Raw genomic sequence first — 121,097 nt, forward strand, 5'->3', positions numbered from 1 at the left:
CTTTCCAGTTCAACATCAATCCATCTGTTTAAGAGAAAGACAAGTCAGAATTTTCCTGGATTCGGCCCCATGACCTCTCCAGAAATTTCAACATAACTGAACACGATATGAATATCTATATGCATTTGACACTGAAACAGGTTGTAGTTTTCATTGGTTGCTTCTACAGCGTTGTTGCCTCCTGTCTTCTCTATTTCTAACAGGATACTGTGATTTAGGGTGAGTTTGACCCCGTATTCAGCTCGAATGACTTAAGCCAGTTGGCTTACGCCATTCTCTTGGACCCTAGGATTGGTTCATGGAAGGGCAGTCAGGGCCCATGGAACTGAATTCTAGGGTATTTATTTGAACTCCTGAGAAAGAGGATTCTTTACATTCTGCTCTCTTTGAATCTAGGTGTCCCAGGAGTTTCAGCAAGACATTTTGCAACCACGTGAGGCCGGTCTGTTGAAATCAGTGTTACTTTGAGGAAGCATTGCTAAGAAACCAAGAGAGAGAAACCAGGTCCTGGGCATGTCATTTGAGCTGCTGGATCACTCAACTGTCGCTAGTTCTAGATCTGATTATTTTAGTATATGATTAAGTAAATATTTTTATTATTTAGCATTTAGTATTCTATTATTTACTGCCACACGTATCTCAATACCTCTTATGATGCTGATTGTGAGTTTCATAACATCTTGACTTTGCCATTGGATCAAAGTCCATTTTAAAGTTGGTTCCAAAAGGCTTTCTTTAATCACTCATTCTAACAAGAAACTCTACCCAAAGCACATAGTACTTACTGTGTATGTGCCTTATTTGACACAAAATCCTACATAGCGATGCCCAGGCTAATGAAAGGAATGAATTTCACTAACATATTTTATCGTCAAAAACTTTATTATTAGAGAGAGAAATAATACAAGTGTATTAGAATAGATTCCTTCCAATCCGCCCTATAGTAGAGTAAATTTCATGTAGCCATTTTTTGGTATTATCATGTCATTTTTATTTAATTTTTACATTCAGTGGAGATATGCAAAATATTTAACAATCAGTTTGGCATAAGCACTTGACCAATCAGATTGGATGTCTGACCAATCGGAATTAAAAGCCAACCAATCAGAACAGACACCTGACCCTTCAGAATAGATGAAGCGTGTGTCTGCCAGGTATCTGCCTCCCATTTATCATTGAACTTTTCTCTTGTGGGATCTCCCCTCAATTACCTGGGAAGCAAACTGAGGGCAGGGGCCACATGACAGATACCTTTGCATCCTCCAGGTAGGCCTTGCTGAGCTGGTTTCACAGTGTGAGCTTGTTTGAGTAGACATTATTCAGCCAATGATTGCTCAGGAAACATCAGTGGGTGCAAAGAGTACAGTGTGTCCCTCTCTGATGAAGATAATTGTAGAATTATCCCATTGGATTATCACTAAACAAATAGCATGGTTTGGGATGACAGACAGTTGATAAGAGAAATCGGTATTTTTGAGGAGTTATCATTCAATATGGTCTTGACAAGCTAGAGAAATCATATATAATCACACTGATTTTTTAAACACAACAATAAATAGTATACTTACAAAATGAATAACATAGAAGGTAAAGTACAACCAGAAAGGTATTGGTGAGGCTAAAAATACCTAGGTCTTATAGCAAATAATAAACTGAAGGTGTCCCAGATGTTTTATAAATACCTAGACTGGGGACTTCCCTGGTGGTCCAGTGGTTAAGACTCTGTGCTTCCATTGCAGGGGGCACAGGTTCTTTCCCTGGTCAGGGAACTAAGATCCCGCATGCCATGCGGTGTGGGAAAAAAACAACAACCACCTAGACTTCTGGCACGATAGTCAGATGTTCATTCATTCGTTCAACAACTGAGTACCTACTATGTGTAAGGCATCATTCTAGGCATACTGGCGACACAGAAATCAGCAATGTCCCTTTCCTCAAAAGGCTCAAGTTTTAAGGGAGAAGACAAAGAAGTACACAAACTTTAGATAACAGAGAGAGAACTTATTCGATGACTGAGTCATCAGTCATTGAAAATAATCACCATGAAGGACATCTCTGTAGCCTACCAGGACAGCTGTGCTCAACAGATGGCAGAGGACCAGAACCCAAGGGTGGTTGGACAGAAGCATCAGCACTGATGGGTACAGACTGACAACCAGAGGTTGCTTTGTCCCTAATTTTTCAGGACCATGTAAGCACCTGGATTCTTGTAGGATACAGTTAAGGGGAGGACAAGTCCCAATAATGTTTGGTACCAGTTTTGCCAGCCCTTGAGGAGTAGGGGTCTCAGCCAAGTTTAATTTCACTTAAGCAATTAAGAAAGGTGACATTTCTCACATTCAAGTGTCATGGAACAATTTAAACCAGTTAAGGAATGCTTGAATTAATTTGAAAATTTGCCTAGAGAACACACAGACCCTCAAGAATGTGTTTGTAGATTCTTGGGGGTTAAAGACCCCCAGGATGAATAAAGTACTGTAAGAAGTGAATAATGGCTCTTGGAATTGTGCAACATGGCAGTCCTGCTTGCTACCATGAGGAAAGCCAGACTGAGGACAAAGTAACGATATAGAGGAGGGCAGCAACAAGATAATACAGGAAAATGAACTACATTCTGATCAACCAGCCTGAAGCTCACGAAGACCTCACATCAGCGAGACCTCCTTTCATCATCATCACCCCACCTTCTTAGAAAACTCACGGGTAAGAACTCAGTTTGACCTAGCCTGGCCATATGCCCACCTCTGTGGCTGAAGGAATAAAGTACCATGATTCACAGCCACCAGAGGGGGAGGAGTGGCTGCCCCAAAGCAGGAGGAAAAGAGTACTGGCCTGACAAAAACCACAGAGGGTAAACTCCTTGGACAGCTAGATTCCTGTTAAGTCAAGCTGCCATGTACATGTTAAACTTATCAAAGGCTTCAATAAACATTTACAGAATTAAATTGAAAGTGCTGGTCTGCTTAGTATCGGCAGTGACATAGCATTTTAAGGGTGGGTTTGGGCAACTGGCAAAAAAGTATTGATGCGGTTTTCTCAGAACATAGTAACGTGCCACTGGTAGAAAGAAAAGAAAGTGGCAGCCAGCAACCTGTGATCTGTGGGACCCTTAGGTCTACAAATACACTTATTGTCCCTTCTTTTGAGCAAAGTGCCTTGATTCAATAATAGTTACTACCACCCAAGTCTGATCTCTAAGTAACATGTTGTTATACAAAATATGAAAATTCATAATTCACAAAAGGAAAAAAATTGGATTCTTCTTGAAGTAGTGTCAATATATCAAAATGCTTGAATGGTTCAACAGTGGTATACAGACTGATCAGCTAGAAAGTCCCAAATGTTATACACACTTGCTAATAGAGAAAAGCCAGGGAAGTGAAAACAAGACAAAAATATTTTTAATTCCCATCAGTTAACAAAATTCCCCTAAGGAAACTTAGGGACTTTAAGATTCCTAACCCTAGCTTCTCTTATGAACTTAAGTTCTTTGCCACATCAGCGTGTTCTTATTCATACAGAGAGAGAATGCCAGTAGTTGCATGCAGGTAGTGGAACTAAAAGTTATTTTAATCATTACACGTTGTACAGAAGAAAGAGGATTCCAGTGGTCTTTGAAGATTTTTTTCACTTCTTTTCCAAATGAAGAGGAAGGTGCTGTCTACGTTTGTTCAGCCCTGGCTGAGGCCAAGTTCACAGACTTGCCCAAGAACTGTCTGGGACAAGGAGGCTCAGCCTGTGCCAGAGGACAGAATCCCTCCTCATTAGGGGATAGAAACTGTGACTCTGACCTTCTTAGAGATCTGTTCCCATCAAGTGGACTCTAGAAATTAGACATTAGATTAGCAGCAACCCTCTGGGTACTGTATGATTAAGAAGTGTGAGTTAATGACACATTTTATCTTTTTTTTTTTTCACATAGAAGGTGAAAGCAGCTCCTAGGCCCAACTGAATTTTCTCATCTTTCTTGTCTCGCAACAAGACGAAGAATGGAATATCACTGGCGTTGAACATAAAGTCACAAGGCACACAAGATATGTTTTAGAAAAACCTGCTGTCTTGTTCAACTAACTGTCCAAGTTTTCTCCTTAGTCTACTAATGGTTGAGTCCACTGGTTCCCTTAATAACCTTCTCTAACCTTCCAAAAGGTGTTTCCTTAGACCTAAGAACCATAGACTGTGGTTCTCATATGCTTTGGCCTCAGGAACCCTTAATCCTCTTAAAAATTATTGAGGACTCTAAAAAGCTTTTGTTGGTATTTGACATGTTAGAAATTACAAGAGAGAAGAGATGAGAGACAGAGAGCCCTGAATGGATAGAGCTTCTGGTCCCAGACCTCCTTAGCTATTTGCTTGCCCTTCTGCTTTACCTGAGCCATTAAATCCCCCTTTCATGAGAGCGTGATATGGTTGGGTTTCTGCCCCTAGCGACTGAAAGAGGCCTGAATCATACATCCACAAAACAAAGAATAATCTAAGGCAAGAAATAAAGGATTAAATTGAGTATAACAGAGTGCTGCTTTCCCCCCATTTGTTATCCATAAAAGTGAGAGCCTACAGAGGGTTGAAGAAGGTAACCATCACCACTAACATTTTTCTACATTGCCTTAAGGATTTCAAAGTGCTTTCACATTCAGTATTTCACTTAATTTTTCCTACAACTTTATGAAACAGCTTGTTTTATACCCATTTTACAGATCAGAAAACTGAGGTTCAGAAAGCCTATGTGCTATTAAGCAGCTGAGCCAAGACAAAATCCAAATCTTATCCTCCAGATTCCCACGGTCATAGTTCCTGCCTCGCATGAATGCTTGCAGTTTTATAGGGCACAGGCCTGCAGCACAAGCCTTGAAAATTTCAATTCCCAGACTTTTTGTCCATCTTCCTGCGGGAGGAGATGAGCGGTCTGCATAACAGATCCTCTAAAATACCCACTGTATTTCGCTCTGCTCTGGAGGCGTGAAGAAGAGAACAGGAGTGGGGTTCAAGTGAGAACTGCAATCATTCTTTTCGAGCTCGGTAACTGACGGGCTGCGGGAGGGGGCTCAGACGTGGTGCTGGGCAGCAGCTGGAGGAGAAGCCAGGTAAGGCACTCTGCAGATAATCCACAGCCTGCGCCAGGGCAGCGAGAAGGAAAGAAAGCATCTCAGCTGCGGGTCGCGGTGGAAGAGATGCGGGATCGGCTGGACTCAGATTCCGAGGTCCTGGATTTGAAAGGCACCAGCACACAAAGAAACGACGAAGTTAAGTTCCGGTGGTAGGACACGCAGAGTTGGAAACCGGCCCTCCCTGCCTACCTCGAGTGGAAACGCCTAATCCCCAATCACCCAGCCCAGAGCGGCTCTTCTTTTATCCTTTGGGGCCGCGGGGACAGCCTGCCCCGGGCACGCCCGAAACTCCTCAAAGGAACTACAAGCCCCACCAAACACTGGGGCGCGGGCGGTGATGACGAAGCCCCCGCGGATTGGCCGTGCGGGGCGGGGCGCGCAGGCCTTCTCCGAGGAAGGGGGCGGGGAGCGGGGCGGGGCGAGCGGCGGCGGCTCAGCGGGCACGCCCCCTCGCCCGCGGCCCCCTCCCCGCCTCTCTCCGCCGCTCCTCTGGCTCCGCGGTCAGAGGGCCGGAGCGAGAAGATGGCGAAGACGTATGATTATCTGTTCAAGCTGCTGCTGATCGGCGACTCGGGGGTGGGCAAGACCTGCCTCCTATTCCGCTTTTCCGAGGACGCCTTCAACACCACCTTCATCTCCACCATCGGTGAGGGAGGGGCCGCGGCCGGGGACGGGGAGTGAGAAATGGGGAGCGGGTGCGAGGGGGCCGGGAGAGAGCGGTGGGAGGGCTTGGGAGCCCCAGGGAAGGGACCCCGGGGACAGCAGGGCTGCGAGGGCAGTGGGAGAGGGTGAAGGCATGAGGGAGGGGGGGCCGGTGGGGACGTGAGGCTGGGGGGGCGGGCGGTTGAAAGGAGGAACTTGGGGGCAAAGGAAGGGGAGGAGGAACCAGGAGAACAAGGACTAGGGGTGTTGAGAGAAATGAGAGGGTTGGGGGTGTGACAGGGAGGGGTCTTAGAGGGACAGAGTCGGGGGGACACAGGAAATCTCATGGAGAGAGAGAAGGGAATAGTGGGTGTGAAATGGATTAAAAGACAGGAAAGAGGAAGGAAATGTGAAGGGGGAAATGAAGGGTTGGGGGAATGGGAATGGGAGGTCCGTGAAGTAAAGGACAGAGGACACAAGGGACAAGAGAGGTGAGAACCCGGGAATCCGGAAGGAGTTCGGAGGAATGAGTGATCAGGAGGTAAGGGATGAGGGGCACTGGCTACAAGAAGTCTGGTCATAGATATCATGGGAGGGGGCAGAAGAAAATTGCAGGTAGAAGATGAGTTCAGGGAGCCAGAGGATGGAATGAGGATACTTGGCCGAGAAAGTAAAGGAGAGCTGGCTGTGAAATAGAAAGGAAAAAGGGAAGCAGAATATACAGTAGGGAGGTTGAGCAGAGAAGAGAGAAGATGGGAAAGGGAGAGGAAATGGAAAGTAGGACTTTCTCCAGTAACTGGGAGCACTGGTTACCATTTTCTCTCTCTTTACTCCCTTTGGATCAAGTGCAGGAGAAAGAGCAAAAAAGTGACTAATAATGAGATACTGTGTATGGAGCATTAAATTGTTCTGTGAGTGTTAAGGGGTGTTGAGAGGATGGGTGACTTTGGGAATGGTGTGGTCAGGAAAATGTGGTTCATCCCTTTACTATCTCCTGTGCCACAGCACTTCTCAATTTTTAAAGTTCTTAGCCTTGAAGGTCTAATAATCCTCAGCTGGGGAATTGATCTTACATTCTGCCTGCCTCCCTGTATATTTTCCTTTGGATTTAATTATCACTTGCTAAACGAATCACAACATGCAATATACCCCTCAGTTACTTTCAGTTGATTCTGATTTTTCTGGTCTTGGCTGGGAGCTGTCCTTCCTACTTTTGGAAGACTCTGGTCAGGTAACAAGATCTCTAAACGTAAACCTGAAGAAGAGCAAATCAGAGCTGGTTTTAAGCTGCCTGTACAAGTGATCTTAACATCATTTCCCTTGTTAAATAACTGCTGTTAATTAAGGCCCTTAAGAATCTTAGCTCTTGGTTGTCTGGATAATGTCATGGCTTCTTATAGCGGCTCACTTAAGCATCTTTCAAATGGTTCTTACAGCATATTTCGCCATGAATTGCTGGGATTATTAGGGGGCTAGTGCTATGGTAATGAGTTATGTTTTAAGGATAATTTATCATTTATAAAAGAAGAATATTGGGGTGTAGAGCACTCTTCAGCCAAGCACTAGGAAAGGCTATGGTTTGTTTGTTCTGGCGTCTTTCATATGGATTGAGTGGTCTGAAACCTCCTGGCTGTTATGAAGTCTGGACTTAGGGAAGTTTGAGTTGCAAGTTCTTGGCAGTCATTCTTGAGTGGGACTTTTTCTCTTCGGAGGAAGCAGATTTTAAATGTCATGTCTCAAGTATATTCCTAAGAGATTTGATGGGAGCTGTTGCGGCAACCAAAAGGCGTTAATTTTTGATGCTGGTACTCATTTCAAAACCCCATAACCCTTTTTCATTGTTGAATGCACACTGCAGTCCAGATGGTAAAGGACGGGTTCTAACAAGTCGAGTGGGTTGCCTTTTGTCCGTTCTATGAGTGACCCTCCCAGAAGTATTCCCCTGCATCGAAAGTGACTGAATCTCACTGATGCTGTTTCCATTAAGCTCCTTAAATGACTTTTGCTTGTTTGTAATAGTTTTATTAGTTTCCTCTTTTCTGGTCTTAATTTTTGCCCCACCTTTTCTGTGAGGGTGCCTGCTTCCTTTTACAATAGTAGCTTTGAAAAGTTACCTTTCATTCTGAAGGAGTACAATCTTTCTTCCGTGGTAAAAAAATTTTTTTTTAATGATTGAAATTTCGTTTTGTGGAGAGTTGCAGCTATTAAGGCAGGAAAACAAGTGTCCTGAAAGAGCTTAGAACTGGGGGTAGACGTTAAATGGGGTGAATCTCACGTGTCATGTTGTCCTTTGTATTTTCCGTGGGGTGGATGTGGTAAAGAGAGGCTCTGAGCTTTGTCTTCAGTTGACATGGAGGAGGGGAAATCCCATTTAGCCCCCGAGCTCTGACAGGAAGTGGTGGCCCACTGCCTTCAAACAGTACAAAAACTGTACATACGTACAACCTAATGCTTTGGAGTTGAAGTTAAGCTAGGAAAATAAGGTGAATGTTAACATCATTCTAGTGAAAAGTTCCACACACACCGATCACAAACATAGGCTTGGAGCGTCCACATCTCTGGCAGCAATATCTACCCCCCTCCAGCCATCACCCCTGTTTCCAGGTGATCTGAGGTTGCTGAGGGGAGAGTTGGTGGTCCATCTCCTCCCAGTCATAATTATTTCTTGAGGCACCTCAATGTGGAAGTTTCCAGGGCTTTTCTGACTGCCACATCATTGCTGACAAAACTTGATAAGGTTTACGTCCCAGGAATTGTCCATTCCTTAATGGGCGTTTCTTAATACATGGGGTTTGTGTGTGTGTGTGTGTGTGTGTGAGTGTGTGTGTGTGTGTGTGTGTGTGTGTTGGGAGATATGTATGGATGCCTGTTTCTTCCCATGGAGATACATTTACAGTCTTAATTTTGCTTTGTTAAAATTTAAGTAGTTTTAAAAAAGGACATCTGCCACCTCTAGATACTGTTTTGATAGGGGTTCTGCATTCATGAAAGGAGGAGACAATTAGTCATTTTGATTACAGAAACAGTTGTCACACAGATGCTTTCTTCGTTCATGTATCTAAGGTTCTGGTATCTTCTCTGATGTCCCAGTTCCCCTCATTTCCTTTCTGCTCTTGGGGGTGGTAGAGGGTACAGTTTTTTCAACTGACTTGTTGGGACTCTTTTCGTATATCAGTCAGATAATATTTAACTTTTGAGTAGGGATGTTTTACCCATTTGAAGTTGTAGGCCCAATGTCTAGGACCAACAACCAACTACCATTTCAGTTCAAACGAAAAACTCAAGAAATGAAAAAAAAAAAAATTGATTGACTCCCCAAGCCCCTTACATGATCATTAATATCGATTAATTAAATGTATGTAAAATGTAGCATTAAGACAACTAGGAAACGGTAATACAGTAGCTCTGAATTATATTTCCTATGGGATGTGGGTACATTTTAATATTGATGCGAGGATCATATCGATGTCTTGGAATGGCCTGTACCGAACAAGGTGCTGGGAGAACAGAAAGAGAAAACCCAGCCCTGTCCTCTAACAGGACAGTCTAAGCTTCCTCCCTTAACTGTCTCTCCCCTGCCCTGCCCCCTGCTTCCTGTTAGGGTATTTCCTGAGTGGTTTTATTATTTAGTATAGTCATAGTTTGACAGCAGAGTCTTAGAAATTATCTACCTTATGCCCATGGCCCAGTTTTATAAGTAAGAAAACTGAGCTTAGGTTGATACTGTCAAGATCACACAGCTGATTGTAGAAGAGCCTCTAGTGAAACCCCAGATTCAAGTCTGGATCACTTTTCACGACTGAGCTGCTGCTATTTCTGATCAGTATGATCACCACCATAAATTCAAGTCACCATCTTTTCCAGGGAGGAATTCGATTTTGCACGTTTGCTTTTATGTGAGGAAAGTTAAGGTGTTCCCATTTGGAGTAGCTGTATCACTTTAGGGAAACAGTAAATGCTAATACAACTCAGAGTCCTATAGGAGTTTATATGGGCTAACTCGGCATGTTATAACTGTCCTTTGCCCTTTCTATGTCTGTAGTTTCACGTTAAGAGATCAAAGTATCCTGCCATTAAAATTCCTTCCATGTGCAAAATAACTAATGACGTCATATTAATGTGTGCTGATAATTGTTGCAGCCTAGTGCCTAACATTTTATTCCCTAACATTTTTATTCCTTAACATTTTTTTCTTGGATTCACTTACTTTCGTTTAGAGGTTGGCAAACTATGGCCCACAGGCCAAATGTGGCCTGCGGCCTGCAGCCTGTTTTTGTGCAGTCCACAAGGGAAGAATGTTTTTTACATTTTTAAAGGGTTATTAAAGAGTAACACAGGGGCTTCCCTGGTGGCGCAGTGGTTGAGAGTCCACCTGCCGATGCAGGGGACACGGGTTCGTGCCCCGGTCCGGGAAGATCCCACATGCCGCGGAGTGGCTGGGCCCGTGAGCCATGGCCGCTGAGCCTGCGCGTCCGGAGCCTGTGCTCCGCAACGGGAGAGGCCACAACAGTGAGAGGCCTGCGTATCGCAAAAAAAGAAAAAAAAAAAAAAGAAAAAAAAAAAAAAAGAAAAGTAACACAAAACAAAGAATTTGCAACAGACACCATATATGTCCCACAAAGCTTAAAAATATTTACTAGCTGTTCCTTTACAGAAAGAGTTTACTGACCCCAGCTTAAAATTAAAAACTGTTTTTGGTTGGTAGCAATTCAAAGTTTTTATCAAGACTGATTGACTGAAAAACAAACTTTGTCGTATTTACATTTTTATCCAAGATGATATCAACATTTGGCTGAGTATAATCCAGATATGTAGTGCAAGTAGATTTTAATTTTCATAGTTGTTTTCCATGGTTTCAACCTCTCAAACAAAAATATGTAAGGGACAGGCAACTTCAAATTGAACATTTTGTATATAAAGCCTTATTTGAATGTCACTGTCTTCTTTTTTTTTTCCTCTTGTGAGTGTCAGTATTTTATTTTGGCGTGAACACGGGAAGCTGGAAGATACACTATTTAAAATTTTCTTGGTTCCCCCTCACATTGTGGAAACCCCTCCCCCCAGAGCTAATCTGTTCAAACTCAAATACTTAAAAATTACAGCAGCAAAACAAAAGCACAGAAAAAAGGAAACCAGATGGAGAAGGTAGCCAGGCCAGTAGTGTCACTTGGTCCGGACGACTGAGGTGCTGGACAGGAGCTTCTGTTTCTGTTTTTTCTTTTCTTCCTCCTTTCTCTTCAGAGAGGGGATCTGAAGTAGCTGGCATGTCCAGTTTCGTGAATGCTGCTTCAATAGCTTGGCTGAAGGAATTCTGGAAACTGGGCACAGGAACACTGTCTGCGTTATCACTCTCCCCATCGCTGTCCACAGTGGCAGGAGGACCTAAGCTGTTTTCATCTTTCTTTGGAGCAGTTTTGGGCCACACATCTGCTTTTGCTTTTCCAATTCTCAGCATCTTGGCAAAGGAAGGGAAGGGAGAGTCTTCTTCCAGACTCCCAATGCAGAATGAAGAACTGCCCTGATCGGCGGTGGGTGACAGAGGGGTCCGCAGAAAGTCTGCTTGGGAACCTGGACTTCTGCTAAGAGGAGAAAGGGAGAGAGCCCCATGGCCCTTTCTTTCAAAGCTGTCGATAGACTTCCCATCTAGGTGATAGCTTTGAAAAGAACACTGTTTCAGGATTTTAATACTTGATCATAAAGGGTTAAACTCATCTCCTCAGTTAGTGGTCTAGCGAATGCAAAAAGCCATTCAACAAATCAAGGATGGGAGTGGGAAACTGAGTCTTGGAGACAGACCTAGATGTGTCTTAAGAATAAGCGTACTTTAACAAAGAGCTTCACCAGCTGTTCTGCATGGCAGCAAACCAGGGAGGAGGTTCTCTTGGCAACAGCACCAAGATTGTTTGGATCCTCTAAGAAAAGCTGGAGAGAGATAGGTTTGGATATTGTCTTAGAGGAAAATGTCTGGTCTTTGAAGACAAGGAAAAATTTAGCAGTTGATATTTTAGTGGAATCTGATAACTGAACCTGGAAGGAACCATGGAACCAGAAGTGGGAGACCAGGGAGCTGCCGACATGGCCTGAGGACATGGCTGGCTCTAGGTCAGATCTGCCTGCCAGCACACAGGACCATTCTGGAGACCAGCACTCTGGTGTGTGTTAGAATGACTACGTGGGAAAATTCGGCAGGAAAGAGTTTTCATAGCAGGATGAGAAGAGGGTGGGAGTGGGGAATGGGGAAGTAACTGTTAGCTGGTGAGTAATATCGTGGAACATAACATAATATGGATCTTCTGAAATTTAAGTAGCCCATATAGCGGTTTGGTTCATGTTTGGTGTTAGGGAGATTGCATGGTCAATTAAGAGCAATAGGCCTGTGGTCAGATCAGGGTTTATGTCCTGACATCTGCCGTTCCTGCATCTCTGGCCTTTAGTGAGTCAGTTGTCCTTCTAGGGCCTTAGTTCCTTTATCTGTACTAGAGTATACTAATACTATACCAACTTTTCAGCATTGATGTGAGTTCCCTAGGGCAGAAATCAAATCTTATTCACCTTTTAAGTCTCCAAGGCCTCTATTAAATGACTAATCAATTGGATGAATGAATTATGAAAGCACTATATGAGCTATAAAGCATTGCTTAAATTTTAGTTGTTATCTTTCATAATATTCTAGATAACTAGACGATGTCTGAGGCAAGATTAAAAGTGCTTAATTTGAATTCTTAATACAAGAATGGTATTTCCCCCACTGTAAAATGCTGTCTTTCTATAATCAGTTTTAAAGGGATATTTTAGAGTCTGAAAGATATTTCACTTGTCTTTCGGTCTCCATAATAAGCTGTTTAACACCCTGCTTCCAACCCCCCACTAACATAAATACCAAATAGAAAATGAGTGAAATCACTGGGTTTGCTTTAGAAGAGCCATTTCAGCTTTGTCTTTGCCCATTAGCTTCAAACAATGCAACAGATGCCTATTAACAGTTTCATGCCCGGTTTTAATTAGCAGATGGAGCTATGTTTGTGTCTGTGTTCTGCCCAGCACTGTTTGAGTGACAGGGTAAGTGAGTGGTTTGGAATTGGGCTGGGCGTTTGGGTTGAATAAAGCCAAATTCTATTTTTAAAAAGATGAATATAAACATTTATTATATAGAACCGCTTGTGTATCTCAGTGAAACAGCATAGTGTCTAGAGTAAAACTAATGTTTGCAGTTATGTTTTCTGCTCTTATTATCCTTTAGAAATTACATAATATGGAAAAATACGTTTTTATGGCTTAAATGAAGGTTTTTGGGTAGTCTTGAAGCTATCATGTAGTGGCTTTCTCTGAAGATCTGTTTCAGTATTTTGGTATAGTGGGTTCAGGACTATGCAAAGCTGGGACGAAATGGGCTTCAGCATGAATGCCGATGCTGATGGGTTGGTAGTTGCCTCCCAGCATGCTGTGTTGTATAGAGTTCTGAGGTCCTGTCTGAGCTCAGCAAGACCGAGAGCTGTGAAAGATTCCTGATGTGGGCCATGGGCAATGGACGGAGAGAGTGGATGGCAACATCCTACATATATGCTATCTATTTTCTTTTTCTTTTCTTTCTTTTCTTTATTTTTTTTGGCTGTGTCAGTCTTAGTCGCGGCACACGGGATCTTTGTTGAGGCATGCGGGATCTTTCACGAGGCATGCAGGATCTTTTGTTGCAGCGCTCTGGCTTCTCTTTAGTTGTGGTTCACGGGCTTAGTTGCCCTGCAACATGTGGAATCTTAGTTCCCTGACCAGGGATCGAACCCATGTCCCCTGCGTTGGAAGGCAGATTCTTTACCACTGGACCACCAGGGAAGTCCCTGCTGCCTGTTTTCTAAAGTGAATATGTAGTATCTGCTGTCCAGTGTGTCATGGTTAAATTTCAGTATTAAAACATTATCTGTCAATGACTATTACATATATATATATGTTTTTTTAAAATAAATTTATTTATTTTTGGCTGCATTGGGTCTTTGTTGTGGTGCATGGGCTTCTTATTGTGGTGGCTTCTCTTGTTGCGGATCACCAGCTCTAGGCATGCGGGCTTCAGTAGTTGTGGCACACGGGCTCAGTAGTTGTGGCTCGTGGGCTCTAGAGTGTGGGCTGTAGAGCACAGGCTCAGTAGTTGTGGCGCACGGGCTTAGTTGCTCTGCAGCATGTGGGATCTTCCCGGACCAGTGTCCCCTGTACTGGCAGGTGTATTCTTAACCACTGAGCCACCAGGGAAGTCCCTATTGGATACATTGTGTCTGGAGATGTGTCCTTTTCCTGTGTTCAGTTTTGACTTTTGGGATTTTCCTTATTTTGCGTTGAATTATTAAGAACCTTAAAGGAAGTAGGTGCCTGATTGTCCTTAGAGGAAGAAATGTCTGCACTGCTTTTTTTAAAAAAGTTACTTAGTTACTTAGGACTTCCTTAGGGAAGCCACATAAAGTGATGGAAACAACTTGGAACCAGTTCTTGCAGCACTGTGACAAAGTATTTTCTTGCTGTCTTGCCTGTAGCATTCAGCATCAGTTTAATTAGGCACTTTGGTATTTACCTGTTGCTGAAACTTTGGACATTTTCCAACGAGCTCTCATCTTCCTCAGCCCAGAATTTTAATTCTTGGCTCCCAGGAGAAAGTGCGAAAGCTCTGCGTGTCCTCATGTTCATCAGATTAGGTTTGCTGTCACTAAGACAGGCTGGATGACAGTGCTGCTTGCAGTCCCATGAGGCATTGCAGATTTCAGAGCACTTAGCAGAAGCTCGGTTAGGTATGGAATCCCACCTCATCATGATAAAAACCAACCACAAAGTCGTCAAGCAGTATGTCGTGTTTCACGGCTTCCTGCTGGCAAAGTTGGGACTGGTGTGACTTCCCCACATCATGTCGTAATTTTGCATATTTGAGGGAAGAACTTGGCAGTAATTCGTTTAATAATTCATAGATATTTTCCTGATGTATAAAGTAGAAGGGCAGTCTCTAAAATGTATGATCAACTTTTGACCTGAAATATAGGGTGGTCTACTTAAAAGTTGAATTATAAGAGTTCATTTCTTATGACCGTATGCAATATTTGTTTAGCTGGAATAGGTATCACAAAATAGTTTAATCTCATGCAAATCTCGTACATGAAATCCATTACGAAAAAAATAGTTTGCATTGTGAGATGTCAGTGACTAACCCTACTGTAATTTGTTGCTTATGAATTTGGATGGGATAACTGTTTATGTTTTTCAACAGGGAATTTTTTTTTCTTTTCTTAAGGTCTCTGAATAAAATCTTGAGATGGCATGGAAAACAATTCTTTATTGAGAGCTAACTGTTTCATTTTTGGAATGATTCAGACCACTTTCTCATTTCACTCTCCATTAACACCTCACGCCTATCAGGGTTTGGGGAGAGGGGATTGGATTGGGAAGAGAAGAATGAAAACAGCATTCCACCCTCCTCCTGTATCAGTTTCTTTGACTACTTGTTCAGTCTCTTTTGCTTTTGTTAACAGTTGGAGTAAACTGTTGGGTGGGGAGTTAGAAACTTCTGCCTAAGATATGGTGACTTTTGACTGCATTGCTTTCTTACATTGTTTAAAACTAAATAATAAAAAATCGTCATAACCATGTCTCAGTCATAACCAGCAATGAACAGATTAGGTTGTTGTCCATGAACAAAATAATTTGAGTGAGTGCATTTCCTATTTTGTCTACTTACTATTGTTTTGAAAATTTCCAGTCTTGTAGAAGCATGAAAAATTAACAAAACAAGCAAAATACTTTCTTTCACATCCACAAAATTCCATAAGAGTTAAATTTTAAAACATGTATATATAAATATCATCAGAGGTGTGTCTCTGTCTTGGCCCTTCAGCCTTCAACTTCGATAAACACCATTGTATTTTATTTTCTGTTGGAATCTCATTATATGATTTACCACATTTTTTTGGTCAGGTCGTCTCCTTGTTATTGCAAAATAAAGTATGTAGTACTCTGAAAAACAATTGTTTCACGTTTCCAATCAGTGATGGCACAAGTCCTTCCTAAGGGCATTAGACCAGGCCTGTTTTCTCATCGTGAAAGGCAAGTTCCGGCTTCGATGGTCTTCAGTCTCTTCTGGCTGCAGCATTCTGTGAGTCTATGAAATCAAGTAGTGTCTGTAAAGAAAAAAAAGGGTTTGTCCTTTTTCAGTTAATGATTGTGGGGAGGTTTCTTTTTGCAGGTAGACACTAGGGTTTTGATGACATGAAAACAGAAGGAAGAAGAAGTAGCATTAGTTAATTCAAGCTGAGCCTATGTTGATCTTGTAATTTGATTAAACTTTTTATAGTACCAAAGAGACTGCTTAATGTTTTTGAGTCCTGTCCTTAGAAATGTCTTGGTTTAAACAATAAAGCTAAATGTCACCAGAAAAATAACTGTAGTCAGCCCTTTGTATCTGTGGGTTCCACATCCACAGATTCTACATCTGAGGATTGAACCAAACTTGGATTGAAAATACTCAGGAAAAAAAACTCCAGGAAGTTCTTAAAAGCAAAACTTGCATTTGCCACACGCCAGCATCTATTTACATAGCATATACATTGTATTAGGTATTGTAAGTAATACAGAGATGATTTAAAGTATATGGGAGGATATGCATAGGTTATATGCCAAATACTGTGCCATTTTACATAAGGGACTTGAGCATCTGCAGATTTTGGTATGCATACTCTTTGGGGCGGGGGTGTCCTAGCACCAGTCCCCCACAGGTACCAAGGGATAACTGTACTTGAAAGCTGTAAAAATATTTCTTTGAGATGTATAAAGTATTTTCAGATTACCTCATTTTTGTCACATGAAACATGGCGAAGTAGGTGAAAAATAAACTAAAATAATAGGAAGCCTTTTGCTTCTTAGGTATGCTGATGTTAAATTTCTGTTTGACAGTTGGGGGGCCTGAGACCCAGAGGCATGGAGGTTGTTCAAGGTCACACAGAGCCTGGCCTTGAGCAGTAGTTTTCTGATTTCAAGTCTCTTTTCTCTTACAACTCCTCTACCTTCAATTCTCTTGTTATGGAAAGACATTGGTGGTATAGCATAAAACCTGGACATAGTAAGTATTTTGTGGGAGAAAAGTCAGAGATTGAACTAGGAGACTAGGGTGATTAGCCATTTGCTTTCGGGCAAGTCTTTTAGCTTCTCGTGGCCTTTGTTTTCTTTCCTCTTTTTTTTTTTTTTTTGGCCTTTCTTTTCTTATCAGTAAAAAGGAGAGGCTGGGGTTGGGAACTGTAGTGATTTGTTAGTAGGCTACTAGTGTCAGCCACTAAGTCATTTTCACTAAATTCACTCATTCAGTGAACAGTGTTTTTTAGTCCACGAAATAGAGGAGAAAAGAGTAGCGAGTATCCAGGCAGTTTGAACACAATGATGAAAAGGGCTTCAAAGGGATTAATGGAAGATGTTAGGAAAGCATAGAGGAGAGGTAGAGGAGGGCGTCTAGGAGGGAATGACGTGGAAGTTAAAATCAGGCCCCCAGGATGGGTTAGTTGGGTAGAATGTGGAGTGTCAGGAGCGGGGGCTGTCCCCTGCAGGTGTGGGAGTCACAGCCCCTGTAGGAACTCCTCAAGTGACGGCCATGTGGCAAGAGGTTAAGTTGAAGGGTCATTAGAGGGCAGATTGAGAAGGGACTTTACACCTGTTCAGGAGTCTGGACTTATATCCTGAGAGCAGTGGGGAGTCCCTGGGGATTTTGCACACAGAAACCAGTTAGGAGATAAGCAGACTTCCTCGGCCGCCCCTTCGCTTCTCTTGGACCTTTACTTTTTACAGAGTACTTTCACTTACGTCTCTGTTTAAACTCCTCAGTAATCACGTCCATGGACAGAGATTGTTTTCCTGTTCTAGGCAAGGAAGCTAAGGTTCTGAGAGGGGCATAGACTCTTGGTCAATCAAGCAGGTAGGTGCAGGAGCCAAGACTTGAGTCTTGAACTTCAGTTCTGGACTGTAGTCTGTCCACAGCAACCTGCTCCTCTCAGAATGGGCCCTGAAGTTTTCCGTGGGACTCAGTGCCCTGGCACTTAGCCTGCCTTAGCGGTCACTTCCAGTGGTCTGTAAGAACGTTGTAAACTGACCAGCAAACCCTTGAGAAGTGTGTTGAGTGGAAGGGTGAAATCAGCCTCTCCCTGGACAAGGCCCAGTAACAGCTAATACAAACATGCATCGTGTTGCCTGTTGGCCTGGGACGTCAGTGAACTGTGGTTTCAAGTTGTCTCCTGGTCTCTAACCCAGTCCCTTAGGAAGCAATCAAATATATACACAGCAGAATGGGGGCAGGAAGAGACAGTTTAATTGTGAATCCAGCTCTTTTGTGGAAAGGGAACTAATTATGTCAGAAATCTCAGCATTGCTTCTCCACATGGGGCCGATGGTTTGTTATGCTTGTACGTATGCTGTTGGCCTCAGATAGACTGTAGTGTGCTAGGAACAGCTGCTTTAATTGTTAGCTTCCTTCCTTTGACAAATAAAACTTCTCGTTAGCCTGTCCTTTCCTTTCTTCCAGGGTGAAATTGTCTCTACTCTGGGTTTTGTTTGTAAAGCCTCGTTCAGCAGTTTTCCTCCGATTCACAGTGACATTGTAGACCAGACTGACACCTGATTTGTTTGCTAACCCTGAGTCTCCAGAACGCTGCTGTGAGCCAGAAAGCGGAAAGGTCCAAGCAGCGAAACTGGATATAACAAAGTCCATTTGCTAATGAAGTTGCCTCACTGGGGAGCCCCTGGGTCCAAACTTAGCCTTTGCACTCTTGATTTATACAGTGGTCGTTGGAGCAGGGCTGGGGGCCTCCTAGAGACAGGCCACCGGCATCCAAGAGGAAAAAGCGGCAGCGTGGCACCGTGGCGGTGGCATTCATTAGGTGACTTCGGGCAAGCCAGTAGCGAGCCTCCCAGGCTTCCATTTTTCTTCATAAGCAAACAGGGAATGTTGTGCTAGATACACTCAAAAGTCCCTTCCAAAACTCCGATCCTATTGATAGCAGTGGACTCACCAACACAATGGGAAAAGTAGACGTAAGAACTGAAGATAACATTGTGTAGATAAAAGAACTTGGGCTTTTGAGACAGAAACTCTCAAATTCCAATCCTCATTCTGCTGCTTCCTACTTGAGAGCCTTGGGTGAATTATTTAACCATTTTCCTTATTGACAAAGGAAGGGTACTGACTCTCTTGCAGGAATTTTGTTATGTTTTATTTTGAGCATAATGAAATGCATTGTTGTGTGCATAATGTCTTTGGCACATGGGAGATACACAAAAAGGTGTGTCTGTGTGTGACTGTGTGTGGGTGAACTTAGTCTTGGTTCCCTGAGGGTGGGTTCGCTAAGAGAACCTTTGTGATCTGTGGGGCTTCATTGTTCTAACACTTGCTTTTAATGATAAGAGCTTTTACATTTACCTAGTGTTTACTATATATCAGGTACAGTTCTAGGCATTTTACATGAATTAACATTTTTCATGGATTGACCCATTTAATTCTCACAACAACCTCTCAGGTACATTCTGTTATTATTTCCACTTTTTCCAAATGAGGTAATTGATGCACAGAGTGGTTGAATAACATCTTAGTGTCACACAGCTGGTAAGTGGTGGAACCAGACCCAATTGGAATCCAGGCAGTCTGGTTCCAGAGTCTATGTTTTTAACCACTATGCCTTTCTGCCCCAACAGTGACTCAGAAATATTAAAAAAGAAACGAAAAAATGATTAGCTATCTTTAAGGAGGTGATGTGGTGCAAGGTGCACTGTGGCGCTACTCCTTACCAGCTGGGTGACATCATCACATCCTTTAAACCTCCTTGGTCCCTGTCCCCTCTTCTGCAGAGAATTGGCGTGAGGCAGTTTAATGAAGTACTGTAGGGAAGCATTTAGCATAGGGCCTCACACACAGTCAGGGTCAGTAGAGGGTGAGGGTTTGGTTTTTCTCCAGGTAATAAGAAACACCTGCTAGAACAAGTTCCATAACAAATATGAACGGGGACATTTTGGTTGCTTAATGGGGTGCGCTTTAGTTTTCTGGAAAATTAGTCCTTAAAGTTTAGGACTACATGCGTTTTACTAAGCTAGAGTGAGAAGTATTTCTTTAAACCCATTTCCAAGGTGAAGGTGATTGTCCTTGGCCTCAGCTGGTGTAAGGAGGTGTCCAACACAGCCCTTGACCTTGGGTGCAGGATGTCAGTATGATATAAGCAGCAAGTTCTTCAGAACCTTTTAGCTGCTGCAAACTCTCAGGCATCTTGAATTCCTCCTTCTGGTGAAAACAAAAACAAAAACAAAATCAGTGTTGAATGCCCTGTCTAGAAAGGACAAATGTTTCAATTTAAATATTCCAGCTCAATGTCCTCTGTTAGGGCCCTGAATTTTAAGTGCAGTGAGTTTCTGAGTGAGGTCACCTGAATTTTAATGAGTTTGTTTGCATACATGAATTTGAACAATACATTAAATCTTGAAACATCGTAGCTGATTTTAATGGAGTAAATTACCCTACTTGAAAGTTAGTTAATAGGCTTTTCTTTACCTAATAATCAGGATGATGATACTTTCATCTCAAAAAAGTCATTAATCATATTTTTGCAATATTGATACATGCTATTATTTTTTTTAATTATTAAACTGTCTCATCAAGAGAATAAGGGAAATAAATGTGTCAGTGTGAGTGTAAAGCATGATCTTCCCCCCTTTTAACCCTTTTCCCCCCTGTGATATTTAGTACATACTGAATGCTTAAATGTACATGGTAGGAATAAAGCCAGAACTGGGTTTGGTTTTGTACGGTGCTTGCTTGGACCAGGAAGGTGAAGTGAGATGCTCTTTACTAGCTTAAAAATGTTTTTAAACATTATAAAAAAAATTACACACACACATGCACGCACACACACACACACGGATGGTACAGGAGGTGACAGGGAACAAGTCGTGAAGGGGAAGGGGTAAGGAGGATAGCTTTTATTGTGACTGTAGTTGAAAGTACATATGTAGCGTTATGTGCAGGGAAGTGACACGTTTAATTTATAATTTTAAAAGCTGCGGTGAAGAGAGTTCGTCTTGGGGTTTAATGGCACTGAAAAACCATGCCATGGAACCTTCTGGTCCAGTCCATTCCCTAAAATCATGTTGCATCCAGGAAAGTATTTGTTAAAAATGTTCAGGTAGCCAGTCTTACTTAGCTCCTAATGAAGCATAAAGATTGTGAGGGTTGGTTCAGTTAACGTTCTGAGCACTCAAATGTGCGAAAATGTTGGAATGAGCGGAAGCTGTCAGGACATCCCATCTGATGGTGACCTTCTGGAGGACGGGAGCCATGGCTTGCCTCTTCAGAGCTCCTTTGTCTGATGTTCACGCACGCAGTATCTGTGGAATAAATGAACTAACACCGTATATTTCCTTCTGAGGAATGGATTTGGGCTCCTGTAGTAGTGAGACCTCATCCATTAGCACATACCGAAGCTTCAAAGGATGTGTAATTATCACCTGTTACTGCTTATGGTCTTTTTCTAGATGTGAGGGTGATAAAGTCAACCTGTTTCTCTTTTACCCAGAGTATTTGCCTATAGTAAGAAATGCCTGCTGACTTCACTTGTGCCCATGTGTAAATGCACAGTTTTTGGTGCCTGGAAGGCCCTCCGTAAATGTTTGCAGTGTGAATGAACAGTTGGTGGCCACTGGCACTTCCCAGCTGTTCATGTCTCACTCAAATCACAGCAAATGTCTCCCCCTTTCCTCTATTTTCCAGCAAAGACCCCATGACCCCATAACAAGAGCTTCCTCAACATCCTTTCTTGCCATTATAATTTCTGCGTATTTTCATCTTCCCCTTGTTTCCTTTCCCCTTCTCTCCAAGGAGCCGGTGCTGACCTGCTGGTTGATGTTCTTGATGTAATACCCTCCTACTCCTGGGGCCGGGCCCTGGCAGTCGTTCTCCTCCTCTCTTACATCTTCTCTCTCCTCTTTCTCTTTCTCTGCTGGCCCTTTCTGCTCTGCCTTCAATCCTGTTGAAATCACCCCCATTTTGATAAGGAGATTGCTTAAACTCACCCCTTCCTCAGGTCACCTTTCTCCCCATCGCCTTTCCTTTTGTCGTTTAACTTCTTGAAAGAGAAGTCTTGTCACTTGCACTTTTCTACCATCTCCTCACTCATTAACGCCTTGAAATCCTGCCCCGCCTGCTTCCACACTGCGCTCAGGTTGTCCTGTCCTCAGTGAACAGGCCAGTGGCCTTTGCTCATTCCTCATCCCCCTTGGCCTCTCAGCAGCACTTGGCACCGTTTGTCACTTGTTCCCTGAAACTCTTCCTCCACCAGCTTCCAGGAATTGTCTGCTCAATTTGTTTCCTACTAACTGCCTTCTGGTTCCAGTGGCAGTCTCATTTTGCTTTTTAATTGAAGTCATTTTCCAAGTATCTGTTCTCTATTTTTTTTTTCCTTTTTCCTCTTTTGGAAATTAGACATTCTAATGCAAGTTGTAATCACAACTGCCTGTGTGATTACTGCATGAACGTTTGTCTTTCCTGCCAGATTGGAGGTCCATGAGTGCAGGTCCCAGGTCTGCTGGTCTACAGCATATCTGTAGCACCTAGTACAGTGCCTGGCATGTAGTGAGGGTTCAGACATGCCCAAGTGATGAAGGAGGTAAGCTTGCCCCCTTCCAAGCCTTCCATGTCTGACTCTCCAGCATCTTGTCTCATGTCCCCACCGTTTCCCAAACTCCTGCCCCGTATGTCCCACCCCAGCATGAATTCATTTCCTCCTCTTATCTAGTCCCCTAGATCTAGTACCCTTTCATGAATTTTCATGTATCTGTTGACACTACTGTCATTTTTTTTTCATGTATCTAGGTTCAAAATCTGGAAATCTCTTTGACTCTGTCCTTTTCCTCAAATCCTATTCAATATATGTAATCTGTTGCTAAGTCCTTTCCATTCTTCCAGCACCCTGCTTTAGGCCCTCAACGCCTCTCACCTGGACTTTGCAATATTCTCCTAGGTGGCCTGAGCACTTCCAGTCTCACTTGGGCAGCAGCACCTCCCTACCCCCTCCGTTCCATCCCACACATTTTGATCAAATTAATTGTGGAGCATAGCCCTGATTATACATTATGTTAATCCCTAACCCCTCCCCAAAAAAGTCTTATTCTTCACTTTGCTGAATTGAATATATCTTCCTCAGTTTGCCATTCCAAATCCCTACCATGTGGCTTCACCTGTATCTCCTTCAGCTCCATACAGGAGTCCTAGACTCTAACCCACAGACGCCTACTAAACAGAGATACCCGGTGGGCAGTGACCAAGTTTTCACCTGACCAGTGTAAGGTTACTAGCTGCCCTTGCATGAGAAGGAATGCCATTTTTAAGTTTCTGAGATGATGTGCTTCCTACATTTTTGGAATGAAAATACTCCTTTACTTATAAAATGACGAGGCTAATATATAGCCATTATTTATTTTATTATCATTTGCAAAATAAAAAATGCAATAGAATTCTTGCTGTTTTGTTTCTCTGAGGGAGAAAAGTCTTTCCAGTCCAGTTTTTTCCCCAAGCAAATTTTATGGAATACACAGTTCCTAGCTTAGTATGTTCCGTCTTTTAACTTCTTTCATTCTCCCTACAACTACCCTTTTTTTTTTTCCCTGAAGATTTTACTAATTCACAAAATTAAAGAGTCTAAGAATCACTGCTCTACCAGAATGGATGGTTCCACGAGCACACCTCGTTCTGCCTGTGACATCCTACCTTTCCTTCCTGATGCTCCTCAGGTGTTAACTTTCTTTATGCTGCCATGTCAGAGCCTTCTCTCTGCCCCCTCCCTGCACTAGAAGATGCTTTCTCTTTCCTCAGTGGTACTTTATGCCCTGTAGTACTTTGGACTTTTGCGTGGCACTTCCCGTGTTCTTCCTGTGTTAGAAGTAGAGCCGGCTTCCTTCTCCACTTTCCCAACTCCCCACTCCCATGATAACTTTGTTTGGGGCAGAAGCTTGTTTTATCTTGGTGTTCTCTGCATTGCCAGACATTGTACGTGGCACATATTTGGTGCTTGGAAAAATTGTCATCAAATTGAAATTTCAGGATGATACTGATGAAGTGATTAAGTAAAGCTCTCATCTTTGGGGATAGGGGTCCCCTAAAGGTACTAGTTCAGAATTTTTTTCTTGATGATTCCAAATTACAGTCACTTACTAAAACAGGTTAAGAATGATTGTCCATTTATCTTTTAAAGATAAAATAATCTTAGGCTGCAACTCTAGATATCTCAGTGTGGAGTGAAGGTCTGCTGTGGTTGAGTTGAGAAATTACACATTTCATTTGGCCTTTTTCTGTGGAACTTTTGGAACGTTGATTTTGATTTCATTTTGACAGAGGAGGCCCTGAAAATCTTCTTTCTCCCGGGTGATAGGCTACAATTTCTTTACCTCTGGCTTTCTCTATAGCTGTCAGCAATTGGCCTGATCTAGACAATGAGGCTTTTTCTCTGTGTCTGTGCGAAAGCCATCTTTGAACTCTATACAGGCCTGTCACTTTTATTCTTCTATAAAAAATTTTTTTTTGTAATGAACTTGGTTTTTCTTCCCACTTTGTCTACGTCTACACTCTCCCACCAAATCTTTTGTTACTGAATTTGGATTGTGGAAAGTAAGCCTGGCTGGGAGATAGATAGGTAGCACCACAGCTGGGCCTCCTAATATACACACCCGAGACAACCTTCTGTGCAAAGTACCTTCTACCTTGACCTCCTGTGCTGGAGCCATTTTTCAACTTTTTCCACAGAAGCACTGAGATTATTTTGGAGTTGGGGAAAATGGCAGGGTTTCTAACATGGAAGACCCTGAAAGGAGAAGGAAGAGGAAACCACTGCCTCTTCTGTCTTGTCTTTTCTACTGAAAAAGGGCCGGAGAGCGTGGTGAATAGTGATGGTAATGGTGGTGGCTGCAGCTATGGGTAGTTCTTGGCCTTCTTTTTCTAAACTGGAGGCTGGATTTGTGTTCTGAGTGACTGGTGTGTAAATAGAAGATGAGAAATTGAATTGTCTCTTGAAGAGGATGAAAGCGTAACATCATCCGACAGGCCTGTTCTAGCAGCGTGCTAAACAGTGCTATGTGGTGTGGTTCTAATTAGCTTTGAAGAGCTAGGACTTAACTCCTCCCAAGGAATTTTTTTTTTTTTTTTTGCTGAAAGTTACTACTGCATGGTAACCCATCTGAGTTCTTGCAACATCAAAAGATAAAAGCAGGAGTAGGGTTTGGGGAGCATTCTGTGCTTTGTTTCAGATGTGTGTCTTATCTGCAAAAGCCCAGATAAAAGTGAATGATCAACTCTGCTCTCATTGACTTAAGTGTTTTACATTTAAATCTCTTTTGGCTTTTTTGGCCTAACTTTTCTGACAGGGGAACAAATGAATAGAATATTACTGGTAGATCACAAGTATAGAAATTACTGGGATTAGGGGGAAATGTTTTACAGATGTTCCTGAAACTACAGCCAAATTGAGTGAATTCTTGCCCCTTTACGTGTTGGGAGCTTGGGAGAGTACTGTCTCACTCACTGGGCTATTATAACTGTGCTCTGCTCCAGGCTGCATTCACTCACTGTATCTCTCATTGACAGGCTTACGTAACCCCGTCATACCTTAACAGTGATGACCTTTTGAGCAGGAAAGAATGTGTAAGACTTTAGAGGGAGTCATAGTTTGAAAATTTCCTTATAAAGCTTCTTGTTATTGTATTTAGAAAATACTTCCTTTAAATATATCTTGTTAAAAGTTAAAGTGAGTCTGGTAGAGTTCAAAATTAACTTCCACTTAAATCCAATTATGGCTTTGGTGGATTTTTTGCCAGGCACCTACATTTTCCATAGTCTCACCACATATCGACTGACCAGTGCATCTCATACGTACCAGATCTGAAGGTGAAATGCCCCTAGTTGATTGTTCCACATCATTCGGAGCCCTGTCTTCCTAGGACAGTGCATTGTGGTCCTGCCTTCTAAGTTGTCACGGAAGCATCCTTGGTGCAGGACAAGCAGAGCATGCTGAACTAGTTCACAGCAAAAAGCAAACAGCAACAAAAAGTTGAGATCCAGGTTGTTGCATAGGTCACCATGTTTATCATTTTTAAGGATAGGTTTTTTTTTGTTTGTTTTTGTTTTTTTGCTGTACGCGGGCCTCTCACTGTTGTGGCCTCTCCCGTTGCGGAGCACAGGCTCCGGACGCGCAGGCTCAGCGGCCATGGCTCATGGGCCCAGCTGCTCTGCGGCATGTGGGATCTTCCCAGACCCGGGCACGAACCCGTGTCCCCTGCATCGGCAGGCGGACTCTCAACCACTGCGCCACCAGGGAAGCTCTTAAGGGTAGTTTCTAAGGGAGGGATTTCACCAGCACATTTGCTGTTTCAGTTCATGTTCAGCTGTGACTCATATTTATTCTAGTCTAACCCAATTTTTGCTTGGAAATTTTTTTGTAGTAGAAAATGTCACTGTCAACCAGAGGAGGGGAAATGCTGATTGGGGATCAGAAGAGCCAAGATACTGTAGTGATAATTTGCCATCACTTTTGACTCAAGGAAAATATAGAGAACCCTTACAAAGGAGAGTGTTGAAAAGTACACAGTGATTCTTATAAACAGATAGGGGAAAGGAAAGTCACCTCTGAGCTTTACTGTGGGAAGGAGCGGGGGTGCGGGTCAGGGAAATTACTATAGAATTTTTATATGTGGCGGGGAAAGAGGCTTTGGACTTCCCCGCGTGTTGCCCCATTCACTAAGCCAGATCTAGTGAATTGCCTCACGATCGGTTATGAATAGAGAGAAAGACACTGGAACTCTCACACTTGATCTTTTTTTTTTTCGTAAACATCTTTATTCGAGTATAATTGCTTTACAATCGTGTGTTAGTTTCTGCTTTATAACAAAATGAGTCCATTATACATATACATATGTCCCCATATCTCTTCCCTCTTGTGTCTCCCTCCCTCCCACCCTCCCTGTCCCACCCCTCTAGGTGGTCACAAAGCACTGAGCTGATCTCCCTGTGCTATGCGGCTGCTTCCCACTACCTATGTATTTTATGTTTGGTAGTGTATATATGTCCATGCCACTCTCTCACGTTGTCCCAGTTTACCGTTTCCCCTCCCTGTATCCTCAAGTCCATTCTTTAGTAGGTCTGTGTCTTTATTCACGTCCTTCCCCTAGGTTCTTCATGACCATTTTTTTTTGTTAAGATTCCATATATATGTGTTAGCATACAGTATTTGTTTTTCTCTTTCTGACTTATCTCACTCTGTATGACAGACTCTAGGTCCATCCACCTCACTATAAATAACTCAATTTCATTTCTTTTTATGGCTGAGTAATATTCCATTGTATATATGTGCCACATCTTCTTTATCCATTCATCTGTGGATGGACACTTAGGTTACTTCCATGTCCTGGCTATTGTAAATAGAGCTGCAATGAACATTGTGGTACATGACTCTTTTTGAATTATGGTTTTCTCAGGGTATATGCCCAGTAGTGGGATTGCTGGGTCGTATGGTAGTTCTATTTGTAGTTTTTTAAGGAACCTCCATACTGTTCTCCATAGTGGCTGTATCAATTTACGTTCCCACCAACAGTGTAAGAGGGTTCCCTTTTCTCCACACCCTCTCCAGCAATTATTGTTTGTAGATTTTTTGATGATGGCCACTCTGACCGGTGTGGTGTGAGATGATATCTCATTGTAGTTTTGATTTGCATTTCTCTAATGATTAATGATGTTGAGCATTCTTTTATGTGTTTGTTGGCAATCTGTATATCTTCTTTGGAGAAATGTCTGTTTAGGTCTTCTGCCCATTTTTGGATTGGGTTGTTTGTTTTTTTGTTATTGAGCTGCATGAGCTGCTTATAAATTTTGGAGATTAATCCTTTGTCAGTTGCTTCATTTGCAAATATTTTCTCCCATTCTGAGGGTTGTCATTTGGTCTTGTTTATGGTTTCCTTTGCTGTGCAAAAGCTTTGAAGTTTCATTAGGTCCCATTTGTTTATTTTTCTTTTTATTTCCATTGCCCTATTAGGTGGCTTAAACAGGATCTTGCTGTGATTTATGTCATAGAGTGTTCTGCCTATGTTTTCCTCTAAGAGATTGTTAGTGTCTGGCCTTACAGTTAGGTCTTTAATCCATTTTGAGTTTATTTTTGTGTATAGTGTTAGGGAGTGTTCTAATTTCATTCTTTTACATGTAGCTGTCCAGTTTTCCCAGCACCACTTATCAAAGAGGCTGTCTTTTCTCCATTGTATGTTCTTGCCTCCTTTGTCATAAATTAGGTGCCCATATGTGTATGGGTTTATCTCTGGGCATTCTATCCTGTACCATTGATCTATATTTCTGTTTTTATGCCAGTACCATACTGTCTTGATTACTGTAGCTTTGTGGTGTACTTTGAAGTCGGGGAGCCTGATTCCTCCAACTCATTTTTTTTTTTTTTTGCGGTACACGGGCCTCTCACTGCTGTGGCCTCTCCCGTCGCGGAGCACAGGCTCCGGATTCGCAGGCTCAGTGGCCATGGCCCACGGGCCCAGCTGCTCTGCGTCATGTGGGATCCTCCCAGACCAGAGCACAAACCTACGTCCCCTGCATTGGCAGGCGGACCCTCAACCACTGCGCCACCAGGGAAGCCCCCTCCAACTCATTTTTTTTCTCAAGATTGCTTTGGCTATTCAGGGTCTTTTGTGTTTCCATACAAACTGTAAAATTTTTTGTTGTAATTCTGTGAAGAATGCCATTGGTAGTTTGATAAGGATTGCATTGAATCTGTAGATTGCTTTGGGTAGTAGAGTCATTTTCACAATGTTGATTCTTCCAATCCAAGAACATGGTATATCTCTCCATCTCTTTGTATCATCTTTAATTTCTTTCATCAGTGTCTTATAGTTTTCTGCATACAGGTCTTTTGTCTCCTTAGGTAGGTTTATTCCTAGATATTTTATTCTTTTCGTTGCAATAGTAAATGGGAGTGTTTTCTTAATTTCACTTTCAGATTTTTCATCATTAGTGTATAGGAATGCACTGTGCATTAATTTTTCTCACACTTGAACTTGAAAGGCCCATCTTCATATATAATCATCCACAGATGTCTGTGTATGATTATATATTCCCGTAGTGAGGGAATGATAAATGTAAATGAGAACCATGATAAAATTTTGCCTCGCTTTCTTACACATTTTCAGAATATGATTGAAAGCACATGCCCCTGTCAGTAGTTAACTATGAGGTTTGCGTTAAGTGTTTTTTGTGTTTTTTTGCTGTGTTAAGTTTTTGTAAGACTTTGTCAGAAACCTAAAGCATGTTTTAGTGTCAGAGTCTTCCCTCTCCCCTCTTTCCTTCCCTCCCTTCCTCCCTCCCTTCCTGCCTTCTTCCCTTCCTCCCCTTTGGAATCAAAAGGAAACTCTCGTAGGTTCTAACTGATCTCTTTTCAAAACTAGGGACAATTCCAGCCTGTACACAGATTAAATTCATTCTCATTTCTCTGTTTCCTAACTAGTACCTGAAATTGTAATTGAGTTATACTAGATAATTGCTCTCTGACGTCTTTCTTCAAATAAAATCTGAAGGATAAATGTTTGCTAGACACTATTTCGCTGCCCCAGACAGGTGGATACGTAGGGAGGTGGGCTTGGGAAGGGAGGCACAGGTTAGGTTAGGGAAGCAATCATAATATGACTTAGGTCAGTGGATCAGTGTTTGGTAAATCTTTTTCCTCCAAATAGTGCCAGATGCCCAGAAAAGCCACTGTACTGCCTGAAGAATGTCTTGTTCACTTAGTAACTCGTACTTATGCTTAAAATTAATGTGTGTCTCTTTTAACTTCAGTAGGCTGTGAATTTATGACTACAGATGAAGCAACTTTCATTTAAAAAATGATGATAACAGCTTATGTTGTAATAAGGACACTTAGAAAAAAACCAAGGAAACAAAACAATCTTCCTCTGATTAAGGGGAATTCTTAGACGAGGTCTCTTTCCAACCGCTTTTGTTTATGAGTACTGAAACTTAAAATGAGTAAATTGTCTTCCGAATAACATTCTACATTTTCCATTTATCCCTATCTCTCATATCTACTCTCAAGAACAAAAGAAACGTGGCTTCCTTCTCTTCACCAGTTTTCTATAATGTAGAAATTTCCAGTGCTTAAAAATTCAAAGTGGTCATTCCTTTCAAAGCATTACAGTGTGGAGGTAAAGGGTCTGTTTAATGTAGTCATCTGAGAGCTTAATTCCAGTTTGGAAAAGAATTCTGCGATGATGTTGAATTCCTTGGAAATGGGTGTGCTCAGCTGCTAGCACTTTCCAAAACTTGTGCATTTGACAATGGATGTGACCAGGGCGGGCATTTCCCGCCTCCAATTTCAGCAGCATGTCATTTCTCTTTTCTTACATAACCATCGAGATTTGAGTTTCTGCTTTTGAGAGTTTACATTTCCTTTTTTTCCCTCCTAACTTAAAAACTGCATTTTTTTTATTTCTAAAGAAAAACATATTTTATGTGGAATATATATAGTATTTATTTTTCTTGTTTACTAAGGTCTTTAAAATTGAAGAGCTCTTATGTCCTCATACCTTCCACCTCATTAGTGTAGAGTCAGATGTCTGCAGTCTCTATAGGATTCTGAGCTGCTTCCCCGTTCCAGATGGACCACATACCTACTGTTCCTGTTTGTGACCAAATACCATGTTGGTCCCAAACCACCAACTGGGGCTCAGGGAGTCTGGAAGTTGAAGACTGATGTCTGCATAATTCAGTTCCAGGGCCCTTCCCCTCTCATATGCATCCCTCTTCTACTCTCTGATTTAGACTCCTGCCTTCCTCCATCTGGACCTCAGTTTCCTCTTGTGTAAAATGGGAATAACAGCCCGCATGCAGGCTTGTTTTGAGACTAGTGATAAGGTATATTAAGTACTTGGCACAGTTCTAAAGTTGTCATATATTTTCCTCCTCTCTCTCTCATTAAAAAGTGAAGCTGGAGTGGCTTTTCCTTATCAGCAAAGGATTTTTTAAAAGGAAAGAAATGGCATGTAACCTTTGGTTGACTTCCAGAATCTTTTTTAGGCCAGCGTTTTTCAGTGTGGATTGCAACCCATTATTGGGTCATGGAGTCAGTTTAGTGCGTCCAGACTTATTTTTTTTTTTGATGGAAGGGAAGAGAATAGATCATAACATAAGAATAGAAAAGAAAGTACATAGAAAAGAAAGTACGAAAGAATAGAAAAGAAAGTTTCCAAAATATACAAACAGCTCATACAACTCAACAACAAAAAACCGAACAACCCAATCGAAAAATGGGCAGAAGACCTAAGTAGACATTTCTCCAAAGAAGACATACAGATGGCCAATAGGCACATGAAAAGATGCTCAACATCACTTATTATTAGAGAACTACAGATCAAAGCTACAATGAGGTATCACCTCACACCAATCAGAATGGCCATCATTAAAAAGTCTACAAATAACAAATGCTGGAGAGCGTGTAGAGAAAAGGGAACCCTCTTACACTGTTGGTGGGAATGTAAATTGGTGCAGCCACTATGGAAAACAGTATGGAGGTTCCTCAAAAAATTAAAAATAGGGCTTCCCTGGTGGCGCAGTGGTTGAGAGCCCGCCTGCCGATGCAGGGGACATGGGTTCGTGCCCCGGTCCGGGAAGATCCCACATGCCGCGGAGCGGCTGCGCCCGTGAGCCATGGCCACTGAGCCTGCGCGTCCGGAGCCTGTTGCTCCGCAACGGGAGAGGCCACAACAGTGAGAGGCCCACGTACCACAAAAAAAAAAAAAAATTAAAAATAGAGTTACCATATGATCCAGCAATCCACTCCTGGGCCTATACCCAGACAAAACTATAATTCAAAAAGATACATGCACCCCTATGTTCACAGCAGCACTATTTACAATAGCCAAGATATGGAAAGAACCTAAATGTCCATTGACAGATGAATGGATAAAGATGATGTGGTATATATATATATATATATATATATATATATATATATATATATATAATGGAATATTATTCAGCCATCAAAAAGAATGAAATAATGCCATTGAGCAACATGGATAGACCTAGATATTATCATACTAAGTGAAGTAAGTCAGAAAGAGAAAGACAAATACCATAGGATATCACTTATATGTGGAATCTAAATATGATACACATCAACATATCTATGGAACAGAAACAGACTCACAGATACAGAGAACAGACTTGTGGTTGCCAGCAGGGGTTGGGTGGTAGAGGAGGGAAGGAATGGGAGTTTGGGACTAGCAGAGGCAAACTATAATATATAGGATGGATAAACAACAAGGTCCAACTGTATAGCACAGGGAACTCTATTCAGTATCATGTGACAAACGATAATGGAAAATAATATGAAAAAGAATATATATATACACACACACACACACACACACACACACATATATACAAAACTTAGTAACTTTACTGTTCTGAAGAAATTAACACAATATGGTAAATCAACTATACTTCAATAAAATTTAAAAGAAAGGAAAGAAAGAAAGAAAGGAAGGAAGGAAGGAAAAGAAAGTACAGAGTCCACTGCATATATAAGAGTAAGCAGGGGTAAGGGTCAAATGTGATTTTATGAAACCTTTTCTTTTAAGTATTTTTAAAAAATATTTATTTATTTTTATTTGGTTGAGCTGGGTCTTAGTTGCGGCAGGTGGGCTCCTTAGTTGCAGCATGCAAACTCTTAGTTGCAGCGTGCATGTGGGATCTAGTTCCCTGACCTGGGATCGAACCCAGGCTCCCTGCATTGGGAGCGCAGAGTCTTAACCACTGCGCCACCAGGGAAGTCCCAATTTTTTTTTTTTTTTTGGCGGTACGCGGGGAAGTCCCAATTTTATGAAACTTTTGTTTCAGTTATGTAAGTATGTATAGATGTGTAATGTACTGTGATATAAAAAGTATTTCTAAACTGTGGGTCAGAAAAACTAGAAAGCCACTGGTGTGGCTGCTTTTGCCACTGAAGACTTTTAAAAAAAAATTTAAGCCAACTCTATGGAGGCTGTATTTAATTGGATAAATCCTTTTTTTTTTCCGTGAAAGAAAATTGGGCCTTTTAACTGTCAAGGTTTTATTGACGGAGGGCTTCCACTGATGGTTTGACCTGCTGTGTCTCTGTTAGGGTCTTTTGGGTAATCAACCTATTGTCTCTCTCCTTTTCTTGGCTTTCTGCTTTTTCTCTCTCTAAGTGGACTTAGTGGAAGCCATTCTAATTGTTGGAGCAGCGGCAGAAGTTCCCACACAGCAGAGACATCTGTAACATATGGTTTTGTGGTTGTTGCCAAAGTTTTAAGAAAATTATGGTTTCTGAAGAAAGTAAAACTCTCTAACCAACATGAAATATCCAGTTCTTCCCCCTTCCCCCCACACCCCCACTGGGTGGTATATTGGTCCTTCTAATATAACTACAGAATTGGTATTTATTTCACTGTGTATGTATTTTTAAAAATCACCTAGATTCCTAAGCCTATCTAAAGTGACATGTGATTTTAAGGGTTAGAATTGAGACCATGGTAAGAGAACCTTTTTTTTATAATAAATTTATTTATTTATTCATTTATTTATCTTTGGCTACATTGGGTCTTCGTTGCTGCGTATGGGCTTTCTCTAGTTGCGGCGAACGGGGGCAGCTCTTCGTTGCGGTCTGCGGGCTTCTCATTGCAGTGGCTTCTCTTGTTGTGGAGCATGGGCTCTAGGCACGTGAGCTTCAGTAGTTGTGGCACATGGGCTCAGTAGTTGTGGCTCACGGGCTCTAGAGCGCAGGCTCAGTAGTTGTGGCGCACGGGCTTAGTTGCTCTGCGGCATGTGAGATCTTTCTGGACCAGGGCTCGAACCCCTGTCCCCTGCATTGGCAGGTGGGCTCTTAACCATTGTGCATGGTAACAGAACCTTTAATTCAGTTCTACTTCTCTAGAAGAGACTGCATTGCTGTCTCTTCTTCATTCTAAAAAGAAAAGACATCTGTTTTATGTGTGCTTAGTACTGTGTTTTTGATTTGTTCTTTTCTCAATAATTGTGTTTGTGTCTCTCTCCTTTCTTCTTCCCTCCCTCCCTACCCCTCTCTCTTTCTTTCTTTCCCTCTCTCTCTCTCCCCCTCTCCCTCCCTCCCTCCTTCTCTCTCTCTCTCTCTCTCTTTCTTTATCACCTAAAGTTTTCCAAATACGTAACTTAATTGTTACCCATTAAGATGCATTCCAGTAGGATCAGTTTGGAGATATGTGACCCTAATTGTTTTCAGAAGTGATTAATCAATGTCAAGAAGTATTTATTGAGTGCCTGTGATGTGCTTGGCATGGGAGGGAAGTTTACAAAGAGAATAGCTTGTAAAAGGTGAAGCTTAACTTTCTTTCGTCTCTTTAAACGTGTATTGAGCACCTACTTAATCAGCTGCGTACTGTGCTAGATGCTGTGCCTAAATCTAATCGGGAAGTCGGGAAGGCAAAACATCATATGAAACAAAAATAATTAAATGCCACTGCTAGTGATATTCTAAATTCAGTAGGAATTTAAGGCAGAGAGTAAGCAGGGCTGGCTGGGCTATCTGGAGGACAGAGGAAGTGGAGTTACTGAGTCTTAAGTGACTGTCAGGATTCCAGTGGGAAGGATGGAGAATATTCCAGACAGTGGGGGAATCCTGGAAAATGCTTCGAGGCGGGGAATATCAGAGTGGAACATGAGGGAGACATTTCTGAGGATGTGTATGGAGGCACTGTGAAAACTAGGGTTGGATATTTTGGGTGAGGCTGTGTACTTTAATGTGGGTAATTGTAGAGATTCATAAGCTCAAAAGGCACTCCACATACTGTGGGTGTGTACAGTGTACTTTGGGAGAAGGGATTATAAATAACTACCAGGATGTCCTGTGAATACTGTGATGGAGGCTGGCACCATGACGGAAGCAGTATAAGGAAAAAACTTGGAGCCACCATGTCGGTGGCTACCCTTGAGCTATATTGGTACTGCTCTGGCTTAGGGCTTAGCAGCATTGCTGACTCAGTGACAAACTTCCCTTTTGGAAGCCTGGCTCCTGACTTGCCAGCATATGACACTCTTAAGTTCACCAGGTCTTCCTGTCCCGAGCTGCCCAGTTGATTGTGAAGCTGCAAGATAGTAATAGCCAGGGCTGCTTTCTACTTCCAGCTGGAGATCCCGAATGTGCTTTTCTTTCAGGACCAGGGCGTGGCTGGGGATCTATACAGGTGCTTGCCCTCTGCCTCAGGCTCACATATTAATGGTGGAGATGTTTTCCTTAAAGCAATTATTGAAAACAATTATTCATATGATTTCACGTTTGAGTCTCCATTTATCTGACGTTTCTGTCTGCTTATTTATTTACCTACTTGGTGTTGTTTGTGGAGGTATACATCAATCAACTTTTGCTGTTACACAGCCCCCAAATCTCAGTGGCTTAGAACAGTAACACACATTTAATTCTTGTAGCTAAAGGCTGATCATATCCTTGGTCAGTTTTCCATCAAATCCATTTCCTCCCTTTTCCGCTGCCCAGGCTCATGAGTCAGCTGGCTTTAGACTGAGTTCAGCCAACTAGAGACACGGGAGGGAGGTTGGAGGGGAAGAGAATAGGAGCAATCAGGGTATTTCTCCTCCCTTTCTGCCTCAGGTGGCTTCTTCAGCAGAGACTGTTTCTCCAGCTGGGGCTCCAGCTCCCACTGGACAGGGCCACCATGGTTCCACCCTCTTGTTATTATAGGCCTTCAGCTCCAGTAACACTATCTCCTTCTTTTGTCTGTCTGGCTTGGGGGTGGTAGTGGCTCCCTGCTGTTACTAAACCTTTTACCATCCCTTCTTTGGTGCTCCACAACTTCATGGCTTGTGTAACCAATTCCCTATATTAAATTCCTCCTGTGTAGATACTTGAAGTGGTTTCTTTTTTCTGATTAAATCCTGACTGGTACATTTTTCCAAAAAAGGAGTATTTCTTTTGTCCTTTATGTTTTTCTTTCTATAGTGCAGCCTCAGAAATAGGTATCAAACAACCCATTTTATTATCCCATAAAACACCTCCTAATAAAGCAGTGTAATGTGAAAAGAGCACTGGGTTTGGAGCCTAACTGATGTCACAGAACAGTCTATCAGCTGGTCATATTTTAATTTTTTGTGATCATTTGTAGTTATTTCCATCACAGTTTCTTTCTCATTATGAATTCAGAATTGCAAGATGCACCTACAATTATAAAGTTATATAAAGCATTCATGTCATATTGGAAGAAATGTATGTGCATTTAAAGGGTATTCTCTAAATGGCCAGGAAATACATTTGACCAATGATGATACCCTAGGTATTCCAAATTTTTTGGTTCTTCCTAGCTTTCCTGTGGAACCAGAAGCATGTTTCCTGGGGCAGCATGAGTGTCACAATCCCTGTCTTGCAGGCGACTTGAGATGGATTTCCATCTCAGGAGCAAAAGTTGCCTCTTGCCCCTTCTCCTGAACATCCACTATTTGGGGCGTTGCTGGAGGGGAGAGGTTTGCTTTGATTCAAAACAGACTTGCTGTGATGGAGTCTTTTCCAGTTTGAAAGATGCCAGGATGATCAGATCTGGTTTTTTTTTTTTTGCGGTACGCGGGCCTCTCACTATTGGGGCCTCTCCTGTCGCGGAGTACAGGCTCTGGACGCGCAGGCTCAGCGACCATGGCTCATGGGCCCAGCCGCTCCGTGGCATGTGGGACCTTCCCGGACCGGGGCACGAACCCGTGTCCCCTGCATCGGCAGGCGGACTCTCAACCACTGCGCCACCAGGGAAGCCCCCAGATCTGTTTTGTATTAATCTATCGATAGAATAAAGAATTCTTTATGGAATGGCTATACTAAACATACTGAGAGAGCTCAAAGAACTAATACCTAGTATTCAGGTCCACCCAGAGTGGACCCATTCTCCTTTTGTGATCTAGAGATGACCTAGAGCTAGGTTCAACTTTCAGTGCTCTGTTGGAAACTGGTTCCTCCCAAATCCTTTGTAATCTGAGTTGGTACCTTCAAGGCTGACTCTGAAGGGTGATTCCCCTATTAGTGCCACTTGAGTCCCAGAATTCTCATAGCGTATAGCCCAGTGAAGGGAGCTAGGCAGGCACAGATAAATATCCCAGCTGTGCTCTTACTAGCTTGTCATCTTGGACAAGTTACTTCTTTGAGCCTCAGATTCTTTGGTGGTGAAATCGGGGATAATCGTGGCTATTTCTTATGTTTATACCTGGCACATAGTAGGTACACAGTAAATGGTAGCTCTTTAATATCATTTCATCATACTTATCAGACAAAAGACTTTTGAGTCAGGGGCTCAAGACTACAACTGAGCTACAGAGGGTAGCTGAGCCCCCTAGCCTTTGCTAATATAACTTAAAAACTGACAGTTTTTATTTTTTTTAATTTTTAAAATTAGAGTATAGTTGATTTACAATGTTTTGTTAGTTTCTGCTGTCTAGCAAAAACTGACAGTTTGTTTTTTTTGTTTTTTTTTTTTGCGGTACGCGAGCCTCTCACTGTTATGGCCTCTCCCGTTGCGGAGCACAGGCTCTGGACGCGCAGGCTCAGCGGCCATGGCTTGCGGGCCCAGCCGCTCCGTGGCATGTGGGATCTTCCCGGACCAGGGCACGAACCCATGTCCCCTGCATCGGCAGGCGGACTCTCAACCACTGCGCCACCAGGGAAGCCCAAAAACTGACAGTTTTTAATATTACCATTCTTCGTGAATGTGATGTTTGCTCATTTTGACTTTTAGCTGGTCATCAAAGCTCTTAGAGTTCAGAGAAAATGTTAAATTTGACCAAGACTATTGTTTATATATTGGAGTGCTGGGAGGGAATGTGAAGGTGATGGTAGAATGAGTCCTTTTTTTTTTTTAGACTGTTTTAAATCCTAAGCCAAATTGGCTTCTAAACAACAGTGAAAAATTGCTGTTACCATTTTTGCCATTTGTGATAGACAAATGCCACTTGTTTACTCTCAGCCTTTGGGAGATAATTGTATGCTTGCTTGTAGAAAAGACAGAATTAAACAGGCAGTTTCATATCTTAGGAAATCATGTTTTCTGTTGGTTTATCATCTGTTGTTAGTTCCTGCTCCCGAAGAGCAAACCTTATAATATTATCTTTAACAAAAGATGTAAGTATGACGTGGGATTTTCACGTTAGGAGATTTTAGTGCCTACTGGCCTGGGAGCTCCCTGAGACCCATCAATGTTCATCTTTGTATTCCTCAGCACGCAGCGTCATGTCAGGCTCAGGACTTCTTGTCAAATTAAATATTGAAATTTGCCCTTTCATTAGTCAACTTGATTTTCATTAAGTGTGACTTAACATCTGACTAAGCTAAACTTCATTGTATCTGTCATATGTGGTTGAGCACTCTTTAGCCATGTTTTTATGTAGCCAAAATGAAGCGGTCTCAGTCAGTTTTCTGTTTTATAATTTGCGTCATGGATTATACTTACAGGCAGGCTGAGAAACTGGTTTCACAGTCAAAAAGGGGGCCATGTCTGCCACTTCTTTGCCTCAGTATGATAATTTCCACACATGGACTGCAGCCTTGAGGTCCGCAAAGACGTATCTGAAGTAGATGAAATATCAGTTTTTCTGAATGAACGATTTTTTTCTGGTTTCTTCTGTCACTTCCAGAAATTCATTCAAAGAACTGCAGTCCAATGGGTGTGATCTCTTCTGTTCCCAGAATGGCCAGTGACAGTATTCTTCACCCTCCTCAATTCTGCGGACAGACCATTTGGGGTTAAAAATACACAGTCATTGTGTATCATGTTTCTTAACTTCTTTGCATCACTGTCTTATGCATTTCCTGACCTAATGACTACACTGTCCAAACTGGGAGCATTGCCATTGTGACCACCAGATGTGGAAATCCTGCCCCAGGCTTGCCCGAGAACATCACTGAAATGACAGTGTGTCTATAAAATGATCACATGCGTGGAGAGTTCTGTTTTTGTTTTCCATTTTAGTAACTGAGGGTTACAGTTAGGGTGTTGCCAGTGTACTTTTGGATCAGTCAGAAACTGGGTAGATGAATTTAACATTGTAAAATACCACCTTTTCAATTGCAGAAGTAAAATTTTCAGCTTGACGATCAAGTTTGTTTTGTTTAGTTTTTTTCTCAACCGTTTATATGTAGCAACACTCTGGCTTGATCTACCCCTACACACCCAAGAACCTGGAATTATCTACCCTCTGTACCCCTGAGTTTACTTTTAAAATAATCTGTATATACCTGCTGTTTCCACATTGTAATATGGAGCCTTAAGTAGAAAGATGAGTTAAAAATATACAAAGCAAATTATTCACCAAGGCCACTCGTGCCCTTTGTGTGTGGGAGGGAATTCATCGTGAGCCTCAGCTGAGCAGCTTTTAAAGTCCAGTGAGCTCCCTTTATTAAAGCGTGCACTGTTGAACTTCCCTGGTGGTGCAGTAAGAATCTGCCTGCCAGTGCAGGGGACACGGGTTTGAGCCCTGGTCCGGGAAGATCTCACATGCCATGGAGCAACTAAGCCCATGCACCACAACTACTGAGCCTGTGTTCTAGAGCCCACGAGCCACAACTACTGAAGCCGCGTGCCTAGAGCCCGTGCTCTGCAACAGAAGAAGCCACGCAATGAGAAGCCCGCACACCACAACAAAGAGTAGCCCCCAGTCACCGCAACTAGTTTTTCAAAAAGCTCGTGTGCAGCAATGAAGAGCCAACACAGCCAAAAATAAATAAATAAATAAATTTAGTTTTTAAAAAACAGCTTGCACTGCTGCCTTCTCCTGTTTTACAGCTGCTTAGATTAATTGAATAAGATTAATAAATTATAGTATGGCAAACTCAGAATTATCTTGTTAATTAGGGACAGGGATAGCATGGGAAAATGAAATCTGCCAATGATGCCTTTCCTCCTGGGTTTGTTCTGCTGTTCACGTGATGCCACTAAGAAGCGTCATGTGAAAGCAAGCTCACATTTCTTTATCCCTTTCTTTGTCTTCCCACACATTCTATTGCAGGTGACAGCAAATAAACTGGAACTGAAGGAATTAGGGGACAAGGGACACATTTGTCCAGGCTGTTTGGTAGATAATGGTTGCAGTCTTCAGTTAAAGACTCTTTCAGGAGCATATGAATTACTTATTTGGTGTGCCTTTTTATGCTTTTTTTCCCCCCATAGAAACAGCGTTATATTCATTGGTAAGATTTTGTAAGAGCAGTCTCTCAAAGCTTCTTTAATCCAGAATTTGAAGTATAGTTGTAGTGAGTACTATTTCATCTATAGCATAAGTAATATTTTCTTTAAAATTGCTTAATACAAAGGTAATACAGGAGTATGTGAACGTTTTAAGTTCATAAATGTGAAAATCATCTCACGGTAACATACCCTAACATAACTGCTTTATTGCTTTCTATGTTGCTTTCCGTATATATTTTCTTCATAGTTATAGACATAGTGCCTTTTATATTTTGCTACTTTTATCAAATTATAACATAAATACTTTCCAGGTTTCTGTGTAATCTTGATAATGATCAAGGATTACTTTTTTTTTTTTTTTTTGCGGTACGCGGGCCTCTCACTGTTGTGGCCTCTCCCGTTGCGGAGCACAGGCTCTGGACGCGCAGGCTCAGCGGCCATGGCTCACGGGCCCAGCCGCTCCACGGCATGTGGGATCTTCCCGGACCGGGGCACGAACCCGTGTCCCCTGCATCGGCAGGTGGACTCTCAACCACTGTGCTACCAGGGAAGCCCAAGGATTACTTTTAAAAGACTTAAAATACTCCCGCTTGGTGAAAAAGATGCAAAGACTTCAATGGCTACTCTAGCATAGGAAATAGGGGAGGAACTGTCGATGGGGGGATGGGCAGCAGGCAGATGCTGTTTTCAAGGAAGTGTATCTGTGTTTGTACCTGTCTAAGAGAAGATGTAGCTCTTGGTCGCTCACTCATCCTGGTCACTGACTCCTGGTATTCTGTTGTGGGAAATCAGGGGCATTGCCCTCCAGGACCCAAGGAGACTTCCGAATGAGTCGTTTGTATCTTACATGGCCTGTTGGTTGGGGCAACTGCCTGTTTATGACCCGTTTAAAGAACATACTTGTATTTGTAACTTTGAAACACTTGCCTGAGAAAGACAGGTACTAACGGACATCCTTTGATCCTTAACGTGTTTCTCCAGGATTTGGAAAGAGCTGTCCATCTTGAAAGAAATGGGTAAAAAGAAGCATAAGGTAAATAATTCTCCTATCCAAGATTAAGAACCAGTCAGAGGAAACTGGGCAGGTAGTTTCTTGCTAGAACGCGCAAGGCCTTAGTTATTGGGGATGGGGGTGAGGTACCTTGAATGGGATATTCCACTTTGAAGTTGGTTTTATAAAAACACGCCGATAAAAATACAATTTGAAATAGATTTTTTGTCAATTTTAGAAAAGTTATTTTATGTGGCACTGGATGAATCTCCCAGCCATTAAAGTATCAGGATGGCTTTTACAAAACGGTCTCTTGTCACTGTCTAGGTTTCCTTCTCCCCAGGCCCCTCTACCACTCCCCCCGCCCCCAACCAAGCACCCCGCCTCACCAAAACACAGGGCTTTGGAAGTCGGGAGAATAATGACTGAATGTGAATCCCCTGTAGCATATCTTGACAGCCCACTCATTTTGTGCTGTGAATATAGTTATTACTCATTCTTTGCATATTTGAAGTTTAAAGTGGCAATTAGCCCCGGGGGACAGGGGAGAAAAAAAATATGACATGTTCTAGCTGCTTCACTGGTCCAGACTATAGGTTAGAGAAGTTCATGGATTTACCAGCCCAGTTGTAACATTGTATTCTGTTTTAAAAGTCAAGCCAAGGGCTTCACTGGTGGCGCAGTGGTTGAGCGTCCGCCTGCCGATGCAGGGGACACGGGTTCGTGCCCCGGTCCTGGAAGATCCCACATGCCGCGGAGCGGCTGGGCCTGTGAGCCATGGCCGCTGAGCCTGTGCGTCCAGAGCCTGTGCTCCGCAACGGGAGAGGCCACAACAGTGAGAGGCCTGCATACCGCAAAAAATAAAAATTTAAAAGTAAATAAAAGTCAAGCCAAGGAAGTAGTAGGCGGCATAATCCTTTATCACCCTATAAAGTTACAAAAATGTCTCAAGTATTTAGAGGTGGATGGCTGTATATGAGATATGCATAATAGGCTGGTAGAAGTGCTTATTACATGCATGAAGGTTATAGGATGTTGTCAACTTTAAACTTTTGTCTCGTAGGGAAGTGTGTTTACAAATCAGAATGATATAATCACCTGAAAAAGTTTTTCATTTTTGATTGGGAAAACTGTATTCTGTTTGTGCCGTTTTTGTTGATTTTTGTCTCATCCTTTTGCTTGCATATACCCCATCTGTCTTTTTAAATCCTTCTCATTAGCAATAGCTTATTATAATTATCCATCTGCTACCCTAGCTCCAATGAGCTGTAAGTGCTTCTTAATTTTACTGTACTTTTTGTGGCATTGATGTTGGTTTTGATCAAGAAAAGCCTTTTTTGCTAACTAGATTCAGAGCAGTGTGAGTTTGTAGTTTGTTTATTTTATAATCTCTGATCATCTTCCTTTTATCTAGAGAAAAGTCAGTGAAAGATGAGGATGGGAGGGGTAAAGTGGGTACTGTATGACTTTAGATGATTCTTCTCTTCCAGCCTCCAGTAATTTGGTTCAGACCCTTACCTCCTCCCCCATTATAAGTTGATCTGTATTAACTGGCTGAGGAAAATTACTGAATTTTTACATTGTGCGCCAATATAAGCTGATACCTTAAACAAATGATTTGGATATTTTCCAGGAAAATAATAAAATTGTAGCTAAAGTTTATTTCAGCCCTAGTTGCTAACTGGTATATTACATTGATAACGGTCTTTTTTGGTTTTCCTCTTTTATGAACTCATTCTCAAAGGGAAAAAATATATATCATTTGTTTTTAGTTAGTTGTACCATGTAATATTGTTGCTTAGTTATTTTTTTCTTTTTAGCTTTCATTTACCTCCAAACGAATGGAAAGTATGATACATAGTACTTGGAAAGATTTAAAGGATCAGTTTTGCTGCATTTTTGGTGCAACATCATTGGAATGTAGTTGTAATTTTTTCCAGTGGTAATTCCAGTGATTTGGCAGTATGGTTTTCCCATGGCAGTAATATATAAAATCTGGGATTTGCTTTTTTATCTTCATCTTTTGAATAACCACAGTATTCCCTTCACCCTTAAATGAAACAGACCTGACCCTGAGTTGTCAGAGTACACACAAAGAAATTCCAGGTTTAGGACTCGTACTGGAGGGCTTTGCCTGTTACAAAGGTACAGTTTTTCAGAAACAGTGGATAGAGCAGAAGAGATGCAGCTGGTTTCATTGGGGAGCAGTTTGGTTCTTGGAGTGGTCATGAATTAATAATGGGAAAAGAGATGGAAATCTCAGAGGCATTCTGAACTTTTACCCTTCAAGGAAGTGTAGTTCATAAATTAGACTTTTTATGAAAAGAGATTTTATTGAAGGGAAAACATCTGTTCATTGAAAGCTTTTAAAATCCACATTTTGACAACTTCAAGCACATTGCTACTTCCAGATTGAGTAACACTTAAAACACATTTCCTTTTGAAAGTGCAAGATTTGCAAAAGAGACTTGTGCATTCTTTGGCCATTCTCAAATTGTGAGTTGAATGCTGGGTAATCGCTGCTGGCTCCTTAATCAGATTTAAAATTCTCAATCCTTCCTAGGTGTTTCTTCATACTTTATCTGAGTTGTTGTAGCTGTGTTATTACACCTTATTTGCCAATTCTGTTTTTCTCTCGACATTTTGGCAGCTCTAGCATTAAAACCCTTTCATTTGTAATTCAGTTATATTTTAGTAGTTATCATTTGGTATTATACTGATTTGTTGTTGTTTTTTTTCTTTACACTCGTGTGAAAGTGATGGTATTATAGTGATTTGTTATTTTGCCCTTTCGTTGCCCAAAGACATTTTAAGGGTTAATTAAATCTTTATATTTTAATTTATAAAGCCCTTTGAGACTCTCCAATATAGAGATCCCTTAAAGCTATTCTTTTTTTTTTTTTAAATAAATTTATTTATTTATTTTTGGCTGCATTGGGTCTTCATTGCTGCGTGTGGGCTTTCTCTAGTTGCGGCGAGCGGGGGCTACTCTTCTTTGCGGTGTGTGGGCTTCTCATTGCAGTGGCTTCTCTTGTTGTGGAGCACGGGCTCTAGGCGCGTGGGCTTCAGTAGTTGTGGCACGGAGGCTCAATAGTTGTGGCTCGCAGGCTCTAGAGCACAGGCTCAGTAGTTGTGGTGCATGGGCTTAGTTGCTCTGCGGCATGTGAGATCTTCCCGGACCAGGGCTTGAACCCGTGTCCCTTGTGTTGGCAGGTGGATTCTCAACCACTGTGTCACCGAGGAAGTCCCTAAAGGCTATTCTTTTTTTTTTAAGAATTTTAAAAATATTTATTTTATGTATTTTTTTGGCTGCTTCGGGTCTTAGTTGTGGCACACAGGGTCTTCGTTGAGGCGTGCGGGATCTTTCGTTGAGGCACGCAGGCTTCTCTCAAGTTGTGACACGCGGGCTTTCTCTCTAGTTGTGATGTGCGGGTTTTCGGTCTCTAGTTGTGGTGCGCGCGGTGTCCAGAGTGCATGGGCTCTGTAGTTGCAACTTGTTGAGGCGCGCGAGCTCAGTAGTTGTGGTGAGCGGGCTTTGTTACCCCGTGGCCTGTGGGATCTTAGTTCCCTGACCAGGGATCGAACCCACGTCCCCTGCATTGGAAGGTGGATGGATTCTTTACCACTGGACCACCAGGGAAGTCCCTCCAAAGCTGTTCTTAAATGCACTGTTTTTGTGTCTGTCAGGCATATGTTTATGGCTCAAAGAAAAATTAGTAAATCCTTCCTAATTTCTAGAATTAGTTTATGAATTTGTTATCTTTTGTTGGCATGATTAGATTTTATGGGTTCAGCTGTCTAATGAAGAATGCCAAGAATTGAATTTAATTCAGTAACAAGTAGGAAATTCCAAAACAGTGTAAAGATGTGCAGCTTTTTCAGCAGGAAGTGGTGATAAGCGTTACTGCTGATTTACACCATAAATGGGGTTTCCTTTACCACTTCCTATTCACAGAGTAGAAGAACCAAAGAAATCTGAAAACTTCTAGTCTGTCTTCTTCTTAGTATATCAGGTGTCCTTTCCTTTAAGGGCAAATAATATTCGCAGACCACTTGTTAGTCCACCTTTAAAAAAAAAATCCCCCTTTTCTAATATTGGATTTAACAAAATTAACATATTTGGTCTTCTAAATTTACTTTTAATGTGTTTTTCCTTTTGAACTTTAGACTTTCTAATTCTCAAATAAGAAAACAGATAGTAAATTTGAATATAAGTGAATAAAATAAAAAATAGTTCTAAATATATGCAGCAAAGTTGGCACTTGGTGGAAATGTGCTTTTATGAACTTATAGAGTGTGTTTTTAAAACAGAACAATACCTTGAATGCCTCTCTTTCAATCTAAGTAACATTCTTAACTTTATTTCTACTTTTACACATTTTTTCCAAGTCCCTTCTTTATTTTGGAAAAAAAAATAGTTTAAAGTTTCAATCTGTGACTCATATTTTATCCTATTTCATTAATCTCTTTTTCTAATTAGAACTTTTAGCTAATTATCCTGAAGTCAGCTACTCTAAAATTTTATTATTCTCCATGTTTAAAAGTCCACAGAGGGCTTCCCTGGTGGCGCAGTGGTTGAGAGTCCGCCTGCCGATGCAGGGGACACGGGTTCGTGCCCCCGTCTGGGAAGATCCCACATGCCGCTGAGCGGCTGGACCCGTGAGCCATGGCCGCTGAGCCTGCGCGTCCGGAGCCTGTGCTCCGCAATGGGAGAGACCACAACAGTGAGAGGCCCGTGTACCACAAAAAAAGAAAAAGAAAAAAAAAAAGTCCACAGAAAAAACATAAGCAATATATGGTTGTCAAAGTGTCAAAACTGGCAGGATCCATCTATTACTGTATCTTCATTATTAAAAATAAAAGTCTTGAGTAAGGAATTGAATGTAACATTTCTTTAAAGTGGATTTCAATATTTGAGAAACTTTTTTTCTATTCCTGGAGTATCTCTGAAATGTAAATAGAGAAACCACAGAACTCATATTCAGATAGCCTGGAATCACAGATGTTTTTTGTTCCCAAATGTACTTTTGAAACAAAGTACATTTTTTTCTTTTTAATTGTAAAAGTGCAGTGTTAAACTTATACTTCTTAAAGTGGGTCAGAGGGGATAGATGACCCGTGTTTTTTCTCCCTCCATGTGCAACACTGGGGTAAACCCAGTATTGGAATCTTACACTGCTATCATTCATTGAAAGGCTCAGTATCCCAGAAATCTGATTTTTTTTTTTTCATGGCTCTCTTGACTTCAGCCAAATTGGACTTTTAGAAGAACATCAGTGGGAACCACATGTCTAAAACTTCAGTTGAAGGAAGGTCCCTACTGTTTCTCCACCCCTGATTTTCCTGGGCCGGGCAAGGAAAAGTGACCAAGTGACCCAAGATAGAAGAGAGAGCTGTGTGTGTTGTGTTCTAACCTCCAGCACCCACAGAGCAAAAATAAATCAAGTCACAGCTTAAGCTGAAGGTTGAGACAACTCCCTGGCTCCCCAGAGTTCTGAAGGCCAGGAAAAGTCCTTCTTCGTACTCTTTTCCCACACTTAAGCAATGGTATCCTTTTACCCATTCACAAACCTGGGCAACCTCCCTGTTCTCTTGAAACAGTAAAGGTTTTGTTATTATATCTGTTGGCTGACTAATCTGACTTTGGTGTAAAAGAATTTTGTCCATCTGTTCGCTCTCCATGTTAAATCGTATCTAACTTGCGGAATGATAGGAGGCCCAAGACTGCTTATTCCAAACTCCTTTTCCCTTTAAGGTCTGTTAACTGTGGACTTGGGCCAAGTTCAAAGTTTCTGTCCCTTTCTTTTGCTGGTCAAGCCCTCCCTCCCGGTCCACCACTGGTTTCTGAGAACTGTGATTGATAAGCAGTGCTTTGGGCACGTGCTTGGTTCATATCCCTCGCTAGAGCCTCACTGCCAGCCTCTGCCAGGTCTTGTTCCTGTGCGTCGCCCTGAACAATGCAGAAGCCTCAGGTATACTCCACCTTCTCAGAGGTGCAGGGCAGACCCCTGCTCCCCGAGCCGAAGCCTCTTCCCTGTCGCATTAGAGATGGAAAATCAGAGCTCCTCTGTTCCTCTCCCACGGTACCATTCCCAGCAGTGACCACATGTGTATTCCTCCCTTGTCCTTGGCCCACATGGAAGCTCCTTTTCCTCCAGTTGGGGAAGGAAATGTCCTTGATACCCCTACTGGAAATCTGAGTGGCCAGCCCTCCTTGCAGCCCCAAGCCACTCATCTGTCCCTTCACTTTCTGAGCTTGATCCAGTCTTTCTGTCACCCTGTAACTGGTCACCAAGGGCTCAGTTTATTGTACTGAGCACCAAGGCCCTCTTTGTATTGAACAAGTTGGGGAGGGGGTGGTGCCTGTTTTTCCCTGGCCTAAATCTTCTCAAGTGCCTTTCATCTCTCAAATTTGGTTTGATTTTTCTCCTGCCATGAATAAATGTGTGCCTCCCTATGTCATTTTTCCAGTAATTAGCCATTGCTTTTAAAAAATCATGAACAAATTTAGGCATACAAAAGTATACCTAATGGAAAACACTCCCACGTTCATGTACCACCCCTCACTTTTAGAAATAATAAATAACAAGTAGAGTTGAAGTCCCTGTGAACCCCTGCCTAATCCCTCCTCTTCCGTTTCTCTCCAGAGGTAACAGCTATCCGGATTTTATTGATAACCATTCTTGCGTATTTTTTTGTATTTTAATTACACGTGGATGGATGTATAAGTGATCCATACTGTTGTTTTTGGTATTGAAATTTTACAGAAATGGTTTGACTCTGTATGTATGTTTGCAGTTGCTCTTTTCACTGGACGTTGTTTTGAGCTTCATTCATGTTGATACACGTGACTCTTGTTCACTGCTCCCTAGTATTTCCTTATATACCAAGGTATTCTTGGCCTTGTATACCAGGGCATTCCTGTTGTTGCTAGTGCTTTACTACGACCCGTAAAGAGGAGGCCTCCTCAGGGAGATGTGGACATTCTTGTATGCATCTCTTCAGGAAGGCCTGATCCTTAAATGCCCAAATTTGATTTTAACCCCGTTTTGAATTGGCCTTTGTGAATCTGGGTAAGTTGCTGCGTTTCCCTGAGCCTCAGTTTTCTTCAGCACAGGGGGAGGACTGGACTAAATGGTCACTAGAATTCTGTGATTCCTTTCATTTTTCCCTCGGTGCCTCCTTATGCTACATAACTTGTATCAGTGATGAGCAGCCGTTTAGCATGAGAATCAATTCAGAAAAAATAAAAATCTATTAGTGAGTGTGTGTGTGTGTGTTGTGTGTGTGTGTGTGTGTGTATGTATTTAAATTCAGAATGAAAAATGGTTTTGAGTCCCTTGTGAATGTTTTCTTACAATTTAGATTTCCTATTTTATCGACTAGATAATGAGGAAACTGGCGCTTCTTTAAAGCCATCAAAAAATTGATGTCAGGGCATATTCAAGCAACATGGAAGCAACGATGGAGTCTTCTCTTGAGCATAGATGTTGGCTGTGCTGCCAGCCAGGTAGGCTGCATGAAGCCTGGTGGCTCATGGATTGCTCATGAGGTGGGATGACTCAGGGTTGTCATTTTGAACATGAATTATTGTATTGTGTGCTGCCAAAAAATGGTGCTTTCTAAAAGACTATTGAAATACAGGGGGCTTTGGACTTCCCTGGTGGCGCAGTGGTTAAGAATCTGCCTGCCAACGCAGGGGACACAGGTTCGAGCCCTGGTCCGGCAAGATCCCACATGCCGCAGAGCAACTAAGCCCGTGCGCCACAACTGCTGAGCCTGTGCTCTAGAGCCCGCGAGCCACAGCTACTGAGCCCATGTGCCACAACTGCTGAAGCCCATGCGCCTAGAGCCCATGCTCCGCAACAAGAGAAGCCACCACAATGAGAAGCCTGCGCACCGCAACAAAGAGTAGCCCCCGCTTGCCACAACTAGAGGAAGCCTGCGCGTAGCAACGAAGACCCAACGCAGCCAAAGATAAATAAATAAATTTATTAAGAAAAAAGAAATACATGGGGCTTTTTGACCCTAAATGTAATCCTCTTCAGGAGCTATGTTTTTTGAGATTGTATAGTCGTTTAAAAGGGAGGAAAAAAAAAATTGCTCCCTTACTGCTAGGATGAGCTTTGGTTCTTGCTGCTGCCGATGACTGCCTCCTCCTTTGCAGTCTCTAATCATCTGGGGCTAGAGCACAAGCCAGGTCTTTGGAGCTGTGGGCTTGGGAACTCTCCTAACAGCGAAGATCATGGTTTAGCCCAGAGATGTTGTGGCAGCTACTTGGGTTGCTCGTTGTCCTTTGTCTCCTTCTTGTTCATGGCTGAACATGAGGAGAAATTACCTTCAGAGAAGTACTGTAGTTATCATGAAATTTAATAACAATCGTGCCAGAGTAGTAGTGGTAGCTGTTAGGATCTCTCTGTTTCATGTAGCTATGAATATAAAATTGTATTAAATAAACTTGTATTATTCTAACAGATATTATGATGAATCCAACAGCTTTCCCCTCTCTCCTATTTTTAGCAGGATCAGGGGGAGTGACCCAGCTCCAGGGATGGGCCTTGATTAATCTCAGTTTAGGGATGGGTTTAGATTAATCCAATCTTGGTAACTGCCCGGGGCAGTGATTAGTTGAGGAGCTCAGTCTTGGCCCCCGGAACATGACATTCCCTTGGTTATAAATCCAGAAATGAGACATGAAGGAAAGGTCGCTGGAGGCTTTGGGGAAACATTTCCTCACTTTTGAGAGAGAGGCACAGGAAGATGATCTCTTTTCTTCTCAGTATTGCTGTTGTAGTCAGGAACTGCTATCAGTCAGAGGATGAAATTGATACTCCCATGAGGGCAGAGCCAAAGGAGGTGCAGAGAAATGAGCCAGAACTACTGGATTGAGCCATCTCTGAACCTCAGCTCACCACTGGGCTTGTCATATGAGTCAACACATTACCTTAAGCTAGTTTGATTTGGGGTTTCTGTTATTTGCAGCAGAAAGCATCCTAATTGATATATTATCATTCTTAAGACTGGTTATTCTTTTAATCCTGGAGTAGCCTCAGAAAGTTGTCTTTCCTTTATAATAAGTATTAACGCACTATATATTCTACTGATATCATTGTCAAAACTAATTGTAATGTAGAGATCTTCATTTTCTTAGTGTCATAAGATTTCTCAGCATCCCTCCTATTCTCGCGAGTGTACGCTGACAAAACTTTGAACTTGCAAGGTTTTCTTAGCTGTCTCCACACTTAGTAGAATTTAACCTTTACTTAATTACACGGAGGTATTTAACCTTTCATTTAGGATCTACTGCATACATGTTTCTGTGTGCAACCTAACTGGCAAAGAGAGGATGGAACCCTTGCTTGATGTGAGAGCAATTCAGAACAGTATGTTAATAAACCCAGTAACAGGGCTTCCCTGGTGGCGCAGTGGTTGAGAATCTGCCTGCGAATGCAGGGGACGCGGGTTCGAGCCCTTGTCTGGGAAGATCCCACATGCCGCGGAGCAATTTGGCCCGTGAGCCACAACTGTTGAGCCTGCGCGTCTGGAGCCTGTGCTCCGCAACGGGAGAGGCCGCGATAGTGAGAGGCCCGCGCACCACAATGAAGAGTGGCCCCCGCCCGCAGCAACTAGAGAAAGCCCTCACACAGAAACGAAGACCCAACACAGCCAAAATAAAAATAAATAAAATTTAAAAAATAAATAAAAAATAAAATAAAACCAGTAACACAGTATTGAATTGCTGTGCAAAAGCCAGGCCTGGAGGTAGGGATGGACAGGCCTGAGTGGAGAGGACCGCAGGGTAGGGTGGCACCCTCAGAGAAGGCTGCCGAGTGAGGTAGCCATGCACGGGTAGAGGGGAGGAGGTGCGGGGCCCAGTGAGAGAAACAGAGGCTGAAGTTGGAGAGAGGCTGGGAGGGTGGCGGCGTAGGGAGAGCGGTGCACCTGGGGGGAAGGCTGGATTGCCAGGCCGAGGAAGTTGGATCCCTGGCTTCTTGAATAGGGAGGTGACATTACCACAGGGATTGTTGAAAGCTGTTGTCACAGTTGCATGCAGGGGAATTAGACCAGCAAGAGGTGTTGGCACAGCGCCCTGGGAGGCTATTACCATAATCCATGCATGAGGTGACAAGATCTGCCGGATAACGGCATCTGAATGTGTAATATCTTACATCTGTGTGGAATTTCAGAGTTCCCACAGCACAATCAAGCACATGATCTAATTTATCTAATGAGATTCTCTTAACCTTTTTTATGGATGAGAATGTGGAGGTTCAGAACAGATAGGCAACCTCCTAAAAGTTATTAATGACAGAACCCAGCCTACAGTCTAGGACTTTTTTTTTTTTTTTTTTCCTTCGGTACGTGGGCCTCTCACTGTCGTGGCCTTTCCCGTTGCGAGCACAGGCTCCGGACGCGCAGGCTCAGTGGCCATTGCTCACGGGCCCAGCCGCTCCGCGGCATGTGGGATCTTCCTGGACCGGGGCACGAACCCGTGTCCCCTGCATCGGCAGGTGGACTCTCAACCACTGCGCCACCAGGGAAGCCCACAGTCTAGGTCTTTTGACTTCTAGGTCCAGGGCTTTTCAATAATAACATAAGTGATAGTTCCCATTTTTAGTGAAATTCAAGTTGTGTTAATTTGACTGTGCTCTACAGCATTTGTCTGTCACCTGGCTCCTGAAAGCAGCATCAACCAAAGCTAAGTACCAGTTCACAACTCTTATAAAATGTTGAAAACCTCTGAATAGTGAACAGACGGTTAAGTATCACAGATAATGGTAGAACCTCCTCCAATAACAGAAAGGTAATCCTTCTAACAAATACAAAAAACAAAAGTCTGGGTCAGTAGAAAGTTTCCTCAATGTTTCACGTGAATGGAGAGTAACTGAGACTTAAGGGCGCCTCAAAATGGCTTTGTTGAATGAAGGTGGAAAAGTTGCCCATGACTCCTGACTACAGGTAAAAACAACCTTGAAAGAACCAGAGTTACATCTTAATAAATAGAATAAGGAAAAGTATTCATTTGGCAGGCATTCTGATAGACATCATCTTTTACTTAAAATGTGAATGAACTATTAAAAGATGGAATGTTGGACGACTTTAGTCTTCCAGTTAAGAAAGTTATTTTCTGAAGATACAGTATTTTGAAAATCATGAATTTTCCTTCTTTTTTACTGTGCTAAAAAAAACCCATACACACACATAAAATAAAGTTTACCATCTTAACCATTTTTTCAGTGATCAGTTCAGTAGTATTGAGTATATTTACATTGTTGTAAAATAGATCTCCAGAACTTTTTCATCTTGCAAATCTGAAACTTTATGCCCATTAAACAACAGCTCTCCTTCCCCGCCCCCTCCCTTCAGCCCTTCATAACCACCATTCTATTTTCTGTTTCTATGAATTTTGAAAATTGTGAATTTTTAAAAAATGTTAAGTAACATCAAGAAACATTCATTTCTTGCCTACCGCATGTTTGGCATTGTTCTTGATGCAAGGACCAAAAAGAGATAGAGGCTAGAGAGAATCCCTAGAGGGTCTTTGTTACACTGGATTTGGAGATATATAAAAAGATAAATCACAATAAAAATGTGTTAAATGAATGATGACCACAGTGAATTCTGTGTGATGCTAACAATAATATTTGTGCTGTGTTGCTCAGTTTTGCTTCAGTGACTGCAGACCCTGCAATTCTGAGGTACCTTAGAGGAGGAAATGTGAGCCAGATAACCTGGGGGTGTTGGGTATGAGATTGTATTTGTTAACATTACATGGTTATTAGTGAAGGGAAAGAATAAGAAGCTGTTCTGCTGGATTAGCTTGGGTGTGATTGTTGCGTATTTCAAGATTCACAAGCGTACCTGAAAAGATTCCCTGGGGGAAAAGTGCCACGCAGAGAAGAAGGGGTGAATCCACTTGGTTTATGCCTTTGCCATATATGAAGCTGGAGCCGGCAAGCAGCCTTTTTGGGTGTTCTCAATGTTAATATGTAGAAATACTGTAATAATGTAGCCGTTGAAGGCTTTTCTCCCTCAAAATAGCTGCCGTTAATGTTTCAGTCACTTCAGAGGATGCATAATTGACCGTTTTCTTGAAATGTCTTGGAAACCACTTTAAGGGGCTCTATAGAGAATGTGAAGGAGTAGAAACATCTGAAACAAAGCTGAGTAGCCAGATGATGAGGATTTAGCAAATTGCAAGCGAGCTGTGTTCACTGACTGGTCCCTTCAGAAAGAGCAGCAGCCTGTTCCTGTTCAATGGTAGAGGATGCTGGTATTTGTGAGGGACTTTGTGGTTCTTTGTAGTTGAAATTGCTGAGTTAAGTTTTGAGCTACCATAGTGGGGGGAAATAGGTGAGGGAGGGGTTGAACTGTTGAGTGCTGGAGCCACAAATGACTTTCACATGCTACCTGTCAGGCTGGTTGAGTGCCTTCTCAGCTTTGGCTTCAGGCTGGAATCACTTGGGGAGCTTTTAAAATTACTAGTGCGCAGATCCCATCCTTGACCAATTAAGTCAGAATCTCAGAATTTGGGGAAGGGGGCAGGCCTAGTCATGAGTACTTTTCTTTTTCTTTTAAGTTCTTGAGGTAATTCTAAAGTGCAGAGAGGGCTAAAAGCCCTTTTAGCTATTTCAGCACTAGCCAGAAAGATGCAGGGAACATTTATTAACATGTATGTAAAGTACTTGCTAACTGTATAAAATAAATATGCAGGCTTTCTCATCCCTGCCTTCAGATAGGCGGGTTTTGTTTTGTTTTTTCTTTCTTTTAGCCAGTTGCAGATTCTAAAGAAACAAATAGAAGGAGGTGGAAATAAAACAAAAAGAGGCCTCACGGCCTTCTTTAGGGAAGGACGGGGCACGAGGGGTGGGTAGGAAGCTTTGTTTATCTGTATTTCAGGAAGTGGAAAATATGGCATGTTCTCCATCTATCTAAATTATGTACCTTTGAGGGATGTGTTCCATTTGTGTCAAAATAATGAGGCATATAATACGCTTCATTTAACATGTGTGGGAATTCTTTGCAGAGTAATTAGCATTCCTTTCTTCAGCCTGTATTCAGAGGAAACATACCATTCACACCCTCTCTGTGTTCACATTTTCCAGTGCGTTGGAGAGCTTTTTTTCAAAAGAAATCTTTGTCCTTTTCCTAATAAGACTTGGATTATATTTGAAGAAATTTAGCATGTCTTTCTTTCTTTTTCTGGCAGGAATTGATTTTAAAATCAGAACGATAGAACTAGATGGAAAGAAAATTAAGCTTCAGATATGGTAAGTAAAAAAAAAAAAAAATATGCACACAGCATTTCTACCTTAATCAGGAATTGAATGTGGGAATTAAAAGGTGAATTGTGGTAAATTAGAGGTATCGTTTGGTAGCTAAAACTTCTGTATCAGAACCAAGGGGAAATGGGTAGGTGTTCAAAGTCGTCTTCACCAAGAGTGGGATGGTAAGGATGATATCACTAAGTCTCACAGCCAGGAGAAATTTGAGAGCTCATTCTTCCAAAATGCTAATTTTATAGGGGAGGAAACTAAAATTCTAAAGCGTGTCAGTTATTTTTCCATTGTAGTTGTTGCAGCTGTGAAATCAGATAAGGCAAAGTAGTCAAGTGGTAGGAACCCCAAAGTTCCTACCCCAAAGTGCTGATCTGGAGTCCAGCCTCTAAACTAAAGACTTTGTGTTCTTTGCTTCCCTTCTTAGGGACTACTTGTCCTCATTTGCAAATTGATTGGTCAGACTGATGACATCTGAGTTCCCTTCCAGCTCAGATATTTTCTCATTTATTTGCATATTTCTTCTCCTTAAATAAAAAGTGGGGAACACTGCACTGGGGAATAAGGAAGGGAAAAGGCATGCCTGTCATCTCTCATGTTATAATATGCAAGGCAAAGATCTCACGATCAGCCAACTCTGACTGGTTAATTCCTCAAGAATTTGTCACACTACAGTGAATAAATATGGTTCCTGCAGATTGCCTGGTTGAATATTTTTGGCTTGAACTCAAACTCTTAGATTTTTTTCTTTTTTTTAACCTCTTTAGTTGCTTTCAGTGTAGGGCCTTCCATGGAGCCACATAGATTTGGAGCCTTGAGGAAGGTTTTGGATGATGTTTACTGACCTAATGTGTGACAATAACAGCAGGAAACAAAGCTTAGAAATTTAGAGCATCATAGACTTAAGAAGGAAGCAGGGCAAAATAATAAAGTAATACATATATATCAGCTTTTTCCATAGGCTGTTTTTCTTCTTTGAACTTCAGAACCGGGATAGAACTAGAACCTTATATTGAAATCCACCAGCCTTTCTTTGATAGGCAACTGGGACTTAGAGGGGTTAAGTTCATCTGAAGGCGTATGTCTGGGTTAGTGATGGAGCTGGGACAACTACCCAAATCTCCTGGAACCTTGTGTCAGCTTCATGTATTAGCCTTGTATAGAGGGTTCCCCATATACTTCACTGGAAAACATTGTGTAGGTCACCACAAGCTACTCTTCTCATCTGTTGGTATTTAATAAGAGTCAAATATTTTAAAGAACAAAAAAATTTTTTTAAGGGGGAAGCAAAGAGAATCTCTGACTCTATGCTGTACAGTCCTGACCATGACAATAAGGAATGTTTCTAGGAGCCTGTGGGTAATCAGCTAATTAGAACCCCATGGCACTGTTTATCAGTCCTCTTGGCAGCAAAGTAGTCTCCATTCAGTCTTCATGACCTGCACTTAGGATGCCAAATCCATCCTTGCTGCAGAGCTGGTTCTAAATCAAGTAGCATGTTAGAATCAAAATATGGTTATTCTGGGCTTCCCTGGTGGCACAAGTGGTTAAGAATCCACCTGCCAATGCAGGAGACACTGGTTCGAGCCCTAGTCCGGGAAGATCCCACGTGACATGGAGTGACTAAGCCCGTGCGCCACAACTACTGAGCCTGCGCTCTAGGGCCCACGTGCCACAACTGCTGAAGCCCACACACCTAGAGCCCGTGCTCCGCAACAAGAGAAGCCACCACAATGAGAAGCCCGCGCACTGCAATGAAGAGTAGCCCCTGCTCGCCGCAGCTAGAGAAGCCCGTGTGCAGCAGCGAAGACCCAACGCAGCCAAAGATAAATAAATAAATAAAATATGGTTAGTCTGCTCAATGGTGTTTGGCCCCTGTTTTCCTCATGATTTGTTTGCTGAGTCCCAAACAAATGCCTGTGTATCTAATCCTGATCGGTGAGAGGATGGCAGGATAAGATGATGGTACTGTGAGGCCAGGGCCTGCACTAAACAGCCAAGGCCTAGAATGCTTGAGTCTCATTCAAGGGTATGAGCTGTTTAGTGGCAGAACTGGGACCACAGCCCACCTGAGCCTGTTTCCTCTTCTGTAGAACAAGGATGATGGTAATACCACCACATTGGGCTGTGGTGGGCATCATTTGAGCACCATGTGAAAGTATTTTATGTAAGGTATACATTTTATGTAAGGTATACATAAATGGTAAGGTATTTATTAATGTTTTAAATTTGCTGTATTTCCCTTAGGCCTTTATCTCATTTGGGTTTGGTGTGTGTTAGATTTTTAGTATATTTCCACAAATGCTTCTTTTTTAGTGTATTTCCACAAATGCTTTTTTTTTTCTTTTAGGAATATTGATTTTTCCCAGATATCAAGGAAACTTGACTTCCTTTATAGGGGTTGCTTTGGTAAATGTAATTCGAAATGTTGGCATTTTTCAGAATGTATTCAAATGGTATGTCATCCTCCAAAAAAGCAAGAATAAATGCAAGTTGATGTAATTTTGAGGTATTGTTCATATTTTGAAGTCTTTGTCAACAATTATGTGTTGAACTCCATGGTCTCATTTAATCATGGGCTCTAGAGCTGAAAAAGTTCTTGAGGAGACCCATTTTAGTGTGCTCTGGAGAGCAGAATTTACACGGTAGTAAGTCCAGCCCAACTGCTTGCTTTGTACAGAAATCAGACTTCCAGTCAAGAGAGCAAAGTGCCTTAATCATTGGGCATTTATGAAAAGGATTAGAACTGCCTCTAGGAGTCCAAGAATTTAGAACTATTCTCAATTCTGTTCCTCATCTGACTGACGAACACATGCCAGTTCCTAGCAGGACCATGCATTTTCCTGTTGATGCTTTTGTCATCAAGGTCCAAGTTTTTCACCCAAGTCATTGTGAGCTCCCAACAGGCTTCCAGAGGCGCAACAGGCTCCCTTTGTGTCTCGTTCCCCATCTCCCTGAAACCACTGCATTTGTGAGCAGACCACCATTATATCTCCTACAGCTTCCAGTGTCTCCTCAGCGATACTTGTGATGACTTTGCAAACCACTCTCTCCTTTGTTTTAAATTTTAGGGACACAGCGGGTCAGGAAAGATTTCGAACCATCACGACAGCATACTATAGAGGAGCTATGGTGAGTGTGTTTTAGTGTTTTGTGGAAGTAAAACATGAATATTGATTCGTCAAGTTTGTAGGATTCAAGCTAGAGTCTAGTACATTGGAGAAAATAGATTTTTTGATGTGCAAACAAGACATTTAAAGGGTTTTTTACGTTTTGTGTTTAGTAGCTGTGTACTCTACCATTGGTCTTCATTATATTAATCATGTAATTAGCTTGGAGATGTTTTAGAACTCCTCCACACATGCTGAGTGATCGTATGTTTTTGTGCTTTGTCCTTTTATTAATACCTTTGCCAAATCTTAGCAAACCACAAGCCCTGTGACTAAATATTCATTTCTTGCACCCTCTCCCCATTCAGCCCTGCCACCATCATCCCTTATCTCTCACCAGGTCCACAACATCCACTTCTATTGGCTCATCTCTCTGGAGTCTCCTCCACCAGCATTCTTGCCAGCTGGCCAGGAAGTAGCCAAATGATCTGTGACTCTCTGAGGCTTAGAATCTGGTGAATCTTGACTACCAGGTCCTTCTGTGCTATATCCTAGCCTGATCCTTGTTATCATAACCTCGTCACTTGGCTCTTTTCCGTCCTAAGATGCTTCATCTATACAACCCATTATACTGTTGGCTCAGGGTAGATTCTGTGTGGTGCTGTGAGTACAGTGGTGAATAAGGCAGCTTAGAAGCTGAGCTCTACTGAACCAAGCCTAAAACGTCTGAACCAGAACAGGACTTTATCTCTGGCTTTTAGGCCTAAGCCAGGTATAACTTGGAGCTTTAAATGATGATGAAACCCAATATGCTCTGGGAGTCTTGGAAGGTTGAACAGTTGAGATCACGTAGCCCAGCCTAGTAGACTCTGGGGTGCCAGCTGCCAACTTACCCAGCTCATTGCATAAAAGACCGTTGTGCTTCTGAGAGTGGTGTGGGTGTGACGGAGCTGTAGGGGTCTTAGCTGTCCCTTTGCTGCAGGAAGGTGCGATCTGAATTCACAGATCCCTCTATTATCATGTTGCTCTCCCTTCCTCCTCCACTGCCACTCACCCTCCAGTATTTGAGTGCCAGTGACATCCCCACACAGAAGTTGGAGATTCCTTCTGGGAATTCCTTTTTGAGGCTCTACCACCTTGGGACTCTATACCACTAACCATTTTATATGTATGTGTTCTCCACCCTATAATACTTTGAAGATTGTAAAAGGTCATCCTTTTAAGAAGGGCAGTTGTCAGCTACTCTCTACTTTGCTTAGATTGGAATCAAAGGGAAGGGACTTATCTTGTGTGGAGAAGTTTGTTTGTTGTTTATTTCCTCCAGAAAGGATTTTGGGGGTAAATAAGAACATCTTAACAGGGATGATTTAGAATAGTTTATAGGTTATTTTGATTAGAGGCATCTTATAAACACAGGCCTTTATATTGACCAATTTCTTTATTTTCTAGGAATGATGTATTGATACCACTTGCAAGCTTGTTTTCAATACAGAGTGGGCAAGAACACTTAGAATGTGGAGCAAGTGTCTTCCTTGGCTGTGTAGCTCTAGTTCATGGTATAAGGAAAGAGATCATTGAAATGTGTTCTTTAATTTAGATTTCATTTATCTACTGCCTGGCCTTTTTTCACATTACTGCAAATAATTAGAAATTGTTTCTGTTCTAAGATGTCTTGTCCTTTTCATTTTGAAGGTAGGGATTTTTGTCTCTTGTTTTACTACAAATGCCAGTGCCTTACACATAGTAGATGCTCAATAAATACTTGCTGAAGGAGTGAATCAGTGAACAATTTCAGACCTAGAAACAATCTTAGATACATGTTCAGGAAATCCTGCTCTACTTGAGTCTTGGATCCTGCGTGTCATCTGTTCCAGTGGGATATGGGGCTGTTGTGTTCTCATTTCAACAGGTGGTGGTTCTGGCAGGTTTAGTTGGGTTGGCTAAGGTATGCAGCGTTTTGGTAAGCACAGTACTGAGTCTGACACCGTGGCAGAGTCCTTTGGTCTGTTTCAAGCTATTCAGCAACATTTGTAGGCATAGCAGTAACCCTGACGGACAATCTGGCTTTGGGGGGAAAAGGCACCATATCATTGCATTATCGCTATTTCTCAGTACTGTCTTGTGAACTCTTAGGAGGCCGTTGTTGTTAAAGGTATGTATACTAGATATATAAAGTTTTTACCTGGTATACCGGAACTTGTATTTCCAGCTGATTCATAATATCAATTAGCTTACAAACATAGGGAATATTCAAAGGGTGTCCGCTACTGAAACCAAAGATATAAATTAATAATTGTTGTCAATTGTTGAGTCCAAGCTGTTTCCTGGATTCTAGGTAAAATACTTTACAAATAATATCTCAGTAGATCCTCAAAAATCCATTGTGGAAGATGTGCTGTCCTCATTTCCCAAACGCAGACTGAGAGGGATAAAATAACTTCTCCAGGATCTCCCAGGTAGCATGTGGTGGAGCCCAGACCTGATACCTCTGAGTCCAGAATCTGTGCCCTTAACCACTACACTGTGTTCACACTTCCTGTGCTAACCACCCAGAGTGCTACTTGACAGACAGCAGTAAAGATCAAGGTTGTCCACATAGCCCAAAGGGAAGTAAAGCTCCGGCAGTTTTTTGCTTAATTTTACTATTGTAGGTAGCTAGGCTGTTTGAATCAGGAATTATTCAGATTGCATTTTGAGGCTTTTAAAAATTGCGGTAAGATATATGTAACATAAAATTTAACATTTAAGTGTACAGTTCTCCACTTTGATTTTTTTTTTTTAATTACCTTGGTAATTGTAAAATCTACTTTACAGTGTAGCCAAAGTTAAACATTTGCATTTGAGGCTAGGAGGAGGGAGGATAGAGAAGAATGTTGTTTGTCATTTAAATTTAAATAATTATGTATATTTTTCTGGTTGTCAGAAGGTTACATGTAGTATAGAAAGCTTTGAAAATCCTAAGAAATCATCTAAAATCCCACCACCGTAAGAGACAGCTTCTGTTAACATTTTACTATGTTTCCTGGATTCTTTTATCTATGTGTGTTTTATATGATTTACATTTATTTACATTTATATTTTGTATTTATTTACAAAGTTGGAAGCCAGTCCCTGAAAGATTTTGCCTGCTATTTAAGGAATTTTAATTATGAGTACAATGGCGAGATGCCAAAGGATTTTAAGCAATGAAGTGATAACTCTGGTGCCCTTATGGAGAGTGGATTAGAGGAGGTTAAGAATGAAAGCAGGGAGACGTTAAGTCATCCAGGTAAAGGCTAATTGATGAGAATGTGAGTAAGGCCTTGCGTGTGGGGTATCAGACTGTGGAAATGTGAGGTTGTTGAATCTACAGGACTTAGTGACTGACTAGTGGTGGAGCAGATTACTCCTGGGGATCTGCTTGGACTGGCTGGCAGGGATGTATTGCCCTTCTTCAAAACGAGAGTACAAGGAGGAAGAGAAGATTTGAAGGGGACAAAGACAACTTCCTATTTCACTTAGTTGAGTTTTCGGTGACCACAGGGGCCATCTGGGAGCTGATGCCCTGTCAGTGTTCTCCAAGGCACACCTGACCCCGTCTATGTCTTCGGCCTCTTCTTGTGCCCTTCTCCCATTGGATCTGGGCACTCTTGCCAGGCTGACAGTCTTTTTTTTTTTTTTTAATAATTTAAATTTATTTATTTTTGGCTGTGTTGGGTCTTCGTTTCTGTGCGAGGGCTTTCTCTAGTTGCGGCAAGCGGGGGCCACTCTTCATTACGGTGCACGGGCCTCTCACTATCGCAGCCTCTCTTGTTGCGGAGCACAGGCTCCAGACGTGCAGGCTCAATAGTTGTGGCTCACGGGCCTAGTTACTCCGTGGCATGTGGGATCTTCCCAGACCAGGGCTCGAACCCGTGTCCCCTGCATTGGCAGGCAGATTCTCAACCACTGCGCCACCAGGGAGGGCCAAGCTGACAGTCTTTTACTCAACCTAGTAGGTTCTGGGCCTTCCTGGTGAGCAAGATATTTATCACATTTCTGCTATGTCCCAGGCACTGAGGGCTTCCCCTCTTCACTCCAGCCTCTACCCCTTTGCCCAGTTCAAGTCTACTCAGCCCTCAGGCCTTGGCTTTAATGTCATTTTCTCAGGGAAACCTTCCCTGAGCCACCCCAGCCCCTCAACCAGATTAGGTTAGCATTTTTACTCAGAGCTCTTCATGCTTCTTCATAGTGATTGTCTAAATTATAATTATATAATTATTGGATCATTGTTTTCTTTGCTATCCATTCATGAGAAGGGGCCTTGCCTATCTTATTCACTACTAGTAGCATTTGGTATACTATCAGGCACATAGTAGGTGCTCACTAAATATTTGTTGAAATGGATGGACGGGGGGTGGATCTAGCACTTAATACACAAGTGTGGTCTTGTGATACAGATTTTGGAATAGGTAGCATACAGGTGTCAGTTGAAACATTTAGAAGATAAACTGTTTAAAAATACCAGATGTGGGGTCTTCTAAAATATGATGAGGATGCTTTTCATTAAACTGTGTAACAAATGCATTATATTTTAAGTGTCTGTGATTTACTTAGACAAATAGTAACTTTTTTTAGTTTAGTAACATTTCAGTCAGCTCATATAAAAAGAAATAAATCTAACGCCATATGGTTACAATCTTAGTATAAGAGTCAGAAACAAGATAATTTCTACTTAGAATAAACAAGTGCACAACAGAAGTGATTACCTCTTACTCTCAATGTTATCTCTATTTTAACTTAAACATCCTTTTAGCTTCAGTTGGTGCCAGTTTTATTATATGAGGTCAGGTAGAAAGGGTGCATCACCTTTACCATAATCACTAATTCATTACAGGTTAAAAGTGAAATAAATGTTAACAGAGTATTTATTTACATGGTGAGACAATGGAAGATTTTATTTATTTCTGTTTCTCTGTACTTTAAATTTTTATTATAAATTCCTTCTATAAAGACAGAAAAATGACAAACACAAGCTTTCTGGAGGAGAAGAGTACATTGACATTATATTCTTTAACTTTAAATGTATAAAGTACTAAATAACGGTCTTTTTTCCTCTTATAGGGAATTATGCTGGTCTATGACATCACAAATGAAAAGTCCTTTGACAATATTAAAAATTGGATAAGAAACATTGAAGAGGTATGTATGGAAAGAGAATGGATACTAGAGAAGAGTCCTGCTGGGTGCTTATAAAGGGCTCCTCCCTTTATGAGTGTCTCCCTGTCACTCAGGTGAGCTGCTAGGAAGTAGGGCGCGGGCAGGTCAGGCCCTCTGCTCTGAGGAGTGCCAGGGAGGGTGACATCTCTGGTACCGCCAGTCTGACTTCTCTGCTGGACTGGGGGGAGGTCCAGACAGAGGAGCAGTTTCACAGAATTTTAAACTTGGCCCTGATCTTGAAAATAATTTCATCCAGGCCCCCATTTTACACATGAGAAGACTGAGGCCAGAAAGAGGTGACTTGCGTGTGCTCATAGAGCCTTTAAAAAGGAGAGCGAGGATTAAAACCTCTGGTTCTCAGGTTCTGTCTATTCCACCATGCTATGCTGTTTGACGGGCAAAAATATATCTTTATTCCGGCAGTTTATCATTTTGCCCTTCTAACATTTTCTTCATCTTAGATATTTAAAATTTGGTTTAGTTCCAGTTTGATTGGTATGAAGATTTTTTTTAATGTCTTTGACATTTCAGAAAGAAATCTGACTGTGAAATAATTTCATACACATTTATATTAACCCACGTGAATTTATTGTTTAAGTAGTTCAGAATCCAGAATACCTTCCGCATTGGCTCACTTAGTACCGAGGTGTTCTCCCTTCTTTGACCCAAACTAACATTTGGAAGTTTTTTTGTTAGATAACTTTAAGTTTTATTTTTGTTTGTTCATGTACCAAAAAAGACATGAGAATGACTGCAAGCCTTTGGGAAAAATGTTCGCATGGACTCTTATGCTGTAGCTTTCCCCTCCTCTCATCTTTAAAATTTTTCTGTGAATCAGGCCTTATGTTGAGTGAAAGATTATTTGTCTTATAATTAAATTTCTGGATCTGTTTCTGGCAGGTTAAGATTTGCCTGTTGAGTAACTGTGTTTTTCTCAGGTTGTTTGTCTAACATACTGTTTTCTCCCTGCAGCATGCCTCTTCAGACGTTGAAAGAATGATCCTGGGCAACAAATGTGATATGAATGACAAAAGACAAGTGTCAAAAGAAAGAGGGGAGAAGGTAAATTTGAACTGAATGCATAAAGATTGGAATCGACTCACGTTAAGCATTCATTTTCTTACTATTATTTAATTATTGATTTAAGTTTTAAAAACATCTATATTTTAATCTGTTAAAAAAACAACAAAAGGGTTGTAATCCATACTTGAATGGTATGAATTAGTATTCGAGCTCCAACTCCATATACTGTGTAGTCATGACTCATTCCTAAAGAATTTGCCGTTTTCTGGGAGATACAAATTGGTCCTTTTTCAGATTCCTGCCGCTTGGAGTTAAGGCTGTTTCTTCCATATCTGTGTGTAAATGTCCAGTTTTGAAGTTAAACCAGTTCATTCTCTTTGAAAAAAAAGTAGTAGTAGGATAGGTGAACTTTCAACAGTAATCATTTTTCAATTCATTTTTTTTTAAAGAATATTTTACCGCACATTAGATTTAGGTCATTATGGAGTTTTAAACTCTTCATTAAGCTACGGATGTCATTTATAGGCATTTCTCTATTTTACGTCCTGTAAAACAAGAGTTTATTACATGTACATATTCATTTCTTTGACATTTTCCAAATTGACTTAGAGGCTTCAATTTTTTAAGTCTTGGAATTTTGCTTTAGACTTTTTTTAGTGATATGTGCAAAATGCATTTTTCAATCTGACTGCGAACTTTTTCCCCCTAAAAACATTCACTTAATCTTGGTGTTGCAAATGAACTGGGAACTCTTTGGAAATAGATGGAAATGTAGAAGAGTTCACAATTTGCCACAATCAATAGATACCCAAGCAGTGAGTACTTAGTATTTTAAGCTTTTGTTCTTTTATGCACCAATTTATTAAAAAATAATGAAAAGTGACAATAGCAACTGTTGGAGGTTTGTACTTTGGGAGCAGATAAAAGGGGCAAATGTATCCCAAATTAATGATCGGGGTGAATGTCTCATAGGTTTGCTAGTGATTTTATTAGAGAACTACAGGTATAATCAAAAAGAAGGGAAGTACTTAAGTTATGTTTTGAGTGGAAGTGGTGCCATTTTACTTACTTGTGGTGATGAAGTTAGATATCTAAATTTCAAACATGATACAGTAGAAGAAAGCAAAGAAATTTGAGAACCACAGGAGTTCTGAACTAGGTACGCTCCCTTTAGGACTCTGAAAAACCTAAAAAATATAAATGCTCTGTATGTTCAAGAAACTTGCACTGAATTTAAATGTTTCTCTTTGTCTTTCAGTTAGCAATTGACTATGGGATTAAATTCTTGGAGACAAGCGCAAAATCCAGTACGAATGTAGAAGAGGTGAGAAGGAATTGTTTGGTGACTTGTTACATAGTAGCATTAGTGTCTTAGGTGCCTGTGTTCAAGCAACTCTCCAAGCCTTGATATTTTCTGCCTTAGTGAATGCCTTGTGGGAACTCCACTTCCATTCTGTAAACGTTTATGCTTCTGACTTTTATGTGGATCCTGGTTGTTGGATTTCTAACACCCGTCCTCCACATGGGATATATTAGATTGCTCAATTAAGAGTCACTGAACAGGGCTTCCCTGGTGGCGCAGTGGTTAAGAATCTGCCTGCCAGTGCAGGGAACGCGGGTTCAAGCCCTGGTCTAGGAAGATCCCACGTGCTGTGGAGTAACTACTGAGCCCTCGGGCCACAACTACTGAGCCCGCAGGCCACAATTACTGAAGCCCGCGTGCCTAGAGCCCATGCTCCTCAACAAGAGAAGCCACTGCATTGAGAAGCCCGCAAAGAGTAACCCCGGCTCGCTGCAACTAGAGAAAGCCCGCGTGCAGCAACGAAGACCCAACACAGCCAAAAAAAAAAAAAACCAAAAATGGGTCACTGAACAGAAGATGGAAGTTCAGGTTAAGTTCAGTTTTGCCCTTTGTTTGGTACGCGGGCCTCTCACTGCTCTGGCCTCTCCCGTTGCAGAGCACAGGCTCTGGACGCGCAGGCTCAGCGGCCATGGCTCACGGGCCCAGCCGCTCAGCGGCATGTGGGATCCTCCCGGACCGGGGCACAAACCCGTGTCCCCTGCATCGGCAGGCGGACTCTCAACCAGTGCGCCACCAGGGAAGCCCCAGGTCTTCTATTCTTTACCAAGCGCAGAGTTGTTGATAATATTTTCTTTTTTAAAAACATTTTTAAAACTGATCATAAAAATAATACATGTACTATGTGTTAATACATGTAATTTATTTAACAATAAAACTGATGGTTTCATAAACATTTAATTTCTCAAGCTATTCATTCTTCACCATGATATATGGCTAAAAATTGAGACTTAAGTGACTCGACTAGTGGACACGGATCAGAACTTTTTCTTTCTTTTAAGTAACTAACAGTCATTTTTTCAGGTTGGCAAATGAGTGTCAGGAAACAGGAAGCCTCTACTGATTTATTTACTCAAGCATAGATATGCAGAAAAATGCTTCCCTCTGCTTGCTACAAAAGGATTTCCTTTCATCAGAAAGAGGGGAGCCTCTTCAGTCAGGTTTAATGGTGGAGACAGGAGAAAAGCTTGCTCACTGAGATGGCCCACGTAGGATTGCTGCCACAGAATGAGCTCTGTACCCTGGCTTAATGGAGCAGGCTTCGGTCTCTGTTAGTCCTGAGCCCTGATCATACCTGTGACTTAGAGAGAGTATTGAGTTGGGAATTCCCTGGTCAGGGAACTAAAATCCTGCAAGCTGCTCGGTGTGGCCAAAAAAAAGGAGAAGAGAGCATTGAGCTATGGAAATACAGACCTGCGGGTTGCCCGAGCTGCTTATTCTGGCCAGGTATTCTGCAGAAGTTAGCAGTTTTCCCAGGGCTTTAACTTAGCCTCAAAAACTGAGATGGGCTTACTTAGAAACTTTGACTCACAGGTGACCAGTGTGACAATGAGACACTGACAATGAGTGATAATAGTAGTTATCATATTGCTTCTTTTTGACTGGTTTAATAATAATCCTTTTGCTGAACATTTTTGGGGGCATTAGGAGTGATTGGGAACAGACTGACATACCAGTGGGTTTAGCATGGAGACAACTGAGGAAGCCTTAAGAGTCATGTAGAAACAAAGTAGGGATGATAGGGTTTTTTTAAATTATTAATTAATTAATTTAATTATTTATTTTTGGCTGTGTCAGGTCTTAGTTGCAGCACAGGGGATCTTTCGTTGCAGTGGGCAGGCTCTTCATTGCAGCAGTTGGGCTTCTCTCTAGTTGTGGCACGCGGGCTCCAGAGTGCATAGGCTCAATAGTTGCAGCTCATGGGTTCTGTAGTTGTGGCACACAGGCTCTCTAAGTTGTGGCGCACGGGCTTTGTTGCCCTGAGGCATATGGGATCTTAGTTCCCCAACCAGGGATCGAACCCCTGTCCTCTGCATTGGAAGGCGGATTCTTACCCACTGGACCACCAGGGAAGTCCCAGGGATGATAGGTTTTAAAAACGTTTGGCTTGGGTTTGGGTCAAGAGGCACTAGGCATAAAATGCCACTGAGATTTGTCCTGCTTCTATTTCACTGATTTCCATGGTGGGGAATTTAGCTGAGCTGTAGGAACTGTTGGGATTTTGCAGTGTTGCGACACAGGAGGTTATATATTCTCAGGTATAAGAGTGAAAGCAATTTGAAAGAGAGGAGGTTGGGAATAAAAGGTGGAGATTTTTGTGAAAACAAATTTTAGAGCTATAGGGTAATTCATAATTATTCCTTCACTTATCAAACAGATATTCAGCATCTCCTAGACCAGGAACTGTGCCCTACTCTGGGGATGCCCAGGAGCTTTAGAGCCTCTGCCTCCCAAGTGATCTTATTATACCCATAATTCAACAAGTGTCATATTAGGAACTTGTGCCAGATGTTATGTGCAGAAAATATTTGATGAATGACAGTTTGATTACACTGGAAACCCTTTATGATATGATAAATGAAAAGTAAGTTACAGTAGTCATGTGTCTACTGTGATTGCAATTATGTTCTTTTCTCAGTTAAAAACCTCAAAGTAATATATTTATATTTTATAATGAAATAATAAAAAAAGGCTACATTTCTATTTTAAAAGATATTATAAACATATAATAATGAAATCTTTGGTTTACCTTTAGGCATTTTTTACACTTGCACGGGATATAATGACAAAACTCAACAGAAAAATGGTTTGTATGACACATAATTTTTATTTTCCTTATGCTGTTTTTAAATTTGTTTTCTTATTTGTGTTGTTTATTTATTTAATTAAAGGGATAGGCCTGATTATAATATATTCACATAAACCCATTTTTTCCCTGACTTACATTTTCACCGGCTTAAACTTTGATTCTTATTTCTGTTTCTTCAGATTTCTTATTTCTGAGCTGCAGTTGTTTCAGTTCTTTCCTCTGGCTCTTTAAGTGGTCTTTATTTTTATTATTATTTTTTAACATCTTTATTGGAGTATAATTGCTTTACAATGGTGTGTTAGTTTCTGCTTTATAACAAAGTGAATCAGCTATACATATACATATATCCCCATTAAGTGGTCTTTAATTGAATTTTGATCAGAATAATTAAAGTAATAATGGCAAAATTAAATTTTTTATCTCTCTCTCTATATCAGTATATAATTATGATCTCAAAGTCGGTGAAGTTTGCTTAAGTTTGAAACAATCTCAGTGATGGATCATTATGACATCCTGGAGAGTTTGGTTTAACCTGAATCTTGCGTATAATTGCATACCTTATGTTACCAACTCTTCTTACCTCCAAGAAAGGGGTTGCCTGTACCAGTATCTTAACATTGTTTCCATTATTACCCTTGAAACTTTACACTCTTTTGGTTATAATTTTTTTGAACTGGAGTTAGGAACTTCCTAATATGTGGTTAATATATTAGGTGCTAGCCTTAAAATATTTTTCCTATATTAACCCACTGTTTCCAAAGAAACAGACAACATCAGAGCGTAACTAGTTCCCTTCCTAATTAACCACACTACTGAGGACACATTTATGGCATGGTTAGATATTTTTTTATTTCTTAGGTAATTGGGCTCAAACCATGAAACTTTTATTTCCTTGCTAACTCCATCACCTGTTTTTTTAGAATGACGGCAATTCATCAGGGGCAGGTGGACCAGTGAAAATAACAGAAAACCGATCAAAGAAGACCAGTTTCTTCCGTTGTTCGCTACTTTGATGAACTCTTTCTGAGAGACTGCAGCACACCTAGAGGACCCTTTCCTGCTTCTCTGAAAGCACAGGTCACCCAGCCTCAGAATCATCCTGCCTGGCTGCTACTGAGAGCACCACTGAACCTAGACCTAGATTCTGCACACAGAATGTGCAGTGGATTCCAGCCTCATGGCCCATCAAGATAACAGGCTTCTTCTTTCAAACGTGGAAACAATGAAGTGGAGACACGTGCAGGACTTAACTTGTTTTTCCTCTGTTTTATTGCGTGTTGCAGAAGCTGCTATCTTTTTCTTTTTCACTTTGCACATCAGTTGTTAGCCTTTCCTTGTTACAGCACAATCTGAGATTCACATCTGCACACTTCTGTCTGATGAGGTTCTAGACAAATTTGCATTTGGGAATGTTTAAAAAAAGAGTAGAACATTTAAAGCAGAGGTTAATATACTAAAATTATAGCATATTTGGTCAGGTTCATATGGCCAAATGTTATTGCATTGATAGCATTTATTTAAGGGCTCTGATTTTCTTAAATAAAACAGTCATTAAATTCTGATAAACTTTATCTTAAAAATTCATAAAAATGCCCATCTGCTCATCAAAGGCCACAGTTTCTTTATTTCTTCAGATTGTTTAGAGTTTTGCTTCATTCCTGACTTTTTTGCCAGAGAGTCTGGGTAGCTGAATAAATCACTTTTTCAGGTGATTTATTGATTACCTCTGCCTAATCTATTGACACTGTATTTGGAAATCACTTTAATGTCGCTTTTCTTGAGTTTTGTATTTGCTCTTCTTTCCTGTGTTTGACCTATCACTCACCTAAAACATAACACATTTGAACACTGTTGTCTGTTTCTAAGTGTAAGCTTCTTAAACTGAAATTTTACATGGACAGAGAGGCACACTATTTAAGGTTTTATTTCAGCATCTAATTGTTGTTCTGTCACATCAGCAAACATAATATATTTTTTCTTAGATTCACTCCTTAGCTCTTGGTTTAGTAGTAATGCCCAATTCTTATCATAATCCCTGTCTGCAAGAATTAACGAGTTAGATTTAGACTTAGTTCACGGAACGCTCACCTATAGGGATAGAAATTAATTTGTGGATGTAAATTTCATAGAGATAGCTGTTGGTAATGGTGAAAATAATGATTTTTTTTTAATCTGGGCTTTTTTTTAAAAAATAAGATTAATTAGACCTAGTGCAGCCTCTAGGAAAAGTCTTGCCTTTTCATTAGAGCAAATATGAGCATGGTTTCAGTTTTACAACAGCTGTTGTTGAATGTGTAGAACCCAGTTCCATCTGTTCAGGTGCATTGTTATAGAACTTGGTCCAGCCATTTGGACAAAAGCCAACCAAAAAACTTAGCTGCCTTTCTCACCAAACACTGGTACTGGTATGCCTTCTGTAGATGAAACCGTCACGTGAGAAAAAAAGGTATTTAGTGTAAATGTGCCAAATCCCTTGTTGTTATTCTAGCCTTCAGTGTCATAACACAGAAGGGAGTAATAAAGAGGTGATTAGGAAATAATAATTATTCTTCCTGTTAGGTCTGTTTTGTTTCACAAAGGTTATCATCATGCTTGATAGTTATGTCTGGGAGATGAAAGTGGAAATGGATTGCTTGTTACCGCAGAGAATTCTGCTTCAAATTAAGATGTATCATTAGAATACTTGGACCAGTCAACCGTTACTACTTGTTTGAAAACTTGTGCACAATTTAGTGGCAGGAAATATATACCAGAGCTATTTTTGATGGGTTCACTATATTTATTGTCCACAAGTTTCAGTCCGCTTGCTTTTTTCTTTCTTTCTTTTTTTTTGTACTTACTTATAGGCTTAAAGGCACCAGTTGGTGTCCCAGTAAAATCAGTAGTTCCTTGATCAAAAGTTGACTGTAAGTCTACCATCTTAAAATTTTTTTTTAGATAGATTTCTGGAACAAAAAAGATAATTTCTTAGAAACATCTTGTATTCACTGATTTTCAGAAAAAGATCCCAGCAGTTAAGCTTTCTGGATGGTAACAAGGTAATTTCTAAAAGGCAAGTGCTATGACACCATGTATGAATGTAACTCTCTTAGTAATTTACCTCCAACTCTTTGGTGTCTTAACACTTTGGTTTATATCTCAGGGGTTGTCTGCAAACCAAAACTGACATATTCTGTGGTTAGCCTTTTTTTTTTTTTTTAAACAGAATGCTTTGCTTTTGTTTTTTTTCCTTCTCTCTTCTGTTGTCTCATATGGGTTAATAACTAGTCTCCATGAACTTCCCTTTGAAAGAGCCTATAAAAGTTAGATGAGTCTAAAAGTGTTCTTTGAAGTAGCAGCAAACTGGGGGTATATACTGTTATATAGAAATAAATTGTCCTTGCTATTTTCTTACATTTAGCTTTGCTAAATTGTATATAATTTGAGCTAAGACCATAGGAGATTCACTTTCTGCATGGTAAAATGCCCTAATAAATATTCCACTTTGCTTAATAATGTACATATAGTGCATTATTTTTTCTATTTGTAGATGAATTTAGTGGCAGATAATTGTCTGTTCCCTGCTGAAATCTAGTTTTGTGTGAACATTTTTGTGGTTTTATGGATAAAGGTACATGAAGGTTTATTGCAGCAGTATTAGTGGTTCAGTGGCTGCATTTTATTATCAGTGTGCTAATTTTTGACAATGATTGGACTAGACCTTTTCAAATGGAGTCTGAGGGTATCAGACAATGAAAATGTGCTGTAACTAAGTAGCATGTAAATCAGTTGATTGTAAAGCGTTTCACTGGGAACTTATTTTAGCTATATTTTACTTCAGACAGATTATGAGAAAATAATCCACCTGTGCATCAGTTAGGAGGTGCTGCAGGGTTTCTTACTATTTACATGAACATTTTGTGCAGTCTTTGTTATAAATTTTCAGAAGACTATACTCTTTACTTTGAAGGACTATTTTTTAATTATACCTCATTTAGCTAACTAGTATTCTAATACCTAGTAGAAAAACAGTGAGCCAGCCTTTAAGTATCCAACACAATTTAGACTATATGTTTTGTTTTGAACTAAAGGCATCATTGCAAAAAGTAGCAGGTAGTTTAGGATAGAACATACATGTCATATCCAGTAGCGCAAAAAAAGTATTATCTTCCTGTCTCCATTAATAAATTTAGCTGTGAAATATAGATAAATGTTTGCAGAAATTTCTAAATAAGAGATTATAACTCCATTTTACAGGTTCTGAATGCTGAGAATCTGTATTAAGGCTTATAATTCTTCCTGTGAACAGTAAGTGATACGTGTAAGCAGACTTCCTTTCCTAGTTCATGACTTAGATTTCTTTATAAATTTAGTTCTTAATCTTTAAAGATGAGCTTCTAAGCTTAAAATTTTAAAATAGCATTTCATTATGTTGGTTTACTATTCTCTGATTTTAAGCACTCATTTCTGCTGTCAGATTTTTTATAATTTTTCTTTTAACAGAAAGGACATTCCTTTTTCCTTCTTGTTATATCCAAAGAAGGGGGTGGGGGAATTTCTAAAAATGAAATTCCTTGTCCTAGAGGGACCTAGATGGACAGGATATACTAATAAAATTTCAAATGCTAGCACAATTTTACAGTAGAATTGGTCTTTTTTCAGACTAATAAAATTAATGGGTGTCATGTTCAGTATGAAAAAAACTAAATGAAATTTACAGACATGAAAATTAGCAAACAATTAGGGATATTTTCAAATTTTACTTCATTTTTTGAGATGCTTGTGCCATACGCAATTGCATTTCTTATTGCCAAGAACTAATAGAACTTCTTGTTTTATTTCTTACCTTTTTTTAAAATGTGAATTTAATTATAATTCATTCCTATGGCCTTACACATGGGTTTTGTTTATTTGCAGCTGACACTGTCCCTTTAAATACTGTAAACTATTTGACTAAAATCATGCCCCTGATGGGAAATATCCGTTTTTTCCATAGAATCATCCTACTGTAAGTTTCAGCATATTTTACTTTTGCTCCAGTGGCTTAATGTGAAAAAGCTCCTGCAGATAAAGTGGACCTGTCATGTTGTTACTCTTGTTTAAGCCAATTCATTAACTGTGTACTGATAATGATGCTGTGTTTTTTTTAAGAAAAAATGGATTTTATTCCAGGTGAACTTTTTTTTACAATAATGTTCGTCTAAAATAAAAACTACATAATGAAAATACATATGTCTCTGAAATGGATTGCACATTTTTAAAATGTTTCTTCTAATTTGCTAGGTGTGTGTCTCAAACCATGGTATTTTAGCAAACTTTACATCTTACTTCGAGTTCTTTTTGTTTTTTTGGAGGGAAATTTTATTTATTTATTTTTTAACTGAAGTGTAGTTGATTTACAATGTCATGTTAGTTTCAGGTATGCAGCAGAGTGATTCAGTGATATATTTTTTTTTCAGATTCTTTTCCCTTACAGGTTATTACAAGATACTGAGTATAGTCCCCTGTGCTGTACAGTAGGTCCTTGTTGGTTATCTATTTTATATATTTTAGTGTGTATGTGTTAATGCCAACCTCCTAATTTATCCCCCCCCCACCCCCGCCCTAGAGTTCCTTAAAGACTGAGAAAAATGGCCAGAGCTCCTGCTCATTCTTAATTCAGCATACATGGAGGTTATTCTGTTATAGAACTGCGGCCTTAAATCAATCGTCCTTCCCTTCTTAATCCTTGCAAGTTTAGTTTCTGTTGTTTTCACTTTCAAATAACACAATTGGATGTGATGTTCTGCCAGTGTTCTACCCCTGGGCTGGTGCATGTTTCCGGTAGCATTTGCCGTTCATCCCCAGAACCATTTTGAACCTTCACTATTCCTCTCAAGCTTAATTTTCCTTTCACTCTTTTTTTTTTTTTTCTTAAAGGTCAAGTCTTTATTTTTGGCTGCGTTGGGTCTTCGTTGCTGTGCGTGGGCTTCCTCTAGTTGCAGCGAGCGGGGGCTACTCTTTGTTGCAGCATGTGTGCTTCTCATTGCCGTGGCTTCTCGTTGCAGAGCACGGGCTCTAGGCACGCGGGCTTCAGTAGTTGTGGCTCGCGGGCTTCAGTAGTTGTGGTTCACGGGCTCTAGAGCGCAGGCTCAGTAGTTGTGGCGCACGGGCTTAGTTGCTCCGTGGCATGTGGGATCCTCCCGGACCAGGGCTCGAACCCGTGTCCCCTGCATTGGCAGGCGGATTCTTAACCACTGCACGGCCAGGGAAGTCCAGCCTTTAGCATCTTAAAAAGGTGAGGTTAGAGATTTTCCCCTAAAGCCTCTAGAAGGAAACTATCCTGGTCCTGACACCTTGATTTTAGCCTGGTAAGACTCATTTCATAATTCTGACCTCCAGAACTATAAGAGAGTAAATTTGTGTTGCTTTAAGCCATTATATTTGTGGTAATATGTTTACAGCAACGATAGGAAATTAATACAGTTTTCACATTTGTATCTCTAGCCCCAGCCTCTTTCCAGAGGGCCAGACTTCAAAGTTGATCCGCCTAATGGACGCCTCCCCTTGAATCTGCTACAGGTACATCAAACAACATGTCTGAAACTCCAACTCAACTCTCCATCTTTCCTCCTTCTCCAGCAATTCCCACCAACAACTCTAAATCCCAAGAGGAGAAACTTATTCTTTCTTCTCTTCTCTCCATCTTGATAGCACCGTCATCTACCCAGATCCCCAAACAGTTAATCAACCTCCGAGTCTTACACGTCCTAATTCCTTACTCTCTAATCTATCTCCTTGCCCATTATTTTTGCCTCTTTGTTCAGGCCTCCTTATATTTTGCCTAGATTTCTGTAACCTCTCCTAACCAGTCTTCCAGTCTCTAATCTTATTTTCCTCCAATCCAGTTTTCACAGTGCTGACAGGTTTTTAAAACTGAAGTCTTACACCCCTGCCAAACTTAATCCTCATAACCTTGAGGAAAAAAAAAAAAAACTAAACTCTGTAGCCTGGCAAACAAAGCCCTTTGAGATCCCCACATCTTTCTTTCCCGCCTTAGATTTTGTCACTCTTTAACTCATACGTACTTTTTTTTTTTTTCCGGTACGCGGGCCTCTCACTGTTGTGGCCTCTCCCGTTGAGGAGCACAGGCTCCGGACATGCAGGCTCAGCGGCCATGGCACACGGGCCTAGCCGCTCTGCAGCATGTGGGATCTTTCCGGACCGGGGCACGAACCCGTGTCCCCTGCATCGGCAGGCGGACTCTCAACCACTGCGCCTCCAGGGAAGCCTGCATATGTACCTTTTGAACCATGCCAGTAATTGCATTTCCCTGAACATAACATGCTTTGTCACTCCTTTCCTTATGCTGCTCCTTCTGCGGACTCCCTGCCCCTCGTCTAACTTCTCCTTATCTTTCAGTAACTTCTACTTATCTTCATTCAGTAAGGGTTTCTCTGGGAAGACTTCAGCCACAACCCATCCCTGGTTAGGAACTCCCTCCTGTGTCTGCCCAAAGTGTCACTCACTACCCTGGATTCGAATCATCGGTTTACTTTCCTTCTCCACTAGACTCTAAGCTCTTGTAAAGTGGGGACCGAGTCTTTGGTTTTTGTAATCACAGTATCAGGCAAAGAGCCTGGCACATAGTATGTGTTTAATAAATGTTGAAAGAATCAGTGAACTTCAGTAGTCATTACAATCAACACGTTGCTGAAGAAAGCTAAGTGTAATTTAGGAGCTGTTTGGTTCTCCATTTACTTGTAATTTGAAGAAAGAATGGAAGTAAATTCATCAGTGCCTCAATAAGTTTGGCAATAAAAAGAGAAGCTTCATTATCTGGTTTTTATTCTGGCCCTCATCTTACACTATTTTAGTCTTTGTTAAATATCTTACACTCTTTTATCCTTTATTAAATATAGAAGAATTTTCTTTTAATAAGATAAATCACCCAGAATGCTCTTTATGTATTGATAAATTGAGTAAACCCTCTCTTCCCCTTTCTTCATGTTTTCTACTCTCAAAATTTAGGTTTTTCAATATAGTTCCAGGGATATATGAGAATGCCCCCATAGCAAGTGTGGATGAAAAATGTCCATGCCATATCAGTAAACAAAGGATGCTGCGACCATCAAGCCCTCAGCCACTGCAGCTGCCCCCTAAAACTGCACCCAGAGGGAACTCAGGATGAAGAAAAGCAGGATACTGACCCTAGATAGCTAAGGTGCATATCAAAGGAATGTTTTCAATGAGCCAAGACTCTTACGTCTTCCCACACATAGAAAAGTGCTAAATTCATTCACTTGAGGTGTCTGGGTTTTCTTTAATTAACAGTAATCATCAGCTGTTCTAACCACAGGGTTTTGTTTTTGTTTTCAAAACTCCTATATATCTGGCTCCTCCCTTTGGCCCTTTAGAGCAGTCCCGAGCCCTCAGCAAGTCGGCTGAATAAAACATAATTCTCAACTTTTAGGTTGTGCATTTTTTTTGCAGTCAGTACAAGTAAAATTAATTAATATTAATTAATTTTAAAATATATATACCTTTCCAGAAGCCATCACCCTTGATTTTTTCCCTCCCTCACTCCATGTAGCTCATCAGGTCATTAAAGTTTGTTTGCACAGTTCCTAAATCTCTTCAGTCTTTCTGCTTCTCTCCAGACTCCTGCTGTTTCCCTGATTCATCTGCAGATGCCAAAGACCTCTTATCTGAAATCCCATTTTCCATTATCTTTACAAAGGAGATCTGAGCCTGTCACTCCCTTGGATAAACTCCGGACTTGAGGTAAACTCTAACCTGTTGGCCTTTTCTGTCTTATCTCTCCTCACACTGAGAGGACATCCTGAACTACTTTCTGTCCCTCAGAAATGCCCTGCTTTCTTTCACTTTGAGGCCTTTCCACTTGTCCTTCCATTTCTCCCCTACTTCCTAGCTTTGCTAACTCCAAAGCTAAGGCCTGAATGACTGGGTGTCATCTTCTTTAGCAACAGCTCACAAGTTTGGATTGGCTGTCCTTCCCCCTTCCTGTATATCCTCATAACCCCTCTACTTGCCTGTCTGGCTTCTCCACTAGACTGTAGGCTCAGTGGAGACAGGAGCACAACTGTTTCATTGGTGTACTCCCAATCCCTAGCATTTTGCCTGATACTTCATACTCACGCAGCATGCATTTTGAATGAATGAATAAATGGTTGAGTATAAATCTATCAGCACTATCAGAAAATAAAGCTCAAGTGAATTCATTAATATATTGTGAATTACTGGTAGGTATGTCCAAGCTTTATTGGATAAATTGCTAAAATGTGGTATTGCTTTTTGCACCCTCCCACTCCTCCAGGCGCATACCCAGCAGTCGATATCCTTATCCATAGTGTGTGTCAGCCTCTATCCCCCAGGCAACTTTTAGAGATTTAACTCCCACCATCACTTAGTGTGTTTTCAAGTCTTTGGAGAAAACTCATATAGTAAGTTGATAAAAACTTAAGGAGTCATAGCACTGCTTCTTAGCCTCACATTCCTCACTTGTAAAAGAATTGTGGAAATCAGTGTAAAAGTGCTTTTTAGACAGCCATACATCATATAAATGTAATTCAGAGAAAACTTGAAATAAGTGTTTCTAGTAAATAACCATGAATGCTGAAGAAGTCTACCTTATTGGTGATTTTGACAGTTTGGTCTAGTTATTTCCTTTTCTATTTTATTCCAACAGACATCAGTTAAAGATGTCTTCATAGATAGGGGGGCAGAGTCATTACATTTTGCATTGCCGTCCCATTTTTTAACTGGACTTGGGGACTAAAATTGAACTGAGATATGGTCAAGATAACGTAAGTGCAAATTCCCCCAATTTATAGCTCTGCATGTTGAGTTGCCTACTTCCAAAGTATTTGAGGCACCTTTAATGGAGACACAGATCTCGGTTAAAATCAGGATAGTCAAATCAAAATAGGGATAAAAGAATAAGCCATATTCTGAAGTCATGGCAGTAATTGTAATTTAAAAAAAGAATAGTTGCTACAATTGACTATTAAATTTAGCTCCAAGCTTCCTGAGAATTAAGATAAAGCCTGAACATGATGAGTTAGCTCTCAAGCTGAGCATATGCATTTGTCAGGAGAAACAAAACTTTTTTCTAGCCCTGAACTCAAACAGTAAATTAGAGATATTGAATAATGATAATGAAATAGTTTATGAAATATGCAAGAAAAAATGTAGATGGCCATTTTGCTACCCAAAAAATGGGGTTCGCCTCTTGGTGGGTGTCGAGCCAAAAGACACAACCAAGCCAAAGATCAGGAGAAGGAAGGATTTATTGCTTGCAGCAAGTAAGGAGCACACTGGGGATCTTTCCCAAAGCAGTGTCTCCCCAAACAGCAAACCTGGGGAAGTTTTAAGCTAAGGGTACATGCATATTTATGTAGGCGCTTGAGCAGAGGAGAATTCAGCATATAATTGAGGCAAGGGTCGACAGAGTCCAAGCTTTAGTTGATTGAAGTCACAAGGGTCAGAAAAGGTCAACATCATCACCCCTTAGGTTCCAGTTGATCTGGTGGTTGAGGCTTCAGGTTAATCTTTACCATTGAAACAGAGCTGGGAGTCTTTACTACTGATATATTATCTTTGCTATTGTTATTTCTCTTGCCCAATAACAGTCCTACATTCTTTTGTTCCCTTAAGACTATTAATTACTAAGGCCTGTTCAAGGACAAGTATTGTGTCTAGGCTTAGATGACAAAATAGCTTAGGCCAAAAACAGATTTTCTTATGTCAATGAAGCCATGCCTGGTTCTCTTTCTCTGGAGACCCCCTATCCTATCTGCTTACAATTTCTTGTATTAAAACTTAATTTACACCAAGGATGTGAGTAGGATATGCCTCTGTGATGGCATTTCTGCATGGAGCTGAAGTAATGTAATTGGATTTGACAAATTTGGTTCAGGGTAGAACCAAAAGAGTCTAATGGTGAGTCACTCTATCAATTTCAACTGTTGTCTCAACCTGAGTTTTAATAGGTGCTGGACAAGGCATCTCAAAATGAAGAAAAATTCTGTGGAGTAATAGGAAAATATATATGTCTGTTTTAAATGGACAAAGGTGACATTCTACCATAAAAATTAAATACTTATATTATTTGAAGGCCCATTTTTCAGAGGTGAGCTGCAAAAACATCTTCAGTCAGGTCCCAACTTTTGTCTTTTCAGTGTTGATTTCCAAGAGCCTTATTCATGACAGGCGTTAAAGAATAAATAGGAATGGCTAACACTTACATAGCGCTTACTGTGCAGGCACAATCCTCAAAATAACCCATGATGTATTATCCCCATTAGACATGGAGATAAATCTTAGATGTGAATGATCACGGAAATTAACCTTCTGGTTTTAACTTGTAAACCTTTCAGAAATTGTTTAATTAATGTAAAATAGCAAGTGTTTGTAAGTTCCACTTTTAAAATTATTTCATTCATTGAACAGATATTTAGTTCAGCACCTTCTTGCTGCTGCAAAAACAACAAAGAACAAAACAAACACACTGCCCTCCAGAAGTTTACATTTTAATGGGGGAGACAAATGAGCAAGTAAAAACTGAGCAGGGAGATGTGACTGTTATTACAGGGTGATCAAAGAATGCCTTCAAAAACAACTTTTTTAAGACTTGGCGGGAGTGGGGTACAAATAAAACCAGCTCGCCAAAACAACCCCGAGGTGGACAGCTTCTACTGTGAGTTATCGCCTGGGTCACTGCTTTCCCGGCTAGGGTTTTGTACATAGTTTCACGAAGTTTCCGCAACTATACAAATGGCATAATGTGCTTCAAAAAAAGGCTCCTTTGTTTAGAAATGGAATCCTGCCTATGTCCTGCGCGGAGTTTTTCGTTAGCTGATCTGGACTCTTCCCCAGTTCTGGCTCCAAAGCGGGTTGGGGACCTCCCCTTCTCTTAGCCACCTCGTGGGCGGTGTCTTGGCCTGATGTATGCGTACCAGTGGTGGTGGCGAGGGGCGGCGCCAAAGCTCCCACCCTGAAGTCTTCAGCTACCGCCGCCTCTGCATCAGAAGCTGCTAAGTCTCCCGGGCTGAAAGCCCGGAGGTAAGCCCCGCCCCCGCCTCCTCCCGCCCCCGCCTCCTCCCGCCCCCGCCTCCTCCTCTGCGCCGCGCCCCGCCCTTCCCCCGCCTCCTCCGCCGCGCCCCGCCTCCTCCGCCGCGCCCCGCCTCCAGCCCCTCGGCCTGCCCCGCCCTCGCCGCGCGCTCTTCTCCGTGGTCGATCTGCGCCCCCGCGTCCGCGCTACGCCCTCGCGCCGGCTTCTGCGGTCGCCATGACGGCGGCCGTGTTCTTCGGCTGCGCCTTCGTTGCCTTCGGGCCTGCGCTCGCCCTCTACATCTTCACCATCGCCACCGAGCCGTTGCGCATCATCTTCCTCATCATCGGGTAAGGCGGTTGTGCCGGGAAACCCGGACCTGGGGCTCCCCTCCCCCGCCGGGGGTACCGGCGATACCTGGCGTCCCCACCAAACGGCTCGTCCTCGTTGGGCTTTGGAGCGGAGAAGGGTTAGGAGGGGGTAGAGCGGAGACCCCACTCCCCTGGGACTCCTCGCCCTCCTCCGAGGGTCGGCGAGAAAAGAACAAGAGCCCCGCGACCCCAGAGGGCGGGCTCTGGGGAAGGAGATCACATCGTGGGTCTCAGAAAACCCTGACGCTTTGCTCCCGAGTTTTTGCCTAGGGTCCGTGGATGGGCGTTAGTGAGTCATACATTAAAACTGTATTTAAAAAATTGTGGATAACTCCAAATAAACATCTTTTATTTTTTTGGAGGGGGACGTCCCTAGTTTCCCTTAGATTCTGACAGGCATCTGTAATCCCAAACGAGTTAAGAGCCCTTAAGCACCTGGGGATCAGGTGCTTTAAAACATACCGATGCCCAACACTTACCCCTCCCTGAATCAACTGAATAGGAATGTCTAGGGGGTGGAATTCGGACTTTTTAAAAGCGTCCCAGGTGATTCAGGTGTGCGGCCAAAGGGTAGAAACCTGTGAAAACTCCGCAGCACCTGTAGTACGTCTCCTTGCAGGAGCTTGTGGCGAACTCTGGTGGCGAATGTGATCATAATCCCAGTTTTCACCTGTCTGGCAGCTCTTACTGGAGCTCCCCTACGACCTTCTCCGCCACTGAGTCTCACTTGGCACCAGGAGAAACAGCCAGGCGAGACCAGTGAATCCCACCTTTTCTGAGCTTCCTCACCTCTCCCAACTGTATTGAAGATGCTGCATCACACGTGTCATTTAAAAAACAATAGAGATTTGGGCAAGAGGTCTGAAAAGCTTGTTATAATCATTACAATCCACAGGAATGTTGTAAAAACCAGGCCTGGAAGACTGATGTAGATCAGAGCACGGGCTTTCAACCTCTGGATTTTAAACCAATTGCTCTGTTAATAGAGATGTAGACATTTTCCTGGAAAAGACATTTGCACATCAATGGGCAAAGCTTTAATTAGGAAGCTTAGCAAATAACCAAGTTTCCAGACAGACAGTCCTTGGCTATTAGTCTGCAGATGTACTTACAAATAGCAGGGTCACTGAAAAAAGTGATTTTTAAGAAAAATCTCAAATTCCTCTTGGCCTGCATGTTTATTTCACCAGGGAAACTGCACCATTGATTAGGACCAGTTGGTTAAGACCATCACTTCATGAACACTTTTTTTTGTCAGGAAATCTCTTCCTTCTCAAGCAGGGTTTTTTCTGCTTTAATTTAAATCATTATTAGTCCTGTTCACTTGTAACTCCCCCCCCCCCCCCCAATTTTCAGAGCTTTCTTCTGGCTGGTGTCTCTGCTGCTTTCTTCCTTCATTTGGTTCATGGCAGCAACCCTTACTGATAACAAAGATGAACCAAGACAGAGAGATCTGCTGATCTTTGGAGTGTTAATCTCAGTCCTTATCCAAGAAATGTTCCGGTTTGCATATTATAAACTTTTAAAGTAAGTTAAACGCTTTACCTTTTTTCCCAGTTTTATTTGAATTATGATTTAGTAGTTTGAAACATTAATGTATTATTGTATTTGAAGGTCCATGTCTTCCTGCATAGTTCCAAGCCAAGGGATTGTACATTTCCAGCCTGAAAATATTGAGTATTTTAACTTGTGGACATTCATTCCTTCCTTCACTTGTTCAAAAAATATGTCTTGAGAATTTGCTCCATGCCGTGCATACCCTAGGTACTGGGGATACATCATGATTAAAAGACAGTCTCATGGTGGTAATATTATAGTGGGAAGAGATAGACAACAAATGAATAAACAAGAAAAGACATTGTATATTAAAAGATAGTAAGTGCCATAGAGAAAAATAAGCTAGAGAAATAGTCATTGAAACAAGAAGAACAAAAACTGTTACAGATCAGAATTTATACGCACTTCTCTTTGACATCACCTAAAGTAGATTATTCTTATGGTGATTATGCCTGCCATTATTCTGACTGTATTAGGGAGGAACAGGGGTTCATTTTGTGATATGTCATTTGAGTTCATGTCCAGAATAGAAAAATACATTAAAAGAAAAAAAAAAAGCCGTGGGCATGAGTTCCCTTTTTAGGCCAGAAAGTAGGTCATCTGTAGGATCCATGAGGATCTCACATGAAACCACTGTTTTGAAACACAGCTTGAACTTGGAACCATATTTTCTTTCAGGTAGTCATGAGATTGGCTTTGATTACGTAGTAAGGCTTAGTTAGTAGAGTGATAAATGTGCTATGTCTTCTCATCTCTGCAAATGGGATAATTAAAGCACTTTATGAATTTCATGGATGCAACCAAGACAGAACCTCAATAACATCTCTTATAATAGGCTTCTGATAATTTGTTCTTGCCAATATGCCAGGCCTTCTGTAATTTTTACTTGTTGCTTTTAATAACAAATATTGAAATTTAATAACAAAGCAATTTAAATCCCAAGTAGAAAACCAGGAAGCCGTTGCTTAGAAGCAAAAGTCATATCTGAGAAAAAGTTTAAAAATGAAATTTCCATTAGTTCCTGGAAATATTAAAGAACAACAAATAAAAAACATAACATTTCAGGTTCCATGGGAATCCAATACCCTTAACAGATGGACATTCAGCTGTGGTTGAATGTTTCTGGTATGCAGCAGTTACTACTATTCCAAAATTTAATTTTAACTGAGAATATATTAAGGTAATAAAAATCTCCTTCTTTCTGACCTCTGCCTTGCACAGGCAAATGCAGTCTCTGTCACACGGTTGTCATCTTGTCTCTTTCAAGGCTAAACATTCCTCATTTCTTCAGCTGGCCCTCAGGAGACATGGATGTGGCTTCCAAACATTTTCCCATCTCTGTTCTTTTATGTGAGTGGACACTCCTTTTTGTTGGTGCCTGGGATTTACCTGTGCCTGGAACCCAGCACAGTACCCTGCTGTGGTCGAAGCAGTGTAGAGAGCAGGGTCCTTCCCACCCTTGACAGGGCACTGTTCTCTTAACTCAGCCTTGGGTTGGACTGGATTTTCCTGTCTCCAACATCACTGGCTCATGTTGGTTTTGCATTTACTAATTTCAGTAGTTTTTCATAGATCAGGACGTGACTTTAATAACCCCTTAGGACTTGAGGTTCTAAAACCTCACTTACCTGGAGTGGCTAAATGGGTATCTGCTGTTCTTCACTATTGTGTTTCTTCACGGTTTCCACCTGAAAAGCAACCCGTTATTGGCACTAACCTAAGGTTCCAAAGGACTACAAGCTGAACATGGGTTGCCTTTTTTTGGCCACGGCTGTGTGTCTTGTGGGATCTTAGTTCCTCCACCAGGGATTGAACCTGCGCCTTCGGCAGTGAAAACACGGAGTACTAACCACTGGACCACCTGGGAATTCCCCATGGGTTGCCTGTTTTTTTTTGGTTTTTTTTTTTGGGCTGCGCCGAGAGGCATGTGGGATCTTAGTTCCCCGACCAGGGATCGAACCTGTGCCTCTTGGAGTCTTAACCACTGGACTGCCAGGGAAGTCCCAGAGTTGCCATTTTTAATAGGGCAGTGAGGGCATAGGGCCACATGCAGAAGGAATTATGGCTGTCAGTCTGCAGGCTCTCATGCCAGGAAATTCACAGAAGCCTCTTTGGCCTTCTGGGGAAACCATGTTTGCTCCTCTGAAAGGACCTTTGGAGATTTGCAAACAAATAATAGGACAAACCTGTATTAATAGGTGCCTTTACAAAATGCATCTGCTACAAACCTTTGGAATATGGTACAGTATTTTCCTAGCACATTTTAGAAACGTTGGATGTTATATAGTTACATGTTAAAACAAGTTTGAGAATTATTATGATACTTTATTAATGACTAACATTTATATAGATGCATTTAAGTTGCTGTCTTAGGCTTTACTACATTCAGATATAGGAACTTCAGTTTAATCAATATTTTAACTATCTCCACTGACAAAGTAGGTTTTGAACTTTTAAGTTTAAAGTACTGCCTCAATCAAATTTTCGCTATCTGAATTTGGTGCCAAGATTAAAATGTGGAGAGCTTGCACCAGTCTTTTTACATATATGGAATTGAATCAAAGTATTTATCATTGTAGTTCAATATAAATTTATTTCATGGCTTAGGTCTTAGAACCAGTACTTCATCTTGAATGAATGAATTGTCACTTTCAGCCTAGCAAAGAATTGCACTGTGAGAAATTGACATATGGCCACACATGATAGCTCTTTCTACGTTATTCAGAAGGAAAAAGAAAAATCCAAGTTATGGTCCTGCACATTGCCTAAAACATACATAAGAATTTTTTGGCTTGGATTAAAGCTTTTGTAATTTAGTTCAATTGTCTTATAATGCTGATACCATAAATATTTGGTAATTTGAGAAAATAATTTATAGAAAAATAATAAGATAATCATTGCTATAATGTCTTAAAAGGCATAAGTCTATTTTAAAAATTTTCTAAAATGGTGTTTTTACTTTATATGCATATTCCTTGGTACTTTCCCTCTCTTACACACACATATAAAATGAATCAGAACAAACAAGAAAGCTGGTATGATGTATCATTTGTTTTTCAAAGTTTATATTTAAAAAACTGAGTTTTTTGTTCTTGGAAACAATAATAAACGCAAACAAAGAATTTTCCACTTCAGTAAAATGGTCAGATTGAAATCACCGTCACACACACATACAAAAAATCACCGTCACTTACATCATCAGTTGTGTGATGTATCCGTCAGGAACACGGAAACTGATGGTGTTTTGTACTTTCTCACTTCCTAATGTTGACCCTAGACCTTAGATTTATATCTTTAATATATTTGTGATAGCAATACTTTGTTATACTAAATAGCAAAAATCTTTTATTCATTGCTGGGCAATTTATATAAAACAGAAATCCTCCAAAATTTATTGGTTCTATTATACCATTATATCTGTTTGTTGGTGGAAGTTATTGCTATTGTATAGGTCTCTAAGCATTCATTAGCCTATAACCACATTCCTGTGACAGGTAAGTTTATTTAGGAAAATGGCACATTTCAGGTGGTTACTGCTCCAGAGAAAGGAGATGACAGTCACTTAAATTTTGGCTCATGTCCCTGCTACCAAATGATGCTTCCAAATGGAGAGCACTGGAATGGCAAATTGTTTCTTTTGAGTCTAGAAAAGACAAAGACCTTTTTTTTTTTTTTGGCTGCATCGGAGATCTTAGTTCCCCTACCAGGGATTGAATCTGTGTCCCCTGCATTGGAAGTGTGGAGTCTTAACCACTGGACCGCCAGGGAAGTCCCAAAGACCTTCTTCTTTATGCTTATTACTATTTTGGTTGAATTCTGTGTTGCCTTAATGTAGTCAATATTTATATTTATGTCATGAGTTAGGCTCACTGTAGTGAATATACATACCTTAAAATTTAACACAATACCCATAATATAATTTCCATGTTCTGGTTAATTTTCTACTCTTAGAGTTAACTGAACTCATTTTTGTTTCAGCACTTGTTGAAAAATTCTTGTAAAATGTTTGGTTCCTTTATTGCTTTAATAAATATACTTTAAATATCCTTTGTGTCAGGATTGTTGTTGCAGACTTTCTAGCCAACAAGGGGTAGCAATAGTGACAAGAGTGGAGCCGGCCTGCCGCAGTCCTCATGCATTTGTGTGGGGTGCAGGGGCTCATGGTCAGTTTGCAGATTGTCCACGACAGAAGCATGGATATGATCACTCTGAAGATCATTTCTTGTTGAGCAGTAGTCTAATGTTTCATTCAGGTATTCATTTATCTTCTTTTCTGAGGGTAGCATTTTATTCTCCCCTGATTACTTCTCCCCTGAGGCCTGACTGGGGTTATGAAACAAATAATGTTTTCGAATCAGAAGACCATTTGATTAGGTATCCATATGAGAGTTCACACTGTCAGTGTTGTAGGGTTTAAGAGTAAGGAGAGATGGGATGAATAATTATCAATCACTGATAAAGGTGGCTTCTTTGAGCAATTGTTGCATGAACTAGACTTTGAAGAGAGAGTACAACATAACGTTCTATGGAGTGGAAGGTAGAAGGGAGAGTGGCAGAATAAGTCTAACCCAGGCAGAAATACAACAAAGTACCAAAGAAGTGGAATAGAAGATACAGTACTTTGGGAAGAGGAAAAATTCAGAGTGGTAGATGCCATAAGATGTTGAATTAAATACTTGCTAAGCTTAGTCATAAGTATTGCTTTTTTTTGTATTATTAAATTCAATCCCTGATGGCTTGTTTACTTATATTCTTCTTATTTTTCCTCCTTTTTGTGAATGTCAGATATAGGCAAAAGTTGGTTGGAAATTTTGGTTGACTTTAGTTAATTGAAAACTAGCTGTGTTCGTTTAAGTGGATTTTAGATTTAGAGTATAATGTGATCAAAAACCTCATTAAGTATCTGGATTTTAAAATATCTTATGTGTTTTTCTGATATACTACTTAAAAAAAATTATCTGTGTGGTTTTATTTTAGAAAATCCAGTGAGGGTTTGAAGAGTATAAACCCAGGTGAAAAAGCACCCTCTATGCGATTGCTGGCTTATGGTAAGTTAGAACTGCATAGCCTCATAAAGATAAAAGATCAGACTTGACATAAAAGCCATTTTTATCTTTTAAATCTTTGTAGGTTTCAGGTAGTATTTTACTACCGCATTGGCCTATTGGTGTACATTGTTTATTTTTCTAGCTTTCCAGGGCCCTTATGTAAAGAAAAGTGATTGCAGGTGACCCTTATCTGTGTCTCCATTAAATACTAACCAGATTTGACAGTTAGGTTTTTTAACATGTACACACTCTAGTTAACAATTTCTAAGTGATGTTATTGTTACCTTCTTTGGGTTGTTTCCATGACTTTGTCTGTACTGAGAGGACTCTTCATATTAATACAGTTATACCTCTTTGTATTTTTCTTTCAGAATTATGGTTTAAAGGTTGGATCCAGGTCCCTAAATTGAGTCACCCAGATTGACCCAGGGATCCCTCTTTACAATACAGTCACCCCTCAAGCTCAGTTCCATCAAACTTAATTCTACAGATTCTGTTGTCATGAATTAAAGTCAGAGCTACAGTGTCATATCCTTCTGTCTCGCCTATCCCTTTGGAGCCTTTCTGGATCTCTTTCTTTCTTTTTTCATTTCTCTGCTACATTTCACTGACCATTTCCTTTCCTCTTTCCTCCCCACTTCTCTCTCGGTTCATCATTTAGCCAAGCGCTTGCCTTTTCTGAGCCAGCTTTCTACTGCTTCTCTAACAGCATGTGCACCGTTTTTCCTTCAACAAAATAGTGTTCCCTAGTCCTTGGGAATTTGATTTGAAGAGAAATCACAGCATGAGTAAGGTTTAACAGTGTTTTCCTTCCTCTTTAGTTTCTGGCTTGGGCTTTGGAATCATGAGTGGAGTATTTTCCTTTGTAAATACCCTGTCTGACTCCTTGGGACCGGGCACAGTGGGCATTCATGGAGACCCTCCCCAGTTCTTCCTGAATTCAGGTATGTGTCTGGTAGCTGTGAATGTTCAGATTTATGATCTAAATGATCATGCTTAGTGGAGTTCCCTGGCTTAGGAAATGAAGTGAATAGAAATTCATGTTATATCTTCTAAAGGCAAGATACTATTAGACACTGTGATGGAAAGGACCTAGGAAAATAAAAATTACAGTTAGAGTATTGTAGAATTTTAGAGTGGAACTAAGCTTGCATAAATTTTATTTTTCTGTTACTGTACTAACAGTGTTGCTGTATAGCTGATATATTGTAAGTGAATTTTTATAGGCTATATGCTTTTTTTGTTTTTGTTTTTATTAGTTTATATTTCTCTTCACTGTAGCCCTAATCTTTAGTTCATTTGTCATCTTGGCTGCGTTTTGGAGTGGGAAGTATAATTTAATCTTGAAATTGAGAGGAGAGAAAATAGTTCTTCTTTAATGTGAGGTATGGGCTTCCCTGGTGGCGCAGTAGTTGGGAGTCCACCTGCCGATGCAGGGGACATGGGTTTGTGCCCCGGTCAGGGAGTATCCCACATGCCGCGGAGCAGCTGGGCCCGTGAGCCATGGCCTCTGAGCCTGTGTGTCCGGAGCCTGTGCTCCGCAATGGGAGAGGCCACAACAGTGAGAGGCCCGCGGACTACAAAAAAAAAAAAAAAAATGTTAATGTGAGGTAATGTCATATATCTAAAAACGTATATTTAAACATATATATATATTTAATTTTAACTGTAACAATCCATATTCCCTGTTCCTTAAGAACTGGGACACCAGCAGGAACTTAGAGTCCCTTGTTCCTTCTCACTCCTCCCCTACAGGTAACTGTTACCCTGATTTTGTGTTATTAAGTCCCTGGGTTAGCCAGGTCTGAAAGTTAGGTTTTTAACATGTATCGATGTTTTACTTTGAAGGTAAAACCTGTAAGTTTTACCTTCATGTGTGTATCTGAAAAAAAAAAAAAAAGAAAATTTAGTTTTCTTGCTTTTGAACATTTAAAAATAAATTGTACTATATTCTATAAAAAAAAAGAAATTGAGAGGAAAAAAATAATAGATGAGTTGACCTTTATCCAAAGATGCAGGTAAAAGGACCAACCCATTTCAAACCACTTTTCATCCACCAGATGAAAATTGTCCCCATGATGCAGTGGTCACACATTTGAGAGTTGGTAATATACATAATTAATATAAGCTCTCTCCTAAATTACACAAGAAGAATCTTTTAAAAAATAGTTTTTAAAAACCCCACTGTATTTTTTTGTCTTCACAAGTTGTATCGTTGAAGAAAGTGACCCTATGCACAGGTTCTTTTAATTAAATCATTATTAATTTATCATCTTATTAAGATTAAATAGAATCCTTTCAAAAAAAAATTTATCATCTTTACTAAAGTAATTTCTGTCTTCAAGGAGCTTATCATCTTGTAGAGGGAATAAGACCAAAAAAGTGATTAAGCGTTTCAGTGCAGTTTAACATAATAATAGAAAAGATATAAGGAGGTATGACCGAATTAAAAAGGCAAATTGCTGCAGTAAAGAATTGAGAGACATGTTGCACGTTATAGTGGTCCCCAAACCCAGTGGACCCTTGTTCATCATTTCAGTTCAGACCTTGGTCTCTCCTATCTAGATTACTACCATTAACTCCCACCCTGTTAGTCTTTCCTCAACACATTTTCCATGGGAATCCATCCTGTATACAGCCCCCCAAATGACTCGTCCCTGTACAAAAATGTATAAGGGCTTTTCAAGGCCTACAAGTTACTCAGGGCCCTTCACGTCCGGCGGCCAGTTAGAGGGCAGGAAAGTATGTTAGTGGAATGGGTCCTACTTATTTAGTTGCACCCCCAACATAGCAAATTATCTACCTTTTAAACATTCCATAATTAGAATATTTCTGACAGTCTTAAAAAATGAACATAATAATGAGTATTACATTTTTAGAACAACTGTAGTATTAATGCTAAAATCTGTTAGCATCCAATATAAGTTAATAAAACATACCCAGGAGGGGGTGTTACTGCTGCAGTTTTCTATATTTTCTTAAATCAGTCTATTAGACTGCTACATAAGCATTTTTTTTTTGGCTCTCAAGTAGCAGTTTCCTAATGGAACTTATTTTTCTACCAGATTCTGTCACTAGATGGCGCTAATTCCCTTTTGTGAACTAGGCTGTTTTCATAAGATTGGCTTAAAATGATTCTTTTGGAAGAAAGTAAAAAATGTGCTGGCAGGGCTTCCCTGGTGGCGCAGTGGTTGTGAGTCCGCCTGCCGATGCAGGGGACATGGGTTTGTGCCCCGGTCCGGGAGGATCCCACATGCTGCGGAGCGGCTGGGCCCGTGAGCCATGGCCGCTGAGCCTGCGCGTCCGGAGCCTGTGCTCTGCAACGGGAGAGGCCACAACAGTGAGAGGCCTGCTTAATGCAAAAAAAAAAAAAAAAAAAAAAATCTACAAACAAAAAATGCTGGAGTGGGTGTGGAGAAAAGGGAACCCTCCTGCACTGTTGGTGGGAGCGTAAATTGATACAGCCACTATGGAGAACAGTATGGAGGTTCCTTAAAAAACTAAAAATAGAACTACTGCACGACCCAGCAGTCCCACTGCTAGGCATATACCCTGAGAAAACCAGAATTCAAAAAGAACCGTATACCACAGTGTTCACTGCAGCACTCTTTACAATAGCCAGGACGTGGGAGTAACCTAAGTGTCCGTCGACAGATGAATGGCTAAAGAAGATGTGGCACATATATACAATGGAATATTACTCAGCCATAAAAAGAAACGAAATCGAGGGGGTTTCCCTGGTGGTGCAGTGGTTGAAAATCTGCCTGCCAATGCAGGGGACACGGGTTCGAGCCCTGGTTTGGGAAGATCCCACATGCTGCAGAGCAACTAGGCCCGTGAGCCACAATTACTGAGCCTGTGCGTCTGGAGCCTGTGCTCCGCAACAAGAGAGGCCGCGATAGTGAGAGGCCCGTGCACCGCGATGAAGAGTGGCCCCCGCTTGCCGCAATTAGAGAAAGCCCTAGCATAGAAACGAAGACCCAACACAGCCAAAAGTAAAATTAATTAATTTAAAAAAAGAAACGAAATTGAATTATGCGTAGTGAGTTAAAAAAAAATGGTTCTGAAGAACCTAGGGGCAGGACAGGAATAAAGATGCAGACGTAAAGAATGGACTTGAGGACACGGGGAGGGGGACGGGTAAGCTGGGATGAAGTGAGAGAGTGTCATGGACATATATACATTACCAAATGTAGAATAGATAGCTAGTGGGAAGCAGCCACATAGCACAGGGAGATCAGCTCGGTGCTTTGTGACCACCTAGAGGGGTGGGATAGGGAGGGTGGGAGGGAGACGCAAGAGGGAGGAGATATGGGGACATATGTATATGTATACCTGATTCACTTTGTTATAAAGCAGAAACTAACACACCATTGTAAAGCAATTATAGTCCAATAAAGATGTTAAAAAAAGAAAGAATCTTGGATAATTACTGCAATTTCTTATATTTTTATCTTCCATTGTCCTTAAAAAAAAATCCAAGGAGAAATTTCACTTTAATGAAAAGACTTGTTTAAATTGAAGACACTCCTTTTTTTAAAAATTAATTAATTTATATATTTATGGCTGTGTTGGGTCTTCGTTTCTGTGCGAGGGCTTTCTCTAGTTGTGGCAAGCGGGGGCCACTCTAAATCGCGGTGCGTGGGCCTCTCACTATCGCGGCCTCTCTTGTTGCGGAGCACAGGCTCCAGACGCGCAGACTCAGTAATTGTGGCTCACGGGCCCAGTTGTTCCACGGCGTGTGGGATCTTCCCAGACCAGGGCTTGAACCCCTGTCCCCTGCATTGGCAGGCAGATTCTCAACCACTGTGCCACCAGGGAAGCCCGAAGACACTTATTTTAATTGAGAAAAGTTTCTCAGGGACCTCCCTGGCAGTCCAATGGTTAAGACTTCAAGTTTCCAATGTGGGGTTGGGGGTGTGCTGGTTTGATCCCTGGTCAGGCAACTAAGATCCTACATGCTGTGTGGCGCGGTGTCGGGGGAGGGTGGGAGTTTTGCAATTAGTGCAGAAGGCTAATTTGGAGAAAAGTTGATTAGATATCACAGTAGTCTTATTGCATTCCTAAGAGAAATTCCTTGAAAGCCAGATCCAAGTTGACTTTTTGTTTCACAAATTCACGTTCTAGATGAGAAGCTGTTTCAGAGTTGGCCCCCTGGTTCAGGAATGTTGCTCTCAGAGTTACTATTCAAGCAAATATGTGTCAGGGTCCCACTTCTGTCAGACAGGGTTGAACCCTCACAGTAGTGTGGTGTACCCCAAGAGCGTTGTCCCAGGGCTAGGTGTTTAGTGGGCTTTGGGGTTTGTTGACCTGTGACTGGGCACTAATGGTTGCCTGTCTTTCAGCTTTCATGACGCTGGTGATCATATTGCTGCACATGTTCTGGGGCATTGTGTTTTTTGATGGCTGTGAAAAGAAAAAGTGGTACACCCTGCTTGTAGTTCTTCTGACCCATCTACTGGTGTCAGCCCTGGTGAGTATTGCTACCGTGCTCAAACTGGTTTTTGGAGGTCAAGTCTGCATATCTAAAGTGGTAGATTCCACTTTGAATGAAATACCTGCTCATAGGAAAGTGAGGAAATTCAGAAAAGTCAGTTAAAAGAATGAATGAATGAATGATAGATAAATCATCTTTCTTACCATAGAAAGATAACAATTTGTTGGTTGATCTCATAAAAGTTTTTTGGTGTCTTTTTTTGGTATGTGTCTTTCTTTTAATGGGTAGAGTCAAACTGAAATAGGCTTGCATTATGCTTATGTTATGTAACACATCTTAAAAATTTTCCATGTTATTATAAATCCTTTTAATATTTAAGTTTTAGTGGCTTTAGATCATTACATAAAGTTACAGTTTGCTTAACTGATTGATAACTTGTTTTTCTACTTTTGGTTATTATAATGCTGTCTGGAACAACTTTGTATGTGAAACTTTTTCAATTCATTGTTTACAATCCAAGGAATTGATTTTTGAAGTCAAATGATGTGAATATTTTTAAAGCCCTTGATGCAAATTGCTAAAATACTCTGTACAAGTGTTGTACTATTTTTACACATTCTGATGAATGTCAAGAGTGCCCATCTTACTCTCTCCTCACTGACATTATAATGCCAGTGTTCAAAAGTAATTTAAAAAGAATACTTGACTAGATGTATTGTTTAAGCACTGTTTAATGCTTTGGTCTTAGTTTAATTGTAACGTGTCATATACTTACATCAGAATTATCCCAGCCACTGCTTTGTCCGACGTTTATCGTTTCTTACCTACAGTATTGAAAAGCTTCCTTCTGATGGTGTCCTGCCTCATCTTTCTCTCCTCTCCATCCATTTAGAGTTCATATCAGGTTTTCTTATACTGGGTTTCTTGTTCTCTGTTCCATCTAAAAAACAATCTCATTGCCTTTCTTACCTAAAACCTTTCAGTCATACAAGATACTAAAGTTACCCTTAATATGATGGCAGCTATGTAAAGTCAAATCTTTTTTTTTAATTTTTAAATTTTGTTTTATATATTTTTTATACAGCAGGTTCTTATAAGTCATCCATTTTATACACATCAGTGTGTACATGTGAACCCCAATATCCCAGTTCATCACCCCCACCCGCCGCTGCTTTCCCCCCTTGCAGTGCATACGTTTGTTCTCTACATGTGTCTCAATTTCTCCCCTGCAAACTGGTTCATCTGTACCATTTTTCTAGGTTCTACGTATATGTGTTAATATACTATATTTGTTGTTCTCTTTCTGACTTACTTCACTCTGTATGACAGTCTCTAGTTCCATCCACGTCTCAACAAATGACCCAATTTTGTTCCGTTTTGTGGCTAATATTCCATTGTATATATGTACCACATCTTCTTTATCCATTCGTCTGTCGATGGGCATTTAGGTTGCTTCCATGACCTGGCTATTGTAAATAGTGCTGCAGTGAACATTGGGGTGCATGTGTCTTTTTGAATTATGGTTTTCTCAGGGTATATGTCCATTAGTGAGATTGCTGGATCATATGGTAATTCTATTTTTAGTTTAGTTTTTTTTTTTTTTTTTTGCGGTACGCGGGCCTCTCACTGTTGTGGCCTCTCCCGTTGCAGAGCACAGGCTCCGGATGCTCAGGCTCAGCGGCCATGGCTCACGGGCCCAGCCGCTCCGTGGCATGTGAGATCCTCCCAGACCGGGGCACGAACCCATGTCCCCTGCATCGGCAGGCAGACTCTCAACCACTGTACCACCAGGGAAGCCCTATTTTTAGTTTTCTCAGGAACCTCCATACTGTTCTCCATAGTGGCTGTATCAATTTACATTCCCACCAACAGTGCAAGAGGGTTCCCTCTTCTCCACACCCTCTCCAGCATTTGTTATTTATAGATTTTCTGATGACGCCCATTCTAACTGGTGTGAGGTGATACCTCATTGTAGTTTTGACTTGCATTTCTCTAATAATTAGTAATGTTGAGCAGCTTTTCATGTGCTTCTTGTCCATCTGTATGTCTTCTTTGGAGAAACGTCTATTTAGGTCTTCTGCCCATTTTTGGATTGGGTTTGTTTTTTTAATATTGAGCTGCATGAGCTGTTTATATATTTTGGAGATTAATCCTTTGTTGATTCGTTTGCAAATATTTTCTCCCATTTTGAGCATTGTCTTTTCGTCTTGCTTATGGTTTCCTTTGCTGTGCAAAAGCTTTGATGTTTCATTAGGTCCCATTTGTTTATTTTTCTTTTTATTTCCATTACTCCAGGAGGTGGATCAAAAAAGATCTTGCTGTGGTTTATGTCAAAGAGTGTTCTTCCTATGTTTTCCTCTAAGAGTTTTATAGTGTCTGGTCTTACATTTAGGTCTCTAATCCATTTTGAGTTTATTTTTGTGTATGGTGTTAGGGAGTGTTCTAGTTTCATTCTTTTACATGTAGCTGTCCAGTTTTTCCAGCACCACTTATTGAAGAGACTGTCTTTTCTCCATTGTGTATCCTTGCCTCCTTTGTCATAGATTAGTTGACCATACGTGCGTGGGTTTATCTCTGGGCTTTCTATCTTGTTCCATTGATCTGTGTTTCTGTTTTTGTGCCAGTACCATATTGCTTTGATTACTGTAGCTTTGTAGTATAGTCTGAAGTCAGGGAGTCTGATTCCTCCAGCTCCGTTTTTTCCCTCAAGACTGCTTTGGCTATTCGGGGTCTTTTGTGTCTCCATACAAATTTTAAGATTTTTTTGTTCTAGTTCCGTAAAAAATGCCATTGGTAATTTGATAGGGATTGCATGGAATCTGTAGATTGCTTTGGGTAGTATAGTCATTTTCACAGTATTGATTCTTCCAATCCAAGAATATGGTATATCTCTCCATCTGTTGGTATCATCTTTAATTTCTTTCATCAGTGTCTTGTAGTTTTCTGCATACAGGTCTTTTGTCTCCCTAGGTAGGTTTATTCCTAGGTATTTTATTCTTTTTGTTGCAGTGGTAAATGGGAGTGTTTCCTTAATTTCTCTTTCAGATTTTTCATCATTAGTGTATAGGAATGCAAGAGATTTCTGTGCGTTAATTTTGTATCCTGCAACTTTACCAAATTCATTGATTAGCTCTAGTAGTTTACTGGTGGCATCTTTAGGATTCTCTACGTGTAGTATCATGTCATCTGCAAACAGTGACAGTTTTCCTTCTTCTTTTCCAATTTGGATTCATTTTATTTCTTTTTCTTCTCTGATTGCCGTGGCTAGGACTTCCAAAACTGTGTTGAATAATAGTGGTGAGAGTGGACATCCTTGTCTTGCTCCTGATCTTAGAGGAAATGCTTTCGGTTTTTCATCATTGAGAATGATGTTTGCTGTGGGTTTCTTGTATGTGGCCTTTATTATGTTGAGGTAGGTTCTCTCTGCCCACTTTCTGGAGAGTTTTTATCATAAATGGGTGTTGAATTTTGTCAGAAGCTTTTTCTGCATCTATTGAGATGATCATATGGTTTTTATTCTTCAATTTGTTAATATGGTGTATCATATTGATTGATATGCGTATATTGAAGAATTCTTGCATCCCTGGGATAAATCCCACTTGATCATGGTGTATGATCCTTTTAATGTGATGTTGGATTCTGTTTGCTAGTATTTTGTTGAGGATTTTTGCATCTATATTCATCAGTGATATTGGTCTGTAATTTTCTTTTTTTGTAGTATCCTTGTCTGGTTTTGGTATCAGGGTCATGGTGGCCTCATAGAATGAGTTTGGAAGTATTCCTTCCTCCGTAATTTTTTGGAAGAGTTTGAGAAGGATGGATGTTAGCTCTTCTCTAAATGTTTGATAGAATTCACCTGTGAAGCCATCTGGTCCTGGACTTTTGTTTGTTGGAAGATTTTTGGTTTTGTTTTTGTTTTTTGCAGTACGCAGGCCTCTCACTGTTGTGGCCTCTCCTATTGCGGAGCACAGGTTCTGGACGCACAGGCTCAGCGGCCATGGCTCACGGGCCCAGCCGCTCTGCGGCATGTGGGATCTTCCCAGACCGGGGCACGAACCCGTGTCCCCTTCATCAGCAGGCGAACTCTCAACCACTGCTCCACCAGGGAAGCCCTGTTGGAAGATTTTTAATCACAGTTTCAACTTCATTATTTGTGACTGGTTTGTTCATATGTTCTATTTCTTCCTGGTTCAGTCTTGGAAGGTTATACCTTTCTAAGAATTTGTCCATTTCTTCCAGGTTGTCTATTTTATTGGCATGGAGTTGCTTGTAGTAGTCTCTTAGGATGCTTTGTATTTCTGTGGTGTCTGTTGTAACGTCTCCTTTTTCATTTCTAATTTTATTGATTTGAATCCTCTCCCTCTTGATGAGTCTGTTTAATAGTTTATCAATTTTGTTTATCGTCTCAAAGAACGAGCTTTTAGTTTTATTGATCTTTGCTATTTTTTGTTTCTATTTCATGTATTTCTGCTCTGATCTTTATGATTTCTTTCCTTCTGCTAACTTTGGGTTTTGTTTGTTCTTCTTTCTCTAGTTCCTTTAGGTGTAAGGTTAGATTGTTTGAGATTTTTCTTGTTTCTTGAGGTAGGCTTGTGTAGCTGTAAACTTCCCTCTTAGAACTGCTTATGCTGCATCCCATAGGTTTTGGATCGTTGTGTTTTCATTGTCATTTCTCTCTAGGTATTTTTTGATTTCCTCTTTGATTTCTTCAGTGATCTCTTGGTTATTTAGTAACGTATTGTTTAGCCTCCATGTGTTTATGTTTTTTCCCCTGTAATTGATTTCTAATCTCGTAGCATTGTGGTCAGAAAAGATGCTTGATATGATTTCAGTTTTCTTAAATTTACTGAGCCTTGATTCGTGACCCAAGATGTGATCTATCCAGGAGAATGTTCTGTGTGCACTTGAGGAGAAAGTGTAATCTGCTGTTTTTGGATGGAATGTCCTATAAATATCAATTAAATCTATCTGGTCTGTTGTGTCATTTAAAGCTTCTGTTTCTTTATTTATTTTCGTTGTGGGTGATCTGTCCATTGGTGTAAGTGAAGTGTTAAAGTCCCCCACTCTTATTGTGTTACTGTCGATTTCCTCTTTTATAGCTGTTAGCAGTTGCCTTATGTATTGAGGTGCTTCTATGTTGGGTGCATATGTATTGATAATTGTTATATCTTCTTCTTGGATTGATCCCTTGATCATTATGTAGTGTCCTTCCTTGTCTCTTGTAACATTCTTTGTTTTAAATTCTATTTTATCTGATATGAGTATTGCTACTCCAGCTTTCTTTTAATTTCTATTTGCATGGAATGTCTTTTTCCATCCCCTCACTTTCAGTCTGTATGTGTCCCTAGGTCTGAAGTGGGTCTCTTGTAGATGGCGTATATATGGGTCTTGTTTTTGTATCCATTCAGCCAGTCTCTGTCTTTTGGTTCGAGCATTTAATTCATTCACGTTTAAGATAATTATCGATATGTATGTTCCTATGACCATTTTCTTAATTGTTTTGGGTTTGTTTTTGTAGGTCCTTTCTTCTCTTGTGTTTCCCACTTAAAGAAGTTCCTTTAGCATTTGTTGTAGAGCTGGTTTGGTGGTGCTCAATTCTCTTAGCTTTTGCTTGTCTTGTAAAGCTTTTGATTTCTTCATCAAATCTGAATGAGATCCTTGCTGGGTAGAGTAATCTTGGTTGTAGGTTCTTCCCTTTCATCACTTTAAGTATATCATGCCACTCCCTTCTGGTTTGTAGAGTTTCTGCTGAGAAATCAGCTGTTAACCTTATTGGAGTTCCCTTGTATGTTATTTTTCCCTTGCTGCTTTTTCTTTGTCTTTAATTTTTGCCAATTTGATTACTATGTGTCTCGGCGTGTTTCTCCTTGGGTTTATCCTGTATGGGACTCTCTGCGCCTCCTGGACTTGGGTGACTATTTCCTTTCCCATGTTAGTTAAGTTTTCGACTATAATCTCTTCAGATATTTTCTCTGGTCCTTTCTCTCTGTCTTCTGCTTCTGGGACCCCTCTAATGTGAATGTTGTTGTGTTTAATGTTGTCCCAGAGGTCTCTTAGGCTGTTTTCATTTCTTTTCATTCTTTTTTCTTTATTCTGTTCTGTGGCAGTGAATTCCACCATTCTGTCTTCCAGGTCACTTATCTGTTCTTCTGCCTCAGTTATTCTGGTATTGATTCCTTCTAGTGTATTTTTCATTTCAGTTATTGTATTGTTCATAGCTGTTTGTTTGTTCTTTAATTCTGCTAGGTCTTGGTTAAACATTTCTTGCATCTTCTTTTTCTGAGGTCCTAGATTATCTTCACTATCATTATTCTGAATTCTTTTTCTGGAATGTTGCCTATCTCCATTTCATTTAATTGTTTTTCTGGCGTTTTATCTTGTTCCTTCATCTGGTACATAGCCCTCTGCCTTTTCATCTTGTCTGTCTTTCTGTGAATGTGGTTTTTGTTCCACAGGCTGCAGGATTGTAGTTCTTCTTGCTTCTACTGTCTGCCCTCTGGTGGATGTGGCTGTCTAAGAGGCCTGTGCAAGTTTCCTGATTGGAGGGACTGGTGGTGGGTAGAGCTGACTGTTGCTCTGGTGGGCAGAGCTCAGTAAAACGTAAGCTGGCTTGACTGCTGATGGGTGGAGCTGGGTTCCCTCCCTGTTGGTTGTTTGGCCTGAGGCAACCCAACACTGGAGCCTACCTGGGCTCTTTGGTGGGGCTAATGTCGGACTCTAGGAGAGCTCACGCCAAGGAGTACTTCCTGGAACTTATGCTTGCCAGTGTCCTTGTCCCCATGGTGAGCCACAGCCACCCCCCCCCCTCTGCAGGAGACCCTCCAACACTAGCAGGTAGGTCTGGTTCAGTCTCCTGTGGGGTCACTGCTCCTTCCCCCTGGGTCCCGATATGCACACTACTTTGTGTGTGCCCTCCAAGAGTGGAGTCTCTGTTTCCCCCAGTCCCGTTGAAGTCCTGCAGTCAAATCCCACTAGCTTTCAAAGTCTGATTCTCTAGGAATTCCTCCTCCCATTGGTGGACCCCCAGATTGGGAAGCCTGACGTGGGGCTCAGAACCTTCACTCCAGTGGGTGGACTTCTGTGGTATAAGTGTTCTCCAGCCTGTGAGTCACCCACCCAGCAGTTGTGGGATTTGATTTTACTGTGATTGCGCCCCTCCTACCATCTCATTGTGGCTTCTCCTTTGTCTTTGGATGTGGGGTATCTTTTTTGGTGAGTTCCAGTGTCTTCCTGTCGATGATTGTCCAGCAGCTAGTTGTGATTCTGGTGTTCTTGCAAGAGGGCGTGAGAGCATGTCCTTCTACTCCGCCATCTTGGTTCAGGACCATAAAGTCAAATCTTAATGGAAAAACCACTGGCGAGAGAGTGTGTTAAAATATTAACAGCTTTCATTTTTGGGTGAATTCTTTTATTCTTTATGGTTTTTGGCATGTTCCAAATTTTCTACTATGTACACTTTAATAAACAGAAAGGAAGTTGCAAGAAAAAGGAAATATCCTTTTTATGGATCCAATTGGCCATTCATTCATTTGACAAATAGCCTTCTATGTTCCAGGCACTGTTCTAGGCAAACAAAACAATTTAGTGAAAAAAACAAAAACCCTGCCTTTACCATCTAGTGGAGAGAGAGGCAGTAAGCAATAGACATAATAAAAAGTTTTATAGTATATTAAAATTGATAGGTGCTGTGGGAAAAAAGGGAAAGTAGAGCAGGTTAAAAGGGTTCCGGATTGTGTGGGCTGGGGATGTTGAATTTTGGAACTGTGTAGTCAAAAGTAGGCTTCATTGTGAAGGTGACATTTGAACAAAAAAGTCAAGTTGGCCATGTGGCTGTCTGGAGAAAGAGCATCCAAGACTAAAACAGCCAGTGGCAAAGTCCTAAGACTAAAGAATATGCTTGGCATGTTTATGGAAGTGAGGGTGGCCGGAACCAGTAAGCCTGGGGAACTTAGTAGCAGATACTGTCACAGATTTGAAGTTGGGGATGGAAGTGGAGGTTGGAAATGAGAAGCACATCTAGATAATGCAAGACTTGCGCTTTCTACTCTCAGTGAAATGGGAGTCATTGTAGGGTGTTGAGTACAGGGACATGACTTGAATCACGTTTTGAAAGGATCATTGTGACTGCTGTGTTCAGAGTAGACTGTAATGGGGGAAGAGATTACAGTCATCAAGAGAAGGGTGGTGACAACTTGGGTGAGATAGCAGTGGAAATAATGAGAAATGTTCAGATTCAGGACATATTTCTGAAAGTAGAGCCAACAGTATTTCCTGACAAGACTGGATAAGGCAAGGGAGAGAAAGAAGAGGAGCCAAGGATGTCTTCAAAGTTTTGGGCCTGGATAGCTAGAAGGATGGAGTTGCCATCAGCTGGGATGGAGAAGCTTGTGAGGGAGATCAGGAGTTCTCCTTGGGCACGTTACCGTGGGGGCGCCTATTGGACCTTCAAGTGGAGAAGGCAGTTAGGCAGTTGGATGAAAAAGTCTGGAGTTTGGGAGAGAAATCCAGGCTCGAAGAGATGATTACAAGAAGTGAGTATAAGCAGACAAGAGAAGAGGCCCAAGGACTAAGGCCTGGGGCATTTCAGCGTTGAGGTTGGGGCAAGAAGAGGAGCCAGCAAAGGAGACTGAGAAGGAGCAACTTAGTGAAGTAGCAGAGCAGCAGGAACCAGGTGTCCTGAAGCCAGGTGTACTGGGGAGGAGAGGGCGATGAGCTGTAGCAGAGGCCAGGGGAGTAAAACCCAGACTTCTTTGTTTGGCATAAGCCTCTTACTGATTTTACTGGTGCACAGTGTACCATAGTTCACACCAGGCCCTCCATCTAAATTGATCCAGTGTGGCTCCCCAGCAGGGAGTGCCTTTGTTCGCGCTGTTTTGTCTGCAATGACTGCTAACCTAGGTCAGTTTGGAAAACTCCTGAGCATTTCATGTGAGGCCTCCCTGGAAAAGGTACACATTTCTGACTCAGCACTATCACTAGCCCTTATTTATAGCTGTGTTATAACCCCCCTCCCCGGCCAGCATTATTTTATTTGATACAGTTTTTACATCTACCTCTCTAATTAGAGTTTGATCATCAGTGATGGGACCTTATCTTGTCACTCTTGATATCCCGAATCCAAGGGCATGTGCAGGCAGGGTGAGGGTGAGGACAGTGAGGTGCCTTGGAGGCACTCCCCCTGCTGCCGCTGCTGGGCAGAGGTGACAAACTGACCCAGTCAGAGCCTCTTGTTTGTTAAGAAGAACCCATCTCCCCACCTTACCCTGGCCCAGCACAGGAAGTATCCTTTCTTCTATCAAAGGCCAGTCCCTCCACTTGGGCTTCAGACCTAATTCCTTCCTACTTAAGGACTTTACTCCTTTGACTGTGCCCTCTCTCCTACATCACCAGCCTGTCCCTCTCTTCACCAGCATATAGACGTATCTTAAATAAAACTCTTCATTGTTGCCTATTCTCCTTCGAGCTATGACTTCTTTTTCTGGTTCCCATTGCAGCAAAATTTCTCAAAGAGTTATCTCTGCAAACTCTGTCTCTGCTTCTTCTCTCATGCTTCTAGCACATTTTGCCTTCTGTTCAGCCACCCTTCTAAGACTGCTTTATTTTTTTATACAGCAGGTTCTTTTTAACGCCAAGTCTTTTAAGCTTGGTCTTCCACAAGTCTTTTTGTATCTCATTACATAGCACCACCGTTTACCTAAAGCCAGAAACATGGAAGTCATTCTTGGCCTCTCCCTTTCCCTCACATTCCATCCACCAGCAACTCCCATCAGTTCCTGTCATCTGCTCTCTCCATCTCTACCACCGTCACCCTGGACTAAGTCACCAACCTGTACTCTCCTCATTCCATGCAGAGTCTTCCTAACTAGTCTCCCTGCTTTCACCGTAGCCTCCTTGAATCCATTATCTGCAGTTTAAAAAATCTAAAATCATGGGAATTCCTTGCTGGTCCAGTGGTTAGGACTCGGCGCTTTTACTTCCGTGGCCCGGGTTCAATCCCTGGTCGGGGAACTAAGATCCCGCAAGTGCAGGGCGCCCAAAAAATAAATAATCTGAAATCATTAGCTCCCCAAGCTAAAACCCTTCTGTGCACCTCCATTGCACTGAGGATAAAATTCACACTCCTCACCAACATGCTGTGTAGCTGGCCCCTGCCTTCCTCTCCTATCTAAGTGCTTGCCCTTCCATCCCTACACATCATTTAAAAAATTAAAAAAATTTTTTTTGCGGTACGCAGGCCTCTCACTGTTGTGGCCTCTCCCATTGCGGAGCACAGGCTCCGGACGCGCAGGCTCAGCGGCCATGGCTCACGGGCCCAGCCACTCCGCGGCATGTGGGATCTTCCCGGACCGGGGCACGAACCCGTGTCCCCTGCATCGGCAGGTGGACTCTCAACCACTGCACCACCAGGGAAGCCCCCTACACATCATTTATATCAACTCTCAGGTTCTCAGCTGCAATGAACTCTTTGCCCTCCTTTGGTTCCCTCCCTTGGTCTACATCAAGCTGGCTCCCTCCTCCTCCTGTAAGTCTCAGATTAAATGCTGCTTCCTCAGTGCCTTCCTTGACCCCCACCCCCACCCCAGGTAGATCGCCTTGTTCTTACCTATGCTAGCACCATCTCAGTTGTAGTTATTCTGTCCTAGCATTCATCACAATTTGGAATTATTTGTTTCTTCATTCATTACTTGTCTCCCTTACTGGTGTATAAGCTCCATTAGGATAGGCACTGTGGTCTTCACTAGTACCTCGCAGCATCTCAGCAGCAGTTTTTAAATGAACTTTTGGAACCCTCAGCAGTTGTGTAGCTGAAAAAGATGCTGTTCCCTCACGTTCCCTTAATACTAAGGATTTTTACTAAAGTAAGCTGGACTTGTCTCACTTTCTTGCTAACTCTAAGAGCCAGTTAACACAGAAATGGTTAAAAACTGGGCCCTGGTTATGTAACACCTATCTTCTGTTGGGTATTTCATTAGGTCTGGCTTCTGATTACCTTCTACGGTTGCCATTTGAATATATTGGGTTGGCCAAAAAGTTCCTTCGGTTTTTACGTCAAAATAAAAGACACGTATTTCATTTTCACCAGGAACTTTATTGAACAGCGTATTCACTGTTTTGTTCCACTACCTTTTGCTATTTTTTCAGGCAACTTCATAATTTTGTCTTCCTAAAACTGATTATCTTTTTGAGCAAAGAACTGTTCCAGGTGCCTTTTATAGTCTTCCAGGGAATTGAAATTTTTTCCGTTAAGAGAATTTTGTGAAGACCGAAATAAATGGAAATCCAAAGCTGCAATGTGTGGTGAATACAGCGGAAGAATCAGAACTTCCCAGCCAAGCTGTAACAGTTTTTTGCCTGGTCATCAAAGAAACGTGTTGTCTTGCATTATCCTGATGGAAGATTATGCTTTTTCTGTTGACTCATTCCTGAAGCTTTTCTTTGAGTGCTGCTTTCAGTTGGTCTAATTGGGAGCAGTACTTGTTGGAATTAATCGTTTGGTTTTCCGGAAGGAGCTCGTAATAAAGGACTCCCTTCCAGTCCCACCATCTACACATCACCTTCTTTGGATGAAGACCAGCCTTTGGTGTGGTTGGTGGTGGTTCATTTTGCTTGCCCCACGATCTCTTCCGTTCCACACTGTCGTACGGTATCCACTTTTCACTGCCCATCACAATTGGTTTTAAAAACGGAACGTTTTCATTACGTTTAAGTAGAGAATCGCATGCGGAAATATGGTCAAGAAGGTTTTTTTCACTTATGTGGAGCCCAAACATGAAAGCGATTAACATGACCAAGCTGGTGCAAATGATTTTCAGTGCTTGATTTGGATATTTTGAGTGTGTCGGCTGTCTGCTGCGTGGTATAAAATTGATTGTCCTCAGTTAATGTCTTGATTTCATTGCTTTCGACTTCAACTAGTCTACCCAACCGTGGGTCATCGTCTAGCTAGAAATCTCCAGAACGAAACTTCGCAGACCACTTTTGACACGTTTAATCAGTCACAGCACCTTTTCCATACACTGCACAAATCTTCTTTTGCATTTCGGTTGCGTTTTTACCTTTCTTGAAATAATAAAGCATAATATGCTGAAAATGTTGCTTTTTTTCTTCCATCTTCAATATTAAGATGGCTACACAAAAAGTCACCAATTTTGATGTCTTTTTTTAAACGCACGCTGATATGACAGCTGTCACATACAGTCTAACAAAATTGTTTTGAATGAAGTTAAAGACAACTAAGTGCTACTACAGCCATCTTACGGAAAAAAAACGAATGAACCTTTGGCCAACCCAATATTTTCTCTCCACAGACCCAAAGAGAAGCTTGGAGGCCAGGTTACAGTTCCCACCTCTAAAAAGCTGTCCTTTTGCTCAAGGCAAATAAACTCTACGTCTCAGCCTTCCTGCATCTTCACCAGCCCTGGGCACTTCCCTGCCCATCCTCAGCTAGACAGAGATGCCCCCTGCCTCACTCTAGTCAAAAGCTCTCCTACACCCAGCATCTTTTCACTTTGGGAGCCAGATCTGGCTTCACTTTTCCTAGCTGCCTAGCCTGTCGAGTCCTTAAATCTGAGATTCTTCTTCTATGAAATGGGCCCTTAGCTCACAGGTTATCATCGTGGAACTGGAACGTGTGACCCAGGTGATAAGTACACAGCACAGCACGTCGGGCACGCTCGATGGCCCTTCCTGCTGCTGCCCTCAGTGTGCCGCTTGTGCCATGGAGACCAACACGGAAGACTTGGGGCAGCTGGGACAACACTAACTCTGCCCCATGTGGCAGTGATTGTTATCAGGACTATTCACAGATACCCTGTGCCAGAACCTGTCATGAGCGCCTTACTGGTGTTATTTTAGCTTCACCTCAGTCTCATTTCACTTACACAGAAACAGACTTACGGGCTAGTGTCTGTTGACTAGGTTAGTCCTATGTGTCTTTGTGGGTGCATGACATACATCGTATGTTTGGTGGAACACACCTCAGCTATTTAAAGTATTTCATATTTTCCTTTTCCTTTGGTTAATCCACATGTTTAATAAGCTTGCTGTTATTTTCCCCTTGCAGACCTTCATAAGTCCTTATTCTGGATTAAATCTGGTGTTGGCATACATCATCCTGGTGCTCACGGGCATCTGGGCCTTCTTTGTTTCTGGAGGCAGTTGCCGAAGCCTGAAACTCTGCCTGCTTTGCCAAGACAAGGACTCCCTCCTCTTCAACCAGCGCTCCAGATAACCTCCAAGGACCAGCGCTTCTCAAACAGTAAGCTGCCTCTTTACAGGAAGCGCAATGGTGCCTTTTTCTAAAAATCCCTTTTCCTGGTGGAATTAGAAAAAACCAAACTATCTAGATACAGCATGGCTTTCATGCAACAGCTTTCTGAAAGGGGTTCATCAGTGGTGTGCAGCCAGGCTGCGCATTAGAAAGAACTACCTGGGGAAGCATAAAGAATACTGATTTCTGGACTGTACCCTCCAGATTTAATTGGTCTGGGCATTTGGTGATTTTTTAAAGCTTCCCAGATGACTCCGATGTGCAGCCAGGTTGAGAACCATCGATGTCCAAACAGGAACTTCCTGAGAACGCCGTAAGTGAATAAGAATCAGATGTTTAGCTGTCTTTTAGGTCAGCCTGCTTTGGGCAAGTGAGTATCTGAAGGTCAAATCCTGGTTAGCCTCTGTCTTTTTGAGTTTTGAAGTCACAGAAGGCTAAAGGGCTATTATCTCTGTGAACTGTTTTCACATCCTTCACTGGTACCCTGTTTTATGAGAACATGGTAGGCCGTGCTTCTAACTATAATAATACATTGCACTGACTAACTATGATCATTTAACCAAAGTAAGCTATTGATTAATAGACTGTATTTTCCTCTAGTTTTTTCATTCTCGATTTTGCTTGTTTGAAGCATTACATGACATTACATTTTTGAGCATAGATTATGTTTCTTTAACTAAAAACCAATTATTTTCCAACTTCCTGGGAAGATGATATAAAACCAAGAATTTTTGTGCAACTTCTGTAAGTCTTTCCTGGGCTCAAGGCTTTCCATGGGCTCTGCCCCAAGGCAGTGTTTACCAGCTGAGTGCTTGCTGCCGGACTAGTTGACGTGAAGCCTGTTGTTCTATCTCTGAGCAACTCTGCAGGTTGCTGAGTGATGTACCCTGGAACAGGCTTCACTGGAGCTGGCAGAAGTTTACGAAAAGCAGGAGGAAAACAAGCTAGTAGGGTGGTGTTGACGCTTATAATTTGCTCCTGTGATATTAACTAGTACTTCTCCCCAGATGGTGTAGTGAAAAATTGGAAATACGACTAAAACTGCCAAATTCACGGTTTTAACATAGCCCATATAATCTTTAGATCTTGTAAATGTCTCTGGGTTTTGCTGACAGATACAGCATTCCCTTTATAGGAATATCTAAGATGTTGGTTCAGCCTCCAAACAATGCTTTTGGTTTCCTTTGTAAAGAGCAGTTGTTCCCAGTTGATGGCTTTTAGGAAGCTGATGGTGTGAAATGTAAATTTCCTACACATTTAAGTGAGAAGCTCAGTGAATCCCATATGTGCAGTACAACAGCCAAAAGAAATAGAAGCAGCAAATGAGAGGGCTCACCAGTGACCTGACAGATGGGAGAATTTGACAATACTGTTGTGGGGAAGAATAACAGACATGTTTAAAATGGAAACTCAGCCAGTATTTTGGGTTAGCCACACATCATTCCAGGGACCAGAACCTTACACGTGAACTAGACCTTTATCAGAGAAATCCCCTCTCATGTTTAAATTATTTGAATTTTTCTATCTAGGGATTCAGGAGGAGTAGGGTTTCTAGCAAGGCTGTAAACAGTCCCGTAAGCAATTATAGTTATTCCGCTAAAGCTTACTTCAGCACTAATACCGATGTTTTTGCTGGGGTTTACAATTTTCCACCTTTTTACAAGACTTTCTTTAAACTAGGTGAGTCGTAGGAGAGTCAAGGACATAGAGACTGAATAGTGAAATCTATTGTGCAGAGTTGAGGGGAACAAGATACCCACTGAACTGGGCTTCATTCCTATTGGAGCGTGGTGTTCTTTGATGAACAGGATAAGAAAAATATAGAGTTGGTTATTACTGTTGACATACACATCTCTTAAACGGATAGTCTGGTTAAATATTTGCTGATCTGTAAAGTATAGAAATATCTGAGAATATTAATATTACTCATGCTTGAGCTCTGAGGATGTCCTGTGTGCATTAATAGTTTAATATTAAGTAAGGAATCTAGGGTATTGTGACATCTCATTTATAAAAGCATCTCGGGCAGGAAGAAAATTTTCTTTGATGGTGAGACTGTTGTCTTAGCTTTATTTAATAGTTTATTTAATAATCCTTGATTACCTATGAATAAAGGAACTTTGTAATTCCTTATTTCTCTTGTGAGCATTGCCATAGTCAGCTTAGGCACTGTTATTGCAAGTAGCCTTGTTTGCCTAATGCCAAGGAAGCCCAGGGGGAGAGTAGTCTTCCTCTGTTGTGTGTATATATTGAGGTGTGCTTTATTTTTTTAATTTTTATTTTTTGCGTTTGTTATCTCTACTGAGCTTTCTGAGCCCGATAGTATTTGGAGAGGAGCTGTTGGTGGTAATCTTGTTTGTATGTTCTCCTCCACATGGGGCTTTCTCAGTTTGGAGGGAAGTGTGGCTATAGTTAAAGCTGACCTTGGAATGTGAATGCTGTTGCAGCACCTGACTCTGTTGCCATGTGAAGAATTGAGATCAGTTTTGGTTCTCTAATAAATTTGTGTTTATTTTTAACTCATCTGAATTAGCAGTTGTAATGGAAGGAGTTTCGTTACCCTTGACCCTAGCCTGTGTGACTGGCAATATAGTAGCAGCCTCTTTTCGAGCAGCTTAGTGAAAACATGGCTGAAAGGAATAAATGGTATCTGAAGACTGTATAGAAGATGGCTTTTGTTCCCAATGTTAATATTTTTCTTCTCAAGCACATTTCATTGTTTGCTGAGAGTGGCAGGTACACGTCAAAAATACTAGGTGTCCTTATCCTGTAGAGTTGGTACAGGATAAGGAGTCATGACAGAAGCTTCCTCTTACCTGGTCCTCTTCCTGCTCGCCTCAAACTAGCCCCAAGACGTGGATTAATGGTCAGAGTGGACCTCAGGGCTCCGCGGAAGCCAGGGTGGCAGCCTGTGTCAGACATCAGCAACCCACTCCCTGGGACGAGCTCCTTGAGAGTGCTAGCTTTCTATTTGGCTAAGTTTTTCCTAGGCTGCACCACTCCTAACTCCAGGTAGATAGATGTCGTAACAAAACAATCGCAAAGTTCTTTGCTTAGAGCACTTTGTTTATGATTGCGATGTTTACATTTCTCATTTAATAAAAGACTTTACTGCATTCCGTTATATTTTAGTGTTTAGAGGGGTGGGTACCGTCTCTATGTACAATATGTATCATTTTATATAAGTTATACTGTTATGTCATGTATACTTGCAATGTCAGACCTTGTGTTCCATACACAATGCAATAGACTCTTTCCAGAGCTGTATTTTTCAGTAAACAATAAAAAGACTGTTTGTCACTACTTGTTTCTGATGTTTCCTCTTCTTTGGAATAGTGTATCCTGCAGTATTTGTTTTACAATTTTTGTCTCTTATGAAACTTGGCTGTACATTATGTTATTTGTCACTGGTCAGCTCGGAGACTCTTTTCAAAGAGAAATCTTTGTTATCTGATTTAAAATTTATAAGGCCTGTTTCGTTTCTGTGTGTTCAGAAGCAGTTTGGTGCAGAGAAGTTCCTTGAGGTGTCATAAACCACATGGAGGAGAATCCTCAAAGGTCCTGAAAGCCCTTGAAAAGCCTCCTAAGTAACTGTAAAATAGCGAATGTATAAACCATCATGGAATACTGGCTAAAGGTGGGAGTTGGTTGACTAGGAGAGTACAATTTAGTTTCTACCCAGTGACCCTGAGCAGCCTGTAGAGTCGTTTTGTTTTTTCTTCCCTTGGTGAGGAGTCAGTGCAGCTAAGGGGCTGAGCATGGCCTTCACCATCAGACACGCTACACAGAGAATTGTTAGGGCCTGAAACGCAAAACCATGTGATGCCTTTTCACTCTGGTTTGAAATGAGGCTGCTCCAGGTTTATGTTAATTGTGTTATTAGATGAAATATCCTCAGGAATCAAGGACCCGTTGGTCTAACTTGTAATGGAAAAGGTGCACATTCCTCAGGTAACAGCCCAGATTCACGTACAATTTCTTTGGCCGTTCCACACTGAAATCGTGGCTCTAGTTTAATTGTTATTTGTTTGATATTTAGTTGGAAAAGGGATTTCCCTGTGACCAGCCTCAACATATGAGAAACCCCCAATGGAAAGAACTACATATTTTACCTTCGCCTTATTGAAAATGCTGAATAGAAGGAACCACTCACCTGGCTTATGGTCTCAGCCTTAGTAAAAGAATTGGGGATTTGATACATTCTAAGGGGACGACAGTAGATTATGAGCCCTGAGTGGGTCCTGGCTTTAAGGTTCAATAATTAGTAGGTGGTACTTAAGTGTGGGTCATTGTAAATCCTGCTTATACCTAATAGTATATCCATACATATTTTCTGTGCTTGAGCAAAATCAGAGGTGGGGTCTACAGCGTTTAATCAGGGCTTACCATGCACAGAACATTGTGTTAGATACTTTATCTTGTGTGTGTGTGTGTGTGTGTGTGTGTGTGTGTCTGTGTTTGAGAGAGAGAGAGAGAGATACTTTAAAAGGATGGAAAAGAACAAGATGGTGGAGATCTTTGTTTTTAGGAAATATATAAGGCAGCTACAAATGCACTACAAATTAGGAAATAATATAGAATAGCTCGAATACATAAGATGATACTTGAAATTTTTGGAGTGGATGAAGGGCAGGTGGATCATGGGGTTATGTCAAAAGGAAAAGGTGGGGACTGAGGGCTGAACCCTGAGGCACTCCACTTGACAGGTAGGAAAGGGCAAGTGGGGTCATCACTGAGGAAAGAAGGAAAAACAGGGGAATGTGGTGGCCTGAGAGCCAGGGGGAAGTGTGTCAACTGCTCCTGAGCAATGAGTAAGATGTGAGGAGTAGGACCTGATTGCTGCACATGGAGAGATGGAATTTTCTGGTGACTTTGATAAAAGCAATTTTAGTGTAGGGGTGAACATCTAAATGGAGTGGGTTTTAGAGATTGGGAGATAAGGAAGTAGCCACAGCATGTAGAGTACAGATAACCGTATAATTATAGTAGGGGAATGGGATGATAGCCTGAGGAGGATGTGAGGGCAAGAGACGGCATTCTTCTTTTCTTTCCTTTTTTCTCTCTAACATTGTACTGTAACAACATGTTTATATGAAGATGGGGATGATTCAGTGGAAAGGGAAACATTGATGCAAGAGAGGGGATAGTTGCCAAAGCAAAGTCCCTAAGGAGAGAATAGAGTGGGAAGTTTTTTAGCATTAAATGCTTACATTAGATAAGTTAAAATGTTTAAAAGCAAGAGCTTAAACTTCTACTTAAGAAACTAGAAACAGAGGAGCAAACTAAAGCTAGAATAAGCCGAAGAAAGGAAGTAGCGAAGAGAATAGCAGAAGTCAGATAGAAGGCAGAAAAAACAATGGAGCAATCAATAAAAGGAAACTGGTTCTTTGAGAAAATCAGTACAATTGGTAAAGCGGTGTCCAGATAGATAAGGAAAAAAAAGAGGGCACAAATGATGAGTATCAGGAATAAGTGGAGACATCAATACAGCCTCTACATTATTAAGTAAAAAGGGAATATTATGAATAGCTTAAAGGCAGTAAATTAAAAATTTAAATGAAGTAGACAGATTCCTTTGTAAAAGAAAGCTCACTCAAGAAGAACTAGAAAATCTGACTATCGCTATATTGCTTCAGAGTGTTTTTTCTTGCCTTGTAATGTGCCTTGTGATTATTTATTGAAAGCTGTGCATCGTGTATTAGGTAACAGGAACTGAAGTAAATAGGCCTTTAGCGTAAGTTTTATGTCAGTCTGGGCAAAAGCTGGACTGTATTTAATGTTTGCTGCAGCTCTAAGTACCGGAGGCTTCAAGTTCCTCTAGTGTCCTTGTTGTTGTCTCCCCTCTTGACTTTGGGCTTCCCCTGTGCTCCTTCTCAAAGAAAGTCTATGTCTTGCAGATCTTTGAACTGTAACCCACTGTTTTTATATTGGAGCCCTGCTGAGGTGGCAGTAAGATTGGTGTGGGAGAGGGGCCATGTCCTATAATCTTAAGACTAAATCTCAGTTTTTTGGTGGGGCTACATCTCTTAACTAAGTATCTCTTAGTTCTTTTCCTCCCCTTAGGTGAGAGAGGAAGGCTAACGGGGGCTGGAGTGGGAGAAGTGCCCTTCTTCTAGGTGAGATAAGGCTCTTGTACTGTCTTTTCTCCTAGAAAGTAGGCCTTTGTTATGGAGAACGCTCTGGGCATATTTTACTTTTTTTTTTTCTTTTTTAAAAAATAAATTTACTTATTTAATTTTGGCTGTGTTGGGTCTTCGTTGCTGCGTGCAGGCTTTCTCTATTTGCGGCGAGCAGGGGCTACTCTTCATTGCGGTACGTGGGCTTCTCATTGCGGTGGCTTCTCTTGTGGAGCACGGGCTCTAAGCGTGCGGGCTTCAGTAGTTGTAGCACACGGGCTCAGTAGTTGTGGCACACGGGCTTACTTGCTCCATGGCATGTGGGATCTTCCCAGACCAGGTATTGAACCTGTGTCCCCTGCATTTGCAGGAGGATTCTTAACCACTGCGCCACCAGGGAAGTCCCTCTGGGCATATTTTATAATGATTATCCTTAACCCTCTCCCTGCCAGAGCCACAGGGAGCTCTTCACTGAGAATTTGGCAGGGCTCCTGGAGGTAAAACCCTCAAAAGTGTGGGGCTCTTAAGACTCTGTTCTAGTCTTAGGAATTTCTCACTTTTAAGCTATTCCATACTTAGGCTCTAGCAATTTGTCAAAATTAGCATTTAGGTGTCCCTACCTGTTTATGGCTCCACCAACATCTGCTCTAGGTAAGCAAATCTCAGCTGTAGCACTCTGGATTCACCTGTCTCTCCAGATTTCAGGATGATGGCTTGTCTTGAGACCTCAGTTCTCTAATGGGGGTGAGAAATATTACTGATTTTCAGTTTGTTTAGTGTTTTCTTTTTCTTTTTTTTTAACATCTTTATTGGAGTATAATTGCTTTACAATGTGTTTAGTGTTTTCTTATTGTAAGTGTGAGAGTGACAGCTTTCAAGCTCTTTACATGTTGGAGCTAACCAGAAATCCCCAAAATCTATTAAAGGCATTGAATTTGCGGTTTATGTAAAGAAATTCCTATGAGGCTTCACTGAAGAATTCTACCAAACTTTAATAAAACAAACAAAAAGAAAGGAGATATGTTATAAAACTGTAGTAATCAAAACAGTATGGTATTGGCATAAAAACAGACACATAGAACCATAAAACTTCTAGAAGAAAACATAGGCAGTACTCTCTTGGACATCAGGTTTAGTAGTATTTTTTTTGGATATGTCTCAAGGGAGACAAAAGCAAAAATAAACAGGACCACATCGAACTAAAAAGCTTTTGCACAGCAAAGGAAACTGTCAACAAAATGAAAAGGCCACTTTTCATGGCCTTTGAATGGGAGAAGATATTTGCAAATAATATATCTGATAAAGGGTTAATATCCAAAATATATAAAGAACTCAAAATCAACATCAACATATGTATATGTGTGTGTGTGTGTGTGTGTGTGTGTGTATGTGTACGTATCACATCTTCTTTGCCCATTCATCTACTGATAGGCACTTGGGTTGCTTCCATATCTGGGCTATTATAAATGCTGCAATGAAAAAAGAAAAAAGAACCCCCCACACACAAACAATCCAATTTAAAAAGCAGGCAGAGGATCTGAAAAGACATTTTTCCAAAGAAGGCATTCAGCTGGCCAACAGGCACATGAAAAGATGCTCAACATCACTAATCACCAGGGAAATGCAAATCAAAACCACAATGATATATCACCTTACACCTGTCAGAATGGCTGTCGTCAAAAAGACCTCAAATAACTAGTGTTGGCAAGGATGTGGAGAAAAGGGAGCCCTTCTGCATGGTTGGTGAGTGTAAATTGGTGCAGCCACTATGGAAAAATGAATGGAGGTTCCTCAGAAAATTAAAAATAGAACTACCATATGATCCAGCAGTTCTACTCCTTGGTATTTATCCATAGAAAACAAAAACACTAGTTAGAAAAGATATATGCACCCCTGTGTTCATTGCAGCATTTACAATAGCCAAGATATGGAAGCAACCCAAGTGCCTATCAGTAGATGAATGGGTGAAGAAGATGTGATACATACACACACACACACACACACACACACACACACACACACACACACACACACACCATGGACTATTACTCAGCCATAAAAAGAATGAAATCTTGCCATAACAGAGTTATAGATACAGAGAACAAAACAGGTGGTTAGAGGAGAGGGGGGTGGGGAGAGGAAGGAAATAGGTGAGGGAGAGTAAGAGGTATAAACTTCCAGTTTCAAAATAAATGAGTCATGGTTATGAAATGTACAGTGTGAGGAACATAGTCAATAGCTATGTAATATCTTTGGGTGGTAGCACATTGTAACTAGATTTATTGTGGTGATTATTTTGAAGTGTATAGAAATAACAAATCACTACATTGTGTAACAGGAACTAACATAGTGTTATAGGTCAGCTATACTTCAAAAACAAGCAAACAAACATACAAACAAATGGAAAAAGATCAGATATATGGTTATCAGAGGTGGGCAGTGGGGGGAAGGGGAATTGGATGAAAGCAGTCAAAAAGTACTACAGACTTGCAGTTTTAAGATAAATAAGTGCTAGGGATATAATGTACAACAGGATAAATATAATTAACATTGCTGTACGTTATATATGGAAGTTAAGAGAGTAAATCCTAAGAGTTCTCATCACACACACAAATTTTTTTCTGTTTCTGTAATTTTGTGTCTATATGAGATGATGGGTGTTCACTAAACTTACTGTGATAATCATTTTCATGATGTATGTAAGACACATCATTATACCATACATATTAAATTTATACAGTGCTGTATGTCAATTAATCTCAATAAAATGAAAAAAAAATTGTTTAGCATATGGTAGAAACAGCACGTTGCTGTTTGTCATGTTTAGCATGTTGTAAGCAGACAACTCAGTACATTCCTTTTGGGTGGTAATTTAGCAAAATTTATAAAATATCTGTAAGATTTTGAGATGTGCGTTTTGTGAACCAGCAGTTGCCTTTCTAGGAATTTATCTTCCAGAAGTACATCTGAATACATAGGATCTTGTAATAGTCTTGTAACTGTAAGGAATTTGCAATGAATGTCTTTCAACAGAGCTTGGTGTCCAATTGCAGAACGCTTTACAGCCATTAGAAAGAATGAGGATATTTGGAATATGTTAGAAAACAAAAGCAAGGTATAGACCATTCTTCCGTTCAATAAATATTTTTTATGCCAGACATTGTGCTAGATACCAAGAATACAGTAGTGAAAGTAGGTAAGATCTGTTTATTAAATATTTAAAAGTGAATGTTAACACACAAACATATAAAACTATGACTATTTTGGGAGTTAGGATTATGGGGGACTTTTGGCTTTATTCATAATTAAATATTTGTATTTTTTAATGAGCATATATTATTTGTTTTAATATGGAAAATCTCTTATTTAAATAAAATATTGGTCGCAGCATTATTTATAGTAGTAAAAAGCTAGAAGAAAAGTATTAATGTTTAACACTAAGGAAAAGTTTAGACCAACAAATCCATCCAAAGAAACATTATCCAGCAAATAAAAATTAGGTTTATAAATATTAAATAACAATATGCTATCATGTTAATTACTTAAGGACTTTTTTAAAGTATCAATACATAGAAAAAATATCTGAGAGAAAAACACAAAAACATTAGTAGCATCTGCATTAGAGAAGAGGTGACTTTAAATACACTTTCCATTTCTCTGCATTTCTGAGTTTCCTTTTTTTTTCCACACACACACCCTGTATTTTATTTTTACAAGAGATAAATAAACTGACACCAAGCATTGTAAATGGATGACCACAACAAAAGCAACAATGATTGCAATTACCCAATATGAAACACACTCATACTATGTCATAATATTGACATTGAGTCCAGTAATCCTCCACTGTAACAGCTCCTTTACTTTGCAGTGAAAATTGATTTGTATATTTTTTGCCTCTGAGTCCTTGTGGGATTTTTTTTTTATTCAAACAGAAACTCACAGAAATTATAATCATCCTCATCAGTTCACTCAGTCCCATGTAATTAATTTTTTTTTCATCTTGATCTTTTGTTAGCACTTTTATGAGTTCATCAGTTTTCCATTAGAGTTCTGAAAAGGCTTATTCATTCAGTTCAGCAGTATAGTCAGTTACCAGAAACCTGTACTTGTCAGAGTCTTTTCCATGAATTCCTTGAAGATGAAACCCTTTTATAGGAACAGTTTTGCAAAAGCATTAGAATACACCCAGCACTGTCTGCAAATGACAAAAGACTTAAAAATGACCACGGTTAAAGATTTGATGAAAGTTCATAATAATGCAATTGACGAGAAAATTTAGAGATATACATTTTAAAGTAATAACTAGAATTATGACTTATAACATTATACCAGAACATATAAGATTTTTAGAAATTTCATGTAATGTCTGAAACATTTATATTCACATATTTCCATACAAATAACCCAAAGAAAGTTTAGTATTAGTTGTTTTGTTGGTTGGTTGGTTGGTTTTTTTATACTGCAGGTTCTTATTAGTCATCTGTTTTATACACATCAGTGTATACATGTCAATCCCAATTGCACAATTCAGCACACCACCACCACCACCCCACCGCGGTTTTCCCCCCTTGGTGTCCATACGTTAGTTCTCTACATCTGTGTCTCAACTTCTGCCCTGCAAACTGGTTCATCTGTACCATTTTTCTAGGTTCCACATACAGAGCATATATTATTTATGTAGTCAGACAAAACCATAATCTAACCACTTCTAGGATTTCTTATTGTCCTTATTAGAAAGTGTATGTCATAAAAGGCCTTTCATACTCTGATCCCAACCACTTTCCTGCCCCCCACCATTCCCTGTCCTCCCTTCCCAGACATTTTCAGACACATCCCTGAGGCCTCTGTTCATGATGCACCATGAGCTCTCAAACCTCCACATCTTTGTTCTTGTTTTTCGCTCCAGGTAGAAAGCATCGTATTCCTCCTTCAAGGTCCTGCTCAAGTGTCAGTCTTTGTGAAGTCTTTCCTGATTAGACTTAGAAAAACAAGTGGCTTTTTCCACTGTGATTCCTTAACACGTATATATTTTTAAATCAAGGAATAATTTACATACAGTAAAATGCACTGATCTGAAGCATATCATTGGATGAGTCTTGACAGATGTGTACACCTGTGTAACCACCACCCCAGCAAGCTACAGAACGTTTCCTGTTCCCCAGGTGGTTCCCTTGCTTCCTTCCTAGTCAATCCACGTACCTTCCACAGAGGCAGCTGCTGGTTCCAACTTCTCTCACCGTGGATTAGTTTCACTTTTGAACTTCATAAAAATGGAATAACACAAAGTGTACTCTTTTGTATCTGACTTCTTTCCTCCGCATAATTTTCTGAGATTCATGTCTTGGGGTCTATCAATAAGTTGTAACTTCTTGCTGAATGGTATTCCATCTTACGGATGTACAGTTTGTTTAGTCCTTCTCCTGTTAATAGACACATAGCATCTTTTCATACCACTCTTCTATATATTATGGTTAATGTTTTCTGTCTGTCTCCCTAAATGAGATTGTGATACCAATTATCTCTCTGCATCATGGTTGCACTTAATTTGTGCTTAGCAAACAGTGGTTGCTCATTAAATCTTTGCTTTTGAATAAGGAGGTATGAGAAAGAAAGTCAATTGGAAATTACTTTGAATGATAGAAGAGAGATAAAGGAAAACGCTGTTTCGTTATAACACTTCTGACACCAGAAGTATGGGTTTCTCCACACCAAGCAATTCTCCAGTCCTCAGTGGACACCAACTGGCTGTTCTACAATTTAACTCAATTCTGACACTAACTGTCCAGAAATATTGCAGACCCCACAGGTTAGGGACTCAATCCCACTAGCCTGCCCCCACTTTAGACAATTGCAAGTCCCAGGTTGTCACTTGTACTTCTGACTGTAAATGACAGGTTCCCATGACTCCCTCCTCAGGTCTGATAATTTGCTAGAAAACTCAGGTAAACATTTACTTACATTTGCCAGTTTATTATGAAGGATATTAACAAGGGATATATTAACAAGGGATTATTATAAAGGATATTAACAAAGGATATTAACAGCCAGATAAAGAGGTCCATAGGTCAAGGTATGAAGAAAGGGCACAAGGCTTCCATGCCCTAGCTCTGGGTGCACCACTATCCCAGCACTTGTGTGATGGGAGCATTCTGAATCCCATTGTTTAGGGTTTTATGGAGGTCCCATTATGCAGATGTGATTGATTAAATCATTCCCCATTGGTGTTTTTTTCTTTTTTTAATAGATTTATTTATTTATTTATTTATTGGCTGTGTTGGGTCTTTGTTGCTGCTTGCGGGCTTTCTCTAGTTGCGGCGAGCGGGGGCTACTTCTTGTTGTGGTGTGCGGGCTTCTCATTGCGGTGGCTTCTCTTTGTTGCGAAGCACAGGCTCTAGGCACGCGGGCTTCAGTAGTTGTGGCATGCGGGCTCAGTAGTTGTGGCTTGCAGGCTCTAGAGCGCAGGCTCAGTAGTTGTGGCGCACAGGCTTAGTTGCTCCACGACATGTGGGATCTTCCAGACCAGGGCTCGAACCTGTGTTCCCTGCATTGGCAGGTAGATTCTTAACCACTGTGCCACCAGGGAAGTCCCCCCCCCCCCCCCCCCCACACACACACTGGCGATTGAGCTCAATTCCCAGCCTCTCTCCCCTCCCTGGAGGCTGGGGGTGGGGCTGAAAATTCTAACCCTCTTGTCACATGGTTGGTTTCTCAGCCCCCATCCTCCAAGCTTCATCACCTCTTTAGCATCAGCTGAGGTGTGGCTTAAAAGGGCTTCTTATGAATAACATTTAGGAGCTTTGTGCCAGGAACCAAAGACAAAGACCAAGTACATATTTCGTATTATATCCCAGTATCACAGGAGATTAATCCAGATTTCACCCAGTGGCTAAGAGGGAGTGATGAACTCCTGACTGCTTGTTCTCCATTGAAAGGATGTACCATATTCAGGAAAACTTTTCAAATGGTTATGTGTCGAGTGGTTGGGAAGGAGAGAAACTAAGATGTATGAGACCTGTTGTTGGATGTCTAGGTAGCTTGGGAAACTAGTTTCAGCAGATGAACTAATGGGTTATGTTACCTGGCTCACCAGAAGAGTCTTTGCTTCTTTCAGAGAAGCTGATCAACTCTGTCATCACCAGCACAGAGTTGCTATAGAGGTCTCAGTGTGCCCTTGAACCCGTAGGCCCTGTGTTTATTGTCTTCATAGTGGGTGATTAAAAGTTAATATTTGAAACAAGTGAACTCGAGCAGAAATAATGACTTTGACTTACAGTGTGGAGAGGTCATAGTGGCCATGTGAGTAGAGATCATGCTCCTTCTTGGGCTCCCACCCACAGGACAAGTCCCAGAGAAGTGTGCCAGGCCTGGCCAGGCTTCTCCTTCTTGATCGACCAAGGGGATAAGCTCTGAATGGAAATGCCAGGATGGGGCAGGATGTTATTTGGCTGTGTAGTTCTTCTTCTTCTCCCCCTCCCCCTCCCCCTCCCCTTCCTCCCTTTCTTCTTCTTTTTTTTTTTCTTTTTTATTTATCAGAAACATATCACATTAAATTTTATTCTTACTCAACAAATCCACTGCTTGGATGACTCTCTAAAGATGTCCTCTTTTTTATTTTTTCCTTTATTTTTTTGAGCTTTACTGAGATATAATTGATGTATAACAGTGTGTAATTTTTTTGTTTTTACATCTATATTGGGGTATAATTGCTTTACAATGGTGTGTTAGTTTCTGCTTTATAACAAAGTGAATCAGTTATACATATACATATGTTACCGTATCTCTTCCCTCTTGTCAGTTGCTTCATTTGCAAATATTTTCTCCCATTCTGAGGGTTGTCTTTTGGTCTTGTTTATGGTTTCCTTTGCTGTGCAAAAGCTTTGAAGTTTCATTAGGTCCCATTTGTTTATTTTTGTTTTTATTTCCATTTCTCTAGGAGGTGGGTCAAAAAGGATCTTGCTGTGATTTATGTCATCGAGTGTCCTGCCTATGTTTTCCTCTAAGAGTTTGATAGTTTCTGGCCTTACATTTAGGTCTTTAATCCATTTTGAGCTTATTTTTGTGTATGGTGTTAGGGAGTGATCTAATCTCATACTTTTACATGTAGCTGTCCAGTTTTCCCAGCACCACTTATTGAAGAGGCTGTCCTTTCTCCACTGTACATTCCTGCCTCCTTTATCAAAGATAAGGTGACCATATGTGCATGGGTTTATCTCTGGGCTTTCTATCCTGTTCCATTGATCTATATTTCTGTTTTTGTGCCAGTACCATACTGCCTTGATTACTGTAGCTTTGTAGTATAGTCTGAATTCAGGGAGCCTGAATCCTCCAGCTCCGTTTTTCGTTCTCAAGATTGCTTTGGCTATTCGGGGTCTTTTGTGTTTCCATACAAATTGTGAAATTTTTTGTTCTAGTTCTGTGAAAATTGCCATTGGTAGTTTGATAGGGATTGCATTGAATCTGTAGATTGCTTTGGGTAGTAGAGTCATTTTCACAATGTTGAGTCTTCCAATCCAAGAACATGGTATATCTCTCCATCTATTTGTATCATCTTTAATTTCTTTCATTAGTGTCTTATAATTTTCTGCATACAGGTCTTTTGTCTCCTTAGGTAGGTTTATTCCTAGATATTTTATTCTTTTTGTTGCAATCGTAAATGGGAGTGTTTTCTTGATTTCACTTTCAAATTTTTCATCATTAGTATATAGGAATGCCAGAGATTTCTGTACATTAATTTTGTATCCTGCTACTTTACCAAATTTATTGATTAGCTCTAGTAGTTTTCTGGTAGCATCTTTAGGATTCTCTATGTATAGTATCATGTCATCTGCAAACAGTGACAGCTTTACTTCTTCTTTTCCGATTTGGATTCCTTTTATTTCCTTTTCTTCTCTGATTGCTGTGGCTAAAACTTCCAAAACTATGTTGAATAAGAGTGGTGAGAGTGGGGCAACCTTGTCTTGCTCCTGGTCTTAGTGGGAATGCTTTCAGTTTTTCACCATTGAGGACGATGTTGGCTGTGGGTTTGTCATATATGGCCTTTACTATGTTGAGGAAAGTTCCCTCTATGCCTACTTTCTAGAGGGTTTTTATCATAAATGGGTGTTGAATTTTGTCAGAAGCTTTCTCTGCATCTATTGAGATGACCATATGGTTTTTCTCCTTCAGTTTGTTAATATGGTGTATCACGTTGATTGATTTGTGTATATTGAAGAATCCTTGCAATCCTGGAATAAACCTCACTTGATCATGGTATATGATCCTTTTAATGTGTTGTTGGATTCTGTTTGCTAGTATTTTGTTGAGGATTTTTGCATCTATGTTCATCAGTGATATTGGCCTGTAGTTTTCTTTCTTTGTGACATCCTTGTCTGGTTTTGGTATCAAGATGATGGGGGCCTCGTAGAATGAGTTTGGGAGTGTTCCTCCCTCTGCTATATTTTGGAAGAGTTTGAGAAGGATAGGTGTTAGCTCTTCTCTAAATGTTTGATAGAATTCGCCTGTGAAGCCATCTGGTCCTG

The 121,097-nt window shown here is 41.0% G+C and overlaps 2 protein-coding genes across 3 annotated transcripts; both read left to right on the plus strand.

Annotated features, from left to right (window-relative positions):
• Window positions 1–5,617: 5,617 nt before the first annotated feature.
• On the plus strand, window positions 5,618–72,953 carry RAB8B (RAB8B, member RAS oncogene family). The gene is made up of 8 exons (XM_065871128.1): window positions 5,618–5,754; window positions 54,200–54,260; window positions 57,338–57,398; window positions 62,459–62,536; window positions 63,527–63,616; window positions 64,836–64,901; window positions 67,693–67,743; window positions 68,667–72,953. The coding sequence occupies exons 1-8, from the start codon at window positions 5,631–5,633 to the stop codon at window positions 68,757–68,759; spliced, it is 624 nt and encodes a 207-aa protein (XP_065727200.1). The 5' UTR covers window positions 5,618–5,630; the 3' UTR covers window positions 68,760–72,953.
• Window positions 72,954–80,014: 7,061 nt separating this feature from the next.
• On the plus strand, window positions 80,015–105,540 carry APH1B (aph-1 homolog B, gamma-secretase subunit). Of its 2 annotated transcripts, XM_065871821.1 has the most exons (6): window positions 80,015–80,127; window positions 81,505–81,675; window positions 86,683–86,753; window positions 87,575–87,697; window positions 92,099–92,226; window positions 105,254–105,421. In XM_065871821.1, exons 1-6 carry the CDS (start codon window positions 80,015–80,017, stop codon window positions 105,419–105,421), a joined length of 774 nt encoding a protein of 257 aa, XP_065727893.1. The 2 variants fall into 2 exon arrangements, with proteins under 2 accessions (XP_065727893.1, XP_065727894.1); XM_065871822.1 differs by lacking the exon at window positions 87,575–87,697 and having other exon boundaries at window positions 105,254–105,540.
• Window positions 105,541–121,097: the final 15,557 nt, after the last annotated feature.

The sequence above is a fragment of the Phocoena phocoena genome, chromosome 2, assembly GCF_963924675.1.
Source record: "Phocoena phocoena chromosome 2, mPhoPho1.1, whole genome shotgun sequence".
Taxonomy (NCBI): Eukaryota; Metazoa; Chordata; class Mammalia; order Artiodactyla; family Phocoenidae; genus Phocoena; species Phocoena phocoena.

Bases quoted from the DNA above. Each gene is read 5' to 3' on its own strand.
- RAB8B (XM_065871128.1), top strand. From the start codon at position 5,631: ATGGCGAAGACGTATGATTATCTGTTCAAGCTGCTGCTGATCGGCGAC. The intron at 62,537-63,526 runs GTATGTATGGAA...TTCTCCCTGCAG, and splicing joins GGATAAGAAACATTGAAGAG to CATGCCTCTTCAGACGTTGA. The intron at 67,744-68,666 runs GTTTGTATGACA...CTGTTTTTTTAG, and splicing joins CAAAACTCAACAGAAAAATG to AATGACGGCAATTCATCAGG.
- APH1B (XM_065871821.1), top strand. From the start codon at position 80,015: ATGACGGCGGCCGTGTTCTTCGGCTGCGCCTTCGTTGCCTTCGGGCCT. The intron at 80,128-81,504 runs GTAAGGCGGTTG...CCCAATTTTCAG, and splicing joins ATCATCTTCCTCATCATCGG to AGCTTTCTTCTGGCTGGTGT. The intron at 87,698-92,098 runs GTATGTGTCTGG...CCTGTCTTTCAG, and splicing joins CCAGTTCTTCCTGAATTCAG to CTTTCATGACGCTGGTGATC.